We start from the raw sequence: 139462 nt of genomic DNA on the forward strand, positions 1-139462 counted from the left end.
AGGGCTGCTGGGCCACTAGCCTGTCCCCTGGGCTGCCAGAGGGGCAGTGGATGTCTGGGAAGCAGCCCGACCTGCAGCAGGAAGCCCAGCATCAGTGCTCCATGGGAAGGGAGCACTCCTCTCCCAGCAAGGCAGCATCCCCAAAGAAGCGCGTGCCCATATGCCTGGTGCTCGCTTTTGCTGTTCCCCAACAGCAGGATCGACTGCCTGTCGCCCCAGTCCCGGAGGTGCCAGGGCTCGGTGCATCCCAGTCCCCCACCGCCCAGGCAGAGACCACGCCAGCCGCAGTGTGCAGGGGGCCCATAGAGCCTCTCTGCCCTGGCTGTCTTCCCCTGGGAAGGATGGCACAAACGGAGGGGAAGGAGGGGAGGGTTTGTATGAGACGCCCATCCAGAGTAAGGATCCAGCCAGGACAGGGGCTCAGAGCCGGGCTTCGGGCATGCTCCCCACGCCCTGGGACAGGCAGAGCCTTTGCTGATGCTCTGGCCCCACTGATCCAGGCGCTCCACATGAACTGCTGTTTGCCAACAGCGGTGCTTGTCTGGGCATGGCTTCCCAGCACCCGCTGCCCAGGCTGCTAGCTTTGGCTCCGGGCTTGCCACGTGCCTGGGGTCCTGCTCCAGGCTGGAGGTTCCCGGGCAGGATGGCAGTGTAATTAACTGCTAATCTTCTTCCTCCCTGGATTTGTTCAGCTCCGATAGGTCTCCCTGCCACTGCTTCCAGTCATTTCATTGTCTCCCGGCTCCTTCCCGCTCACCCTCTTCCACCCCAGGGCTGCTCTCCGAATCCACCACAGCTACTTCTTGGGCCTTACACTAATTTTAACAAAGGCTCTTCCTTACCCTGGGGATTTTGCTAGTGTCTCTGTCAAAGTGGCCTTTGAAATCTTTGCTACTCATGCTCACTAATAATTTAGTGTTTGGCTTCTGCATGGCTTCCTACTGTTCTCCTGGCTTCACCGGTCTCCCTCCTGCTTCACTCATCTTCTTCCTCATGCAGGATGGGAGCAGGAACCAGTTAATATTTGATTTCCCCCGACTGCCGTGTCTGGGAGGCATCGGGGGATCAGTCACGCCGCCCAAGGAGGGAGCAGGAGCCCCCCTAGAGCTATTTGCAGCCCTCACAGATGTCTCACTTCGCCGCCTTTGTGCCTTGCGATGCCCCGTCCCCTCATCCCTCCCCACACCCACCCCCTGAAGGTCTGTTCTCCCTGTTCATAATCCATTATCTACATTTAATGCCTCGCTGACGTCCTCCCCTTTGTCTGATGGTGAAACCCCGACCAGATGTGAAGCTTCTTCTGTTACTAATGGCAAATCCTTTTGCAATAGCTCGTTGGAAAATGGGGAAACTGTTTTCATGAAATAAAAATTGAAACACTGGACCCATTTTCATTCTGCGGTCTCACAAAGGAACAGGTTTTGTTTGGCATTATTTCTATCTTTTTACAGAAAATCACTCTTTAGAACTGTGGCTCAGAAGATGGGTTTGTATTGTTAGTACTCACGCTGCTAAACGTTTCCTTTGCTGTTCTGGTGTGGTTACTATAGCTCTCATGGTCCACTTGCCTCTGAAAAAAGAAAAGGGAGCAAGAGATGGAAAAAAAAAAAATGCAAATGTTCTGGTATGTGTTCAGACCTCAGAAAACTGAGGTCACCAGTAACATTTCCAGAAACATGATTGCCCTCTGTGCGTGCCGAGCACGCCCGGGTGGATGCGTAGATGGGCTCCAGGAAGGGGCTGAAGTGCGGCTCAGAGGAAGGTCTCCGGTTAACCCCCAGTGTTTTTATCATTCGGCATAATTTCCAGAGTCCTTCTGCAAACTTCCTCGCTGCTATAACAAGGTGTTAGGTTGTCCCATAGTGCCACCCCCATGCAAAGTCACCCTCATCCAAATCACTATTAAAATATAGCAGCGCCAGCTGCTATGCATCGGCAGAGCTTTACAGCAGCAGCAGAGCTGCGGTACCCAAACAAAGCCCTTGAGAGCCTGCAGACAGAGCCATATCACACTGGGCCAGCATCTGAACGGAGATCCCCAACCTGGACGGATGCAGATAAGGCGTCAGCACGTGCCCTTTTCTGGCGAGCCAGCACTAGCACGGCACTTTGGTCTTGTATTTGGGCTGTGTGCGCTGGGATCTGCATCATCGTTTTTGCTGAGACAGGTGGTAAGAGGAGATCCTGGACTGCAGGAACCCCAAGCACTGCCAGCAAGCTGGGAGAGAACTGTCCTCCCAACCAAATGCTTATTCCCATCACTACAGATGTGCCTATCTATGTTTTTCCTTCAGATGCAGGCATTCATTTTTGCAGCTAGTCAGAAATTCACTGACAAATGCCAGCCTGAAATGTTTCATCTCCTGTTCAATGAACTGTCACTGAACCAAAAAAAAAAAGATCTGCAAGGACATGCCTGGGCTCCTAGTGGGTCTGCCCAGAGCCAGGATTTGAGGAGCCTCCCAGACTCACTCATGACATTCTTCCAGCTGAGGGGAAATCTAGCTAGTTTTTAAGTTTTGGTCTAATTCAGAAGGATTTTTTGCTTTTAATTTCTGGATACAATGGCGTATCCTGTGAACTGGAAAGCCTGTGCACCAGCAAAGCTGTGCATTAGACCCGTGGAGGTTCTTGTGTCCTGTCACTTGCGATGAAGAAGTTGATGAACTCATTTGATACCCCACAGAGTTGAAACAATAAACAGAATATGCAAACTGCAGACACAGAAGGCAGCATGAACACCTATGCTGCCCAAGAGATTCAACAGGAGCTGGTGCAGCAAAGGTGCTGGGTTGTGACTATGAACATGTTCTGGGGCAAGAAGAGCAGGCAGACAGAAAAGCTGTGAGGCATGGCTGTGGGGAAGCGTGACAGCGAGCTGGTGAAGGGGGCTGAGGAAAAGAGAAGAGAGGGAGAGCTGTGGGACCATGCACCAGTAAAACAAGCCCTAGAGTCATGAGCAAAGACACTTTTCCCCATGTAATTTTTCCCAGGCGCAAGGAAATGTTTCTTTGTGAAGGTAGAGGTCGGCAGCAGAGGTGCTTCCCCTCACCACCATTTTCTCTTTCCAAGGCCTGGAGCTTGCCGGGCACTGCCTTTTCTGCTCCCCACCACCACCAAGGAGAGGTGGCCATACGAGGAGTGACTGACATCAGTGAAGCCATGGTTCGCTGAACCACCCGGCTAAAGACTTTAGACCTGGGAGGAAAAAACCCCTGGAAACAGTGACAGCATCTTTGCCTGGCTTTTACCCTGAAGCTGAAGGCAACAGCAATGAATGTAGTGATGGGAACAACCAGGGCAGCCCCTCCTGGGCCTGCCATCCTTCAGTCCCCTCACCTTGGCTCACAGCTGTGTTTTGCCCTTAACAGCGGGGCTGGTGGGTCTCACAGGGGGCGACAGGCACTGCTGGCTGCACAGCATCAGTGGGAGATGCTCTTTGCTCCCCTCGTTTTTTTTCCTCCCCGTGTTTTTTTTTCCTGGAAGCTTTTGCTGCTGAGGTGCCCTCCCAGTCGGCAGGAGCAGAGCCATCCTGCACGCAGCAGTGCCACCAGCACAGGGCACACGCCAGGCATCGCTCCACCACTGTGGAGTGAAATAAAAGTAGGTCAGGAAAGTAGGTTTGACGGAGCCAAGGACTGGACTTGTGACCTCACTTGCCATCAGTGTGGGAACTGAAAACTGCCAGCGCCAGCCAGTGAGCGGGACAGGCAGCTGCTGGGACGCTGGCCAGAGCAGGCAGCCCTTGCCCTCCCGAAGCCATGGCACTGTGCATGGCTCCGCTGCTGCACCCGCCTCTGGCAAAGGCTGAAGATGTCCATGGGGATGATTTGGGTCTTGCAGGTTCCCCAGCCACCAGCTGCACTCGCCTGATTGATAATTTAAGCAAACTCCTGAGCCCAGGGCAAAGGTACTAATTGCAAATACCCACTGTCTCGGCCGAAGCAGCAGGACAGGGCTCCGCCAGCCAGTGTGGTGCTCCTCACTGGAGGGGTCTGCCACTGGTCACGTATGGGGGAACAGAAATCACCACATGGGGCCCCCAAATACTCAACTTTGCCCCATTAGTGAGCCAGAAAATCACCCACCAAACCGGTGCCTCCCGCAGCAGAAGGTGTGCTCCTTTGTTTAAGACACTTTCTAATGGATGTGCTGCAGAGCCACCACGTGCGTGTCTGTGATGCCCACTCCAAAAGTCCTCTGAACACTCAGGGACCCCAGTACACTGGGCTCAGGGATGGGACTAGAATTGGCAGGTCAGGGCAGCAGAGCGGATTTCTAACTGCCACGGCAGAAGGGCTGGTGTTGGTACACAGCAACTTTCTGGGAAGAGAAGTTACCTGTGATAAACCCCACGTAAGGGAGGGAAGATTCAGCCCTTGTGACCCCCAAAGCAACTGAACCCACAGAGGCGATGGCTGTATTTTGGCAAGTGAAGCCCTTCTGCCTGAGGTGGGGGTGGCAGCAGCTGGGGCTGGGCAGGTAGGAGCAGGACAAAGTCCCCAATCCCTGCAGCAGCTGGGGCAGGCAACCCGAGGAACACGGATGCAGTCGGTGTCTATTGAAACCCTTGTCCCTGGCTGCCCCCCTGCCCGCGGTTCCCCCTGCACAGCCACCCGTGCAACTTTTCGGGGGCTAAAACCGGTGCCGCTCCCTTCTCGCTCCTGGCTAATTGCTTTAATGCATCCTGAGGCACCCGCCCTGCCTCCCTCCTACTAGCGGCTCATCATTTATTCACAGGGCTGAAACCCCCCAAGCAGCATCCCGCTGGCCATCACGCTGTGGGGGGCTGATGCGGGGTGGCTGGCCGGCCACAGAGAAGGATGACATCATTTTTGTGCTGGGAGCCAGGCGCGCGGGGCTGGGGGAAAGCCTTAGCCCACTTATCTTCTGATGTACACCTACAATTTTCCCTTTCAATCTCCTTCCAATCTGGCTACTCCCACGTGAGTTACTAATATAGGACACGCAACGGGGCTTCTCCCCGCCTGGCCTATCCTCATCTATTTGACTAATTAGCTGAGCTTCGCTGGTGGGGTGTAGGGGTAGAGAGGGGGAGAAGGGATGAAAGTGGAGGGGGGGGATCTTGTCCGAAATCCACCCTGCTGCTCCATCTTTCCTAACCCCTAAACTGGTCAAGCTGAGCATGGCTCTGCTGACACTGGCCAGCAGGACCCGCTGCGGGGCTGGTGCTCGGTGGCTCTAATGCCATATCCAATGCCCTGCAAAACTGGGGGGCATGTTGGTGCCTTCCCACCCACCCTGACAAAATACCTGCCCACAGCTGCAGCCTTGCAGGTGCTGGGGCAATATTGCCCCTGCCCTGGGGAAATTACAGCTCCTGGCCAGCTGGCGAGGCAGGGCGAGAGGGGAGAGGGGCAAACAACAGAGGGGTACTAATTTGTTTTCCTCCTGCCCCTCCTGCAGCCTGTCCCTGCAGCGGGTCTGGGACAGACGGGGGGTTTGGGGGACGTCTACCCCTGGGAGGGAGTCCCTGACCTCCTGCCACCAGGACCCACCAGCACCCAACTACCTGCAGCAGGACCCGTGGCACGTGAGAAGCTTTACAAGTCGTTCGGCGGGGAACAAGTGGTTAATTACCATGTGCCACCGCTGTTAACCTCTGCAAATAAGTCTAATTATCACAGATTAATGAACAGAGCACAGGCACATCCAAGGAGCCGTCGCTGAGGGTCTTACTAGGGCCACATTTCATTATCCTTCCAAGCGCTGCTGTCCTGCCTCCCCCGGCTGTCCCCCCCCAGTTCCACATGTCCTACTGATGCTCTAGCTGGTTCCTGAGAAATGTGGTCCCACAGCTCCCGCACTGCTGGAGCAGCAGAGAAACCCCAGGGTGTGTGCTAGGGAAGGCACAAAATTAGGGTCCCTGACAGCTCCCAGAGCTCGTCCCACGGACGTTAGCATGGACCTACAAGGATGCTTGCATATCAGGGCCATCTCCTCTCATGGTGTTATGGGGAGCCCCGTGATGTTTGGGGTAGCTTTTGTGGGTAAATAATCAGATGAGAGCCTCCTATCTTAACCAGGAAAGAAAATAAAAATAAAATAAAAAAACTAAAGCATGTCATAGCTCTTGTGGTCGCAGGGAAATGCTCAAGTGAATCTCTCAGGCTAAGAAAGCAGACAAAGGAAAAAGAGACCATGGTTATTGATTTTTTTTTTTTAAAAGCCCACTCCTTCCCCACCACCGCCTTATGAGAGCCCGTGGCTGGGCAGACGGGAGTCCTGGCACTCGCCGTGGGGTGGGCAGCGGTGCAGGCAGCCACCTTGCAGGACACAGCTGCGGGACTGGGCTGAAGATGGCGGGAATGGCAGAAGGCTGGGGATGGTATGGGATGCAGCCTCAAAGCAAGGAGCATTAATAAATGATAAGATTTTATGATCATGTCAGGAAAGCTTACACTTCCAGCATTAAAATAAATAATGAAACATTTTTTTTAGCTATTCTGGCGTATTTTCAGCACTTGCTGAATGGCTGATGCTTTGTTATGGTTGCTTACCCAGCACTCAGGAGCATCCTTTCAGATTTGAACCAATTAGCCCACGCTCACCTCGATGAGCACTGCTACAACACACGCACATGACTGCCTTACTGAGGCTCCCGTGCCAGCAAATCGATGGAGTCTCTTTTTGTTACCCTGCCCAAATTTAAGAAGTTGCTAGCCCCATCTTCATGTGGCCTGACGTCGGGAGGGGTTTGCCAGCGGAGAAAGGAAATCCGCACGTGGGGACGTGCTGCCTTTGCAACCGGTGCCGCCTTACCCCCCAGAAGAGCCCTGCTGGCCTCGGCCGCATCAGGATTGAACATGTCCCATCGTCTCCCTTGTGGTGGTTTTGCTGCCGAGCAGCACAAATGCATCCCCGGCTTCAACGCGCTGTCGCGGGGAGGAAAGCAGCAGATGCAGAGGAAGCTGAATGGGCAAATGAATGTTAAAATAATTGGAGCCACCATTTCAGACTTGATGAATATGTTGCTCAAATTACAGCTCTGCCTTGAAAACAAAACAAAACAAAAGCCCCAATGAATGTAACATTAATTTAATAATAGTGAAACTTGTAAATAATGTAACACTCATTTAAACGGTTGCTCATGCAAGATCTCTTGAGGGGAGAGTAAGGGACTTCATAATTTTGGGGCTGGGATGACACATGTTCTGTAAAATGCCATCTATTATTCATCAGCTCCCCCAAGAGCAGGCGGGGGTGGTGGGGTTGGGGCCGAGGTGCTTGCAGGCAGCCCCCAGCCCTGCCACCGGCCATGCATGTGCCCCCTCCTCCTCGCCGGTCCCTTGGGTTTCCCCAGCACCGTCCCTCCTCGTGCCCAGGCACTGGTGGCTCCTCCGGGGCTCCCCCAGCCCAGGGCTGTCCCCCATCCCACGGACATCTGCAACACCCACACATCTCAGACGTCTCTCCTCCCTTCGATGTGGCATTTATTTAAATGTTTCTCTTATCCTTCACCCTCCACCACGAGGTGGAATTAAATTCACAGAAAAACAAGAAAAGCAGTCCAGGGCTAAGCTAGTAATTACCATCAAACCCAGAGAAAACCAGAGCAGAGATACTCAATTTGAGACTTTGTCCTTTCCATTTTTTGAAGTTGCCCTTTTTTTCCTCTTTTTACTGCTGTAACAGCCTATTACCAGTGTCTACAACTTCCTTTCACCAAGGACCTCTGGGTTTTTCCCTGCCTGCTTCCTCTGCTTTATTTATTGACATATTCAATAATTCAGAGAAATCTTATTTTAAATGCACAGGGCAGAACTCGCCCCCAGGTTTAAAAAACAAATCCTGTCACGTTTGGCAAACAGCTGCACGCAGAAGGCAGACATCAAACATATATATCCAAATATGTAAATTCAAAGAATCAATAGATATGGCATATTCTTTATTTTCATTTTTCATCCGGAAATAAAAGCTCGTGCGTAACATTATCATAATATTGCTGTATTGATTTCCTTGCGGTAAGGAGCATCCTACGAGACATGCCCCAGGAATAAGCTTTCCTCCCAGAGTGAAGGTCAGCCTGCTGCCACGGGGACTATTCTTACACGACCACAAATGCTTGATGGAGAGCTGATTTGCAGGGCTGGGCTCTAACCTAGCGCGACTAGTCTTCTTCCTCCTCCTCAGCCCAGGAGGCACCTAAGTGCCAGCTAAGGGAAGCCCTTACACACGGGGCTTTCAGTGTGAGTCCCGTGGCACCCAAGTGCTCCCCCAGGAAAGACCTGGGGTCTGAGCTGGTGACACAGGGGCTGAAGCCTGCAGATGGGCACCCGCCATTCATTTGCCCCCCCAGTCTGTATTGATCCTGTGCACTAAATTTATTCTGCTCCAATATGCTATTCAGAAGGTTACTTCTCCTCTTTTATAGCCTATAGTATACTTATTTTTCACTTCTCCAGTGCCCACCACATTACACAACCTCACTGTTGACCAGTGCTCTCCAGCCATCACCTGTCATGTAACCGCCCAGGTTTGTTTGTAGATAATTAACAAAGAAATGTAAACGCGCCGAGACATACATGTCTGGTGTCACCAGAAACTGGAAAAAGGAGCGAGCATGGAGTACATATGAGAGAGCAGCCCGTGCTGTTTCATACTGACTCATCCAGGACCGTTAGCCTCCAGATGATGCTAAAGGCAAAGAGGCTGCATTGCAAAACCGCCGGGCTGTGCCTCTGGGATTTCTTCATGCATTATCATTTTCATCTCGCTGCTGTTGGTTATAAAATAAATGTGTACATCGATACAGTAGTGGCAAGCAAGCGTCTGTTTTGAAGAGACGTTGGCATTGTCTTATAAATGTCAGCAGCTGAGCAGCAGTGGGCTCCGTCACCTGCTACCGCTTCTATCGCTTCCCTTTTATTAAAAATACATATTGACAATAAAAGTTCCGGCTAAAAAAAAAACCCTCCCTCCCCAGAAGAAAGACCTTGCTCTGCTCTTCTTGGAAAATCTTTAAACATGTGCCCTGCGAAATGACCTTACACATCTTCTCCCCTCCTGTGAATGCCATTGAAGTATGCTTTTAAAACCAGGCAGTAAAAAGTGAGGCTCCTCTAAGTGGTTTAATAGCGGTGCTTCTCACAGCCGCTGCAGCAGCAAATGCTTGAGCTTTCTAAAATACTGCATTTTGTCCAACCCGCCCCACTCTCGGCCAGGCGGTCCTGTGCCGTGCCATGCTGGGCCATGCTGTGCCGTCATGCATGCACGTGTGGTCGCACAGCACACAGCTGCACGGCACGCTGTCCCCTGCCCCGTCCCTGCAAGTGCTGCAGTGGCACTGGGCACACATGGGGCTTGCGCTGCAGACAGCAGGGACGGACATGGCCTGACACCAACGCCTGATGCTTCTTGCCAAAATTCAGGGGCACTGAGCGCGGAGGGCTTTGCTACCCCTGGCAGACGGGAGCCGGGCTGGAGCTGCTCCTGAAGGCTTTCGCTCACTTCTCTGGGTGCAGGCGGTAAAAAGAAGTCAGAAGCCGGGCAGATCTGGAGGGGATTTATCACAGCTGACCGAAGCACTGCGGACAGCACTGTTACAGTTTTACGATGATATCAGTTTAAATTATTTTTTCCTTTTTGGTAGGTGGATTAATTTTTAATTGAAAATTATTTTTTAAAGTGGGAACCCCTTCCCTTTCTAAGTAATACAGGAGACAATTTAGAAAAGCGTCCCATGAAAGCAAATGGGCTTTATTTCAACAGTCCCTGCCTAAAACCTCACTATTTGAGTTTCTGTCTCTTTTTAACTGCTTTCCTTCACCAGGCATCTTGAGGAAAGAAGGCCAGCGATGTTTTAGGAGGGCGGCTTACTATATACAGCCCACTGGGTGCTTCAGACTCTCACGCATATCTCAAGTTTGCAGTGGAGATGCTGTTAAACAGATGATGGTCATGCCTGCAGTTTGCATCCCTTTACACCTCTGTATCAGGGAACCAGAAAGCTGCAAGTCCTAACACCTTCACGGAAACCCCAAAGCAAACACATTGTTCAGGAACACAAGCACGTGAACACCGCCACATAAATGTCAATCACCGCGAAACCTAAACAGCAGCCATTTGTAAACTATCTGACTGCAAGTCAAATTGTTTTATGGTTAGAGGAGCATTTAATATACTATGAACAGTTTAAAGTTAGCATTTTGTATTCAGAATGATTAATGGCACCATATTGTATTTCAATTACTATGAGATACTTCCCTGTAATAAACGATGACAATAATATTCACATTAAGTCAATAAAAAGCATCTTCAAAGTGTGATGTATAAGTGCCATTATCACAGCCCAATGTGAAAGCATCATACAACAAGTGAGCAACACTGATAACAGAAACCCCAGCACCCAAAGGTAGATGTTTGTGCGAGGCAGAGGTACTGCCCTCTAGCTCGGGAAGCCATACCAGCTTCCCCACTGCTTCTAGGTACAACTTCATGAACTCCAGCCTGGGAGCTGATGAGATGGGACTGCAAGCATGGACATCCTACAGTCATTTCCTAGGCACTGTGGCTGGTAAGAGCTACACAACAGGTCACACCAAAGCCTTTCATTCTCTCTTTCTCCTGCCACCTGAAACCTCATTAACTGAAAAGGGAAATTATTTTGCTCATACTGTTTTAAGCTGCTTGCTTGCTTTTTAATTGCTAGCACTGATTTAACTTGAGTGCTCAAGAGCATACCAACTGGAAACAGCTGCTTTCCACAGCCTCACACCTAGAATGTAGTTGCATTCCCCATCAGGAACTGGAAAACTGGAAAAAAAAAAAAATTCAAAACCAAGAAAATATCTGATTTCAATAAACAGTGAATTGTTTTGTCTTGGCATCTTAATTTAATTTTGTTTCATCTGACTAAAATAAAGACACTTGGCTTAGATGTCAAAACACAACAGCATATATAAAAAATTAGATACAGTATTATATATCATCTAGAAAAAGATAATGATAATTAATAACTGTTATGAACAGTGTGTTTATAGCTAGCAGAAAATGTAGTAAAACAAGAAGGTGGAAGTAAAACATTTTTGCATCACAGAAATGACAATTCTGTCTCTCTCAAAACAAGACATCTCACTATTATCAAAACAAAACAGAAAAGCCCAAATGATTCACTTTGACATTCCTGTTGAAAATTATGTCCAGATTGGCACCTTCTCACAAAATGCCTCAATTTCAAAAAAAGCTGCATGTTCTTCAGATGAAAATTCACTTCTGCTGGAGACCTTTGCAGCCACTCCTGCTGAAGGGCTTGGGAGAGAAGGTGCCTCTGGTCACGCTTGGCACCTCTGTCCCTCTGGTTAAGGATTCGGACTCCCTACCTGTGACCCACCCCCGCCCCTCCACTCAGTGGAGGCTGGACTCAGCAGTACCCCTGTTTCTAAGGTAAAATATAAGCAAGTTTGTCTCCCCACTCCACAAAAAGCAAGGCTCACCCTTTGGTGCTACCACTAAGAAGCAATGAGCAAGGCACCAATAACAGTGGTATTTCATAAAACTCCACAAGGACTTTTTAAAAAAAAAAAAAAGAAGAACATAGAGAGAGAAAACAAAACATTTTTCTTTGCAGGTCAGCTTTAACACACCCAATATGGGGATTGCAGGAGAGAGTGGAAATCTCGGAGGGAGCCATTATCCGTAGATCACTGCCCAGGCAGACTATAACGGCCTCTCCCAAGCTATTAGAGGCAATTGTTTCAATAAGCATTCGTCCTGCAATCAATGGCAAGATGAACGGCGATGCCCCTCTGGACTCCCACTGATCTGGCGGGGAGGACGCAGCCTTCAGGCGGCGGGTCCCAAGGGGACGCGAGCCCCTGGCCTTGCTGTGGTGGCCTGGTCGGTGAGGACCGTGCCAGTGCTTGCCGCGCGGGCAGGGGCTCACCTAGCAGCACTTCCCCGTGCAGCTGGACCCATGGTGGCTGGTGCCCTTCTGAGGCCGGGGGGCTGCAGCTGCCTGCCACGGCCATGGGCACATTGCTTCTGCAGTCCTGCATGGAGATGCGTTCACCAACGTGCTCTGCAAATCACTGCTGAGCTACCTGGTGCCTTGCACCATGACCGTACAGCTGCAGCCCTGCATTACAGACTGCCTCTGTGCTGTGTTATAAATCCCCGACATTGTGACCAGTGGCTTTTATTAAAACAAACACACAGACAACTTAGACCCAGCTAGAGACCCCAGCACTGCCTCCTGGTGCCGCAGCAACCAAGGTCTGCTGTGGTTCTGCACAGGCACGTGGGGTGACCGTGCAGGCTAAGCTGAGTACCACGCTGTACTGAAACCCTCCCCCATGGTACCTGCCCATTTCGGGGCTCGAGGGATCTTCACCCCGCTTCCCGCAGCCAGCGAGCACTGTGCCCGGGGACGTGCACCATGTCAGCCATAAGGATCAACGCACCGCAGTAACATCAATGTAATTTTATTAACCATCTACTCTGCTCTGAACGAGAAAATACCAGCTGCTTCAACGAGCCTGTATTTAAGGTTTTCTTTCCAAAGACCGCTTTATTTTGTATTTCTAGACTTTTCTACCAGCTTGTCCAAAGCAGGAACAAAACATGCATGACAAATGCAGGGGCAGTGTGCCCTGACACCACACTCTGTCCAAGCCCAATTTAAAGTGGAAATTACCAGTAGAAAACAAAGAAACCTCCATAGTTTATCAGTCCTAATTCAATTAACGCTAATAATGTAGGTTACTAATAGTAGTGCATAACTCTTCAACACAAACCAAACTTGTACCGCTTACAGTACAGCTGAGAGATGGAGGCAGACATAGCAGTAAAACACAAGCTGAGTCTCCAGGTCAAACCAGGCCATGCCCTAATCATACTGCTCCTCGCTTTTCAAGTTTCATATTATTCATTTCTTGAAACACATGTTCCTACTTAAGCCAATGGGAAATTTGCCATTGACTTCAAAGGGACCCAGAGCGAGCTCCTGCAGCAGTCGTTCTCCTTAAGGAGAAGGACTGTGCATCCCCAGTTTTGGCACAGCGTGAGCAATCCTGCCGGCTTATAAAGTCATGGTCACGCTTAACACCACAAGTGCTGGGTGAAGGCTTTTGCAGGAACACTCTACTAACCTTCATCATGGCAACTTATGAAAAACTCCCCTGAATTTGTGCAGAATTCAGCAAATAGGTTCATAAAAATGATTTAAGAACATATATGCATGCTGTAGTAGCTCTGCCCAGAAAGGGATGAGTCACAGTTTCTCAGGGCGCTCTCTGCAGCAGGACTACATGCATGAAAAATGCAAGAGGGCAGAGGTTCAGCCCCCCCAGTTGGTCTCCCTGGAGGCCCCTGGTGAACCAGGGTCTACCCAGGGTGGAGAAGCTGAAGGGTGGGAAGTTTGCGGCCGGGGCTTTTCCTTCTCATCTGAACAGGGGAGGGCTTATTCCGCAGCAGAGCTGTACTGACAGCAAGGGCAAGGCAGCATTGTACGTCACCCATCCAGGCCATGCAAGCCCTTGTGACTCCCCTGTCAAAAACCCAGTGATGTCTTTGTGCGTTGCCATGGAGAAGAAGTGATGTCAGAGGCTGAGGCAGCCACTGAGCCCACTCACCTGCTTCAAAGATTCTGCAAGAGTTTCTGGGGAGACACGTCTCCCTCTTCCTTCGCTCCTCCAAAGCTCTGCCTCTCCATCTCTAAAATCCTTATTTCAGAAATCAGCAGGGATCCATCAGGCGTGGCAAGCACCTGCCTTCTGCCTGGCAAAGCTCTGGCAGGAATGATGACACCCAGCATCTCTACCCTTGGCCATCCACAAACCAGCTCTCAAGGCAGGGTGTTGCAGAACAAGACTCAGATCTTGGCTACCACTTCTCACACGTATGACCTCTTCATTTCTTTCCTCAGAAAGAAAAACTTCCCAGCTAGCCTTCTGCAGGCAACCTCCGCTTTATAAAATTATTTCCCCCACCCCTTATAAAATAATCTCATAACATTCCCTGTGGTTTTAATAGTAATAACCAATTACTCCCTGTTGGCAGGAATTGCTATGGGTAAAAAGGGCAGGGATGACAAACTGCTGGCCACCCTGCTGAGCACTGCCCCAGAGGAAAGAACAGCTCAGCAGAGCTCCCTCAACTCCCGAATCGAGGGGGGCAGCCAGGAGTCTTCTCCAGCCACGGAGGGCTTGGGGGGAACAGGTACAATAGCTACCAGCCAGTCCCTGCGCATTAATCTGCATTTTGAGACAATACAGGGTTTATTCTGGGTTCCGACTTGCTTTGTGACTTTGGGCTAAGCTTTGTCACTCTCACACTTAACCTGTGAGCTCTTGTGTTGTGCAACCAACACCCCAGGATTAATGGACCGTTCTTGGTGCTGCTGCCTTTCTACCAGCAGCCAGGTATCCATCTGACCCAGTGATGCAGTGTGCAACACGGGCCAAATGGGTATGAGATGCTCTGCTGAGTGCTGCTCACGCTATAGACAGAGCCATGTAGACCCTCAAGGGAAATCAAAGCCAAGGAACAAAGATTGTGGTGGGAGAGAGGCCCAAAGACCGACTCTCCCTCTTGAACAACATCCGTTTTCCTTTCAGCAGTCCACAGCTGCCTGGCAGACAAGGGCTGAGCCCCCAGGAGACCTTGGTTGTGAGCAATTTTTTTTACAGACTATGTCTGCAGGGCCTTGTTCAAAGGCCCGTCTTCAAGTAGGGTGAGGACTGAGAGAGGGAGAAGCCCTGGAGTTGCAGCTGGCGTTGGGATGGGAAGGGGCTGCCCAAGGGAAAAGCTGTTTCTATCTTTTTTCATAAAACAGCAGTCCCCAAAGAGATGCTCTTTAGAGGGAGAACTGCTGTGATACCCAGGTGATGCCCCTGTGTTATGCCAGCAGAGCTCGACTGATAAACCAGAGCAGGGACTCTGGCCTGGGGCTGAGTTTGGCTCCAGTCTCTTTGTATGAAGCCTGGTCACTGCTGTGGGGTATGTGTGTGCTTGTGCCAAGCCAGGTATTTTATTCTTCACACACCTCTGTTGGGGAACATGAAAAGCAGGAGGTGAACAGCACAGCTGGGACACTCACATGAGCCTGGCATCACTCGCTCTGGCAGGCGAGCTCAGAGCCTCGGCTTGCTTCCCTGCACTCCAGCATTTCCTTATTAATTCACACATCTGCACTTGACTGCGAGAGCCACGTCTTCAGCAGCTTCTTGTAAGGAACAGGACTGAGAGAGAAACCCCAAGAGGATGTGAAAACAGCACAGTAAGAGACTCTTGCAGCTTCCAGCCAAAGACAGGCTGCGTTCAATGCATTGCATTTCCTTCACCTGTGAAAAGTCTAGGGAGAAAAACCCAGTGACGCTGCTCTAACCCCTGCTTTCTGGAGAGCCCCCTCCTTCCTGTGGGCACTGAGTGCCGTGGGTGTTTGCTGTGGTGCTGCAGAAGAGCTTTGCTGCATTGTGCTACCTGTGCTGTGATGCCAGCTCTTCTTAAAAGGGCCCTTGCTGGCTAAAGCCAAGCCAAACTAATGCTTTGACCAGAGTAATGCATGTAATAACACAAGCCAGTCCCCAGTTACCATCTGCTGAACCATGCCAGTATCCTCCTATTTTATGGTAAGGTTTCCTACAGATTACCCGAGTGCAGTCCAACTCAGTCATTAAAAGGCCACCAGCCCAGAGATGCAGCACACAAATATGTTTTTCTCGTCTGCTGACAGCTGCACAGCACCTCCCAAGGCTGCTGGGACCCCATTCCCAGGCCACCCTCCAGCAGCATTGTTGCACTGGTAGCAACAGCAGCCCAGGAGAGTCTACAAAGTGGACACTTCATGTGGAAGCCATAAGAGTCCAGCCTGAGCCCAAGACTCAGAAGTCTTCCTTGCAGCTCATTATTATTTATTATTTGTACTGCAGAAGTACCTGAGAGCCTACTAATATGGTCAGAGACTGTTGATGTCAGATGCTGAACACCAACAGAATAGCAATGATAACTGCCCTTGCCAAGAGGTTCAGAAACATACAGATCACTTTGGGCAGAAGGGAGGACTCGAAAGACAGCAGAGGGAGCGGTTAGATCCAGAGGGGTTCAGAGCTCGTGGTGGGACCCAAAGGAAATCGGTAACACCGGGGTTGTACCTATCTGCCTCTGAAAGCTTTGACCCATCACCATACTGCTCTGAGCCTAACTGCAGTGCTCTCCTGGACAACACTGCTTTGTGTTCTGGCTTTGCAAACTGGGAGACAGAGACCAATCCTAACGTGAACAGCCACAGCCATAAGGTAAAAATGATTACAAGAAATACGAAAACCCTAGAGCACGTGAACAAACCGCAGCACATGAAGACTCCTTCCCCAAAGTGGAATCTCAATCCTGTTACATGCTGAGTGTGCTCGGTGCCTTTTCAGGACAGGGGGTCAAAAGCCTCCAGGCCAGATCCAGATCAGGCCCATTCAGCTATGATTTCTAACCTTCCCTTGAAGGAGCAGGCTTTGTTTTTTGCCTCAGCCCAGAGAACTCAACTGGATAATGCTTCTGCTTCAGGATGGCACATCCTGCTTTCTCACCAAACATCTTCTGCGCCTGGCCAGTGATCAGCTTGCAAAATCCAAGAGACTTTTGATGCCCTAAGCTATGATTATGGGTTAAACCCATTCATCTCTAATCCTGGAGGGTGCTCGTTAGCTGCCCTACAATTAAACCTATTGCAATGCCCGCAGGGCACTGATTTGAAAAGGGAGGGGAGCCAAACGGTGCCTGTTTTTAGGAAGGAGGGGAGACACGGAAACCTGCTGTGCCACACTCTGGTGTCCTTTTCTGTCACTGCAGATCTGGGGAGCAGCTTGTGGCTCACTGGAGGCCAGGAGGCACCTCCACCCATGCAGGCCCAGCATGGGAATGCCACCACACTGCTTCACAGCGTGACCCACCCAGGCAGAGCCAAGCGCCAGCGAGGGTGATGGCTGCGAGCTACAGCCATGCTGCTCCCCAGGATGGAGATGGGAAGGGAAACCACCTCGGTCCCCTGTGCCCTTGGGATGCTGTTTCTGGGCTGCGCCTGCCAGAAGGAAGCATGAAATACTGAACAACCCTCCAGGCCACTGAAATGCTGCTGTGCAGGGATGGGAGAAGGACGTGAGGCCAACAGTAGAGGCCTTTCTCCAGGAAACTGAGGTCTGAGGAGGAGGCGAGAGGTTGGGAAGGTGGGAGGTATCCGACTGGAGGCGGAATGGGGGATCTCCAGGGCCTGCAGAGATATACTTTATGCCAGGAAAGGAAGTTGTCTGCTTTTCGGCTCCTTGATGTTTGTTGGGATTTTGGTTCTCATCAGACGTGGACACGGATACAGATGCACAGACACATTCGGGTATCAGGAAGTGGCAACGCTGAACAGCAGGGGCAGCTTTTGAGCTCTCCTGCTGCACCTCTGGCAGCCTCTTTCCAGCCATGCCACCTGGCTGTAAACCACCACCACCACGAGTCCTCCACTCACTTGGCAATAGCTTTCTGCATCCAATCCTGGAGCAGGTGCAGCTGCAAATCCAAGCATGCTCCAGTGGGCTTCTCAGTGGTCTTCCTCCCCTTTGCTCTTTGCAAGGCTTTAGAACCAGCGGCAACTTCAACCCTACCAACCTGCAGGCACAGTCTCTTCCTCTCCAAGAGGGACACATTGAAGAACCAACACCTTTGAACATCCCTGTCGCAGGTTTTAAGCACAGGAAAGCTGTATTAGCTCTTGATTTGAGATGGTGAAAGGAAGAGATGCAGCTGGCAGATGTGACAGTAGAAGAAACTGATAGCCTAGACACCTGGAGAAAGTGCTTTAGCACTTTTGTTGACTACGGAGAAGACCACAGGCTTTAAAACTGCATCATGAGCTGCATACAGGGGATCTCAGTATAGTTGTTTCATAGGTACCAAAGGGAGTGTATCCAGTGAAATGTTTAAACTATACATAGATATACTACCCAGTGGCTTCACAGCACCTTGTCACTGCCCAAACCAGAGCAGTGAAACACAAACCCAACACCCCAAAGTCCCCCTCAAATCAGCCTTCCCCGTCAGGCCCCCACTATGCACCTCTCGCCATTGCTCCTGGGGGCAGCGGGGCTGGAAAAATCACAAGGGAAAGCAATCAGTGACCAAAATTGTGATTCTGTGCACACCAGTGGCTTGCAGAGACTCAGCCAAGTGCAGGGGGTGATTCTGCGCTCCCAACTTGGAGATGGTAGAAGAGATTGTTGCCAGAGGTAGTGGGGCAGGCAATGAGAAATTCAAGCTTTTCCCAGAAAACAGTGAAGTCACCTCTCTTCCTTCACTAGAAGAGCAGAAGGAACAAGGGAATGTTTTCTTTCCTTTCACTAGGACTAACCACTCCCATTGCCCGTCGATGCCAAAAATACAACCCTTTCCCTTTTCCCAGGTGCCAAGACCCATCGGCACTATTGCACAACCAGCCATACCACCTCCCTACATCTTCCCGACATTTCAGCAAGTCACAGGAATGATGAAGTTTGGGGCTGGCCTAAAAAATCCTGTCCCCGTCCAGGCTATTCTCTTTACCCATTAAGGGACAAATCTGTGCTATGGATGAAATGTCCGTCCTTACTCTGTGCAGGTCCAGCCTGCACCCTTTGCCTGAATTTTTGTGTAGTCCTCTGTGCCCTTGAGCCCAGCTATGTAGCAGCGGGGAGGTATTGCTCCTCCTCCACGTCTGATTGCATTGCTCTCCGAGATGGGTGGTGTGGTTGGGCCAGAGCAGGGAAAGTGGCTATCTGCCAAGAGTAAGGTCAGTACAGCCTGGGAAACAAAACAGAGCTTGGCAGAAATTGTCTTCCATTACCTCTGGGTTAGGACAGGTAGATGCTACCTCAGGTGCTGGACTGACAGCATTATACCCAGCATATCACCACATACATTTTTTGTCTAGACTTTTCTATTTCTGCCAAGTGACAACCCCATTCTGCTTTCTCAACTGACCTCCAAAGCAGAATATCCAAGACAATAAAAATGCAGTGTCTGCCTGGAAACCACCCAGGCAAGCGGCCAGATCTGTAGCCCAGCTTTTCACCTCAAGGCTCACAGCCAAAATCCTGCCCTCAGACACAGTTCCTCCTGAAGCCAGCCAGAGCAGCAGACCAGCATCTGCTCACTGGATCTGGCCATCAGTTACAGTGCAACCTGGGCACAGGCTTTGCTGGTGTAAAGCAGCTGAGCTCCACAACTGAGAACAAGCTTCACCCCGAGGGTGGAAAAGTGGCTGTTCCTACAGGACATGTGTTCAGCAGAAAGCTCAAGATAAGATAGATAAGTAGAAAGATTTTGATTGATTCAAATGAGAGCTACTCAGTAGCAAGCAGAGGTGACTACCACGGCAGAGGGGACTCCTGGGCTGCCTGTATACGCTGAGCTTTGCGATAAACCAAAGAATGAGCAACCCACAGCTTGCACAGGCCAGGTCTCCTCTCACACCAGTGTTAGAGGGGAGCTTGGACATCAGAGCACTAAACTTTCTATGTATTAAAATGGTAGTTATGCTAAACAAGGGCAGAAGTATAGCACCAAAATGTTTTTCAGCCACAGGAATTACAGAATTTGAAGACAAAACTATATGTTTAAGTAGCTTGTACCATAAACCGTCACTGCTTTTGTCCTCTATTTCCTTGCCTAGGTCAGAAAAAGCCTCTGCATATGCGTATGGCCTTGTTCTGACAAGCTCTTAATGATAAATGCTTATCAAAAGCTTTTTCTGAAACAGGTATTTCTTGCATAACCCTCTCGGTACAGGAGCTGTGTTATGATACCCAAGTGCTGCTTCTTTCCAGATCTGACCACCTTAGTCCAGCTCTGTCCTCTCCTGTCTTTAAGTTTTCCCTTCCCAAGGTGCCCAGGAAAGGTGTCGCTTTGCCAGAGTGAGGCATGCTTGGAATTGGTAACAACGGTCTGTAAGACCTCTCCAGCAGTGCTCGCTGCACTAACCTTCCCTCTCATCTTCTCACTAACACATACATTTACACATTTATGGGTACATTTATGAGAAAGAGCAGTTTATTATTCACATCCAGCCTCACATCTAGCTTTTCTGCTATGCTAAAGGTGCCAGAGATGGTCCTGTTTGAGGCAACCTACAGCTCCCCTAGGTGAAGGCTGGGAAACAGGCATCACACCAGCAGCTCACAGGAAACAGTCATCTTCAAGTGGACTGCCCCTGGACTGTCCAGACCTGCAGCCTCAGGGTAAAAGCCTGAGCAACAGCTCCCACAAGCCATCCCGTTGCTTCTGCAATGTAAGCACCCAAAGAAAAAGTGTTTTTGCAGAGGTGAGACCATTTATTTGAGAAAACTGCCTATGTCCAGTTTCTCCCAATTACTGCAGTTCCTTCAGCAACAGCTTCATTTCCCCCTTTCCCTCTAGATTTTGACTCCTCAAACTAGAGTGCAGGGCTTTACTCTGCTTTATTCTAAAGTTACAGCAGTGTTGCCTGCCAGCACCTACATGAATTTGGGGTTGATACAGCCATTACCTGGGCTTTCTTTAGAGGTTTATTCTGAGAAGCTTTCTTCAAACATGGCTTTCAAAATTGTTAACGTGGACCCACTCTTGGAAAAGTCAATTTGTCTTGATCACCAAGAAAGAAAACATACCATGAACTAATTAGCACTGATGAGTTTTGCTGCCTCATACTTTCACATCAATCTGAGTGGGACAACTGGGATGAGACATGTGTGTACTAGTGGCATTGTACCAAGTTACACCAGCTGTGGCCTGGCCTAGACACTCTCATCTGGCTGCAGAAGGAAGACAATAGCAAGTAGATATCATAGTCACTTAAGGCAAGAAAAGTGTGATGTAACTACTCTAAAACTGGATAGTTTAACAACCCCTGGCAGCATCTGCTTGCCCTGATACCCAGTCCAACTCACCCAGTCAACAACCCACTGTAAAAGAGTACCAAGGGGTATGTTCATCCAGCAGCCTTGTGGCTAGATATGGCCCTGGCAATGCAAACAATGGGACTACAGGGCCCTCTGAATTTGAGGGCAACAAAGAGAACATATTTCTTCTATTACTGGACACCCTCCCCACATCATCTTTAAATTGGAACGCTCAGTTCTGCAATCCTTCCAATAGCAGAAATGCGACCATGTCCCATACACTTTTGGGGAAGCTCTGCACCACACTAACCATTTAAGGTCAAACAGCTTATTAGCCAACCCCAAAACTAGCACTCAAAGAGGGCTCAGCTCACAGCTAAGCCTGGTCAAATGCCACAACCAATGCCTTAGTAAGCACACGAGCATTTCTGGAGATAGCCTGGCTGGATTAACACTCAGCACTGCTCAGAAGCTGGGCTGCTGCGGTCTCCACATGCAGGCACCAAGCACGTGCTCCTCACACCGGCTGCTCCTGCTTAGGGTGTATTCCCGCTCTGCCTCCTTCCAGCACCCTCGTCGGCTGTGCATCTTTTCCCAGCCGTCTGTGACTGAGAAAAAAAGTGCTTTCCTCACCCTGGCCACCCTCAGCCCCCGCGGACTCGAGCGAGAGCGGTACACGGCTGCAGACAGGGCGGGAAGGGCAGACTGCTCGGTGGGCGCCAAGCGCATGGCCCCTGCCCCGTCCCCTCCAGTGCCGGCGCCTCGGCGAGGCAGTCCCGCGGCTGGCGGGGGGAAAAGGGACAGGGACGGCCGCCCAGCACCCTCAACAGCAGCGGTTTATCCGCCGACATCGGTAACCGCGGCCGGGCCGAGCCGAGGGCCCCTCGCCATCCCTCAGCGCGCCGCGCGCTCCACCACTGCCGCGTGCCCCGCCGCCCCCTTATATAGCGCCCTAAAAATAGCTCGCCGCGCACCGCCTCGCGGGTCGCGGGGAGGAGGTGGGAGCCGCGTTGCCGACCAATCGGCGCCCCCGCAGGCGGTCCGGCACCGCCCCCCGCGCCCTGAGCGGCGCTGCCATTGGGCGGCAGTGATTTCAGGCGCGCGCGGACCCGCCCCTCCCGCCCCGCCGTTTACCCTACATGGTCACGCGCTGCCTGAGTGGGCCGCGCGGCTGCGCGTTGGGGGGGGGGGGCTGGGGGCGGGGCGGCCGTAAGGCGGCCGTGAAGAGGAGGCGGCCGTGAGGAGGAGGCGGCCGCGGGGAGGGGGGGGGGGGGGGGCCGGGCCGGGCCGGGCCGGCTTTGCCGAGGGAGGGTGAGAGGAAAACGGGGGGGGGGGGGCGGGGGGAATGTGGTCTCCCGAAAATAAAGAGGGGAGGGGGCGGGGAGGGCGGGCGCGAGCGCGCATGGCCGCGGCGCGGGGCTGCGCGGTGCGCGGCGGCGGGGACGTGCCCCGGTGCGGCGGCCGCGGGGTGCTCGGTGCGCGCCGGCGCCTCTCGTCCTCCTCGGCCCGGCCCCCGGCCCTCGCCGTCCCTCCGCGCTGATTCTCTCTCTCTCTCCTCTCTTTTTTTAAAGTGTGACTGAAACAAAACAAAGCCAAAGGGACGCTGGATCTATCATTGGTTGATTTTCCTTCTCCTTTTTTTTTTTTATGATCAAAAACAACCCCCCACCCGAGCAAACAAACACACACAAAAGCAGAAAGAAAGGGTCTTGCTCAGCAGCAGCATGGATGTCTTGGCTAGTTATAGTATATTCCAGGAACTCCAGCTTGTCCACGACACCGGCTACTTCTCAGCTTTGCCATCCTTGGAGGAAAACTGGCAGCAGGTGAATCATTTAAATTACTCCTGTAAATCTCTTAAGTGCAGGCAGTCGGTGCATTGGGGCTGCATTTCTGACTTTATTTTATTTTTGTTCTTTAATTCAGGGTTGGGTTTTTTTGGTGGTTTTTTTTTTCCGCGTGGGTAGACCTTTAAATCTCTGTATTTTTTGCCATGACAAACTGAGCAGTCCATTCAAATCTGTCTGCCTTCAGTCCTTTCTGAGCACGCCCGGCAGCACCTGAGATCCGGTGGCATTCTTCAGGGTTTTGTTTTTATGGTGACTACTATTTTATTTTATTTTTGAGCTTAGATTTTTTTTTTTGTTGTTCTTTTGAACAAGGCTGATCACTTCCAACCAGTGCTGACAACTGGCAGCTGGTGGAAACGGAATAGATCATTCTTATTTTCAGGTAATTAGTATATGTCAATAAAAATCGTAGCTTAAATCAGAGCTGGGGGGTGGGCAGGTGTGTGGAAGCACTACCAAAAGCTTTTAGGGTAAATTCTGTAGCTAGGGAGGTGACTTATTCTTTTTTTTCTTTTTTTTTCTTTTATAGAAGGTGGGGAGAAACACACACTTCTTGCTGTATCTTAAAACAATGACGCCTTAGGCTGGTTCCAGTAAACCAGTGTGTTTCGAGGCACCGTATGGTTAATATGCAGAGACAATTAGGATAGAGATGGAAATCAAGTATTACGAACGCATTAAAATGATGACTGGTGGCGTGAATAAATAAGACCAAGGAGAAGAGTAGGTTACAGAGAAAAGAGTTGTATAAAATGGAACTATGAGCCCAAATGCATAGATCTCTAAATAGTTATCAGCTGGGATACTGAGGGAAAAGGAAAGACAGGATTCCTCATTACGGCAGGACATTGTGAGACCATCCTGTTTCTTGATGTGATTTTTCTGGCAGAGGTGATATGCCAGGCGAAATTCTGGAAACTAGTGTCTCTTTAAAAGAAAAAAAAAAAAATCCGCTGGAGGGTAGGAATAGTGGAGTGTGGCTGGGATGACATGTGGTGCTAATGCAGCACATGGACCCATGGCACTGTCGGTATAAGAATAACGAGCCACTGGATTTTGTCTTGCCAGCATTCACCTTAGTCTTGGCTAGCATAAGGGTAGCATGTGTTAGGTCTTCAGTAAATGACAGCTTGGGATATTAATTTAATTTTTCCTTAGAAGTGTGTGTGGGGAGAAATGTGGACGGTAGGGCTTCAGGGGAGCACTGGGGCTGTAGCATTGTCATCCAGCTGGACTGGGGCTGGATCTTTCAAGGTTTACCCTAGTAAAATTATTTTGGCTTCAGCTTTGTGTGTGTATATGCACACACATGAGAGGTTTATTGACAGCTACGGTGCGAACACATTCAGGATTTAATTTGCAAAATGACCGATCCAACTTTGCTTTATCCTGCGAGGGGGAGGGGATGCTTTTTGTTATTAATATTCAGCTCGCACATCCATGATGGTCACATCTGCCTTCCTTTTATATTTTTAACATGCTAATTAAACTGAAGAGGTTAATATAATTTCATTAAAAAATTATTTTCACAGCATCGTTGTTGTTGGATTGGTTGCATATTCAGTTGCAAATTAGTAACAGTCCAGACAGTCCAAAGCGAGATAATCTGTTGACATAGCCAGCATGCTTTAGGCAGTACTGTGTGTGATACTCTGTCTCCTGCTGCCTTTTATGCATGGAAGAGCAGCAGTTTGTTTTATACAGTACAATATACCTACCCGAGCCCACTGTTACCTTTGCGAAATTTAAACTCACACTCTCCTGGTTAAACCCCACTGATTCTCCATGTATGTTTGAAAAGAGAAGTTGACAATAATTTATTACATTTTCCCTTATTTCCCCTCAAATCCTCCAACCAGTGCCTGATGTTTCATAATACATCCTGTATTTACAGTTTGTTTTTATTCCCCTGTTGCTGCCTGGACTCTCCTTGCAAACAACAGGCAGCAAAACTGATGTGTCAGTGGTGGGAGCAGCTGAAGCTGACTGTACAGAGCATGCTGTCACACCGGCTTGGCAGACCCACTGACACAGAGACCCCAATTTCATTCTTCTGAATCACTTGCAAATGTAGCCACGTCTTGGAGATCTGTTTATTTTAGGCAAACTCTAGCAACTTTGGGACAAGTGATGTGTGTGCGTGTATGTGTGTTTCTAAAGGTATCCCTTAAAACTGTCAGGTTGCAGTTGAGACCCCAGGGAAGAGAGCTGACAGGGCAGTGACTGATCCTTGCAGGAAGCATCAGAACTGGGAAATAGCAGCTTTAATTTTGAATGAAAACACTTGAATGGGTCTTGCCTCCACTCCCGTGAAGAGCTCTGGTGCCATACCCGAGCTCCACAGAGGCTCCAGAGCAGTGCTCCCAGCAGCAAAGCAGCACCCCAGGAGATTACTTCAGCCTCTTAAAAGGGGGGAAGTAGTTGTGTGGGTCAAGAGCAGGCTTCCTTATCACGTTGTGAGCTCCAGTTGTTTTGTGGTTAGCAGCTACTAGTTCTTGATGTGGAGAGGTTAGTCCGTGCCAGTTCCTCCTCCTAGAAATGGTGTCTGCTGCGATACCATAAATGATGCACTTGCCTCACTGAAAATCAGAGCATGCCTTGGGGTGAAAGTGTTGACACAGTCCTGTCTTCCTTTTCTCCTGAGTCTGGACTACTCTTTAGTAGCTGATGGCTGAGGACTACACAGCTGGGGCAGTTGCTCATATTGCCGATTGTGAAACACCCATCGCTCAGGGAGGGCACTGACAGCACAGGCAGGTTGCTAAATGCTTGCATGCAGTTAGCTGATCTTTCCCTTTTTTCCTTCCCACTGCAAGAGAAATGTGAGCAAGTTTGGTATCTGCGCTTTTGACAATTAGCATTGGAGTTGAATGAGAGCAACCCAGCAATATGTACAAAACAAACAGATTTTGTGTAGGAAGTGATTGCCATCTCTTGTGTAGGTTTGTTTTTCAGGAGGAAAAATAAAAACAAAAAAAACCCCCTTTGTCCGCCTTGGACATAGTTTACATTGTAGAAGTGGAAATACCTGAAGTGGAAGCTGGAATTGAATCCACGATGTGTTTCACGTTATTTTAAAATACATGTTGGGGAGGGAGGGCTTGTTTTTTAGGCAGCAAAAGCTTAGCTTCCCTATGTCAGCTTTGGGTGTACACCTTCAGGCAAAACACTTTTGAGGTCAGGATGTTTTTTTCTTTGAGTGGGGAGATCAGGATCTAATCAGTAATTCATAGCACAACTTCATCAGGAGAGAGAGAACTTTGTTTAGTCTTTGTTTAGCTTTTCCAGCAGCGTTGAGCTGCCACAGCACTGAGAGAGATTAAAGGAAGAGGTGGGCTCTGTGGATTGGAAAACGAGGCGTTTGCTGTACGTCAGCTGGCTGGTATCTCAGCATCTGTGTGTTTCTGCCTGGCGCTTCATCCTGGCTCTGACTGAACCATCCTAGTTGCTCTCTGTCCCTGCAAGCTGACTCTGCAGTTCAGGACCTGGGTGGGGGGAGATTTCAGCACCTGTGTGGCTGCTGCGGTGCACCAGGTGGACCTTTGGCCCCATATGCCGTTGCTTGGGGGTAGATGTCTGATGTGGCATCCCTGAGATTGGAACCAGACTGCTGGGAGAGACAGCACGAGGCCGAAGAGTGCCTCGTTACTCTGCAGAGGAAGGAAGTGGGTAAGAGGCTGTTTTTGAGGGAGGCGACTGTGAGGAGCATAGCCCGTGCAGCTGCACGTGGTCCCACTCTCAGTGTGCCAGGCTGCAAGGAGGGGGAGAGCAGGGCTGAGAATTGGGAAGGGCTGGACATGGGGCTTCAGTCTGTTCTTCGAGCTGGGCCTTTACAATGTCATTTGGGGAGTCATTAAAAGATCAGTGTGCAGAAGGCATCTTTTGTAGTCAGGTATGTCTCTTCCTAGGGATAACATTTCAAATCATCCCTATTGTCCTTCTCCATAGGCCCCTTGGATGACTCTGGACTCACCATCCTTATGTGGAGAAGGGGTCTGATCAGGAGACATTTTGGGGCTCTCTTCATATTCTGTGGGGGCCATAGGGCAGCCTTTGGCATGGCAGTTCCCGTAGTGTCAGAGGACAGGAGCACAAAGAACAGGTAGATGCATAGGGTCACCGTGTGTGCAGCTGATGCAAGTGTATAAATGAGCAAGGCTTAGGTGCTAAACCCCGGCTTATTCTAAAAGAGCCAGCCTTTCCCACATGTGTCATCAGGCAGAATAGGTCTAATTGGCTGGCAGAAGTGGAAATGGCATTATATTGTTTGCCCGATAACCATTGCCCGATAACATTTCCTGTTGCCTTGGCTGACCCGGCTGCTCTCAGCTGCAGCAAACAATGATCTTTCCAAGGAAGATGCACGTTTCCTGTAAAGTGTAGGATCAAGGAAGCCTTTGTTTCACTCTTGACTCTGTTGTAGAGCCTTCTTTGCATATTTTTAATCAATTCTTCAAGCCTCAGTTTCCCACTTGCTGAAGCATCTGACAGAACGATGCTAAGGCATGGTCTTTGTGGGACTGGGAGGCTGAGTTTTGACCTGTTCTGGCAAAGTGCTTTGAGATCCCTGTGCTGTGTGAGAGCAGAGTATCCTGAGGTGGCTAATCTAGCTGAACTCTTACATCTTAATGCTGACTTCTGTTTGGCAGACAGGGTCATTTTCAGGCCTATAGGAAAAATTTCCACTGCTACTGGAAAGGAATAAATCACACTGGAGAACATTCCTGCCTCCCCATCGTCTCCATTGTTCTAGTTTAATGGCATAGTTGGCCACTACATAAACTAAACCATCTCTTTTAATATTGCTATTTCATCTTGGTTCCAGTCACAGTGTAACACATTTCTTAAGTGCTTATAGTACATCATGCCTCTTGAGAATAACTTGCAGAAATGGTTGACTTCCAAGAACAGCCACATGTGTAATGCAGTGTATTTCAGACTCTAAGCGTCAGTCCATTTATACCTGCAGGCTCTCTGCTCGCTCCATGTGCTGAAAGCATGCTCCTGTCACCTTACAGAAAGAGATGGAGAAAGAGATGGAAGACAAACTGAAACTGCTGTCTCTTATTTCATGATTCCTTAATTACAGAATCTGTTGTTATAAGTGATTATTTCTTGGCATTATGGAAGTGTAGAGCCCCGCAATCCATGTTACAGGTCTTAAATAGCTGATTATGTGTGTGACTTGTGTCAAGTGATTTTGAAATGGGGTAAATACCTTTAAGCAATGCACAACCATAATGTGGGTACTCAACTAGAAAATATTTTCTCTTATTTGTTTGGGATGCTTTAACCTCCCCTCCCCCAAGCCACACGTTTATGTATGTCCTATTGAACAGGCAATGCATGGATTAGAGTAGGCTACATAAAAATCATGATATATAGCTAGTCTGCAGTCTGATACTTCCATGTGGAAATGACAGAAGGTCTTCAGTTCCACGCAGTAATTTCACACTTAAGCTCTCTAGGGTAGAGGCAAATGATATCTTCTGGATATTGTCGTATTTTTTGAGGCCTTGTCAAATGAGTCTCCACTGAGAAACATCCAGTGTGTTGCTCCTCCATTCTGCATTGGGAAACATGTTATAGGGAAGCGAGAAGGAAGCTGCTTCTGTTTGACTCTGTAGCTGCATGTGAACAACCTTGATTGCAATCGTCCTTATAAAACAAAGGGATTTTGCTCACTGGCTGAGCAGCATTGATGTTCAGTACATTAAGCAATGGGGTAATAGTACACCTCATCTCCTATCAAGTTTGTCACATTTTGCAGAGGGGAAGAAAAATTGTAGGCTTTTGATCACCACGCTCAAAACCTCATAAAGTTATTCACAGGTATTGTAATTGGTGGCGGTTTTCCTTTTTGATGGTAAACCTGAATTCTGGAGAGTTAATGAAGGTGTTTTCAAGAATGGTGCTGAGTCCCTCTTACTATCCCTTCTGTTTCCCTGGACTCTCAAGTGCCTCCTGGCCATGCCCTTGTGTATTCGTTACAATGCCTCCACCACTTCCAAACTCCCAGCAACACTCAGGAGCTGGGAGTGCCATTTTTGTGGTGTCTTTCAGGCTCAAGTTGCAGGAATCACCCACCTGAATTGCTGAATTATCTTCTCCCCGTGGGTCCTCTTTGTACTATGGGTGCTTCTACCTTGGTCCAGATGAATCTGGATTCACTTGAACTGCAGGGTTCAGCTGATTCTGCAGCAAACAAACAGAACAAACCTGCCAGGGAAAGAGCCTCCCCTCCTCCCAAATTTTCCCCAGCTTGGTGCTGTTGTATTTGAGACTGTCCCAGTCTTCTTCCATTGGCTTCAGTCTTGATGGGCACTACACATGTTCTGAGTGTCTGAGTTTGGCACTCTCTTGGCTGTGTCTCCTTCCCAGCATTGCCATTTTGAGTTAAAAAAATCTTGTGCCTGGTTCCCAAGACACTGAGATTGTCTTTAAAGTCACAGACTTTTCACTTTTTAATTTGATGTTCTTTTTACTTTCCTTGCTTCTGAGCCACTGAAGATTTGTTTTATTGTCTTTTATTCTCAAAAATAAGAAAACCTGGGGTTTCCAACACTTACTTGATGCCAGCAGCATTAAGAAAATGCCATTATTGTGGCATTTTGAGAGCTGGCAGTAGAGAGATAGGTGTGTAAATCAGAAAAAGCTCGTGTATCACTGCATTCACCAGGCTGTATTTGCCATCCCTGCTCTGGCAGCAGCTGATGAGGAAGGCTGCCTGGCTGTTCAGGTTGTTAGGCTGCCTGTGAGAGCAGGGTTCATGTCTCATTTTCCTTCTTAGAAGAAATCGTTTCAGCCTTTATGACCAAAGATAGACATCTTGGATTTAATCAGGACACCAAACCTTTGCTTCTCAGTTCTTCAGTTTCAAAATGAGTTGACAGGTCTTCCGTTCTCGTAGGGCTGCTGCGAAGATTCATATTGGGGGTTTGTGGTGCTCAGGCACAGCGGCTGGGGCAGGAGAGGGTTGCGCTAGGCTATGGGGAGATGGGCAGCCAGCCTCTCTGAAGCTGCTGACCCAAATCCTGCCACGCCAGCTGGCTGGTGCTGAAAGTGCAGGACAGCTCCTGTGCAGGGAGCCCTTGGCAGGGTGCGGCACTGCCTCTCTGAAAAAATGAAAATAAGAATCCAAAAGGTAAGCTTAAATTCCCCTTCCCACAGGTTTGTGTCATCTTTGAGACAACCTGGGCACAGCACTGATTTGGCCCCTTCTCTAGGTTTTTAAAAGGTGTTGGAGTTGGGTGTAGGAAGGTTGGGCAGGAAGACATGGGATTTTTTTGTTTAAAATGTATAATATATCAGCTCTGATATATTAAGCTGCTCTGATGCTCTTAATCCTTTATAAGCAGGTACCCATCCTCTCCCTGTTCTTCCATGTGAAGGATCATTTCCAATCCAGAGCATTTCCACGCGGTGCAACTGTGTATTCATTACATGTGTTATTATTTGGAGAACTATTAAGATGCATGTGGTATGCTTTACAACGTACACTAAAGAGTCTGAGTCATTTACGCACAGACTGCGTATTAATGTTTGCTGAAGGTCCAGCAGGCACGCTTATTTAAGTGTCATAATGGTTTTGAACATGGTGCTTATAGACCATGTCTCACATGTCCTAATCCTCTTGGTTATTTCTTGGCATTGTGGACCCAAGTGCAAAGCTGGGGTTTAAATCATACGTGGGCGTCAACAGCTCCTGCTCTGCAAGGGATAAAGAAGTAGGCATTGACACAGGCGAGCTTGGGAGACAGTGTAATTGATGGGGAAGGATGCGAAGGAGAAGGACGCTGGCTTGTGAGAAGCTCTTCTGAGACATTCCAATTAGTGTTCTGATTTACAAATCCTGCCCTTAAACCTGCAGCCTCCCAAGGTCAGTTTTAAAGGCACGCTGGCATAAGGTTGATGTTTGACCATGATGGACCTTTGTAAACCAACATGTTCTGACAGAAACTGCAATCAATGGAAGTATCTCCATCTGTATAATTAAAAAAGCCCTGGAAGCAGGGTTTGCATTTTTTGGACAGGATCGTCTTGCCCACCTGCTGCCTTTGCAGCTCTCGCACTGCAGCATTCCTCCTGTGCAAGTGAAGTGACTGGAAATCAAAGTGAAAATGACTGTTTGTTCAGATTGTGGAGGGAGGAAAAATGCATGCGGCATGACAAGTAAATTAGATTTTAAAAATGCTTTCACTACTAATAGGCTACTATGCTGTTAGGCATTTGGTTTTAATCCTGACTTTTGAGTGGGCAAAGTTCACTTTCAAGCATAAGGACAGTTCTTGGGTTTGTAAACATTTGCAATTTCTGCTGACTTGTCCTCACTCCAGCCCAGGAGGGGAATCAGCACTGAACTGAATTGCTTTGTGCTGGTGGGGGTGAAGTGGGGGACTGCCTTTAATCACCTGCCTTTATTCTCTACCAGGGCTGGATGGAAAACAAAGGTTCCAGCTAGCAAAGACCATGGTGAAAAATGTTCAGTGGGTGGAATAGTAGAAGGGGCGAGAGGTGCTCCTGTCTGTTTGCTTTTTACACCCAAAAAGGACATTGGCCACATCACAGCACTTAGGTGTGATATTAGAGACCCAGATTTGAGTCACTGCTTTGCTTGATTCAGGTCTGCCCTTCCAGATTACATCTTAGATGTGTGACATTTCAGTGGATGATGTGGTGGCTCCAAAACCAATATATTCCAATAAAACACTTTAGACTGGGCAAAAATGTAAATTTTTTTGAGAATGCTTGGTAGAAATGTTTCAACCAGTTCTACTTTCTAGAAGTTTTCCTGAGGGCCTGGCCCTGTTTTTCGTGTGAGAGACTCGTTTTGGCTAACATCTTTGGCTTTGTTGACAATTTTAGCCTTCCGTTTCAGGGCTTGCGCCCCTAAAACTGGATTCATTTTCCCCAGTTATTAGCAATTTGGCTAGTAAAAGGTATCCAGACTCTCTGCATCCTGTGACTCTCTTGCATCTTTTGAGAACTGCAGCCACAATCCTACATGGTGCTGTAAGCAATGTCTGCATACTCCTGGTCTCTAACCTGGGGGCCTGCTCTCCCTCCCTCTGGGTGTGGGTCTGGCAAGGCGTGTTGATGCACAAGATGCACAAGAGCGGTGCAATCACATGTTTTCTTCGGCTCCTCAGAACTGCTGGTCACTCCTCTCTCCTCTGCTCAGCTGCTGCTGGCGAGGTGCTGTGCTGGTTTGTTGGCGAGGAGTCAGTGTACTCACCCTCCCTTGGCACCTCTGGCTTACCACTGGGTCTGAGGTGCACCACACCCCAGGGTGCAGGGTGAGGTGAGCGGCTCAGGCGCTTTGTTCTTTTCCTGTGGCTGCACAGTGGTTTGAAGGGTGCCAGCCCTGCAGAGCCTGCTGCCTGCTTCCAGCTGGTGAAAAGTACTAAATAATCCTGGTTTGGGGTTTGGTTTTTTCTTTTCTTTCTTTTGGCTTCCCCTGTCAGCCTGGAAAATTTATGCTGCTCCGAAGAAAACATTCCACTCATCTGCAAGCTACTACAGCTGCCGTGTGAGTAATAAAGTATGGAAAGGAGGAAGGGAGAGGGGAGAAGAAAGATGGGAGCTGGTGTTTCATATGGAAAGCATCACGCCAGAAGTGGCTTTGTTTCCAACACGTGGACAGTGGAGAGGCTGCATTTGCTGCTTAATGGAAAATTGGTGCCAGTGAAAAGAAACCTCCCTCATTAGTGACTAGATCAGAGGGGGGTGAACTTCAGTGTCTCTTGCTTTTTTTTAAATGTGTCCGCATTTTAAAATAATAAGGGAGAAGCAAAGGGCACTGGACTGACTTGAGAATACAGCCGGTTTGGGCAAAATAGCTCTTTTCTGTCTCCATCTGACACTGCTGTCCCAGTTCACTCTGGTGGTGTCACAGCCCTCCCTTGGCTGTTCATAAGCTGTGCCAGCACCTCAGAGTGGTTGTGAACATCTGAAGGTTGCTGTACATCAGGTTCTTAGCAAGGTGCGTGTTTCTTATGTTTGTTTTTGGTTTCTGATCTTTCGGGATAGTGTAAAGTCATGTTTGTAGGCTTTCCTGCACAATCGAGGAAACCAGGACCTTGGTTTTGGTGCTGAGAAAGGTGGTTCTGATGTAACAAGAAGTCTCTGAGAGTTGGGGCTTTAAGAAACGTGTGAAAGAGCAGTGGGGGTTGCAGTCAAATAGTGAGAGTAAGGGATGTTTGTCTGATTAGAACAGAGGAAGGAAGCACTTACGGTTTCGGAGGTCTCCAGTATCTTGGAAGAAGAGGCAGACAGCTGTAAGTGTTGACATGACACAGTGAAAGAGCTTGTAAGGTGCTTCTCTTGCAGGTTTGAGAATTTCAGGGTAAGTGGATGTCACCTGGGGTAGTTTCCTACTGTTTACTGCAGGAAAACAGCATAGACTTCTCTTATCAGCATATCCCTTAGCTCTCCTGTGTTTTTAAAGTGAAAAGAAAGATTGTTGTATACAATGTTTGAAAACGGAAGGGCCTGGTTTAGTCTGAGATTGTTTTCCTACAGGGAATGAGTCTTACGGTGTTTGATTGTACAGTTAAGGTCAGGAGGAGCTTTGCTGTTTCTTCCATTAATCAATGGATGAAACCTAGACACAAGCTGAATTCTCTGTCTCCAGTGCTTCCCTGGATGAAGATGTTTGCTTGAATCAGTGCCTCAGGAGCTGGGGTGATTTGGGGTTTAAAGAAGGTAATGTGGGGGCCTTGCTCTGCTTGGTTCACTTACCTCCAGGACAGCCTGGTCCCATGGCACCATGCTGTACTTCTGAGTTGGCTGCAAAGCTCATGCTCTCTCTTCAGGCAGCCCTGATTTTCTGTTCACTCAAGACAGTTTTGTTTTCCGAGAGTACTCCTTTATTAATCTTTCTTGGATGCTGGCAAATAAATTTCAGGGTACCCAGTTTAAATACTCTTTACTGAGTGTGCCTAGCTTGTCTTGGGCTTTCTGAGCTTTGGTGGTTTGTTTAAAACATGAATAAGCCCCAGTTGTTTGAGGGAGAACAGAAGAATGCCTGTGCAGAGTTACTTTCTGGTGTGGACTTGGTAAACGGGTGACTCCCCAGCATAGTTTCTCAGTGTTGAGAAGAATACCAGTAGGTGCACAGAACCCTACAAAGGCTGCATTGGGATTTCTTTTTCTGACTTGAGAAACTCATGTTACATTTCTTTGAAGAACACATTTGAGGGAGAGCAAGGGAAGCAAGGTGTGGGTGGTTTCTTATTCCCGAATACCTCCAGTGCATGTGACACTTAGAAAATGCTGAATACTCATATTCCAAGTCTTGAATGCCTGTCGAGCTGGACACTGAGTGGATGCCCTAGGTTGAAGACTCCTCTTCACTGGGACTGTCTCACCCAGATTATCTTCTTGCAGTAAGAGCTGTACCAGCTGCAAGGCCTTGTAATTCAGTCAGTGTTTTGTTTGAGCAAGCTGCATCTCTGGTCAGATGTTGTTGCACTGTGGTATAAGATGGGAATTTCTGTCTCCTTTCCATTTCCTTATGTTTAAGTGGAAAAGGTCAAGGAAACCTTTACATTCTGTTCTGAATGCTTTTTCTCTTTGTAAATGGGAAGAGTAGTACCCACATCATGTTGGGGATTTCACGTCAGTCAGTGAGTCAGATCCTGGGCCGATGCAAACTGATGCAGATCTGCCAAAGTCACAGTGCCAATACGCGGATTTACACTGGCCCAGTGTCCACGAAGTCACTTGACACCTTGCAGGAGAATGGTCTATACAAATCCCAGGTCTTGTCAGGATGTGGAATAAATATCAGGATGTGGGCAGAAAACAGCACACCCATTTTAATGATTTGATTAAAACAATATTGCTGCTCTATGGCTCTCATAAATGTATTTCCACTGGTGTTGGGGGGAGGAGATATTCTCAAGTGCCATAATGAGAGAGTACGTTTTTTAAAATGTTGCACAATAGGCCACTAAGTTGTGCTCCGGCTATATTGGCTTATTTCTGTTTTATAGTGAGCTTGGCCTTAGGCATCCTATAAACACCATTTCTCCCCCTACCTTCAGCTAATAAATGATGGAAACTGTACCGGAAAGAAATTTTCTTTCCATCAAAGAGTGGGAGGTCCTGAGCAGCCCTCTATAAAACAAAGGATGCAGCATGATTTGTTTTCTTTGTTTTTTTCAAATGAAGAAAATGTGGGGATGGGAGGGAATGAGAAGATGTTTCTAAGTGCTAAACGTGCTCTCCCCAACACTGCAAGGTAGGATGATGTCTGGTGTGGGCATTGCTTCCCCCAGGACAGTAATACCCATCTGTGAAATGGAAGACAGATGGGAGAGGTTTCTGAACAGTCTCAGTGCATGGGAAGAAGGAAGGATCCCATTCTGATTTACCCTCGGGCTTTCGTATCCAGCAGTGGAAACCAACCTGAAAGTGGGTGTAAATGAGCATCTAAAGGAGCCCTTTGTGTAATTCAATGGGCTGTGTCATCCAGGGTCGGACTAAATTATCAGAATGGCCCTTTTTGACCTTAAAATCCGCTTCTGTAAGTCAGTCCTCTTTGAGACCTTTTTGCTCTGTTTTAATGATGTCAGAAAGCTGTAGTGTAAATGTGAATCATGAAGGGTGCCTGCTTGTGCACATACGGGTGCCTAGACATGTTTCATTTCGAGAATCCATCACACGCGTACTGTGTATCAGGTTGGAAATGCGTCTCGGAGGAGAGACCAGGTTTGTGGAGGTGGGGGCTTCCTTCTGCACTGACTAGAAACAAAAGCGAGTCCGTGTCATGACATGGCATGGCATGGCATGGCATGGCATGGCTCAGAGATGGTGTAGGACCACATTCTGACTGCAGCTTGGCCTCTAAAGTTAGAGAAGGGTCAGGGAAGACCTTGTGTTCAGCAAGGGGGTCTCACTGGCTAATTTTGAAGGCAAATGAGGTTCAGGAGCAGGGTGCACGTGATGAAAAGGCATTTTTGGTCACTGCCTTCATCCAGCAACAATAAACCATGCATATAAGCAGATCTGGTCCAGAAACAAATACACTCGGAAATTAGCACTGTTAGATCATTAAATTCTTCTGCCCAGGTGCCATTTCTTATTGTATGCTTCAGTGGTGCTTTCCAGTCTCATTTGAAATCCACCTAGCGTGAGGCCCTGCTTTCCTTGGAAGCATGTGCTAAAACCTAGTTTAGGGGAGGAATATCTAACAGGCTGTTCTCTCTCTTACCTGAGTCTAATTTCTCCCCCTCCCATATTCTCTCTCTTCTCCATGCGCAAGTCCATTGCTTTGTTTGGGTTCACCCTGTTCATAGCTGCATGGTCTGTGACGCTTTTTCCCATCTTTATCTATATTAACTCTTTCAAGGATTGTTATCTAAATGTGAAATAAGACCCCTGTTCATTGACTGGAGATTATAACACTGACTGTGGAACAGACATGATAAATAGTAATAAACGTGCACATCCCTTTCAATTTTGTCATACTTTCCATCTGTCTGTTCCTTCCAGTTTTCCTGTATATCAGATGCTAAGAATGTGTCCTCGAAGCTATATTGGTCTTCTCTGTGTCTTATCTATTCTCGGTCTCTTTTCAGCCTTACAGGATCTCTGCTTTGTATTGAGTGTGCATGTTGTGTTGCTGTTTCTTCCATAAATGCATTAATTTGTCTTTTTCCAAATTCAATCTCAAGGATTTATTTCCTGCCCCTGCGTGGTTTTCTTTACATACTGCCTCTCTCTGCTGGCATCACAAAAAAATTTAGCATTTCCTCCTTAAGCTCTTTTCCCTGCTTTTCTTCACAATGAAAGCTTTTTATCAGTTTCCTTAGTTTTCTGATTTGTTTTTATTAAGCATGTTTTTATAGTGAGGGCTGCGATCCATCGGAGTAAACGGAAACAAAAAATTGAGGCCAAATTTTTGTTTGTTTTCTTAACGAAACAGATCAAACTTTAAATGGGATGAAGTCAAATCAGTGCTGATGACTTGTCTTGATGGTAGCTGCTTCTAAGTGCTGGCTATTGACAGCGAGTCGTGGAAGATCTCAGTGTTCTGAAAAGCCTAAAACCACAAATACAACCGTGGGGTTGAAAATCACATGGTGGTATTAGTATCAGGAAGAGCAGGGTTGCTGTGAGTTGCTGCCCTTTGTTCAGCAAACAGTATCTATATGCTGGTTAGTTAGTTGAAGACCACTGTTTTTGTGGCTGATGGATGGCAGGTGGGTGTTTAACCTGGATCGTGGTTAAAGGGTAAAGGCCCCTCGAATTTCGGTGCCCACCCAGCACACCGCTGCCCTTTTCTTCAGCAAAGGGAGGTGTTCCAACATGGGCAGGGAGCAGGCATTCCTGAAACACTGCGGGGTCAGTGGTGGGGTCCCACCACCATCCCTCTGGAGGGTCCCCCCTCTTGCCACCACCCACTGGGGTGGGTGGCTTCAGTGGCCTTGAGCAGGGTTGGCTCCCTGCCTCCCTGGCCCCGCCGCCTTAAAGGAGGATTTTCCAAAGCCGCTCGCGTAAGGCAAAGGAGCCTGCCTGAGCCGGGGAGGGGGGAGCGTTAGCTGCTCTGGACTGCAAGGCGCTCTTCAGTTCGCTTGGCGGGTCACCCCGGGCTCTGGACCTTCCTGCTGTGTTTGTCCACTGTGCTGCTTTTAACCGTCTCCACTCCTTTGAGTCAGCTTGGGCTGCTCGCACGGCAAAGAAATATTTTCCTGGTGTTTCAGAACATGCGTGATTCCCTCTCCTTCCTGTGGAGGAGGAAAGCTGCTCGCCCCATACAGGGTCTGCCGGGGTTATAACAGAACAGCGGGGCCTTGCCAAACAGCAATGAGGTGTACAGCTGGCTGTGGGCAGTGGGGCTCTGCTGGTTTTTGCTTGGTTCTGCTGCTGTGAAAACTTCTCACAGGAACTGTCATCTTTCTCCCCTTTATTCAGCAAGCTGTTAAGCTGTGGGTATCCATGAGGGGTTTCTGTGTGGAACATGAGGACTCTAAAGAAACAGGTCCTAAACCACGTGCTGTTGCTAATGATCCTGCAGACCAGCATGTAAAAAGCCAAATGTTTTAATAGAAATTAAGGAGTGAAAACAAAGAAAAGACCCGCTACGATGAAGCACCACGTGGCGCCATCCTTACGACTTGATGGTGTGATTGCACTGGTCTACATCCTGGGTGTATTCTTCCATCTAATGTCTTCCTGGAACAGCTGAAAACAGAGGGGTATACAGAAAATCCACTGTCCATCCAGATGTTAATCAGTACAAATGCTGAATTTCAGAAATAAAATATGAATGAGAAAATTGTGGGAAAGCAGTACTCTCTGTGCCTATCTTTATTTCAGTACCAGGGACTGTGCTGGCAAATTTGTGCAGTCTGGAGCAGAAAAAATCCGTAGTAGTACCCCGATAAGTCAGAGGACCTGACACCTACAGTCTTGAAAGCAAAACTTACAGGATGCCTTTTTGAAGCTCAAATTTTCCAAGAGCAATGACAGAGCAGTTTCAGCAGAGAAAAATACATACCCTTTCATTCAAGACCCAGAGTTTTAGAGCATTCAGATATCTGTCTGATTTGATGGTCAGGCTTTGAACAGACAAGATGCTTCACAGCCATTGCCCTTAGAGAGCAGGGAAGCTGTTGCATGCCCATTTTACAGGCTGGGAAACTGGGACACCCAAGCGCTCAGTTGTTGGAGAGAGGAATTCGAGAGCAGAGCTTGAAAAGGATACCAGCTCCCTGATCTCCATTTTAATTAAATTCTTTCTGCAGTTGTCTTCCCTGCCAGTTTAACTGGTGGAATGTGGTCTAGCGGAGGAATTTTTGGCTGCAAATTTGACAGGAATACTTTTCTGGGCCAGATCCTTGCTTAGTGTAAATTAAGATGACACCACTAGCTACAATTACCATGTTAGCAATTTACTCCTCCCTCTGAGAATCTGGCCCTGGTTTGCAGACAGTGGGCAGTGTCATATAATTTGTTCTTTTTAATTTTAGTCTGTCTAGACGCTTTTGCAGCACCCCTTTCTGGGAGGACTTTGTGCCAGCAGCTCTGGAGCAGCACCACACTTCTCTGGTGAGAAACGCTTAGCAGACACAGCATGAAGGTGGCCTGGTGTGCTCAATCTCAGCATTTCACCTCCCTGGCGCAGGGTTTGGCTTTGATAGTCTCAGTGATTTTTGGTGGAGAGGTGGCAGAGGGGATACATGGCAAGATTTCTTCCCTGTGGAGGGGGAGCGAGTCTGTCGTTTTCCCTGTTTTTGACGATGTGTTGTCCCAGCTGAGTGCTGGAGAAAGACAGCTGCTGCCGATGCAGCGTTTCTGTGGTAGGTTTTTCTTTCCAGCAATGGATGACACACCTCTCTTTGTGGGTAAGAAGGTCTTTCTCCTGGTTTTGAAGGCCATTTGCTGGCCTTGTGTTTATTATTACAGTCAGTCCTTCCTCCCATGCTGTCAGTATTTACCACTCAGCCTTTAGCTTCTCTGCTATGTTTTCTCCCACACTGAGTCACCTGGCATAGGGTTGTACCTCTCCAGCCGCCTTCAAACTTGTCACGAGGCACACACAGGACCTAGTTTTTACAAAATCCTCAGATTTGCTGGCCGTGGTTAAGCAGGTGATTAGCGAGAACTGTTTTTCTTCCCCTTCCATTCTCTTGCCAATTCCCGAGTTACTCACCAGGATTGTCTGTAACTGTGTTTGTTGAGCCAAACATAGAAAGGCCATGACTCTGGCTGGGGCTCAGGAGCAGCAGCGATATATACCCTTTTACTACCGTTACTTCTGCTTGAATCCAAATGCACTTAACTGAACCCCTAATCCTCATAATCATTTTACAAAATTTGCTAATCATAAAGTCCTACCTTCTGTTGTTAACCACCTACATTTATGTGTCTGTACCCAGCCCCCAAAAGGAAGGGTCTTCATGGCTGCAGAAAAAAGCCTGAAGATAGGGGTACTAAAGTCATTAAAAACAAAATTTCTTTTTGAGAAAACTATAAAGCACTCACTATTTCTGGGATTCCACGTGAGCTTGATCAATAAGAATGAAGCAGAGGTCTCCCAAAAAAGCAGCTTGCATGGAAATGGGTAAGAGATTCTTTGTGCAATCTTAATGATTTTGAGAGAGACGTTTCCCCTGTGAATTGCTGTAGGAGTTTGCACCCCTTCCCCCACGCTTAGCAGAGGCAAGAACATATGACTATCCTCATGTAAGGTAGTGCAGTGTTAATAATGCTGCTGTATTGATCAAACTGGGCTGCTTTGTCACCAGGGACAGCTGGCAGGATTTATTCTGACTCCAAAGGCTGTGCCTCCTAAAGTGCATTTTCCAGTCCTTTCACTAGGCGAAGGGTGTGTTGTGCTTTTTGTCTTAGCCTGCAGGAGCGACGCTTTCAAAAGATTGTATGGTGTCCCACCATCCGCTGCCTCTATCATTTCTGCTCTCAGGGCTCCCACCTCACTCCCACTCAGAGCTGGATGGGTCTCAAGATCTTGTTGCAGCAAGATCCAGTTGTTTGCCCTTGGAGAGCACCTGGAGGAGCAGCCGCTGGCTGCTGGAATGTGGATAAACACAGGGTGACGGGAACAGGAGAGGCTTCCTCTTTGCTTAGAAAGTGAGCAAAACATCAGTAAGAAAGCAGCGTAGAAGGAAAAACATGTGCAGGGTGGTTTTGTTCCCCCCCTGGCTGATACTCATGACCTTGTTAAAAAGATCAGTCTGCTTCAGAGACTGCACGTGGTCATTTTTAAGCGTAGGGAGAAACTGAATGTGGCTTTTATTTTTCCATCTGATAAATTGCCAGTTGCAGGTTTTACTTACAGAACACTCTGAGTAGTCTGAGAAGAACACGATCACCTTGATATTATATTTATGAGTAAAAATGGTATGAGGCAAAAAAAGCTCTTAGCTCACATGTAAAGAAGACTTTTAATGCAGTTTTTGCTTCCAGGAATGCACCATTACTCATGGCAGGGAAGGGACGCATTAGCAGGCTTGACAGACAGGAGGGCTGAAATGCCTAGGGGCACTCAGGGGCTCGCAGGGGCAATTTGACATCATGCTTCTTTGACAGGTGTCATGAGCTTGGTACTGGGTAGTGATGGGACATCTTCAGAGCAGGGAATGGTTAGAGACATTTGAAATGGAGAAAAACCCCTGAACCTTGCTCTGGTGATGGTGGGAGCACCTCTGGGGCACTCTGAGAAGAGCCCACGTGTTCAGAAGTGCTGCGATGTATTCTGCAGGGGCTCAGGGTGGCAACCAAGTCACAAGTCATGCCTGGAAAATTGTCCCCTGAATGTGTAGGCTGCCAGTAAGTGCCAGCTATAGCTAAAGAAGCACGGTCTGAGTGCATTTCTCTCCCTTTCTGAGTCCTAGTTCCAGGACTGCTGGGTCTGAAGCAGATCCCTCCAGCAGCCCCGGCCACCACACGGCATTTTGGCTCTCGCTTCAGCTCTGATATCATGCAACCGCTTGGGAAGCACAACTGCTTGGGAAGCGCAACTGCTTGGGAAGCGGAGCCGGCTGGAGGTGAAGCAGCAAAGTGCTCCCAGGAATGTTCCCTGCGAAGCAGAGATTCAGCCTGTGGTCTCTCATGCGGCTCCTCCTCTCCCAGCATAAAGGTTACCTTTGTATGTTTATAACCAAAATAAAATTGCAGCTCCTGAAAACTATAATTTGTACTTGGGGGAACATAATGTTTGTGTTTAGCTATTGCAGGGATTGTACCAAGGCACAGTGACAGAGGTCTGAAGTGTTTGGGATGACGATAGCTGGCAACAGACTCCACCTTTGGGGGCTACTAAAAACTGATTTAGTTAAGCAGTATCGATGATGAACAAAATGCCAGGGAGGACTAGTTGTACTGTGAGGAAGAGGACTCCCCTCCTGCAGCGGGAGAGGCTGTCCTTCCTCAGTTCCCGCTCTTCCCCTTCCCACAAACCAAGCCAAGAGAGCCTGGCTGTGGTCTTCCAAGCCGTGACACTGGAGACTTCCATCCCATCTCAGAAAGACAATAGAGGGAAGGAGTGGTATACAGCCAACCCACAAAGGCAGGCTTATCTCGGGAGATGCTATATAGGCTTAAATAGAATGGAAAAGGGAAATGGGGGAAAATAGGACACTTAAGGTAAACTAACTACATTTTTTAAACATCTGAGTTGGAAATATGCCACATAACATGTCCACTGTTGGGATTATAGTGACTACAATATGTTTCCTCTTTTCCTTGTTGGTAAGTGGGTTTTGTTTGTTTCCTTTCTGGAGAGTGGTGAGGGAGAGGAGGAGAGGTGAGGGAGGAGAATTCCCTGCAGTGCATGTTTGGTAGCGAGCTGGAGCTGTCTGTGGCAGTTTAATGGGTAAGGCTGTGGTGCCATGAACGTGACATCTTCTAATTCCCGACATCATCATTTGGGCCTTTTTGTCTCAAGGAAAGACGCAGTGTCGAGTTTCATTTGGTTTGCTCAAAGAGGATACTTAGGGATGGGGCTGGAAAGCTGAAGGCCACACAGACAGCCTCTCAGCACCTTGGGTGCAGGCAGAAGGGATGCTAAAAACCTTGCCAGCAGAGAGATGCCTTCATCCGGTATCATCTCCACAAGGTGGTGCTGAGTGCTGTGTTCAGTTATGTACCTGGAATTAATTTGGGAACCCTCCCCATTAATTCTAGGGGGAAAGGTGCCAACATAAACTTGAGGCAGGGTCTGGTGATTTTGCACAGTATTCTCTAATACATTTCCAGGGATATTTTGCCAGGAGAAACAGAAGGTTTAAGAGAGAGCATGAAAAGGGTGAAAAGGGACAGTGTCTTGCCTTGACTGTGAGACTCCTACACAAGTAAAGAGTGTTGCTGAGGAGATGCAGTATGAAGAAACAAGGGAAGGAGAGGGTGCTTGTAGGGGAAGAGAGGCTGAAAAGAAGAGCCTTTCTGAGGTCCTAGAGTCAGACAGGTTTCTGAGCAGGGCTCAAACAGGTCCCGTCCCATCCTCCACCTCCTTCAGGAAGAGTAGAGTTTCTCCTGGCCTCTGTTTCTCCTGATGCTTCATCACAGCGCCCGGGCTCTGCTTTTCACCAGCCTGCTTAGTGTAACAAAGTACCACCCTTTGGGCCTTTCTGCATTGTAGTCTCTGCAGACTTGGGAGTCCGCAGGTACCCATTCAGGGCATTTCTATGAAGGCATGTCATGATGGCTTATCATATAGTTAGCTCCTCTAACAAAAGACAGTCTTGTGCACAGAAACATCTTGAATTAACCATGGTGGCCCCTTGGATGCTGGGAAGTCATCATATCTTCCAGGAACACCAAGACATTGCATTCCTTCTAGGCTATTTTCTGGCTGCTTTGCTATTAATAACTTTGTCCTGAAATAGCACTTTCATATTGCAGCATATTAAAATCCATAACAACTGGGTGGGTGTCTACAGTCAACAGACCGAAGAAAGTGAGCCAGCACAAGAGCTGTGGTTGTGTAAATTGGCTCATAGAGGTGTGCTGACTCTGAGCAGTTGGTGATCTGACCTGCTGAGCTTTCTCAAGTCGATAAATGGCAGGGCTCTTAATGGGATCTCCTGGCTTCCCGTGCCATACTGCAGCTGGTAGCCGTACAGCCTGCTGGAAACCGCGCTAACGCGAGGCTGGTCTCGTGATCCTTTCATGAGGAGTGAGCAGTGCCGTGTCCAGTTCTGACAGTGCACCTTGAGTTGCTAATGATATCCACAAAAGGCCCTGCCAGATCTCCTTTTTGTTTGATCTAATGCATTTTGGGGATACAGGTCTCCTCAGATGCCTGTGGGCAGCTGGTTGGGTTGCTGCTGAGCAGCTGGGCCAATACTGGCAGGCACTTTACCAATGTGCTCTAGCAAATTGCTTTTAAAGAGGACCGTGCTGCTTTTATCAGGGTCCGTAGCAGCCCAAGTGCACTGCCTGGGAGATTTGAGGCTGATCAAAATCCCATGTGGCTAGAGTTTTGGAACAACCGCCTTGGCAGAGCAGTGTAGGAAAGAAAAGCAATGGAAAACACCCTTGGCTGTAAGGGAGCATCCTTTGGAGGGCACCTGGCTTTTGCGTGAGAGGCAAGTTTACCTGCAGTGGGACATTCAAGTGCGAAGGCTGTTGTTTCTGTGCATAGATGATGAAAACTCTGGCCTAGGAGTGGCAGAAACCAGTTTGTGAATATCTCCATATAGACTGCTCAAATTTAAAAAAAAAAAAGAGAGAGAGAAAAGAAACAAATCCAAGTATCAGGATGTCTGAAGTGGTGTTGTTTTTAAATTCTTCCCATTTTTCCATTTTGGTCACATTGTTCCTAATAAAGTAGACAAGATTTGTAATATAAAATAACCATCTCCAGCCGTCAAAGAACATGTCAAATTGTGCTTCACGTAAGCCACAGAGTTAAATGGCGCTAATCAGCAGCAGAATTTCATGGAGTTTGAGTGTTGGCAATGTCCTCAGCTGATGTAAACAGGAACCATGAAATCAGGGCTGCTCTGTGCTGATTTACCCCAGCTGAGAATCCGGCTGTGCTTCCCATCGCTTTGTTTCCAGTCTGAGGTTTTTTTCTCGATGCAACAGTGAAACTCAAGCCTGTTGTCTTCTCTTTTCCTTGCCCAGACTGGCATATTTATCACAGTAGCACATGCATCTTCTTGCTCTTGTAAGATAACAAATTGCCCAAATGATTAAAAAAAAAACAACAAAGAAAAAAGCAGCAAATGGCTTTTTGCAAATGTGCTTGGACAGTTGCTGTGCTCACATTAAAGTTTAAACTTCAGGCAAAGACCCCACTGCTCCCTGCATGGCTGGAGGCAGGCTTTGGTCCTATATGTTTATTATTGTTTAGAAATTATATAAATGCTCTTTTATTCTTTTTTGTTCTGTCCTTATTCTACAATGCGTTCCCCTCCTTCCTCCTGCTTCCTGTTTCCCAGACAGGTCCCCACCTCTTCCTCCCCACAGCCAAAAATAATACAAAAGGGAACATACAAAAGGTTTTTTGAGCCATGAGATGTGATAATGAATGGGCATCATGTACAGGGTAGATACAGTAGTCCCAGCGCAGAAATGTTGATCACGCAAAGTCAAGATGAGGAATTGCATGGTTTTGGGTTAGGAATTCAGTATTATGCATCCTCTTGTTTAATATGTTTTTAGGTCAGAGCAGAAGAGATGACTCACAACCCAGGACTCTTATGAAATGTACCATATATTGAGTGTATTGATCACATCTCTTCTCCAGGTTTGATTTAATAATCTAATTGTGAAGAATTGTGCTTATGAATATGCTGTTGCCTGAGAGTGGGCGAACACAACTGGGTGTATACATTTGTGTCAGCTGCTGAGGAGGAAATGTTAAGCTCTCTCTGGATGTTAATGAAACATCTCTAAAGAGTACATTTTTTCATTCATGATCCTATCCAGAGTAATTACAAGGAATCCAATTCTGCTGTGTAACCCCACTGCAATACTTTGTAAGGATGAATCTTAATTGAGGATCGAGACCTAAAATATTGCTCTGCTTTGTACATTCCACAGCCGTCAGCATTTACTCTTGCATATCCATTTCCTGTGAGAAGTTACCACACTCTGGGGCATGCTTTGAACCTGATCCTTTGATTTCGGTGGGAGCTAGGACTGGCAATTCAAGGAGCTAATTGTGCCTTTTCGCTATGTATAATGCTAAAGTAAAGCTGCTTCCAAACCAGGCGGCAACAGGTTAAATACACACTTGGTGAAGTTTGGAGAAAAGTTTGCAGTGAGGGCCACTGGCCAGCTCACTCAAAGCCATCCAAGGTTGTTATATAAATAAATGATCTCTTCAGAAAGATTTTGAAACACACATTACGTATGTACCTTTTCTCAAATGGTCATTGTATGGCTACTTGCTGTCTGGACTGCATGGCAGCGTGCAGGGCATGTGCTGGTGTACAAGCACACATGGGTTTTATCATGTTTTTATACTAGCACAATGGGCTGCCTGCACTTTTGAATTCTTGATTTGGCTATCCTTAATCCTTTGCTGACATTGATGCTATTTTTTGTTGTTGTGACCGGCTGCAGATATTTTTTCTATCTTTATTAAACAGTCAAAAAAACCAAAAGCCCTCCAAAGTCCTGGTTCAGTGTTTGCAGATTTCTTTCATCCTTTTTTTTTATCTCGATGCCTATCAAATTCAGCCACGCTTAGCTGCAGTCCTTTGTTCAATATCTCACAACCAGTGCACTGAAATTCTCTATGCTTAGACCCCAAATACCACAGATTTTTAGTGAACAAATTTGGGTTGTCCATTTAAAAGAGTATTTGTTAGATAAGATATATTTCATTATCACTAAGTTTGGGAACAAATCTTGATTTTGACTCCTTGGTTAGGGTTATGGGTTCAGACTTTTTTTCTGTTTGAGACATTTGTTTTACCACCCATTTCTGCTGGTGAAAATTGCTAATTTATGGCAAAATTGGGTTTGATCCTTTGAGCTTTAGAGGCTGATCAAAGTCTTTGATAACCCTTGTTACATCATGCCCCAGAGCAACAGGAAAATGGCTTGTGTTTATGTGAAGGTAGTGATTCTGTCCTTTAAGTAAATCTGCAGAACTTTTTACATTAAAATGTATCTACGCTGAATTCAGTTGTGGCTTCTGATTTCAGCATCTTTTATGCTCTGAAGAAAAATGCTGTGGAGAACATCCAGAGAGAAAGCCATCTGTGTTGTGGTAGGAGAGTGTTCATTGAGAGTGCTGTTGTGCATGAGTAACAGTGAATGGCTGCTTTGGCTAAATACATTTTCTTAAAGGTTCATTCTTTGGGCAGAGACCAAGGGGGAAAATGGGCACAGGCCATTATTATATTGAAGAAATTTGCAAACAGAGGCTTGAGTCCTGCGTAGCGTAGTCAAGAGTTAATAGACTTGTCCATTGCAGACTCTGGTGGCTGGTGAGGCCCATTCTGCCAGTGTTAGAGAGGACTAGCCTGACAGTTCAGGCATATGGTGAAGTTACCACAGGAAAACGAGTCTTTGCGTATCAGATGATCTTTGCTGACTACGTGTGTGTCTGCTGTTTGCTCTTGGCAAAAGCCTGTTTGTTGAGCATACAGTTAACTTGATTTGCTTCATATATACAAGGGATTAAGAACATGCATGCAGATATTTACAATGAGTTAGCTGTCATTAAGTATCTTATTGTTGTACCTGAGAAGTGGTTTTAGCTGTCTTTTTTTTCAATGAACTATATAACACGTAGGCGAGATGTGCTGGCACATGACTAGGAGTTTTGTCTTAAATCCTTTGCAATAGAAATGATTTGCTATTGCCTGAAACTTTTTCTTACTATTCATTCATTTCAGACTGCGGTTTTCCCATTTTCCCAAGTGTATTTTGCAAAACTACTTATTTTAATACTAAAATTCTGTTTATTTTATGCTGTCCCAAATGTTAAGCTTCTGATGTGCTGCAGCTTTTTGACAACTAGCAACTGCCCAGTAGAGGTTGCCAAGAGGAAAAGCTGGAGGTTTTGGCAGCTGGGTGGGAACAGATGACAATCTTGGAATAGATGGGCAAGAGTATTGGATTTTGTTGTTGTTCAGGAAGTAATGAAGGCTTTTGGCAGTGGGAAGAAGATGCATCTTTCAAACCTTGTTTTAGGGTTAAGGACAAAAAGAGCATGGTATTTCAGGAAAGGCAGGTGAGTTTTGAACCTCTTATTCCTCTTAACTTCAGGGCTGCCCCACAACATCCAGTTCGGTATCTGCCTCTGGCATCAGCAATGCAAGTGCCACCGTAGCTCAAAGCTTTCACTGTTCTGCTGAAGAATTAAATACTGACACTAGGCACGGGACCTGGTGCCGCTGTTTGCTCTGAGCTTGAGTGAACTGCAGTGACACTGACCTTAGAATTATTGTTTTGGGTTGCCTTCAGGTTGAGGATGCTTTCTCTTCCTTTGCAGCTTTGAGACTGCCACAATTATTTAAAGTTAGAGTTGAGGCCCCTTTTTTGCATGCCAGTGGAAAGCAATGGCGTCATGATGGAGGCTGGAATTTGACCTTCACTATTGCATGTATAATTCTGCATTGCTCGTATAAATTATGCTGCAAAGAGAATCCTTTCAAGTATTGTAAACAGAGCTGGTAGATCAGACCTGCTTGTCAACCACATGCGACATTTTCATTCTCTGTCACAGCCTGATCTAAGTATCCAACTTCTTAATTAGGTTTTGGATAACTTCCAAGATTGGTGCTTGATGTCCAATTATATCTGCAGTAAAATGGCACTTAGAAGTAACTAGCACTTCCAGATAAGGACTTCCCATGATCTGCTAGAAAAATTCAAAATCAAGATGTTATAAAATACTTCAGCATCAATAAAACAGAGGAACCCAGTGAATGTGTTGATAAGGTGTCTTCCCTGACTTTCTGTCCGCAAATCATTATAAGTGTTTGGGCTTTGTTTTAGCCTTGGCAGAACTTTACTGTTGCCACATTGTCCTGTCTTTAGCTATGCAAAATGGCCAGGGATTTGAGTGCTGTAAAGACTTCACAGTATAGGCAGGTGCTTCTGAAGTGACCTGTGATTTTTCAAGAGCCTGTACGTATGGGTCAAATTCTGATACACAACATGGCTGCAAATTGAGACCAGTTCTCGCAATTCATTGAAGCAACTTTAGGTTTATACCCTGGGAACTGAGAGTTCATTTGGGGTCATCAGTTGGAATTAGGTTTTCCAGAGCTGCCTGGACCTGAACCCAGATGCCAGACTTGTGTCCCTGCAGAGGCTCCTGGCCTATGGGAACATCTTTCCCCTGTCATTCTCTAAAGAGGAGACAGAGACATTGGGTACCTACACTGCCTTGAGACTTGGCACATTGACGATGGTGGTGATCCCAGCTTTAGCCTTCCTGCTGGTTGCTCTCTGGGGGAGAGTGATGAAGTCAAACATCAGCATCATGAGTGGTGACTCCAGTTCCTTCATACCTAGATTTTGAATGTTCTGGGTTGCACTTTAACCTGGACAGCTGACAAGCACCCTAAAATTTAGGCTGTCTCAGCCAAACTGAGTATCTGCAAGTCTGGGAGGGATTGGGAAGTCTGGGGTTTGTCTTGTTGTTGCAGTTAGTAGCAAAACTGTCTTGATTTCTGCTGGCTGCAGAACCAGGTGAGTGCTAAACTCTGCTGAAAATCATACACATGTATCACATCTCTGCTCTCAGAGGCACACGCTGGGTTGCTCTTGCATTGTATTTCATAGTGGTGAACTCAATGTGTTCGGTAAATAATCTTTACTTTCAGTAGATGAGCTTTAGGTGAGCTCCAGAGGTAAGAATACAGGTAGATTAGAGGTCATACCTTTCTGAATTGACAGATGTACTAACACTGAATTTCCCTGGATCAATGCTGCTGCAAGCTCTGAAGGGACTAACAAGAGGTAGGTCCTTACCAGGCATAGGACAGCACTACAGTCGCTGTCTTGTACTGTCTGAAGGATCTGGTGCTGCATGTGGAAGTGTCATGGTGTGCAGTTTACATGTATTCTGCTGCTGTACGTGCCCCAGAGGACTGAGATGATAGTACAATGTAGGGAGCGAAGAGATGTTATGAGTTACTGGTGCATGGGCAGGAAACACACAGTGTTTCTTGCAGGTGATGGACATGTGCCTCTGTTTGGAAAGTGAGCCTTTTTGCAATTGTATCCAAAATTGAAAAATCAGACTGAGGCCTTGTCGGGATTGTCCACAGGCCAGACTGCCATCCTTTTCTGGCTGGCTTTCTGCAAGTACATGGGGTCTTGCAAAGTCACGTCCTATTATTTGTCAGCCATGAATCATCATTTCTTTTAACTGGCTAAATTGAGGAGCAATGTGCAAGGAGAATGACCCTTGTTAATCAGGGCAGATGGGTTAAAGTAGTGGGTCACTTTTTATCCCTAGCTTGCGAAACTGGCTTGACAGCAAACAGCAATCTTATGGATCTTCTTGTGTTCCTGAAGGGAGCCATCTTCCTCTCCCCATTGCAATTTTTGAAGTCTTTATTGCTGTAAATCCTACAGGCACTGGGTAAGAAAGTTTAATACCCACCAAGTTGCCTGCAATGTAGCAACCAAAGGATAGTCAGACTTAACGTCGCATGTGACACGTACTACATCCATTACACAAAGCTCCCCCTCTCTTGCATGAGTGGTTAAGGAGAAGCTGGACATCCAACAGAACTATGACAAGAGCAGCTTGCTCCTGTCTTAGGTATCCTTGGACTATTTTCCTACCAGGCTGGTAGTGGAAGTAGGAGATCTACAGGGTTTCCCCATCATCTGAATCCAGCAGTTTGGGTTTGTATCTCTGTGGATAGTGGTCAATATCCTGCTGGTCCCGCAAGTTTTTGATGTGCTCCCAACTTCATGGGAATGGAGACCAAAAGCTCTCCTGCCCCTCCTGACCGTCCACTGGGCTGGAGCGGAGACCTTGGTGGTCTCAGCCTGACTGGTTTCTCCAGGTCAGAGCTCGAGACAAGGAGGTGGGCTTAGCTGGCCTAAAAATTGCCTTGCCAGGGCAGGAGTGAAGAAAGCAGGCTGGTTTCAAAACCCTGCCTTACCACTCCCTGGGTGATTTGGGCCCGGAGGAGGGAAGGTCGGGTAAGGTACTTGGCAGAAGCTGGGAAGTGCATATGGGGAAAGACACTTTGTTTCTGCCGGCAATTGCCTGCTCTGGCAAATGCAGCAGCAGGTAGGGCGCTGGCAGGGGGTGAAGGAAGGGCTGTGGCTGTAACCCCTCACCAGGCTTTGTCTGCCATGCAGATTAGGTGGAGGGCTTTTCTGGCTCAGCGTTGCTAGGCTCTTCCCCTCTATTGACTTGGTGGAGAGGCTCGGGGGGGGTGGGAGGGAGGGACTGCATTAAATTGTTTCTTTGAGTTGTTTTTTTCCCCACTCTATGGGGAGATGGGCTTGATCCACTGGTTTTGGATTTCAGAGGCAGAAGGCAAGACATGACCAGCTGGTGTCTTGAAATGGCACAGGTGCAATGGCTGCGGGAGGGGGGAGCCAGGAATAATTACAGGTTTCTGAAGCATCAGGCTTTGCCTGAAAAGGGCTCATCGAGAAACTGCTCTTTATGGAAAATTAATGGTGAAGCTGGAAAAAACTGTCAGGCCCACTATTGTTGTCTTGGGGTAGTGATGTCTTAAAGGAGCAGCACCTCCTGCTTGCCTCCCCTCCACGGGCAGCCCGGAGCCGGCACACAGCTTTCTGATCCCACAGCAATTGAAATGTCATGTCACTGTCATCAGATTTAATGGCCTTGAGTCCCTGTCTCTTTTTTTTTTTTTTTTTTTTCCCTCTTTCCCTTTCCACCCCTAATTTGTGATTATGCTTGCTCTTTCCTTTGGAAGCCTTTTATTTATTAGGCCCCTAAACCTGTTTCTCCCCACTGGATGAAGGCTAAGTGGGCCAAGAAGCCCAAATTACATGACATGGGGAATTCAAAAGCATCACCTCTCCTGGTGGTGGGGGTTATTCCTGAAACACTGTGGGGCATGTTGGAAAGCTGCTCCCAAAACCTGTTAGGATTCATCCGGGGAGAGACCAGATCCCCAGCTAAAGCCGTTCCTCACGGTCCCAGAAATGCACTTTAAAAAGAAAACAGAAAGGTTGCTTAAGGCACGTACTAGCTGATAAGTGTCCCGCCTCCAGGCCTGTGTGCAGACACATCATACATACAGTGTTATGCCTCTAAAAATAACCTACATGCTAAAGTATAGCACGTCACACTTGCATATATTGCCGTTCTATTGCTTTTTGTCCAAGTCCATCTCTACAGCTCAGGTCTATAATTGGCTGTTATTTTAAAAAGCAGCAACACATAACTGTCTGGCAGATTCTGTTGTGAACTCTGAAAGTCATCCCACCATATTGTATCTGCAACCAGCAGTGCTGCTTCCTAGGTACATTGAAAGTAATAATCTTGAGTTACCTGGCAGCTCCTAGAGAGCTGTGAGTGAGGCCTCTTTACACTCCTGTTGATGGGACCTTTGTAGCCAGAAGGCAGGAGTCTCTGTCTCTCCTCTGGTCATATGAAGCTTTTGTTTATTGATCAGATGCTGGACTGTCCAGGTTGAGACATAGTTGGGTCGCCAGCTCCCATAGGCTGAAAATTTTTGCCTAAAATCCCTTTCTTAATATCTCTAGAAGTGTTCTCTGATGAGTAGTTTTTAGAGGTTTCCAAAAAGTGTTAGTTAGCATGTCTCTTTCTCCAAGTCCTGTAAAATCGCAGTGGTGGTATTAAACCAGCTAGCCTTCCAGGCAGCGAGAAATGAAAAATAGCACTAATAAACTCCATTAAAAGCTCCTGAAACTACAGCAAACGGTTTTCTATAAACAATAAAAGTTTATAATGTTGGTTATGGAGAACACTGGGCAGTGTGATGGTGCCTGGAGGCTTTATTGGGGCTAGCTCAGGGCACCTCATAATAAGGTACATTCAAGTAGGAGGCTTACCCCATCCTCGTGCTGATGATCACTGCTGTGGAGATGCAGGAACACGTTTTTATGTGGCAGCATCTTTGCAACTTCACCTACTTTTTAATAAGGTGCATGTGCATGTTTGTTTGCAAGTCTGGTGTCCTGTACACAGGAAGCCCCGTTTGACCAGATGTGCCAAAAACCCTCTAAAACTGACAGTAGGTTCCTTTTTTCTGTCACATCTTTCCTTCTCTGAGGCCCTTTAAACAAGCTGTGGTGTCACTGGAAGTTGTTCTCCATCTCCTATCTTAAAATGCTATGCTTCAGAATTGTGCTGTTTTAGGAACAGATTGGGCCCCAGCCAACTATGCTGACTTAAATTTGGAGTGAAAGTTAAAGTTTGTGAAGGAAGCAGTTCTTTGGTGAGGTGACTTTTTGTTTGTATGTGGCCAGGCAATGGGGCCATTAGAATAGTTTCATGTGAAAGTGACCGTTGGTCAGATTACACTTAAAATTGGGAATGGCCTGGTATCCGTGGAACAATGTACAGACTTTCATGAAAATGTAGTGGATTCTTTCTGGTTGTTGTATCTTCACTTCTACCATAATATCTGCTACTGTACGTGGATATTCCCACACTCTGTCTCGGAGCAGCATCAAACAAGCCAAATCCTCATGTGTCCCAAAACATGACCATCTCGTGAGAAGGTGCTGGTGTGCATGAGTGCTGTCTCTGAATCGCTCTGGGCCACATTGTTCTCCTGCCCTAGGTGGGAGCCATGCTGTAATCTCTCTCTAACAGTGGTTTCTCTCCCTCCCCTCTCCCTTCCCCTCCTGCAGACATGCCTGGAGTTGGAGCGATACCTTCAGACTGAACCGCGGAAGATCTCTGAGACCTTTGGTGAGGATTTGGACTGCTTCCTTCATGCCTCCTCAGCTCCAGATGCAGAGGACAATATCCGACGGCTGGATCCCATCCTTTTACCAGCAGAGACGAGTACGTGTGACAAAAGCGCCAACATGGACATTATCCTCTCACGGGACAAGCTGCTGTCTGAGACGTGCCTCAGCTTGCAGTCCACCAGCTCTTCCACAGAAGGCTACACAGCCGTCAACCAGGCCCAACTCAATGCAGTAACCTCATTAACGCCCCCTTCCTCTCCAGAGCTCAGCCGCCACCTTGTAAAAACCTCACAAACTCTCTCAGCGGTGGATGGCACAGTGACGTTGAAATTGGTGGCCAAGAAAACTTCACTCAGCTCCGTGAAAGTGGGTGTAGCAACAGCAACCGCGGGGACGATAAAAAGCGGGCACAGTGACAGTGAACAAGGAGGTACAGGGGCAGAAGCATCCCCGGAAAACAAGAAGAGGGTTCATCGCTGTCAATTTAATGGGTGCCGGAAGGTTTATACAAAGAGCTCCCACTTAAAGGCTCACCAGAGGACTCATACAGGTACTTGTGTAGGATGCTTCTCTCATCTTGTCCTCCCGCCACCTAACCGTAACCATCTCCTTTTATTCTCATTTAGCAAAGAAAAAAAAAATTCTTCTGAAAGTCCAAGCTTCTATCTGTGAAACAGGGCAGTGGAAAAATACGGTAGGCCAGCAAATGTACCCAGTGTTCAATAGAACAGAGTAGTTCACCGTCTACCATTAACCTGTTACGGTTTCATATGTCCTATAGGGCTTGATGCAGAGTAATTTTAAGATACCTAAGGGGTGTACATGTATCATTCATGTTAAAACTGTGGGCATGCCAGTTTGGGTTTTCGGCACTCACTTCCCCAAGACAACTTTAAAAACGTTAATTTTAGTCAAGTGTTAATTGCTTCAAATAGAAAATAGCGTGGGTAGGTTTTTGTTGCCTTTTGTATGGGGGGAAGAGAAAAATGTGTTTCAGATCTGAGATATGCAGTTTAGGAATAACGTGTGTGTGAGAGAGCATGTGTGTAGATGCAGACGTGTAGGTACGCAGATGCATGTGCCCTTGAGATACTCAGGATCTTGGACTTCTCTGGTGATAAAATACGGTGAGAACAAATGAAAGAATGACATGGAGTTTGAATGGAATAGTGCAGGTAGAGAGGGAATAGGATATATGGAAAGATGTCAGGCTGTTATTTTGGGTAATATTTACTAATGTTGCATATAAGCTCTGCTGTATAAGCTTGTGAAGCATACCGAATTGGCTTAGGTTTGGATGTTCAGGATCCCCACTCTCCTGTCATTTGTTCATAGTCCACAGTAGCTTTTCAGCTGGTGTTCATTGGCAGTAATAGCGGTGCAGTTCGCACGCGTTGCTGCTTTGTTCTAAGCTTCACATGTGATGAGAGATGATAAATTCCCATTAGCACTGTCTTATCATGTGATTATTCTTGTTTCCAGAGGGATTGCTGTAATCAGTTTTCTCAATTTTACTGTAAAATGTGTGGTCTCTTACGATAACTGCACATTTAATTCATGATCTTATCATGGAGGCAGATTCCTAGAAGCGAGGTTGTTCTTGCAAGGTAGAAAATAACATGTTGGACCAGTGCAGTAAATCAAACAAATGTGTGGGTTGTTAAGAGAGCTGCATCCATCAAATACTAGGCAGCCCCGTAAAAGTTACATGGTTTGAAGTATAAATCATATTAAGACATGAAAGGCATTGGTTTTGATCTTTTTATATGGGCTTTCTAGTGCTTTTACTGGGGATAGCCACCTTGCCAGGAGTGACCTCACTTGTGATCCAGTGATTTGAAAGCCAGTGAAAGTAGTGCAGTCATTTTAAACTCTGCAGCAACGTGGTCAGGAGGCTCCTCATAGCACCAGTGCTGCTGTGAGGCTGGCCCCCATTGGGGCTGCCCGGGGAGACGTCCCAGCCAAGGCCTTCCATCAGGTGACGGGGCTCCCGTGAAGGCACAAATGCAGAGTGTGAGAGCCGTTGATGCGGTGGTCTTGCCTGTTCAGATGTGACCCCTGCGTTCCTCCTCAAGCTGGAAGTGATGGGTCTTACACAGCTCTTCCTGAAGTTACTCAGGGATGTGACACGATCGCCTAGAAACGGTGAACTTCAGAGTTTTTCTGGTTTTGTCACCCAATAGGTAGGGAGGTGGACAAGGAGTCCTGAGAGAGCACTTGCAAAAACCTCTACTCTTTCAACACCTCCACCCTTTGGAGTCAAAATCTTGCAAGATTTTGCATGCTTTTCAAGCCAGCCTTAGGTCTGGTTGAATTTTGTATCTGAGGTCAAAACTTTTCCCCTCAGTAACATCTGCATGTGAAATCTTATGTTTTACAATTAATCCATGACGAAAAACATTTCTCACTGGCCCTCTGATAGTTCTGTTGAATAGCCTTAGACTGTACATAGTGCCATTGACGTGTATGTGTCTGCCCATCCACAGCAGTGCTCAACATGGTGAGAAAGGTAAGTCCACCTTTGCTGGCATATGGGGAAGACCTGTATCAGATGATGAGACGGCAGCTGCCCGGGTGCAGTGCCCACACCTCCCACTCCCAGCACCTCACCTAGTGGGTTCAGCTATCCCTCTGATCTTGCCAGTTAAACCATCAGTGGTTTAACCAGTCCCTAAACCATTTACTAGTTTGTGGGAGCGTACCTGTTTCCGTCCACCGAGTCCTAAGCAGATAGCATAGGTTGTTAGGAAAGCAGGAAGGCAAAAGACAAGAGGGAATACAAACCTGGATGAACAGCTCTCCTGTCTCTGCAGCCATATAACCACCCTGCACCTGACCATATCCTAGCTGTGCATAGCTATGTATGAAGTGTGGTTTCATTTTGCAATGAGGACTGGATGCAGCCTTGTTGTTAAAATACATCTTTGATGCAGAACCTGGGAGCAAGTAGGCACGTGGCTCCCATTTTTCTCTGCGGAAAGCAGATTGTCTAAATACCTTTGAACATTTACATCTTGGGAGCAATCTAAGTGAATCGAGGGGAGGGGTGTGATGGGCTTATCTAACTAGCTTATTTGAGTGCAAAGCACAAAGTCATTCAGACCCCCTCATCCTCCTTAAGTGCTCTGTTCCCTTAAAAAACACTGACCGTTGGATGCCTTAAATCAGAGCTGGTACAATCAAGACATTAAATCTGTTCACACTGACCTCTGTGGTGGGGTTTCCCTGCAGGGAGCTCCAGCCTCCAGTAAAAGAGAGGGACAGAGAGGAATAGCTATGGAAACTTGGGACTGAATTACAAATGGCGGGGCTGCCTCCTTTCCCATGCATGCCTTCAGGGCTAGGGACAAGGAGCCCTTTTCCCCATCCATGCTTTGTTTTTTTCACACCATGAGCTGAGTGTGCTGTGGGTTGCAAATGCACCCAGTGGTGGCAATGGCTAGTAGCCACTTGGCTTAGTCAGTGGCTGAGCCAGAGGGTCTGAAATGATTGCGAGATATTTTCCTTTGGCTGGTAGTTTGTTAGTATGTCATGCAAGAGCAGTCTGCCAGTGCGGGCTCTGTGTAAAAGGGTGTGAGTGCCCTGACAGACAAAGAGCTCTCAGTGTGGGGTTCACAGGCAGGGAGGCAGATGCGGGCTGGTCACCCAACTTGCATGTGCAAAGTCCACTTGCTAGATCAAAGGGATTTACTGCAGTGCATGAAACCAAGAAAACCATGGGTTGGAGAGCTGGGGGGTGGAAGTTGGCGGAAGGAGGTTACATTCCTTTCGTTCGTATGTAAGGCTGACCAGACAGATGCTGGCTGGCGTTCCTCGCTGCTGCGTGATGAGCCAGGCTGGGCTGGAGGCAATACAGACTGATAGCAGCTTGCTAGATTGAAGACGATCTTCTCTTAGGGGTTTACTTTGCTGGGAACCCAGAGACAGTCAGACCCCACATTGCACTTGGTGCAGCCCCCACATTAGTCTCCCACATCTCATCTGTAAGAGAATCAGGACAGCGCTGTAAGGCCCATCAATGGTTGAACTGGTTATGAAACCACATTCTGGATGACCTTTGGAGAGGGAAAAACAATCATCTGTGTGGGAGAGAATTTAATCTGGAAGGGAAAGGGAAAAACATTGTCTGGATGGAAAGGGAAATGAAAATATTTGACTGAATTCAAAGTAAGCTGGGGCATCTAAAGTGAAGGGTGTGTAAAGGAGCTAAGAGCAGTGGTCGGACTGACTGTCAGAGGGCAGCAAAGAAGCCACTCAGGGGAGAAATAGCAGCTCGGCCTGTAAACAAGAGGAAAAGGTGAGCTGTAGGTTTGGAAAGACCATGCTGCCAATGCGAGGGAGAGGCAAAAACATCTAAAGAAGGAGCCACCAAGACTGGCACGGTAATCCAACCCTAGCACATTCTCTCACAGTTATTCATGGAGCAGACATCAGTGCAAACAATGATATTTTGTCTCTTTTGAGAGACAGAAGTTTTCATCCAGCCTTCATACATGCATGGAGATGAATTGCCAATGTAATGGACAGTGGAGAGGGAAGGAATTCGAATGAGCCGAAACCCATGTATAGTCATCAGTACTTCCTAAATTAGAAAACAGGATATTGCTGGTGAGTGTCTTGATGCAAATAAGTCTAAGGGTGAGCTGGCCTGTGACCTATGGAAAGATTAGTCATGGGACGTGGCTGTGTCTCCCAGATGAAAGACCTCTGGAGGAGATTTCTGTCTCCTGACAAAACCATTCCTATCAGCCTTCCTTGCAGTAACGTACAGGGGAAAGTATGAGATGGCATGGGTGCTTTCTGTCCAGAGATAAAGCATCACATATAAACTGACGAGGAAATCCTTAAGATTGGGATAGTGATAAGAAATGACCCTTAGGGGGTTCTGCTGGGGTTTGCATTACGTGAGTATCAGAAGGTTTGGTGTTTTTTTCTTTATCCATCTAAAACCAGGATCTGATACAACCTAAGCTCAAGTCTGAGAAACAGCAGTTGGGCACCTCACATCTATATTTAGGTTTCTAAAGCCTAAACAAGTGGGAAATACCCATGTAAATAGATGTTACGAGTCTACACACGATCTTAAGATAGCACTTATTTAAGTGGAGTTTGTTTCACATTGTCAGGACATCTTATTTTAAATTATATAGTTCTTTGATCCAAAGTGCTGGGTGAGAGTAAGTAAAACAAACAAATCCACCCTGCAGGAAGACAAATTACTACATTTGCAAGAAAAAGACGAGAGACACAAGAGTAATAGAAAGACCATTAATGAACAGGAAATTTTTTGAGATGGGACTTAAAACAACAGAGAAGAGTTTTCCAAAGTGTTGGAGATAGAAGAGGAAACGTCCAGAATTTGGAAGCAATCGGAAAAGACCAAATTGAGGAGAGTAGGCTGGATGATAGATAAAGAAGATTAATACAAAGTAAAGGAATAATAGAGAAAATAAAGACTACCTGTGTCAGTGATACCAGATGAATGGGAAGCTGCATTGCTGTATTGTGTTAGTGTGGTAGCACCCGTGAACAGAAAGCCAATGAAGAGGAAGAAAAGGCAAATAGCCAAGGATAGCACCTATTCTGCAGGATGCAAGATTTTGAATGACTTAGGGAAAAGCATTTGGGAGAACAGTATAGGTAGCGTAGGAGAAATGAAAGCCAAAGCCCAAGATTTTTTGGTGTAGAGACACACACGGCTTCGTAGCGAGTCCCCAGCTCTGTGTGCAGGGCTGAAACCTGACAAGGGCACACGGAGGGACATGGAAGATGGTGAAGCTCCCATGGCAGCAGCTGAAGCAGCGGGTGGATTTGCCACTGGAAACAAAAGCAAGGAAATTGAGGTAGGAGGCGAGTATGAGGAAGACCTTCATTCAGGGCTGGATTTGTTTTGGGGTACAGTTGCTTTATCAAATTGGAAAGATGTATTTTGTTGTGGGATTTTTTTTGGGGGGGGGGGGGTAAAAACATAGCAAGAGTTTATCAAAGCTGATTAAAATAAGCCCAACCTGATCACAAGCTCTTTAAAACTCTCTGGTTTTGAAGCCTTTTAGCCGTTTGGCCTATTTGGAGGGGAGTGTTGTGATTTCACTGTGGAGGGCCAGAGCCTCACTTCATTATTACAGCGAGAGATTAGGCTGAGGAATTGAGCTTTGTGAACCTCCAGGCAGCAGGAGGACAGGCCCTGCCAAAAGCAGCCCTTGCCATTTAAAACACCGGCGGTGTTCATCCATTGCTTAGTTGCCAGCACCTGAATTCTCAGTCCTGTGTTTCTGCTCCATCATTTGCCAAATCAGTAGCACTGGACAGTCTTACTGTTTGGGTTTGAAAATGTAAATAAGTATTGTTTGTTTGTTTGTTTGTTTGACATGTGAGATGACTTTGGGCACAAGGGAGGCCTAGCAAGTGATGTTTGCTGTCCGTTCAGCAGCTGCAGGAGGGAGAGTGTAGGTGCCTCCAAGTGTTATGGCAGGCTGCCTCGGTAAGGCGCGGAGGAGCCATCTCCAGTTTTTCCTCTATTGTTTTCTTTATACCCATCCACCCCTGAGCCCCCATGAGGCACCCGGCAGTGGGACGAATGATAGGGATCACAGGGAAAGACTCAAAGAAAAAACTCTCAACTTGTCTTCTGCCGATTTCCCCTTGTGTCGCTGCTGTCCCACACTGGATACAAATGGCAGGTTAACAACGAGAAGCTATGATTTTCTTGTCCATTTGTCCAAAGCACTGGGACTTCTGAAGTATGTGAGGTCACATGAGGCCTGGAATCAGAGATGTGTGCTCAGAGATGCTGTTTTAGGCTAATGTGGGCCTGCTGGACAAGAAGGGCCTGAGCCGGCTGGGAGAGCTGAAGTTCTCTGAGCAGGAAAAGCCAGCTGTGCTACCTCTCATCTCAAAAGCAGGTGCTGGGTTAGGCTCTTCCTAAGCACAGTGTGGGCATTTGAGTCTGGGTCACATCTTGGCAAGCAGCCAGGAGCCTGGATGGACCTCTCCTAATCCAGAGCCTGGCTTTCACACCCTATGTGGACATGGTCCCGCGTACCTATGTACCAGCAGCAGCAATTTGCAGGCGGGAGCGGATGAACTGCAAGGCTTCGTGGAAGCTGACCTAAATACAGTGGAGGCATCCATGCTTCTGCTAAGGGTGGTGGGCTCCCAAATAAAACCATGGGCACCATGGTGTAGGTGGTGCCCACCATATAGCACAGACCAACTGTGGGTAGGGAGACCAACCAGGCCTGCATTAGCACCAGGAATAATGGCTGAAAAAATGTACTTAAAGGTAGCTAAAGGGCAAGCTTATGATGCTGAGAATGCAGGGTGGATTTAATGAATAAATTGTCTCTTTCTGTTTTGCTGCATTTTTGGAGAAGGTGTTTTTGTGTCTTCAGAAAACTTCTGTCTAACACCACTCTCAAAAGCCAGTTGGTCACCACATGTCAAGCACTGAATGGTAATGTGCTGCAGTAGATTGAAATGAATGAGAGACAAGGATGTCAAGTGAGGGCGGTTTCAAAGACTAGTGCAGCCATTTCAGAAAGAGGAGAACAAAATACTGCATGGGACCTGCTTTATCCACAGGTCTCTTGAGAGTGACCAAAACCTTTGTGTCACTGCAGAACCAAAATCTTTCCATTGGTCAGCTTTATACATGATAAGAAGGCTTAATAAGAATTAAAAGCCCTTAAAACACTGCAGGCCAGTTTGCAATCCCAGCAGACCCCGTTTGTAGGTAGGCACCCAAATGTCATGTTGGGCAGATTTGCTGCTGAAGGTGTCTGGCCTTCAAAACCCGGGACTGAAAACTGGGGCTGCAAAAACTCAATGCTGAAAAAACATTTGTAGGCGTGCTAGCTAAGCTAATGGTGACAAGCATGTGTTTCAAGATAAAAGCTGATCCCCAGCTGAGTTCTGAAAGAAAGGTGTCCTCACTGTATGGCAGTACACATTCAGAGGCTTAGCAGATATTTATTCCTTCCTCCTGTACGTCTGGACTCTTACCACCAACAGAGAGAACTTTATAGATTAGCTGGACAAGTTTGCAATGTCATTCTAGTTTTTTATGATGACCATAAGCGATCATTAGTGGACTAGAAGCTTGTATTAGTTCTTGGAAATGAATGTTATAAAAATACAGTACACATCTGCATGTACTTTTGTTCAGTATGTAACTGCATGGAACAGTATTATGGTTAATTTTACATAAACTTCCATTTGGATGTCTTCTTGTTGGTCACCTGTAACTTTGCAAATCTTTTCCTTCTTCAGAGTGAAATTTTCCACATTTGGTCTTTTTCCAGTGTGGTTCCTGCTTGTTATTTTAGAAGTTGGAGGAAAAATACTTGTTTTTTAGGGGAATGTGGCATGTGTGTTGGGGAGGGGCAGGGAGAAAAGAGCTGTCCTCAGTGTAACAAGTTTAGCTAAAAACTTGGCCTATGTAGTGGAAAGTAGTCTTTGAGTAGAAGACTTCTATCTGTGAATATCTGGGTAAAAATGAACCTAAATGGACTAAGCTATGATCTGTTGTAAACTGACTTTGATATGAATGTGGTACATGTGATAGAATTAATTCTTTGCAAAACCCATAGAATCCCAAAGGTGATTCTTTTCCTAGGCTTTGTTCGGCTTTGAATGTGTGTTAGGAAATGTGTTTCATACAGAAAACCTCTGTATTTTTTTAAATTTTGTCTCTGAAGATGCAGCGTCACCCAGCAATAGAATTTCATAGTACATTTGTGTCCTCCTTTAGTTACACTCATCTGGCAGCATGAATGACCTGGGTGGTTTCCAACTGGGTGGCTTTACCTCCCTTAGAGCTAAGGACAGGTAATGATTTGTGCCTTTTCCAAAATCCAGCTGAGGAAACTTCCTAGCCGGTAAAATTAATTATCTTTATTTGCTGCCTTGTGCTTTTCAGACCAGGCTGCTTTGTTCACCAAGGTTTGCCCAGCAGCGTTGCCAAGACCTTTCTGCCACCTCCAACCCCAGGACAGGGAGAAAGCACCAGGATGGGATCTCCCTCAGAAACATCATGTGCCTGCCACCGTGTAGGTAGCCCTGCCTTGACACCAGGGCAGGCTTCACTAGGAGAACTTGCCAGTGTATTTTTTAAGCCCTAGCACACGATTTCCCTTCCACTTCCACCCCCAAATGTGACTGAGTGAAAGCATCCTGGGTCTTCTTCCATTTTTCTTTTTGTTGTTGACAAGACTGGGAAGCAGAAAGGAGTGTATGTTATTTTCCCCTTGTGTTTTATTCCTGTGCTGTCTCTGCCAGTCTGCATCATATTTTTTTGGTCATCTTTCTCCGATTTTTCAGTGGCAAAAGGGAGAAAATGAAGATGGTGAAAAACATGAGCACTGTAACAGTTGGAGCAAAACCCCACAGTCATTAGCAAAAATACGGAGCAAAACCATTTAAAATGTTAGCATGTAAAAAAGGGGGTGTTTATTCCTCTTAATGTTTTTTCCTCAGTTCTAGTCCCTGATACATGTGTTTTATTTTTTGCCTGGAATATTTGCCTTTATATTTTGCCTGGAATTTGTCAGAAACTCTTGGCCTATAACGTGGGTGTCCAAAGAGCACATCTTTGATACGCTGCTCCAGATTATGTAAATATGCACCATGTCCCATAAAGGGCTGTCTTCATTGTTCACCCTCTGGGATAACTTAAAAAAAACAAAGGGAAAAAGTATATTTCATGGTCCTGGAAAAATCTGACCCAGTGAACTGCTGAATTTTTTTCCTTTTTCATCTGTTCCTTCTGCCACTGCCACCTTGCCTTGCATCTTTGAGCTTGCAGAGCTCCACTGAATCTGAAACTAAAAGCCCTTATTAGAGGAGATTTTTTTTAAAGTTCTTGCCGCTCCTCTGGGGACCAAAGTAATGGCAGCTTGAAGCAGCAGAGAATGTGTAATTAGGGCAAACAGCGATGCCTCGCATGATGGGGAGAAACAGGAGGAGAGGAGGGGAAGCGCGCAACAGCCCGGCGTGCACAGGCTGTTACCAGGAGACCCCGGCACGAAATGCATGAGATGCAGGGTGCTAATGGGCCAGCCCGCCGCCGGGGGTACCGGCTCGACCTGCTGCACAGCTGCTTCTGCCCTCCTGTTGCCAAGCAACTCCATCCTTATTTTTTCCTTCTAATCTTTTTTTTTTTTTAATTCTCCGCCCCCCCCCCCCCCCCCCCCCCTTATTCTGGAGGCTTAATTGGGTAGTTTCGCTGCTGGTGTTGCTGCCGGGTGCCTGCCTGGGCCTGCCGCTCTGCTGCTGTCCCCAGGGCCCGGGGCTGGGGGAGGATGCGCTGGCAATTAATGGGGCAGAAGCGCGGGTTGTGCGCCCGGGCTGGCGCCGGCATCCGTCCCCCGGCCCTGCTCCCTGCCAGCCGGGAGCTTCCTTCGGAGGGGAGCTGCGGAGAAGGGGTTTGAAAGGGGAACAGCGTTTTGAAGGCTTTATCACTCTCGGTGGGAGTCTTGCATAGACCCAGGGAGATAAAGCGTGGTGTTCCTCCCCACCTTCGGTGCTCAGCGTGTATGGCAACAGGCATTCGTTAAATGCGTCCTCCTAAGTAGAGTAGAAAATGGAAAATTTCCATTTCTTTGAATGGTGCTACATGCTTTGCTTTTCTCTGCTTTTCAGCTAGCCAAGTGGGCTTTGCGGATGTGTGTTAGGTGCTTGTGTGTGTGTAAGACATAATGCTGCAAAAATTCATTTCTTTTCGTGTCCTGAATGGCTACATGCCGAAGACTGCTGCTGGCTTGGTAGACAAGCTTTGGCACGGCCCTTAGGGGCTAATGTGGAGCTTTGAAGTTTGTAGAAAGACTGATTGGACATTGGGTCTGGTTCTTAACCTCTTTTCCCCCATCTCTAATATAGACATGATCAGAGCCATCTCTCTATAAGGGCACTGCTGACCTTTTTGGATGAAAGGAGCTGTACATAGTTCATGGAAATGTACTGCTTTTACACTTGATCATCCCTGCCCATCTAAAAATAGGTACAACCTTCTCACATTGTGTATTTCACAATCCTGTCACATTCCTCTTCTGCCCCATACTGTCTCCTGCCAGCTTTTCTCTTGTGCTTTGTCACCCTTTCAAAGGCTTTTCCATCTTGCCAGCAGGTGGCAAAACTGTGAATAAAATGCCTTTTTTTTTTCTTTTTCCTCTTTTTGGGTAGAAAGCATGGGTGAGCCACTTAAGCACTGACCACTGCCCCCCCTTGCATTCCTTTGTAATAATAAAAATAATAATTAGGCTTTCTATTGTCCGACAAAAATCAATTAGGAGTATATTGAGGAATGAAAGGCTCAGAAAAGTATCTGAAATTGATTTTTGTAATTAGTTTTACTGGTTGATGGGTTGCACGCACATACGCTTAGATGTTAGCATTGATTTCCAGAGGATGTGTGTATTAAATAGCCTGCTCTTCTTTTTTGCTAAAGAAATGAACTTATTAATCTTAAAAAGAGGGTGATGATGTTGTGCGCTGAACTGCAGCTGCTCACTAGCTTTTCTGTAACCTCACGAGCAGAGCAGCTGCCTGAGCCATGTGATGGTAACTTGCTGAATCTAGTGTGAGAGTGGGGATATTTAACAAGGAGCAAGTCTTGGGCTACTCCTCTTCTGTGTCTCATATTTGACAAAGTGTGCATATGTAATGAGGGAGGACAGGCATGGGTGTTAAGGAGACCCGTCTGGTTAGATTACATTTTTTCAGGAGTCCTTAAAACTGATTGTCCTTCTGCAACATGCTTCTATTAATTATCACATAGCTCTTTACATAGGAAGAGAGGAGTGACCAGTAATGTTTTCTGTTGTGCCATGTGCTGATGTTCAGCTAATTAAAAGAATTATGGCTCAGCTTCATTGGTATGCCATGTATGTAGCTTGTAAAGCTCTCAGGGACCCTTGGAGATGAAGAGTGCTACATAAATATAAAATATTGTTAACGTGATGTTCCACATTAGGTGTCCCATTGTGCTGTGGCAGACTTCCGTAATAAACTGCAAAGCAAATTCGAATGCCTGCCTGGTGTTTCTCTGCAAGGTGATCTGGGGGGGCTGCTTCTCACTGAAAACCACACCGGCTTCTGGCATTTCTGAGCGACTTGCGTCTGCACCGACAGCATCCCTATGGGCACTGGCCTCTGAAGGATGCCTTGGGTCACCCCACAGTGACACCGCTGCTCTCTGCAGCAGCACGGTCCCAGTCACCAGCCCAGGAACAACAGGTCCCAAAAGGATTTCTCAGAAAGGGCGGTGAGGAAAGTCATTAAAACACTCTCTTAAAAAGCCAGTGATTCTTCACACTTTTCTTTGCATGGCTCAGGCCCCCAGAGCTTCCTTATAGGAGAAATCCAGGTGAGAAATCTTGCATTTAATTCCTTTTTCAGTTGTAACTTGCAGATTGTCTGGTTCTCCAGGAACACCAGTCTTGGAGCAAGCGTAGCTAAAGCTGTCTTTCAATACATATTTTTAGCCATTGAGGCTTTTAGAATCAGTTTCATTTTGAATAGTTTTTAAATCATAGATTTTAAAAAGGAAGGAAATGTTTTGTGTTTCTCTCATAAAACCTTTTTTTTGGATCCTGAAACTATATGTAAATAATTCACAGTGGATTAGAACACGTGGTGATTTTTAAGGAGGTGCTTCTGTTGTTTTCTGAAGACACTTTTGCATGCTAGTTTTATGTAGTTACGTAGCATGATATTAATGAGCTCTTAAAACATAGTATAACAAATATCTTACTTGAATGGCCTTCAAAATGTGTATACAGACAGGATTTGCAATTTTTTTCCTCAGTTTCTTTAAGCATTTTTTGCTAAATCAATCATACTGACAAAAGGAGTCCCATGACTGTACCATGTTTTAGCCTGTACCTCTCCTGTACCACGGAGAGATACCAGCAAGGATTTTGACTGTGATTCTCCTCTGAAGTTCACTGCCGGACTGTGGGCTTAAACTACTTGATTGTTTTACTAAGTGCACTGTAATTGACATATGTTTGTGGTGTGGTATTTAAGGTGGGGTACAGGGGAGGGATGAGGAAATAGAGATAGATGGATAATCATAATATCTTTGTTTACTTTTAATTCTGTAAAGATACAGGGTGAAATTCAAGCCTTAATGGGCATTTTTCCAATGGCTTTGATGGAGCCAGGATTTCACCCCACAGCATTGCCAACTCTGATCTTATCGTGCACATCCCAAAATCTGGAGGGTTTTCTTAAAGTCCCTGCTCTTGAAATCCAGGGAACAGAGAGCAAACTCCTTTCTCTGTATTTCGTAATGTTTCTAGCCTGCAGGGCTGCAAAGAGAAGTTTAAAATCATGGCCCTAGGTTATCTACAAAGCAGAAGGCAAATGATCTCTAAATATTATTGTTTTCTTCTTTAAAATCTCATTATTTCTATGGGAGAGTGGACTCGTGACTTTTTAACCCTTGGGGCTAAATAATGCAGATAGGAGATGTATAATATGCCCAGTGTCCATTGTGTGCTGTACTTTTGTGATCATAACAGTGTCCTCAGCTGATCTTGGTTATGCACCTCTGCATCGTGTAACCTAATGTTTCTACTAATCAGCCTGTGTTGAAACACCACTGTGAGATATCTGTAGCAAATGCTGCCTTACTCCTTGTACAAAAGAAATATCCCTGGGACTTAGAGGGTGCCTGCGGGATGTAGGCGGCAAGGACAGGGAGTCTCTGGATTTTGAGAAGAGGCAACATCCCCACTGCTGTGTTTTGTGAAGGAATATTTATTGCGAAGGCTTGTATAGGGTTTACAATTAACTGTGTTGGAGAGAAAACCTGATGTTCTCTGTTTTGTGCCTGGAGAGCAAAGATACAGCTGCCTGCAGCTGAGCTGCTTGCCTAGCCCCCTGTACCATCAAAGGAGAGAAATTCACCTCCGATTCCAGTCTGACCGGGGTCTGATGTGTCACACTCTGCACATGCCTTTGCCTCCCCATCAACTTGAAAAAGGGCCATAGGTGGCTATTTCGGATGATGGCTTTCAATATCTAAGGTTGCGTGAGGCGAAACTCACCAAGACTGCCAGAGGCTAGAAAATGGAGGGAGAAGTCCCAAGGACCAGTGTGGTGTCTCCATCACAGAACCAGCCCAGCTCTATCAATCATGTTTTGCTGGGAACCTGGTGTCTGTTTACCACAGTAGTGTTGCTGGGATTGTGTGCTTGGCTCTTTCGTATTTTCAAATGATAAATTTTTGGCTTTCAAGAGAAAGCTATACCAATCATTTGTTTATTTTTGTAACTAGGTGCCTAATATTTAGTCTTGCATTTGTCTTAGTCACCAAAGGAATAGTGACCCGATTTCAGGGCTGCCAAAGTCTGATGGATTTCTGTTATGACTTATAAATTCTAGCTTCACTATTGCATGCTTCCCATAAATTTGCAAAGGTCTTTGTCCTCCAGTTAAAGATTGGACCAGGCTGTATGAAATAAAGAGGATGGAGGGCCAGACTGTACTGAAGTGTGCTTTGGGGGTACTTTTAGAAGAAGAGCTAGGTTGTGTGAGGTGCCATAAACGGAAATGAAACAGCAAGCCTATTCCCCAAGTACCCCAGTCTCAGGGTATGAAAATATTGTCCAGGAAGATGAAGAGATTAAAATGGGCTATGGACCATAGGACAGAGCCACAGTGAAGAGAGGCTGCTTCACAGAAGTATGCAGTCACAATGGACTGAAACCCTAGAGCATATCTGAAGGGCTAATAGCATTTCTGTACCACTAACTTTTCTGATCATAAGGTCCTTCTAGATCAGTAGGTTTCAGCACGGTGCTCTGTGCGCTTGCAGGCATGCACAGGCTGCTTCTTGGGGATCCTCAGTAAGCAGCTAAGGATGTGTCTATGTGGGTGTTTTCTGGTGATCAAGTGTCCCCTTTTGAGGTGAGTCTTCTGGTTGCCCCCATTCGCTGTGCTTTGGTTTAGCCTGGCTGGAGCGCAAGCGTGGTTTTGGATGGCCTGTCCCAAGAGGTGCTCTGCAAGTACACAGCTGGCACGCTTGACCTACGGATGGGCTCAGGCCACAGGACCAGGCTGCGGCTAGCCAGAAATAACACTCTTCAAACGCACGCAGTGAGGATGTTGGGTCCTGCATACCGACTGTTTCACTCTGCAGCTCTCCTTTACTGTGCTGCACTGCTCTCTGATGCACATGCTGCCCAAGGAAACTGGAATGTGGTCAGCAAGCTTGAAATCACTAGGTAGCCATCTCCACCTCCCAGGGAAAAAATTGGAAAAAGCTGAAAGCCACTATTCTCGGTCAGTTCTAGAAGATTTTCCATAAGCAAATGGTACATTGTTTTAACACTAGTGTTCATCTCAGAAAATTGCATAATTCACTGCTTGAATGTGTGTCTGCATTGCTGGCTGTCTGCCCTTCCCAGGTGCATTTGCGGATGCGTGAAAGCTGAACCAGCCCCATGGTGTCGAGCACGTTCTGAACTGAAACAGCTGAGTATTTAACAGCTGCATATCTGGGTATTGGCTTCTTTTCGGATATGCATTGGCTCCTCCGTTGAGTGCATTTGTATAAATGTGGATTTATGGATTTGTTTAAGCACTGCACAGATCCTTGTGTTGAATAAAGGTGAGTTAAGGACTAGAGCCTCCTTCCTGGGAGTGGCTCGCAGGCACGAGTTTTAAGGTTATTAATTTTGAGGAATTAGAGCCTGAAAAAAGTCAGTGTGGCACAGCTCCGTGATGTTCCTGTTTTTAATTGGATTTTGAAGCTTGTAATTAATTTGTTAAAAAGGGGGAGATCCTGGCCCTGTAGAAGTGAGTGGGAGTTTTGCCATTGCCTTCAGCAGAGGAGGATTTCACCATCTATCCTTTTACTATTGCTAATCCTGTGCAACAACAGAAGAGCAGCCTGGCACATGGAAAGGATCTTTCCCATTTCTTCTTCTCCCTGCCGTTGCCAGTAGTGAGGTAGGAGGACCCTCCCCCCCTTCTCCGTTCCCATGCTTCCTACATATGTGCATCTTGGCAAGACACGCTTTCATTTCATTTTCGGGTAAGGTGAAAGCAGCCATTAAAGAAGCAGTTTTTTCTTAGTCTTCACGTGCAGAGATACGGAGGTCTCTCTCCTCCTGCCCTCTCATGTTTTTGAGTAGCTGCAGGAGGGCAGGAAATCTAACCTCTTTGAGGTCTCTGGGTCAAGGAGCTGTCTGACATGGCTTTAAAGGTCACTGTGCTCCTTTGCGTTTATCTTGTGCTGTGTGGAGCACTGTATGCCAGCATGCTGTCTGGAGCACAAAGAGGTACTGTCTGACATTTTGTGGAACAGGGCTTGAGTTACAGAGGAGGAGCATCTGAAAACAAACTCAGCTCAGGGCTGTGCAACACCAGACCAGGAACACTTGAGAGAGGAGCCCCTGCAGCGAGTAACAGAGATATGTGGCATCCCATGGGTTTACCAGTAATCACGCTTGGCATTTCTGTCTCTCGTAACCTATATATAGCACTGTACATTTTCAAAACTCTTGACAAATGTTAACAAGCCAAACTCGGCTTCAGTCCTAATAGCCCTTGTTTCACAGAAGGCCCAGGATGTTTTTCCTTCGCCCTTCTGCTCTGTAGGCGACTGTATCCTTCAGACTGGCTGTACCTACCAGATTTGGCTGAGCAGCCGTCTTCTGCGTTTGCTTTACAGCTTGTGTAGCAAACATGCACTGCAAGGCTGTTTGTCTGCCTTGCTGTCTCCACTCTAAGGTAGGCACTAGAGAGCGTCAGAGAACTGAGGAAGCTGAATTATCATCGAGGATTGTTTACTGACAGCTTTTAAATATAGTGCATGAACTGTTCAGGCAAAACTGGTGCGCCATCATCGACATGACCAGGGCTGGGGAAATCCCTTTTCTCTGAGAAAGGGAGAGCAGATGCAGTATGCCAGGTAGGATGTCAAGGGCTGGTGGGGGAGAGCACTGCAACTGTAGTTCTGGGGCCAGCACTGGTGACAATGTTTGAATTACATACAGTTGAGTAACCAGGCCAGAAACAAGACACCAGCACTTGGCTCACTAACAAGAAGTTTCTTGCCTTTTTTTTTTTTTCCCTGAAGAAGTCCTATTAAAAGAAAAAAAGAACAAAAGGCAAGTCTGCAGAGATGACCAGGCAGGCACAATCTAAGTGGGGTGGTGTTATTGTTGGCTCAGTCCATCGTCCTGTTGGGCATTTTCCCATGGTGGACTGCGGCACACAAACAGAGACATCCAGGCTGGCCTTTTGGCATTCAGGGACTGAGGCACAAATGGATATTTTGGCAAAGTCTTGCCGGCTGCTGCCCCTCTTCATTGCTTCACCCCAATGAATCTTTTAATTGAGCTACTGAGCCAAAGAAACTTCTCAGAGGCCAGTAAAATGGCTCAACTTCAGTTAACGTCTCAGCCCACTCTGCTGTTCTCTGTGAAGCAGAGCTGCCTGTGCAATAAGAAGTCTGCAGAAACTCACTCACCAGAGAACAGCTTTTTTAAAAATGTATTTTGACGCAATTCTCTTGCCCTTTTCACTTTTCTTGCTCTTTTGGCCTCTCCAATTTGTCACCTTGAAATGCATAGGTCTCCCATAATCAGATCTCACTCCTTTACTTGCTGAATAGACATACTAAATATAGAAATCTGCGTCTCTGCACTGAGAAATTTGTCTGCTGTGGCCAAGTGATTGTTTCACGTGACTGGCATAGAGAAATCATACAGACTGCAACTTCAGTTTGGTCAGTGGTGGGTTTTTTAAGATCACCTTCTTAGCAATTTTAAGAACAAATAAATAAGTAATAATCCCTTCTCTGTTTATAATACCCAGCTTAGAAGCTTGGTAGTGAAAGTGATTTCTTATTTGCATTTTATCTCAACTCCCTCCTCTTCTAATACACCCATACGGTGCTGACTGCGTGGGGAATAGTGACATGGAGTTCATACAGGAGGAGATGCACTAGAGCATGTGTTCTGGGGGGCAGATGATAAATTTGCATGCACACGAATACATGTACACTGAATAGGAAAAGGGGAGGCATAAGACCTTGGAATTCTTCATCAGGTGTTAATGACTCCACGGATGTTACACCATGGCAGACTTTGATCCGCAGAGACTGGTTTGCATTAGAAGATAGGTAGACGTGAACACAGCAGACCAGAATCTCTCCTGTTTTAACACTGCACCGTTTCACCACCTTCAGTGGTATGGTTAATATTTTGGGGCAGGGTAACGGCTGGTAAAGGTGTAGTGCAAAAAGCCTGAAGGACCCGCTGATTTAAAGAAGAAAACATTTCTGCTCTCGCAGTCACTGTCCTGATGCATAGTTTCTTGAACCAAGGAACAGTTTTTGTTGTCAGAAGCAACTAAAGAAGGTGCAGTCCTAGGGGGCAGTGGGTGTGAAAGCTTGAGGGGAACAGAAGTGAGTCTGGCCAAATGGGGGGTAAATGGCAGCTGGGGTGAAGCATGCGATGCAGTAGTGGTGGTCACTCTGGAGTGGTGCACACCTGCAGTGTGTTCAGGTGTTAGTACAGCCACTCACAGGTACCACAGTAATTCATCTGGCAAGGGTAGAGTGAGCTGAAAAGCTGGCTGAAAATCAGGCTCCAGCCACACAGCAGGGGAGGCATTTGGGGACGTTCTGAGGGCTTCTTTGAAGAGTAATTGACTGGTTTTGTTAGAAATGGAAAATAAAGTTGTGCAAGAATTTTACCAGCAGTAAAATTTGGGCTGGATCCATCCTCAGTACAATGCATCATAAGCCCTAAGTTGTTTCCATCCCACACTGGCCATGAATTGTGTGATGGGCTAACCTGCCCGAATGGGCAGAGGCGTAGGTGGGAGGACACACGGCTTGCAAGTTGAGTGCTCAGTAATCCTGCTGCCACGCTGACTGTTCTCTCCTCCCCTCCGCAGGTGAGAAGCCTTACAAGTGCTCGTGGGAAGGGTGCGAGTGGCGTTTTGCACGGAGCGACGAGCTCACGAGGCATTACAGAAAGCACACGGGTGCAAAGCCCTTTAAATGCAACCATTGTGACAGGTAATGCAGCTGCCTAACACGGTGTTCAAGCAACATGTGGACTTTGTGAGTGGCATGGAGCCACCAGCTCCCTGAGACAAGAGACCTGGCTCCCAGCAGAGAGGCCCCTTCTGGCCTCCTGTCCCAGTGCCTCAATCCCCGAGCCTAGGAGGGCCCCTCCACTCTGCCCCTGTCCTCTCTGCCTGAGTGGCCAGGCAGACTGGCAGAGGGGGGAATACTTACTAAGCAGCCTAAGCTATTTCCATCCCACAGCACAGAGAAAGATGTGGGACCGGGTGTAGGTCTGACTGAAACCTGCTGGTGTCAGTTGTTGGCAGAAGATTCAGTCCACAGGGCAGCTCTTGTCAACACTCTTAAAGCAGAAAAGACACCCAGAGGGCCCTAGACCACTTCAGTGATGGACCTCTCAACAAAGCATCTCCACAGCTTTCCATCTCCTGGTCCTATAAGCCTGGTGCCCTCGCAAAGGCAGAGCTCCCTCTGTTTGCTCTGCGTCAAGGACTACCTCAAACACCACTGCTGGCTGCCTGCATTTTGGCAGGGTGGGCCTCACAAGTACGTGGATGTATGACAGGGTGGGAGGGAGTTGTGCCACAAGTGCCTCAAATCTATAGGAAACCTCTAGGAAAAAAACACTTAATTTCTGTATGATCATTGTCTTCACTTACCGCTGAGTCCAGGGCTCCATGCTTCCCCAGATGTAACAGGGGAGAGTCAATAAAAGACAGCAAAGGGCATAATTTTCAAAAGCACAAGAGTGATTTAGGCACATCTTACAATTCAAGTTCATGGGGTTGTTTTGTGTAGGATCAGTGATCTCTGCACGTTCCTGCTAATTAGCGAATCTTTTCCTACAGTTTTAAATCTCACCCTTGACATCTGTTTGATGTGGGAAATACTCTGCACCTTCATTCTGTGTGGGCCCAGATTTAAGAGCCTGACAGGTGCCCAGAGCCAAGGTTCCTGAAGAGCCTGTCATGCGATAGTCCTCCTCTGGGCACTCAGAAGTGAGAAGCCAGTTTTGCCTGGTGAGCTGAGCTCCCAGCAGCTCCCAGTGAGAGCCATGGTTGCTGCCGCTCACTGCTGATTCCTTTTTGCAGTCCTCACTGCTTTAGCTGCTTGAATGAATGATGAACTCGTCTGAAAAATCTGGTCATCCTTGCTTGGTGCTGAGCATTTTTGAAAGCTGGGTTCTTTGAATTTAGAAACAAAACCAAAAGAAAACCCTCCTCCCCATCCCCAGTCCCAATTGATAAGAAATTAGGGTGGAGCAAAAGCAATTACCCCTGTAATGACTCTTGACAGCACTGACAAGATCGAACAATGAGCACTTCTCCCCCTTGCACCCCCCCAGCTGGAGATTGGCAGTGCCCTGGGTGAAACCTGGATCCACTACTGAGTAATCAAATAATGTGCTTGCATCTGAACATGTTATCCAGCTAATCCTATTTATTTATATTTTTAAAAGAGGCTTAAGAAAATTACCCATCTTTTTAATGCAGCACTAAGGTTCTCTGTTCTGATAAGGAAACATTTTGTAATACAATAAAGGCTTTAGGAAGCCTCTGGGTACACCAGAGCAGCAGAGAACATGCCTGGAGAGAGGATGTGTGGGACATAAACAAGGGACCCCATCCTTTTATGGGAAAGAAATTTGATCATTTTCACATCCTGCCTTTCCAAGAGCTTCATCTCCTTAAGTGCTCTTCTGCCCTTGTCTCCCCTCTTCCCGTCCCCCTTCCCCCATGGAGGGCTTCCTCTTGGATTATCTTTTGTTTTATCCCTGGATTATTTTTTGTTTGCTCAGAATGGGGGACAGGATAAGCCAAGTACGGACCTGTGGAGTTCTGCTTTTGTATAAGCACCTCTGTGAAGGAGAACAGTTGTGTTCTCCGTTTTAAATGTAAAGCATTGCCTTTCTCTTTTCTTTCCTCTGAAGAACAAACTAACCATCCTGGCCCCACAAACACACACATGCACACACACATGCACACAAAGCCCCAGGGTTTCTGTGTCAGGACAGACAATATTTTGAGCAGAGATCTAAAGAAATACAGTCAGTATTTTCAACTCCTCAGTCTCTTTCAGCCCTTTGTTAAGTATTCATTCATCTCCCTCTACTATTATCCCTTCCTACCTAGGTTTTTTCTTTGGCAGCCAACTCAGTCACTGCAGTTAAGAGATATATTCCTGCAATCATCTAATGCATTTTCTGCTCTTCAGCTGAATCTGTAGATGAAGGAAAAATACTTATTAATAAGTTAAGAGTGCTGGGCATGGTGCACTGTTAAACTCCATGCACATACCATCTGTGTGTGGTGGTAGGAGACAGATTTGTCTTTACTCTCCCAGTCAGTTGTGCAAGCTCATAGAGTGACTGCCTGTTCTTCTTTTGGCCCACTCTGCCGTACCACTATTTTTCCTTCTTTTCTCATTCACAGATCTCTCTACTAACCACCTATTGCAGATGTCACCTCAAGCAAGCACTGAAACATGTGCCTAAATTTGTCCTTAGCTGTTTAGGCAGACTTTTAATGTTAAACACCCTCCTTCCTGAGCCAGGGTTCCCAGCTGGAGAACAGTTTCTCCATATTTGAACTGCTACCCTTTATTGCACCCACCATTATTGACAGGAGTTGTGGTCACTCCCTCAGACATCCAGGCTTGCTACACTTTAAGGAGCCTTTGGATTTCTTTTAACAACACTGACGTAGCACAAAACATATGCCTGTTGTTCAGAGGTGAAGGCCATACCTTGGCAATCAGGGCATGAAAGTGGTGATTCAAAGAGCAAAGAAAGGGGATGTTGTGCACACAGTCTGGCTGCAATTCCCTTCCCAGCCTGTTTTCAGATGTGTTTGTGTCTCTGACTTTCTGGCTGACATCAAAGGGATATTAAATATCCTCTTTGTACAGGTCAATTTTTAAAGCAAAAGAGATAAGAAGACGTGATTCTCTTCTGCTGTCCCAGCCCTATCCCAACACCATACAGCCCACAGATCACATTGTTAGTTATAGCTGGCAAACTACCACTGGTTTGAGTAGCACCATATGTACTGCAAATGGTGTGTGGTTTGGTGGCAGCAGGGGAGAAAGAAGAATCAGCGAAAGTGGTGTGGAAAGCAGTGTACAAGTCCCTAGTGCCTTCCAGACATCAGGGATGTGCTGATTATTAGCATTCCGAAGGAATTTTGCTCTTCAGAAACACAGGCTGGGGTTATGTTCCTCACACAGTGCAAGCCCTCAGCTGTCCAAGGGGAAGAGGAAGACTGGGTAGTGACACTCACTTGTTCTGCATAAATATGTGTTTAGGAGATAGCAGCTTAGTGCTAGACTATTAGGGTATATATTCCTCTCTGTGTGTGTGCGCACTCATGCACACGTGGTTTTCTTTTTGACAGCAAGCTAAGAGCACACTTAGCTGGAATGAACACATCCCACAGTGGAGAATCCACAGCTGGTAAGAAAGATGGCTGAGCAATATATTCTCTTCTCATCGTAGTTACCTTCCCTCTTTCTCCTGCAGAGGCTTCAGTGCCGAACAGTACTGTGTTGCTAAGGAGATAGAGCAAAAAGAGAAAGGAAGGAATCATGTTTGGGAGCAGGGAATTACGTATCACACATTACTGTATGAGCTGAACTGGGGGAGAGATGGTGGGGAAGACTGTGATGGGCCCACGTACAATGTGCAAAGCTGGTGTTTGAACTGGAAGAAGCGTAGAGCCAGAGTTGTGGAGCAAGGTCTTGTCTCACAGGCAGGACTAGAGACCAGCAAGCTGCTGTTTTTTAATTTGTGAAGGAAGGAGTTTCCCTTGACAGCTTATCCTGTGGAGCCTCTTCCACTGCTGCCTGTAGTCCCAGAAGGAAAAAAAATGTGTCCACTGACCAATAGCTTTTTTTGGCAGTGTGATTTAGCTGCAGAATTTTGTAGGGATTGTTTTACTGATGAAAATAAATGTCCACATCCACCAGCCTTACCAAGAGATAGAACTAACCAAATTAGTCAGCAGGAGAATGTGAAGAATTAGTATTGTACCATTTTATTAGCTATAAACTAGCAAATATGGTACCACTTTATTAGCTATAAAAATATTCTAGGGCCGAAAAATATACTAGATGCTAATACTGTGGTTACTGATGTGAAACAATGTATTGAATCCACATTTTTAACAGATCTTGCTGTGCTGTGACTCAGCATACTTTTTCCTGGGTTGCATGTATAATAGAGACAATTGGAGAGGAAAAGCCATGCTTGGGTGGTGGTCTTACGACTAGTCCTAGACTGAAGTGCCAGCTGGTGCATGTCTTTTTGGCAGCCACTCAAGCTGTTGTTTTGTTTTGCAGCCCTTGTAGCCAGAGCATGCTGCTTTCTCAGTTTAGACTGACGAGAGAGATGTTGGTCCAAGGATGTATTTTGGCACCCTAGGGCTAGAAAATTCTAGCTGTGCTGAGCCTGCTGTGTTGAAAGCCAAATGTCCATTGTCAGATTCACGTCTGTCTCGCTGTGCTTCATGTAGGAGCTTGGAGGAATGCAGCCTCCGTCCTATTTTGAAGTCTTTCTTTTTAATTTTTGCCACTCTGAAGGTATTAACCCCCTTGTAAGCTGCTACAAATCAGTAGAGAACAGCTGACTTAAGCAGAGCTATGTGCATCCACAGAAGATGAGTATCTAGCTTTTCTTGCGAAACTTGCCTTCTTACAAGGTTTCTGTGTCTTAAAAATGCGCCTCTTGATCGCTCATCTCTGTGTGTAGATGCAGATAGATTGCCCGTGCAGGGGAATACTGCCAGCAGGACAGGAAAGATCCCCTAACTATTTAAAATCTCTTCATTTTTATAGTTGTTCTCTTTCTCAGCCTTTCTCTGCTTAGGGTGTTTATCCTCTGGGTGTTTGCCTTTAGATTGAGTGTTCTTTTTTTAATCTTCGGTTTTTGGCTTTTTTTACTGAGTAGTTCAATTCATTCTTTTACCTTCTTCTTTCTGAAAAATACAAAATACTCAGCTACTGGTTTCTTGGAAATACATTCACTGCCCATGTATGAGCTATCCAGATTCTCACAATAAGCCATTTGGATATTCTTCAGACCAGTATCGGTGGCTCTTTTATACTCTAAATCTGTGGGGCAGTGAAAAGACATTCCAGGCAAGTCAATTCTGGAAGTAGCTTTTCATGGTGCCCCTCAGAGCCTACAAAAACAGTTTTCTCAAAAGCCACAGATATGTGGGGTTTGTGTGATATTTATAATAGATGTTTTTTGGTATTAGTAAAAATAAATAAGCCAGTGTCTTGTGGCTTAGGGTGGAAAGAAGACAAGCCAAGATTTGCAGGGAACTTGGAAACCTCCCATTTTTTAGTGCTCAACTTGAAGTATCTAGTAGAAGTTTAATTTCTGAGAGTGTCTGAGTCCTGCCACTCTGACAGTCAGGCTCCATTTTAGGGCTTTGGGGTAGGCAGTCCAGAACCACTGCCTGCTTGTCCTGCAGTTTGCTCTCTGGTGCCATACATATCTTTAATGACACTGTGACAGTGGGTGTGAAATGGGTTGGTGCTTTCAATCCCATTCTAATGGGTATGAAGTTGACAAAATATTCTTGCTTACTGGCAGTCTTGATAAAATGGGGTATATATTGAATGACGGAGAAGAAAAACACTTGTCCTCCTGAGAACTTATTCCCCTGATCACTCTGACAATATCTTCGTGAAGTGCCTGAATTTGGGCTGCTGTTCCTGCTGCTGTGAGTGCCCTGCAGCATGTCTACTGCAAGGCAGCTGTTTTAGAATATTAATTCCTGATTAACTCTTTGTGGGGTTGCTCTTTTCCTGGACTAAGCGTGCTTTATTCTGAGTATCTTAACCCACTTCCCAAGTGGATTAAGTCATTTCAGAAGAAGGCATTCATAAGCCTTTAGAGAGGGAGTTAATCAAGAATACATGCTTCATTTCAAATTCATGCCCTACCTTATTCTCAATTAACTCCAGCCCTAAAACTCAACTAGTTCTCTAGGGTCGCCACTCTAAGTCCATCTCATCAGCATCCATCTACATGTTCAGAATGTCAAAACATTACATTTTCTTGTAAGACGGAGAAAAATGGCTTTGTGGATAAAGAACAGAAGTTGAAAGCTGAAGTCCTGGCATTTTTTTCTGGTTTTACTATACTTCTTGTGTGATTTACAATTTCCTTGCCTTCTCTATCTCTCAATTTTCACTCTTACAGAATAGGCATAATACCTTATCTTCTCTCAACATTCTTCAGGGAGACAGCGCTCATCAACATCCACATATTACCACCCAGATTCCCAGCAGAGAGAAAGGGAGAGATATATAGCCTGATGGATTGTCAGCCTCCAAATTCTGAACCACCTTTCCTTCCAGTTTGGAGTTAGAAATGAGAATTCAGCTTTCAAATCTGGCATCGTACTTCGGTGCTTGTTGCAACTGCTGGGCACCTGAGAAAGCTGGTGGTTTTTTAAACTGGTGTTGCTGTGTACTTGAGCAAAACTGACTTGTTTTATTTCATTTCTTTATATGCACACACACACTTACAGTAAATATTTTATTTTATGCTACAGGTGCATAGATGAGCACTCTTCCCTGATGTTTGACTCAGTGAAAGAAGAGGGAGGGAGGGAGAGGAACAGAGAAAGAAGGAGAGTAGTCTGTTTAGCTGCTGAAAAGCCAGGATAGTTGGCCATCTGTGGTCACAGAGGTCAATCACACAGGATTTGGTGGTGATCCATGGATAATCTAAGGAATGTCTCTAAACTTGGATATATATTTCCTCCTGTACGTAAGGAGGAAGGAACAGGAACCCTGTTTTCCCAAATTCTGTATTTATTTCATTTCCCACTTGCTTTATTTTGCAGGTGTTTTTCCAGGTCTGATCACCTCGCCCTCCACATGAAGAGACACATCTAAAAATCAGTCAGCTTGGCATGGATGTCATCTGAGCTAAGTGTTGTGCGATGAAAGTGGAACTCAAGTTACAATGCGCTACCTTGCAGGAGAAGAGAACTTGATCACATGTAATCCTCTGTACAGAGACCACACGCTCACACTGTCATGCACCCAATTATACTTCAATACGTACATCGGTTCTTTATGCCTTGCCCCAGCTGGATGGGAGAAGACGCAGGCGAGGAAATGGTGTAGAGATGAAGTCAATGAGAAGGAACAATTGCTTACAGTACTTCATCCCTCTTGGATTTGTTTCCTGTTTTTGCCAATGGAAATCAAAGAAAACGGAGGAGGCTTCCCTGCAGGTGGATGGCAGTAGGAGGGGCTTATTTAACTTGCTTCTCAATGCAACTCCATTGGAGAATATGTCATCTTGAAGTTGCATATTTGTAGCACTAACTTTCTTTTTAAATAGATGGGGGGAAAACAATGACCTAGAAAACCAAATCCCAGTTTGGTAGCCAAAATTAACCTCTTGGTTCATTTGTTCTTTGTCTGAGAATTCCTAATGTTCAGTGCGTCAGACTTCTCACAGACACTTTGACCTGTCTTGGTTATGGTTCTTCTTCCTAGAACTGAGCTATTGAGATCCTTTTAAGTCAATACCAGTGGCCTTAATGGCAGTAGACTGTGGAGTGACACTTGTGACACAAATATCCTCTTTTTGGCCTGAGTTTATGTAGACTTCACGGAGGACTATATTTTTGTTGGTTGTTTTTATTTTAATTTTTGTTTTGGCTATTGCACAACATATGCACTAGGGACTCTGGAAGCTGCTGCCATGATGGCTAAGTGGCCAATGGATAAACCCCTGAGAAACAGCACCTAATATCTCTGTAGGCCTCACCTTATTGCCATAGCTAGGACTTATTGTTTATTTGTTGAACAAAAAACTTTAAAAGCTTATTTGGAAGCTTAAATATTTTTTCTCTTTTCTCCACGAACAAGTGATCTTCAGAACTCCTTGTCTTCACCTGGATATTGGTCTGGGACTGGCCACACAGGCATGACTACAGGATTCCTTCCGCACCATGTGAGCATGTTAGCCACAACCCACAGTGACTTAGTGATGAATTATGTTGCTTTTTCTTGCTGTTCTTCTATTAACCAATTTCAAACATTAGACTTTTGTTTGTGTAAAGAGCACCTGCAGACATTTTAATTTAAAGATAATGTTTGTTGAGCATCTTACACACAAAAAAACCCAAGCCAAAAATCCTGCTCCAGTCTCTGAGTGGGAAATCGAGAACCTCTTCCAAGTACAATGGCTTCATTCAGCGTTAGCCTTTTAAAGAAATTATCAAAGTCCTCCTTTTCCATTCATCAAGTTGATGCTGTAGCTCACTCCTATATGAAAAAATGTAACAGTGTGAACGGTGAAGGAAGGGTTGGATTTTACATACAGCAGTGAGGCTTTTCCAAATGATTGGTCTAAAGTATTACTAACCTAGAGGTCCATTTTGGCCTACTGTGTGAACCATCAAGGAGAAGTGGAGGTCTCATGCTCACCCTTCAGTCCTATTGATAATATGATTTCGTTGGCTCAAAGTGGATTGAAGTCTTCATTACAAAAGAAAAACAAAAAAATGTATCTTACTTAACTTGCATTTGAAACTATTTGGCACTGGCCCTGACTCCAAAGACTGCATTTAGGACCATAAAAATGGCCTATGCAAGCAGGCAGGTGGTCATTAGGTTGTATATTTTGTATATTCTGGGACCATCCCTACAAGATGTGTCTAGAAGTGAGACAAAATGGCGCGTGGTCCACAAATGGTTGCTGCTCTTTTATACTGTATTAGCCAACTGCCCTTCTTTGACTGTTTTGACTCATTGACTGTTAAATATTTCCCTTAATTTATGTTTTGGGAGGTAAAACTGTACTCTTAGGGGAAAAAAGAACAAACAAGAAACTCAATAGATGTTTAAGAGCCGTCACCGGGATCCTTGGCACTTGAATTCTCAACATTTTGCAACCTTTGGTTCCAGTGAGAGATTGAATTTACTCAAAAGATGCTGTTTTTCCTCACAGTTTTCACAAAGCACTGTGACTGTCAACTGAACACTTTGGGGACAGGGGGGAAATACGATGTCTGGCCCATATGGCATGAAATATGGACCAAAATCAAACCATCTTTTAGGGACAATGATGTAACATTCGTGATAAGAGCATGAGAGAGAGCAAGAGAGAGTGAAAGAAAGAAAAAAAAGAAAGAGAGAAAGAGAGAGAGAGAACGACAATTGAGTTTATTCCAAAGATTTAAAACTAACTATACTCTATATGTGTATATATATATGCTTATATATATATGTATACATTTAAAAATTGCGGAGCACTGCTTGCTGACAATCTCGTATTTCTCTACTTCTGTATTTGCATACTTTTTATGGCCATTCCACCCAGCTGTTCCACTGGGACTGAGGGCCCTAGAATCCAATTTATGTTGGAATATATAGAGCATCCTGCCAGATGTCTAATGGGAACTGAAACCTAAGCTGTGTGAAACTGTAGAGCATCCAGTCAGTGCATTAGATTGAAAAAAGGATAAGAGAATCCTAGAATTTCATTACTGTACTGTCCTAAAGTGTGTGCTCTCTAACCCGCCACTATGATATTCATTGGCTGTGAACCTGCATAAATATCCTCCTTTGACCTCTGAACACACCTGCCTTTAGACATGCTGTCAGTAGTCTACAAACCTTAATTATTAAGTGACAGTTTAAGTACCAGACTCTATTTAAAATTGAAAAAATCAAGCAAGACTGTTTATTTACTTCCAGTTGTCATTTATGGCCTTGTTGACATCTTATTTAAATATGGCAGAACAAGGGCCCCATGGAAAAAACATGCTGAAATATCTGATTATTTTGTTCTAGAGGCAGGCCTACATCTAAATCATAGGTCCAAATAGCCTAAAAAAACATAGAGAAGAGGGCAATAGGAGACTTAACCAGATTTAAGATTTCTCAGGCTCTCTCTGTAGCTGGTTTTGAACTCTGAAGCCAAATTTTGAACTTTGGGACCATCTCTTCTGTTTGTAAAGGGAGATATTTTTCACCTGTATACATGGTATACTCAGTCAATCTCTGGACTTCAGTTTTGGGGTGCTCATATGCAAGTGTCTTAGTCATTACTAAAATTTTGAACCATACCATAGCTGGTATTTTGTAGAAGGACTCTCCATTTTGGAAAGGCATAATTAGTGACACATTCCAGGATTCGTTTTTTACAATGACAAGGTTTGTTTCTTCACAGATATTTTAAGCTGTGCACTTCAAACTTGTCTAATCTGTTATAGCTTGATCCTTTTTGGGCCTGTGTCTCCGTGCTAAAGTTGTACAGTTGTCCTCTGTTTGTGAACTATGAGTAGAAACAGACTAATGAGGAAACACTAATCCTCTCTGTAAGGCTTCTTGGAAGCAAACCCATAAATAGATGATTTGGTGACAGCTGAGGACCAAGTTATCCAGCTGTGGAAAGGAGAAGCTTAACCTTGTTTCCTTCATGCTAGATTTATGCCTATTTGCAAAAGAGAAGCCAGTATAAGAAAGTCAGATTGTGGTTTCCAAGGCCATGGAACTATAGGATGAGAACAAACTGAGACAAAATCGTGTACATAGAGGAAGCAACTAAAGCTGTTTTTGTGAATAGCTAAAATTTTGGAGAAAAGCAGTCAGTCATAGAATCATGCAGGTGGGAAGGGGCCTCCAGAGGCCATCTTGGCCAACCTCCAACTAGAGCTTGTTGCTCAGGGCCATATCCAGCTGAGTTTCAAATATCCCCAAGGATGGAAATTCTACAACCTCTCTGTGCAAGCTGGTCCAATATTTGACCACCTTTACGGTAAAAAAAAAAAAAAAAAGTAAAAATCCGTGTGTCAAGTAGGAATTTTCCATGTTCCAACTTGTTTTCATTGCCTCTTCCACTATGCACCTCCAAGAAGTCTGGCTTCTTCTCTACACCCTCTGTTAGGTATTTGTAGACAGCAATAAGATCTGCTCTTACCCTTCTCTTCCTAAGGTTGAACCATGTCTCTCAGCCTTTCTTCATCCTGGAACCTGATGGTCCTGGTGTTCCGGAACCTGATGGTCCTGGTGTTCCAGAACCTGATCTCCATGGTGGCTCTCTGCTAGACTCGCTCCAATATATCAATGATTTTCTTGTAACGGGGAGACCAAAACCAGACAGAATATTCCAGATCAAGATGTACTTCATATGTTACAGTGTTGATGTAATTTATTTATTCTGGATTTTTCCATTATCTAATTGAGACAAGCTATACTCTATGACAAGATTTTATTTTGAAAACTGACTTATGAAAAGTCATTTAGGAAGTGCCAGTATAAAGATTTTTCTAATCAGATTTGCTGAATCTGTGTATAAAAATATGCTTATAGAAGTATGCTTTCTATACTGCCAGCTCAAGGCCTGGCAAGCAAAATTCTGGTTTTCCAACATAATCACTGCTGTTTTAACTTAAACAAAAGAATGTATTGTTTCACTCATACTGTATCAAATATAAAGACACATGATGCTGTATTTTAATCACTTTTTAAACCAAAACAACACTTCAGTGCATCTTTGTTCTGTTTGTTTTTCCCCTTAGGAGATAAAGAGCAACTTAAAATATCACATGTATTTTATAAGGATTGGTCTAACAGAAAAGGGGATTCCAGAGTCCAGAATATTTTTCATTATCCCAGAGTTGTTCTTTTTCAATAGCCAGTACTCAGTCCAGAAAATTTTATTACCTGGATAAATAGGCAAATGAAGAAGAGAAAGGACAGACTGAAATCCTAGATTCTTTCAGTGTCTTGGACAAGGCCCTGAGCAGTCTGATCTAACAAAACTGGTTTTTAAACAGAAGGTTGAATTAGGTGACCTCCAGAGGTACCTTCCAACATTAATTTTTTTGTGTTTCTATGATTCATTTCAGATCTCTCACTGATTAAATGTGTACTGGTTCTAGTTCTTCCCAGTCTTGTGCTGACGGAACAGACTGTAGGACAGGTCTGTAGGGTTTCTCTCAAACTCTGATAGTTTCATCCTTATTAAACTTTATAAGCCTTCTTCATAAGGGAGACTTAGAGAGGAGGAAATCATAAAAAAACCCCAAACCCTCAGCAAACCAGTTTGAAGCAATGTCATACCATGAGATGTGTCACAGCTGCAGGGACCAACCAGATATTATGGAAACAAGTTTGCTAGCCTGGAGGACCCATGTGATGTCTCAAAAAATGGTTTCCAGGACCTGAAATCTAAGCCAACATATATTTCTACAAAGGCGAACATTCTTTTTTTTTTTTCCTTCATTCTTATTTTCCTCAGACTTTTTGGAATTGGGTTTACTGGTTTTTTTAGGCTAGCACATATTCACTTAATACGTGGAAAGCACTTACCAAACACAGATGGGGAAGAAGAACCTGAATGCAAGAGGAGCCCCCAGGACCTTGCTTTTGGAACTGTTTTGACTTCAGGAGTAAAACATAACTAATCACTAGGGTGTATGGCTAAAGTGGAGTTGATCAATATGATAGTTGCAGTGATTGAGTGTATCTTATCTGTGACCTTTCTGATACCTACAGAATCAGGCTTTCTCCCTCATTTTTACCTGGCCCTAGATAATTTGGGCTTTTTAGCTGTCTAACACAAAGGTTGCTCCTCCTATTTAACATAGTTTGTTTATCTGTGTTCAAAAGAGGTCATAATTGGTGCTTTTGACAAAACTGATGAAAATCCAACTTGCTTAAGTGTTTCCTTTTCTCTGCCTGTTCCCTTAATGTGTGTCAAAATCTTTACATTTAAAAAATAAAAAAAGAGGAAAATTTTGTAAATAATTTTATTTTACTAGGCCGGCACCCAGTGGATCAAGGGCTTTTATTCTTGATTTCATTTAGGACTTGGCACATCCTGTCATTCCATCCAGTAAGACTGTTTTTAAGCTTTCATATCCTGGGTGATGCCTCTAACCCAACTCTCTTTTAAAGTACTTTTTGCTGATTTCAGATAGAATTGCACTTGCAAAGGTCCCCACATAACAAGAACAAAAACGATGCTTGACAATAACTCTAGTTAACTCTGTCTTGAAAAATGAAAATTATTTCCTCCCAAGATACTACAACTACTCATTGACAAGTCTTGCCTGTCTTTCATTAGCATTAAATCTATGCCTTCTTGAATGATCATTTCCAGATCAAGCTTGGATATTCTTCTTCCTTTTGTCACATTTGTGTCTCTTTTTATTAATAATTTAGGGATGACTACTGCAGTCTTTCTCCTCCGCAGCTCTACACTGGCTTCAGCGGCAAGATTTAGCATTCTAACAACTGTAGAATCTGGCCTACTAGGTACTAAGATCTGTCTTACAAAGCTGAGACTTTCTTCCTCCCTTAGAAGAAGTAGTCCAGGACATACTTGTGCTATATAAGTTATATATATAATGATATACTTGTATATATAAATTATATACATAAAAATGTGGAGATGGAGGGGTAGGCTGCCTTTATCACCTCAAGAATGGGTTTCCCTACCTGAAAACTTTCAAATGCAGGTGTCATTTTTCAAACAGGGTTTTATAGTTTTCCTTAATGCTTGTTAATGGCATTTTTGGTGTAATAACTGAAGTTGTAACTCTTCGTGATTTTCAAAATGAAAGCTTTGATGATTTTTTTTAAGTGCTTTGGTCCTAACTTCTATATACTGCCAGAAAACAGGTTCTCCACCCTGACTCTGTGTGGGTGTGGATGTACAACAGTATACCGTATATACCTACACAGAAGAGGAAACTGAGCTACTGACTTACAGTTTGTAGTAGCCAAACGTGCCTATTGCTTTGATTTAGGGAGGGCACTTGCTGTTGCCACTGCATTTTAGGAATCATTTCAGCTTCTGTAGGAAAGTTTTCAACAATGCTGGGAAATACATGTTGCTGTGTACTGTGAATGAGTAGGCTGCAAATTTGGGGGTTGGGAGGGGAGGTGGGAAGGGAGGGGAATGAGGGCTTAGCATGTACACACTAAAAGTGAAATAGAATGGACAGAAGGGTGACAATTTAGCCTTTATTGTTGGTCTCTTGGGGAAATGAAAAGCTAACATGCAGTCCCTGGAAGGCCTGATGGCTGAAGGGCTGATCTTTACTTTATATTTTGCAACATAGATTTTACCTGTTGCTCTGTATTTTAAACCCCAGGCCTGTCAGATTCTGGAAGTAGATCAAAACACTGGTTTAAACACTACTTTGTTACCAAGGCCATGTCTCTACCAGGGAAGTTGCCCTACATTAAAATACCAGTCTAGCTAAAATCACTTTGTAGCTGCACCTATTACTTGATTGCCTGGATTGAGTTTGCATTGGCATCCTATGCAGTTAAGCTGAAGTGTAAGAAATGCTTCAACCAATTAAGATACCTCTACAAGAAGGTTCTTGCACCAATTTAAGTACCTGGTTTTGAAATCACTGCATATAAACCATGACAGCTTTTCTCTTAGAAACAAGGCCTTAGTTTAACTTGTCTACTCATCTAGTTGAAAAAATAATAATAATGCAGGCTGAGATTTTTTTTTCTTGCTTTGCAAAGTGGCCTGTTTTCTTTCTTGTCCTTTGAAACCTTTCTTGCTCTCTACTACACATTAAAGTTTTGTTTGGGGGATTTTTTTTTTAGCAACAACAAAAAAGGTATGAATGCTCCCTATTTAAAAAAAAAACAAAAAAACAAAAAAACAAACCAACATTGCTTGAAGGACTTTCATTTTGCACTATAATTTTTCTTTTACCAGATGTGTCTGACAAGTGCATTTTGGAGATGCCCTCGGTCACGTTCTCTCAGGCCTACTCTGGTATTTCTAATATATCACAGAAGTACCCAATCTTGTAGCCCTCAGTTCTGCCTTTTTTTGACATTTTATTTTTTTTAAGCTTTTTATATATATATATATATATATATATAAATATATTACTTTGTCAGTTTTTTTGCTGTACAAAAAGTCTTAAGATTTAAAAATATTATTTGTATTATATGATGGTGGTATGTTAATGTTACAAAATTATTAATGAAGAAAAAATTTATTTTTGTTACTGGTCTGTTTCATAATTCTTTTTTAAATTGGTATATTGTAAGATATCTATGCAAAAATGTTATGTGACGCATTTTTATTTAAGAATGTAATATGTGTAATAAACAGTAGAATGTGTTTGGCCTGACAGTGTTTAGTGTGCCTTGTATATTATTTCTTTATGAAGACTTCTGTGAACAGTGAAATGGCTTTTGAGTATCAGCTAAGGCTATGGTTCTGTAAACAGTTATTGACATAAAATGTATAACTTCTAAGTATGCTTTAGCTTATCAGAATCACATTTTTTGATTTAAATAATTTCTTTTTTTTTAATGTATTTTATAACAGTTCAAGTGTTGCTTATATTCATGCTGTATCAGATGTTGCTTTTGGAAAAGATGTTCAAGAAGGAAGTTCTTATTCTTAAAAGCTGACCAGATTTGGCTTGTAATACTGCTTCTGTTGGAGTCAGTGACTTCTGTTATTTAACAGTTTACACTGGTTGAAGATTTCAGCCAGTATTATTTTTGTAAGAGACACAGAGAACTCTTGCATTGCATTTTCCATGCCTAGCTTTAAACATCTGTCAGTCAGTGGTCAAAACAGGACTAGACTTGGAGGCTCCTGAGCACTAGTGCTATGCTCTAGGCCATGTATCAGGCTGTCTTGCAGGAGTGCAGTATTGTTCTCTTTCCCCCGCCTCAGTCATTTAGTCTCCCTCTTTAATGTCTGCAAAATTGCAAGCACAATTGAATCCACCTGGATGCTCAAGTACTAAAAATGTATTTAAGCAGTAAAAACAGTCATTCTGAGCACAATTACTTTGCAGTGTCATGGCATAAAATGAAATTACTTTTTCAAGTCAGGCCGGTATCCCTTTAGGTTTTTGCTGTCTTGTGCTCACACACTGCAGCAACCTCAATGGGCATTGCATATGAATATGCTGTAGGGCTCATCTGATGCCAACTTGCTAGCTTTTATTTCTGGGACAACATGCCTCACTTGCCCTGTTGGGAAACTTGCTAGGGCTGTTTATGGCAGACAGACAGAGCGCAGGATTCCACTCCTGACATCTGCATCTAGAAGCCAGTTGTCCATTCTAACCTACTCATTTATACTCCCTCTGTAGCTAATGAAGAGAAACATATCCAGAGGTGACTAACTCCAGGGGATGAGTTGAATGCAAAAGGAGCTGAGGTGATGTCAAGCATTTCTGGAAAGCCACATGGTAAGTTGGAAGACAAAAGTTCCAGTGATGCCCATGGCTGCTCTGGTCACTCAGCTTGGACCAGATGTTTGATGATGGACATAATTTGTAGTGTTTGGGTGTATGTTAACAAACAGCTCTTAAGCACTGGAAAAGGGCTCAGCACAGGTAAAAATTTTGGGCTTGTGTTCCAAGTGGTCAAAACTGCACAGTGCTCTGGCTGCTTCAGCGTGGCAGTGACATCTTGGTGTCACTCTTACAGAGTGTGAGTGAGTGAGGCAGTCAGTTGTCAAAGAGTTTTTGGCATTCTACCATGAAAATACAAGGCTGACAAAAATGGTCTTTTTGTTGTAAATTAAAGTATTTGTATGATGTATGTATGAATGGAGTTATGTATGAGATAGAATTCTTTCTGCAAATAGAATTTTGACTTTATAGCTTTTTTCTTGTAGAGACAAGGTCCCGATTCCTTCACTTTCTCTCTTCCTTGAAAACCTCTGGAAGCTTTTAGCATCTCACCTACCTTGAGCTTTCTGACAGTTATATGTCTGTATGTCTAGGCAAAGATACCTCTAGTACAAATTAGTCCTCTGCTCTCCACCTGTGAGAGGGACTTCCAGAGAGCTCTGGAACAACCTTTTTGAAGGAAACTTTGGGGCAGCACAGCTGGTTCTTTGGCCTGTATTCAACTGGCATGAATTGGAGGGAAGATTATCAATTACAGGTAAACATATAACCAGTTTATTTTCCAGGAACTTTCAGAAAATACAATGCTTTACTATCACACACTTCCTCTTAGAAGTAAGTAGGTTATTAGTCTGCAGGAATAGCTGTCAGACACTTCCCTGGGCTGGAGGCCAGGGAAAAGAGATACTGTGGAAGAACTCCTTCCCTCTGAAATTGTTTAGGTAGCACACAGTCACACACTTTGGGCAACTCACACTGTCGAGGTGCAGAGTTCTCTAAGGAAAGAAAAGAAAAATTTATTCACTTATAGGGTTAGACTGCATATGACCATCCTATTGAGCTCATCTGATGCAAACTCATCATGTGCAAACTTTGCATGACTTTTCAGATATAGTTCCTCTCCTTCAAATGCATCTCAGCTGAAGCAGAGAGGGGCTGAGGAGTCCCTACCCCTTTGTCAGGCTGTAGGAGGCTGAGCGAGCTCAGCACTGTCTAGGCATGACTCCGCAACACATGGCTATCTGGTGGGCAGCTTACTCTAACAGAGGAGGTTGCCAGATGCATTAGTTTCCTCAAGTATCTTCTTTTCCAAGCTACTTGAGCTGAAAAAAGAAAAATGCTTCCTATGAAACTTAGAAATGTAGATTTCCCCCCCCCCCTCCTTTTTTTTTTTTTTAATTTTTGGCTTTACCTCGCCTTTTCCTAGTGAGAGTAAATAATGACAGCAGAATTAAAAGCAAATGAAAGTGAGGGTTTGCCACCTGAATTATGCTATTTTAGTGCTTTTTACAAATATTTGTAATACTTCTGGGGTTAACTGTTTTTTAAAGATGTCAATCAGTCTTGGTATGAAATAAATAGTTTTTCATGAACAGTTTCTGACCACCTGGCTGGAATTCTTTCCAGAGGCCCAGTCACAAGCCACATCTGCTGACTGAGAACTCATGTGCCTCATCATGTACCTCAGTGGTGCTGAATGCTGATGAGGGTTATTGGAACTATTGCTTCTAGGGGCCTTCTGTGTCCATGTCTTGTCCATTGACTTAAGTTTTCTGGAGATCTTTTGTCTGAAACCATAACGGACACATCCTATTTTCAGAGACCATTCCTCATGTACCCCTGCGCATGGTTTCAGATTCATTGTCTGCTTATGTTCTGGCTGGTTAATGTTTAGGTGTATCTCAAATTCAACTTGAGTTCCTGAAATAATATGGAATGTGGGGACTAGAAACCAGAGTTCCAATCCAGGCAAACGCCTTCTGGTCCGAGGCTCCTATCTAATATTTCTAATTTACTGAGGTAATCAGAAGGCACTTTTCCCCTCAGGAGCCAGCCTAGCTGGTGTTAGCAAACCTAGGACCACTACTAATCCCATAAGTAAAGAGAAGTATGGTCGAATGATACCATTTAAAAAGTATTTTGGGATATTCAGGAAGGATTTTTGAGAAACAGGAACTTTCCTGCCCTTCAGCAAAAGCCTCTTACCCTTTTGACAGAAAGCTGCAAAATAAATACGAGTTCCTAAAATTCAGTGATGAGAACATTGGCCTTCTGATGTGAATATTTTGGTCCCTAAAATATACGTTTCTTTCCACCTCTTTCATGTGACCCTGAAATACTGTGGCTAGCTGATGATGCAGAAAGAGCTGCTACAAGGAAGGTAATTTGGAAGAGGAAGGAGGGCACAGCCCTCATAATCAGAACAACCCCTAATGCTCTGGGAAACAGCAAGAGCTGCCAGAGTATAACCTAAATATGGTTCGTGAGCTGCGGCACAGAACGGAAGGTCTCAGCTACAGATCTTTATCTCCATGTAAAATCACGTAAGTAGCTCCAAGGCATCGCCACAAACACTCTGAAATCCCAAGTAACCGTTATTAATAAACCTTAACTGTTTCCCTTCTGCTTTTCTTTTCTGATGCTTATCTTGCAAAAAATTCCCTGAATCCTCTCGGCCCACTCTGAACCTCCTCATCTCTCTCCTTTTTCAGGTTTTTATGCTGCCAGGTGGCAGTTTCCCTTCTTAGCCCAAGACCGATATTACCCTTTTACATTTAACTGATTAATTGATATTTAATGATTAAATTATTATTAAATGATAGATTAAATTTTCTTCATTGTGAAGGATGAGTTACAGGGAGCTAAAGTGATCACTGTTCAGAGACCTGAGAAATAAAATTGTGGCTGGGTCACTGTGCACCTCAGAGAATATAGCTTCGTACTGGTGAGTCAATGGTATGACACCCAAGGAACATATGTACTCGTCAAGTATAGTCCTCCGCTTGCTCAGAGACCCCATTCCTAAAAAGCTCGTGAGGCGCTGCGCCCAGTCCCCAGCACAGCGCAGCCCGGGTTAGGAGAGAGGGGGTGAAATGCTCTTCCCTGCCCCGCAGAGGACAGGACCGAGGCGGGGGCCTCTCGGGCTGCTTCACGGCCGAGGCCAGAGGAGAGGCATGGGGGCCCTCAAAATGGCGCCTCTCTCCCCTCAGGTCTCCTGGCAGTAGGCGACCCGTCCCCTTGGGCACCTTTTGGCATCAAGTGCAAGCACCAGCCCTGCTCAGTGCCTGAGCAACTGGAAATTGTGGCAGCGACAGCAGCTGCATTAAGGTTGAAGGGAAGCGCAGGAAGAAATGTTCTCCTCCTGTCACGTGGGTCCTTTTCCGGCATGTGGAAGCCATGCCGCCCTCTCCCCGTACAGTGATTCTGTCACCCTTCTGTCCCCATCCCATACTTCACTGTTTTGGTGTCCCTCTTGCAAAGCTGGCCAGGCTTTCTGCTGAGCCATGAGGGGTTTGTTTTCACAGTACTGGTAACCAAAGAATTATAAAATGCCGCCATGTTCTTCATGGTGGGGATTGCTATTAACCCCTTGTCTGCTTTTCTCTCAGCATTTCTGATGCTGGGTGCCTGCCCTCCTGAGCCATGGCATGGATAAAAATCAGCCACCTAGGCATCCACAGGTCACATTTTCATTAGTAAACTCAACAGGGCCATAGCCCAGTTGTCCGTACTGTTAAACTGCTGGTATGGCCCCATCAGACACCCCCTGCAATGCCCCCTGGGTATGGCTCAGGGCTAGCAGGTGCCTAAAGGCAGCCCAGACATGGGCACTGTTTTGGGACATTGTGTGGGGAAAGATAAGAGATTTCAGTGGTGTGAGACGTAAGCCATGCTAAGCCAGTCAGCCTCAGGGCCAGAGAAGGCCCCAGGTGTGTTTACTTGTCCATATGAATACCACCAGCACCCCCATACAGTGCCGTTCCCTCCAGCAGCTGCTGTTGGGCTCTTTCGATGATGACAGCTGTCTGTGAGGAGAGCACTATGGACTCATGGGAGGTTTGTCACTGTGATCAGGTGTTGCCTGAAATTAATTGATCTGTGGGGTGAGAAGGTAGCTGTGCTGCTCTCTGAACACAGCCCCTGGCAGCCAGGCTGCTCTGGCTTGGTGCCTCAGATGTCCGTCATGGTACAGAAGCTTCAAGATGGCGGCTGTGCCGACAGTAGCCGGGGTGGCTGCCAGGCTGGGCAGACCTCCTCCTTCCCCTGCTGCTGCATGTGCTTGGTGGTACTGGGCAGCAGGAGGTAAGCGCATGCTCCAGAAGGAAGCTGGCCCACCATGGTGGACAGGCAAAAAAAACATCCACAGACTGAGCAATTTTGTTCAGCCCCTGAACAAAAGACCAGCTCCTGGGTAGTTGCTGCCTGACAAACTTAAGGAGAGCAGTTTTCCCGTTGATGTTAGTGGGAATTACATTGTACACATACCAAGGGGAGAATGTGCCCCTAATTAATCAGAAATCACTGGCAGCGAGTCACTATGTCAAAAGGGGTTTGCCACTCATCCCTCACTCTTCAGAAGGGCCCCATTTCCACACAGGGAAGGACTTGCTTGGAAGCAGGTTGAACAGATGAAAAATAGGGAACAACTCTGAAAAAATTGCTTGTATGTTTGTGTCGATTTAATGGAGAAATATACACTCAGATTTAAATGCCTTCTTGATTTATTGTTTTTTACAGAAGAGAAAAGGATGAACCGGACACTGAAGACAAAACATGCAAAAAAAACCCTCAACTCAAGTTCGGTTTTAAATAGAGCTAGATGTTAGTGGAGCTATATGGTGAGGAGCTGTACCAGGATTTGGAAGTGCCAGATTGTACCTATGCGACAGCAGACATTTTAGGTAAATTTAACTAAATATCATCATCTTGTATTAGCTCAGTTTTAGTGATGTGCACTCCTTTTTCCTCTATATGCTCCGATGTAGCACAAGTATAGTATGCCCATGGAATTCAGTTGCTCCATGGCTCTAGCAGACACACAGCAAGGTGTTAATATCTGCATAAGACGTTTTGCCTGGGTGATTCTGCTGTGAAAGACTAATGCTGGTTTCCTCTTTCCATGGGGAATAGAGATGGTAGAAGTTCAAACATTAGCAATAAGCAGTGGGGAGAGGGTTTTTCTTGACAGTAGCCAAGCCCAAGGAGGACAGTTTGAACTATTACTTGTTATTACTGAATTCTGTGCTAAATCCAGATTCTAGGAATTTACAGCCTAGTCTGCAGAAGACTTGAGTTGACTTGGACATTAAGTTGGGAAAGGCATCTCTGCTTGACCAAGACAAAATCCATGTTAACTGTAGCCATTGGTTACAATACTCTTTGTTGTAAGTACAGCAACCAGTTTTCTCTAAGGCACAGAGTGACTTCATTACTCTGTGCGTTGATTTTTCTGAAAAGAATTTGTAAATAGTTTCAGAAAAATCCATGATTCCAGTAGAAGGGTGGGACCTTCAGACAGCTCCATAATTTTCATTTGTCTGATTATGGTGTCAATTATCTTACAGTATGATGGGACTGAAAACAAGGAGAGTCTGATGCCAAAATCAGTTTCTGCTCATGATGTTTTTGGTTTTGCTTTGTTTGGGGAAAAATTATGACTGGTGAAAATACTAGATAAATCAAGGAAGTTTATAATTCTTCCTTCACATGCCATGTGCCTCACACCTGACCCAGAAGAACTATTTGAAACAGATGACTAAAACAATCTCTGCACCACTTAAATTCAAGGCTTATTGAGTCTAACTGCCTTTAGCTGTGCCAGGCATCGCCAGCTGTGGAGGTGGATACACATCTATTAAGAACTGGACTAACATCTATTTTGTGTGCTGGCAACTGTCAGAGTGAACAGGTGATCACTGTCAGCGTGATTACCACTTTATGTGTTGTCCCACACACATGTGTATGTATTTATACATGTGTATACACACATGTATTTAGGGATATTCAAGTTCTTATGTTCCCTCCTGACCTTTCTGGTGGTACCATATCACAATCCTCAAGAATATTCTCCTACCCCCACCCTTATACTTAAGCAATGTGAGAGGACAGGAACAATGCTCTTCTGAGTGTAATACTAGTATGGCATTAAGAGGCCTTGACTGCCAAGCCAGATACTCCTGTGACACTGTAAACCCATCACTTCAGTCCAAATTCACAGGTGGAATTCAATGCTTAAATATCTTTATTGGCACTGGGAGGCTTTAGCCTCCCAATAACTCCCTAAACCCGGAATGATAGCATTCCTCTACAAGACAGAGGTACCTGCATTAATAAGATTATCAGATTCCAAAGAGACAAAGGTCCCAGACTGACTTCCCTGGTCTCACCTGCCTGCTATTCTGTTTATATCACCATGTCATTCCTGGTTAATATCACCTTCAATCAAATTATATCCTGTTAAACACCAACTTATCCTTAGCTGACTGCCAAACCAGGAAGTGATAGCTTCAGTGACAACACCATGATATTCAAAAACAGTAGGTGAAAATACTGTGTTACCATGGTTCTCCTCCTTCCCGGCCTTCTGTTCTCTATTGTATTCTTTATTGGATTTGTGTGATGCATCACACAGTGGCTCTGTGTGTTCTGGGAAGGGCCAAGCATGTGCTTGCGAACTGGATGAATTCTCCATCTCAGTAGGACTTGTTTCTTTTCACACAAAGGCGTGTAAATTTAAGGGAGCATATGTATGTGAGCCTTGGCTGAGGCCATACTGATGTATGCACTGTGATACTGATACATATTTTGTGATGCCAGTGCACCTTTACTCTCTCATCTGGAAACTGGAAGCAACACTAGCAATTCCTTGTCGAGGGTGACTGTGAGGATCAAACATTTTGAGGGGGGGAAGTAACTGTTAAGAAAATTATTTGTTTGGCAGTAAGCAGATTTTTTTTGGTGTACCCCTGAATCTCTGTTGCCATAAAAGACAAAAATGTACCACGGTTCTGTAAGAAACTGAGATCAGTGCTAATTGTTACGGATGCACGACTAACCAAATCCAACAGGTGTTAAAACTCAGATTTATTCTTCAGCAAAAGTTAGTTAGAAGTCCGATAACATTCTATAAAATCACAGGCTCAATGATGCAAAGAGAATTAATACTACACGGCCGACTTAAGAATTCCCAAGATTTAAAGTGATGGCTCAAAACGCGCGTATCACTCACCTAAAAGCTGAGGGCTCTCTCCCTCGAGGAGTTACCTCGGGCGGTGCCCCGGCCCGAGGGGGAGTCCCCGACTGCAGACCCGCTGCTCCGAGGAGGACTGCCAACGTGTCCTCCGGCGGGACCCCGTTTATACCCCTGTCGAATCTGACCTGTGGTCATTTAATTCTATTGGCTAGGAGGGTCACCTCGGTGTACCTGGCGCATCTCGATTGGCCAGTTCAAATTTCAACCTGCAGCCTCCAGGGTTTCCTTCCCCTTCTCCCTTCCTGGAGAAGTTTTGTTTCCTGCTGGCAGGATGGGGGGGGCGGGATGTACTGCCACACTAATACACTGTGACCTGCTTAGGAAAAAAAAGAAGATATGTATGGAAGAGGTTGTATGCTATATATCCTTGGGATTGTTTGAGAGCATCAGTGCATACTCTAGTCTTCCTTTCTCGGAGAATTGTAGAGTGCAGGCATTGAAGTTCATCGTCCATAGATATATAGTGGAGGAAAAAGGAATTAGGGTATTAGGTAGAAGTTATTCAATCTGATGTTTTTGGAAAGAGAGATCATCTCCAAAGAGAGGAAGATGTTAAGTTCCAATGTGTCTGAGCAGGTAGATTTTTATGGATCACTCTTCAGGGATGAACACAGAAAAAAATGCCTTTTTTCTGAAAAGTTAACCCTAGCCTGGTGTCTGATCTAAAGACCATTAAAGCTACTAGGCAGGTTTTCAACTTCAAATAGAGTTTAGACTGCAACTTTAATTCTCAGTCCTGAGTATGGAGATTTTTTGATTCATGCCAAACTTTTTTTATTTTGTCATACAATAAAATAGGTTTTTTTTAAAGAAAAAACACCAACAGAAGTGCTAAAACACAGCAAATCTAATTATAATATTTCTGTTGGCACCCATTCTTTTGGCCCCAAAAGGACCAGACTCCTGTCATGGTTCTGCTCTTCCACACAGTTCTGATTTTAATAAGACGGGAGGAGGCATATAAAGAGCATAACATTTTCTGCAGGGGACCAGTCCATGGCTCAGCATTAATAACGTAGCAAATTAACAGTCTTCTCTACAAACTGCTCCTTTGTATAACAGCCCAGTGTGCCATATTTCCTACAAAACCATAGTTTATGACTCATAAACTGGTCAGATGTTAAATGTACATTCATGTCACAGATTACCAAATGGCAGTAACAATAGAGATATTTTCCAAGCTTTGCACAGACTTTTTCTTTCCATTTCTCTTTTTTAAAACAAAAAGTTTAATTATCAGTCCACCTTGAGCACTTCTTTTTCCTCATCTAACTGCCCCCAGCCCTCTCCTCACCCATCAAGCTGTGTGAAGTCTTTCCAGCAAGGCCTAAAAACATGTGATATCCTCTTGGATTCATGTTTCATGTGGAATCTCAAGCTGAGAGAGGCCTCAGGATAGAGCACTAACTGACAGGGGGGTGGCAAGGCAGTCAGGATTGTGTAGGCGTGCAGAACTGAGGAACCACGGCTGCTCAATATGTTTTTAATGAAACTAATAAATACAGCCATTGAATGAATAGAGCTGATTGACACGGGGAGTTCCTAGTTCCCCCCTTCCATCTGCAGCCTTTTCAGTAGCAGAACAGGATAAAGAAATTTAAAAGGAAGCTGGGACACATATTTTCAAAGAAATGTTATACAAAATTGCAAGCAAAATGCTGGATAAAAGAAAAATTGTACTTTTTCTACAAAACGCCTAACAAGGTTTTCCCATGTTCTTTCCACAGAAAAGAATCAAACCCTCTCTCACAGTTTCCAACGAGTCAATGGAAAGATCAGTAATGGAATAGCTGAATAAAATTCAAAGTAGAAATTGTTTTTCTTTATCATTTTTGTGACAGGGAAAAAATTGCTAGGAAAAATCAGCTGTCCCACTGCTTGAAAAAAAAAAAAGAAAAGAAAAAAAAAAAAACCCAAAAGTGAGCTTTGAAACATCTTGATGATAAAGAGGGAGCATTTCCAAGGGAAAATGCAGCCCTGATCTAATTATGGAAAGGGGCTTGCAGCCACACAGGTCTGACCTCATGGCATCATGCAGGATCAGGCAGCACATTGTCTGCACTGGGTAGGATGTGAGTAGTCAAGTCTTTGGGTAAAAGAGTGCCTGCATTTCCACATACCTTCTTTTTCCCCCATCACCATGTTGACTGTGTATCCAGTTCTAAAAGATGGGAACAGGGATAACGGATGACCTTGAGGATAACTAAACTGAAATCACAGTTGTATATTCTGATGTAGGGAGCTAGGCAGAGGATTTGTTTAAAAATAGGTAGATGGCCAAAAATAAATACTATCAATGTCTGCATACCACAAGCTTAAAAATAATAACAGGTGAAAGCAGAGTGTATGACAGTGGAAGGAGAACTTGATGTAATGGGTATTTCTGAAGAATGAGGGAGTGTCAAAAATCAATGGGATATTGTAATACTTACTATAATCTCTAGAGCAAGGACAGGTTAGGTCACAGAGAGAGGGGGAGGAAGGGGACTCTGTAGCTGCAAGACACCATTAGAGCTATATAGATAAGATTTTAGTAGGTGAAGAAAACCAGATAGTAAAATATTTATCTATTAATGGCTGACAAGAAGCAACTATATATTAGGAGTAAATAAAAGGGACGACAGCATAAGTCTGAGCAACCTCCTCTGGGTAAGAAGCATACCAAAGAGTAGCTTGCCAATATTAAAATTTGGAAAGGAGGAATTTTCTTGTAAAAAATACAAAATCAAATAGAGAAGCTAGTGAACAAGCCATAGAACTGCGAGTAAGGATATTCAGAGCCTTAGGCTGAGCAAGGAGGTTTTTTCTGAGTAACTCACAGTGATCACAAACCACATGCAGTAGATTTTAAAGACTAGATTATCTAATGCCTGCTTCTCTACCTTCCCACCTCACACCCTTACATTACACTGAAATATTTTCCAAGATATTCTTCCTTCTGCTGTTCCCCTTTATATCTTCCTCCCACAAAACTGTTATAGCAATAGTCCAACCGTTTTCTTGCTGCTGTGGATATATGCAGAAGACTCCCACACCATTGTACAGATGATAGACCAGAATGCCTCAAAGCATGCCTGAGCTACTTAACCTTATACCTTGCACATGCTGAAATCAAGGAATAAAAGGGGGGGGGGGGGGCACAGGGGGCTACTCCACAGAGGTTTAGGTCAAACATATGCACAAGTCTTTGTAGGGACAGAGCATCCAAATGTTATGCACAAGTAAAAAAAAAAGCCTGTATATTCATAGTCACGACAAAGATTATTTGTATTTGAAAAATAATTTGGCCAAAGCCTGACTTGCAATGGCTAATATTCTTATGCTATAACTAGGTTAGTCTTGCTGGCTCTCTACCAAATCCCACAAATATCCAAATTAAACTAAAGTAGTTTGGAACAGATTTTCTATAACTCTCACTTCTCATTCTGAGTCCTAAGTAAATAGGTGCATGGTGTGCATCACACCAAGTGTGCAGCGAAGCTGAGCTCTGACAAGTCAACTACAAATGCATATTCCAGGGTGAAACTCATTGGTATCAATGGAAGTTTTGTCTTAACAGTGAAAGTGGATCAGAGTCGCCTCTGGGCTAATCTCTTGTGAATGCTTGTGCTATTGATAGACTATTCTAGGAGGATGAATATTTTTTACAAGTACAGACAAAGGAGTCAGGAAGAAAAGAAATAGTAGTAGCATGAAAAAATATTTAATTAATTAACGCCCCTTCCCCAGTTCTTACTTCTTTGTTCTAGGGAACCATCTATTTAATCAGGGAGTTTTAATCAGATGCGTGGTTTTTGCAGATACAGGCAAATTATTACACTGCTTGTCATGAGTTTGGCTATCAAGTGATACTCTTCAGGATTTATGCCTCCTATGGACTAACAAGCTGGAAACCTTGCAACAGAATGAACCTTCATAAGTAACCCTTATAAACACATAAGATTATCTTTAAGGAAGTGATTAGACTCCTTTCAAGTATTTCAGGTGAAATACACCCAACCTGAGATCCTCCAATTCATGTGAAACACATTTCTAGAATTTTGTTCCCTGGAGCTCAGATCCAAAATCACAACTTCTGCCAACCCTAGGGCTGGATCACATTTCTGTGAAAATCAGAATCATTGCATTGGCTCCTCAGGCAACATATGGAGGCTCTAAATGTATGATTAAAACATGAGATTTATTAAAATATTTTTAAAGTATTGACAACATTTTTCCACATTTGCCACATGTGGGAACATTTTTTGCCATGGTCACAAACACTTAAAATTAGATGGGTATTCAAAAGATGTCCTGGAGACTTAGGAAGGATAAAATTTTACATGGCATTTTTATTTCTCCCTCTTTTGTTTTGTTTTGTTTTACTTGCTATTTGTGCAGCTTCTTGGTGCTAATTTATGTTTTTCAAAAACCTAGTTAAGTAGTTCATTTATAGAAGACAAGCATCAATAAAAAAGCCAGGTTCAGTCTTATGTGTACTTAGTCCTCAGGCTTCCAGAGAAATTGAAATGGTTCAGAAGTACAAATTCCTGTTAAAAACTTGGGAATGTACTGCTATTTTTATAATTTATTCCCTCACCTTATTATTTACATAATTGCCTCCTCACCTACTGACCATATTTAGAAAGAGGAACTTTGCACAGATGCATTATATATGACAGGGAAAAAAGAAAAGGGGAAAGGTAAAAAAAAAAAAAAAAAAGGAGTAAGTGGGAAAGCAGCGGGGGATGGGTGGGGGGTGGGGAGAAGAAAGAAAAAGAAGAAGAAAGAAAAAGAAAACAGAAAAAAAGAAGGCACCCATCTATAGAGGTGCAGAAGAGAAGACATAGCCTCCAGTTCAGGAAAGACTTCCTGTTCTCAAAGAGGTGGTTAATCATGTGCTTGAAGTTAAGCACACACTTACATGCCTTGCAATATTAGGATATAGGAGGAACTTGCGTTCTGAGTTGAACATCCTGATTTTATTTCCTAAAACGTCTTCTTGTCTTTAAGATCTTGTCTGTCTGTTCTGTCTGACTGGAGAACTGATAATCACAGGACAAAATCGATCTAGGGACTGATTGCCAGCAGGTCAGCTGAAGCATATCTTGCACTGGGTACTAATTGGTGGAGTTTTCCAGTTGTTAAGGAATCTGCTGGGGAAGACTGTGAAACCCAGCATATGTATTTCTGATTTTATTAGTACAGGGACAGAAACTGGGAACAGGTCCTCATTCTTTACATTCATCCTCACTTGCAAGTATCTGGGTGCTAGAAAAAAGTTAATGGACAGATTCTTATTTATATTCTGGTACCTTTCTATAGCTGGGTAGAAGGGCCTTCATGTGAGAATCAAGAAAAAAATGGCACTGAATTATAAAGTGGTATAAATAGGTTTTCTGTAAATGTGAATCTGACCTCAAGTATTAGGAGCTCCAGAGTGAAAGAATAGCATTGTTAAAAAATAAAGGGGCAGAGAGGCTTAAGTTCAGGCATTTAATTGCTTTGCAGACATTCGTCATGCAAAAATAGAAGGCAAAAACTTGTTAGGAAAAGTAAGACAGTGTGATACATAAAGACATTTACCCCTCGGTAAATCAGGAGTAGTTCTCCTGAAATCAACAGATTGGTGTAAATTGAGCCTGGAGCAAAATAGTACTCCCAGATAACATTTGCTCAAGTTACCGCCCTTATTATTGGAAGGATTGTCCTGCAGCACAAGAGGATAAAGGAAGAATGCTTGAGAACTAATTAACAAGTTACCAGCTGAGTGGGTCTCATTATTTTGAAATGTAAATGCTTTTGTTGATTAAATCTGGACCATTACCTCTGCTCTGTGATAGAGGAAGTTTCAGCAGAAGTGAAACAAGAGGAAGCAAGGAGCTTTGTGGTGTTGTGATGGCCATTGAAATAGCTGATCCATTGGGGAATGTCCCAAGAATGTACAGAGAGCTGAAAACATGAGCTTTTACATTTGAATTTATCCTCTGCAACTGGAGCTGAGAGAGGCTCTTACTCTCTTCAGATTATGCAGAAAGGAAAACACTGACCAGCAGTTACCAAAGAGTCAGTTTAATGACAAGACAAATTCCTGTTCAGCAGGATCTTGGTAATGTTTCATATAAATGTAAGTTCTAGTGCAGAACAGGCAAAAGTTTCTTCTCAGATCCTTACCATAGATTTTTATCTACTCCAGATGCCTGGAGTTCCTATTCATGAAACCAAATTTCTGCACATGTATGAATACATGTGTAGTGGATTTAGATACCTTCCCAATTGAATTCACATGAATAATCACCTAATTTAAACGCCCACTGAAAGGCACATTTTTTTATATACAAGGTCAAATTCTATCCCAATTATAGAGCAGGATGAAGTAAAAACCTTGAAGTTAGCAGAACTACCATGAGTAACAAAGCTATCCGTTCAAAACTTGTGGTCCTGTGGTGTGGATTTCTAGATCTGAAATAGGTGGTCAACTTCCGACCAACCTCTTCTTGATCTGTGTCAGGGAGCCAAGACCATAGCATTTGGATTTTGCAATCCACTTTTCTTCTGTCTTTTTTTCCAAGTGCAGCAGGAGACTCCCCAGGCATTTCATTACCAGAAATCATAGTTATCTTCTGTCTACCTTGGGAGAGTGTTATATGAAATGCGGTTACCTATATATTGAATCACCAAAGGACCAATAGGATCATATGATATATTGCTCCACAGCTATGCAGGTCAGTCACCCTGTCAAAAGTACCATACTCTGTGTGCTGCAACTTTCATGTAAATAGTGAGCAGTATTTTACATAAAGTTTGTGGTGAAGGCTTTGGGTAAGCTGGCCAAACTTGCAATTATGGGGTTATCTCCAGCTCTGCTACAGTTATTATTGCTCAAATTCTTGGGCTATAGGGAAAATCTATGTGGTATTTGACAAGATGAGCCCCTGGAAGAGCTGGAAGGCCTCATTATATGTTGGCTAAAGCAGACAATAATTCCTCCTTCTTGTTTAACAAGAAACCACCATCTACTTTTCTCTTCATTCTGTCCAGATACAGAGTCAGGCTTTATTTTACCCATTCAAGAAGTAGAACCTTCACCTCTAACATGAAAATGTTGGTTTGTGTCACGGTAGCACCAAGAAGAATTAGGGGCAGGGTGCCCATTACGCTAAGTGCTGCACAAACTTCTGAAGGAAACTATCTGTGATAAAGGTGTTGACTTCTAGTTTAAGACAAAGCATCAGCACCCAGGGCAGGAGGAGGTGGGGAGTTAAGGGAACACATGGTTATAGAGACCAGCTTTGAGAATGTAAAATGGATAAAGATTTTGAATTCTTGCCCTTTCTGGACCTAAGGCCCCAGTAAGGGGATACCAATAGGATAGGTGAAATTGTGTTCCTTTGAAATACCTTGTCTTGCATTCTGGCTTTATCAACTGACTAGCAGTTGTTTTCACTGCAAAGTAAAACAAAAAGTGAAAAAAACACAGAGTGAGCATACCAGATGTTTTTCATGTGTATTTAATACAGCAGTAGTAGAGCATTATCCCAAATGACTTACACCCTCTCAAACAATGATAGCTCTAGGAAAAAGCAAATATTGACACTCCAATAATGTTTGCCCAGCAATCAGTGTGCAGTATACAGCACTCAGGGCATCTTTGTTACAGGAATCAATTAGGAAAATGGAGAAATTAGGTCCTCCAATTAGAAGTATATAATAAATGCTGACATTATTGAAAATGTCCACTCTGTGAATCTTTCTGAAGCTATGCATTTATCTGCTTCTCAGTTGGTAACACTCGCACTCCAGTTGACTACCTCCCACTATCCATACCTTCCATTTTAATGTTATCTGCCACATGTGAAAATAGATGTTTGTCACCCTAGATCCACACAGCATGCACCTGTTCTGCCTCCAAAAATTATCAGTACCAGCTTTATCAGAGGACATAATCCTGCAGCTGAGGAGATATTGAAAATATGCTCCCAGGGAATGTTTCCTCCTATTCCCATTAACAGCATGGAGTCCTGACATAAACTTCATATACATGACATCTGTCTTCTTCCTGCAAACACTTGTTTCCTTCTCTCTGCTTGACTGATGCTAAGGTTAGCCTTCCTGTGTACCAAAACAATGAGACCTGAAAATAAAAGGCTGGACTCTTGAGTAAGTTCTCCTTCACCACTTTATTCCACCAGTGAGGCAAGGGAGAGAGCAGTCCCTCTCCACACAGTGAGGACTGGAGTTCCAGCTCTTCTGTGTCACTAGAGCACTCAAAGCAGGTAGAGATTAGTGACTCAAACCCCAAACATTCATTGAATAAAAGCTGGTTCCAGTTGTTTCTGTCTGCAATGCATGGGATAGAACTTCTTACAGGAGAGATTTCAGCAACCACTCTAAGCAACTCCATCAGGGACACTTGTTAGTCTGTTTCCTGTATGCTATTTCCTGATTCAGTTAGCATTCACAAATGTCTCAACATCTAGCATTTTTCCATTACAGCCTCTATAATTTGTCACTGCTTCTCCCAGGACAAATATTTGCTGTGGAAAGATGAATCTGATTGGCTTGTTTTTAAGACCATAGCTTTTTCTTTTCCTTCTTTTCTGATAGCTTCATTATTGGTTTTGGCAGCTGAGTCACAAGAAGATGTTACACAAAGGGTACTTACAGTATAATGAGGTTCAATGGAGTTGAAAGCTAAAGTTCATTAGCCTTACATTTAAGACTATTAGAGCAGAGAGGCTGTAGTGAAGCATTGTGTTTGTCATTTGCACAGTGTTTCTGAAAAGCAAACAGCATAGGTTCTCCGGACACTTACTGACTTTCTTTCTAGCCTCCCAGCTGATTTTCATTTGCAACAGAGTCCAGTATTGCAGAATGGAGATTGATGGAACCATTCAGGACACCGTCAGCAAGTGTATGTAACCTCTGCTCTGACCATCACCAAAGTTACCAGGAGAAGGAATCAGAAAGGATTTGAGCAAAAGATGGTTTCGGTACCATAGTGACCATGCAGTTGCTAAGGATGTGATTAGCACTCCGATTGCAGGAACGGGAGAGTTAATTGCTATGTCCTCATTCCATTTCTCTAGGGGAATACCTGTTTGCCAATTCTACAAGACAAAAAAACCCCTGCCTCTTGATTTTACAGCATCTGAAGCTAGCACCTGTTTGACCCTGAACAACTCCATTATGAAACTAGAATACGTAACTTTTATCCACTAAGTGCAGCACATGCAATGCTAACAATTGCCTTTTTTTCCTCCCTTCTTTGCTATATTTCCCCCTCCTGTGCACAACATGCACTTACTTGCTCACTTCCCTCTGGAAGTTTGAGAGCCTTTTTTTTTTTTGCTGTAAGTCTGAAATTCAGCTAGTAAGCTGAAGAAGGCTCAGGGAAATGAACTGAAATGTCTAGTGAGAAGAAAAATGGCACTGTAAGGATGGGATAAAAAAAAAGCTCAGGGTAATAGAGATTGATCACTCAATCTGTCCATGGCCTCAAATAAAACTGAGTGAGTTTAACACGTTAGGTTACAGCTAAGAAGCTGAGTTGTTTCTGTGGATATAATATAGTTTCAGATTATCATGGGGAGCCATTTATTTATTTTTGCATTTGTGAGTCATTTAGGCAGTCCCTTTATGTGAGTGAAAATATGTTTATTTTCCCACTCCCTGCTGTTGTGTGTTCTATTAATATCACACTATTTGAAATAGATGGGCACACTAGAAACTATTTGGTGTTGATTTTGTTTTTCAGATTTCTTTTTCTCTTCTTTTTCTTCTTCAGGCAGCTATTTTTATAAACCTGTTCAAAAGCCCCCAGGCACCTTTAATACAAGTTTTCCTCCATTTTCAAAACACAGGGCTTAACCCTGCAATAACAATCCACAAGGATGCAGGAGCCTATGTAAGGTCTGCGATGTCTTTTATCCCTTTCAGACAAGATGGAGGTGACACTGTATTTCCCTAGCTTTCCAAAACAAAGTGTCAGGCACTCAGAAGTGGCCCCAGTTCCAACTGCTTCTATTTGATTAAAATAAAAGGTAAAAAGCTAGAAGCTGTCAAAAGAGAAGCTAAAGTGAATAGAAAAGGAATGTTGCTGTGAGATATACTGGTCCCTGTAGTTTACCAATAACCACAATTACCATCTCCTCTCCCTCACCAAGGACATTCCTGGTAGCTGCTGCCAGAGATGCTGTTGCCCCTTTCCTCATGGCAGAAGTTAATGGGACACTGGTAAATTTGACCCTTTTTATGCTCCCCATGACCTCTTGGAGTTTTTTTCTCTTCACTCTGCCCTTCATATGGCTCCATTTCGATTTTACTAAAGTATGGACACTCCAAGCAGGGATCTGATGCCATGTCATGCTTGGCACTGTATGTACAAACCATAATGAGGATACTGAAGAGCTTCTTATCTAAAGAGATGAGGCACAACAGGTTTACAAAGGAAATCAGTGGAGAAAATCAATGTGAAGTGTTCCCAGCTGAACTGAACCGTTCCCAACTGAGGGAGGTGAGAGACAAGAGCTCAAAGTCCAGGAGCTGGAGCCAGAAGACCTGACTTTCAAATTTGACCCAGCCATTCTTTCACATGTTGAAATGATGGGGGATTAAAGCACCAGTACTTGATGGAGGTGCCCTCCCCTTGTTGGAGGCAAGGCAATTGTACTGGGGGCTCCAGGCAGTTATCTGTGGGCTCCTGAACTCACATAAGCTGAATTGTGCTATTACTGCTGTCTGTATCAGAAGCAGGATGGCACTGAAAATGATATCCTCTTCACGCCCTCAGCTAGCATGACCCAGTTAGCTTGCAGCAGACATCAATCAGGATGTTTGCCTCTGCCTGTGACTGAGCAGCAAGCCTGCTCTAGTGCCCCTGGCTTGCCTCTTGCTTTGCCCCCCATTTGTCTCCCCGTTATATGTCACTCTCTCCTTGTGCTGCGTACTGTCTAGGTAGCAAGGTATGTGCATTGTGGAAGAGGTGCTGTCTGTTTTAAATATCACTATCATACCTTGTCCAGGATGGCCCTGACCCTGGGTATTGGTCTTAAGAGCTACAGAAATAGAAATTGATACATAAATCCTCCCACCTTAACAATAAAGGAAGGGTGGGCTGGTCATGACCCCATGATGCATATTCCCACCTTCCCTAGGAGTCTTCAACCCTAGGTTGTCACTCCATGATGGAACACATATTACCATCTTTTGAATGTAACCTCACCAGCTTTCTCCTTGTGGGAAAGTGCCTCTGTCTCTTTCTTCTTTCTTGATCACATATTTTGGTTCACATACAACCCATGTTACGTTCTCGCCTCTGCCAGTTGGAGAGCAGCAATTTTGAAAGGGCACTAATGGTCTCTCATTTCATACATGCTTCAGATGATAGATCAATGAAAGTGCCAGCTCTTCCAAAGATACTGCTGGACAGTAAGCAAATGTTATATAAAGGTGAAGAGCTACATAGTCTGCTCCACTGGCTTAGGCGAACAGATAAGAAGACATGAACAAGCTTCCTGGAGAGGGAATCTAAAAAGACCAGTCACAGGGAGCAAGAGATAGGAACAATGGATTGGAAGAGAAAGCAGGAAAATAAGGACAGCTATATTGGTGTCAGTCCTACTTTTCTAAAGTCCAAGGGAGATGTGTCAGCATCTACAAATAAGAGCAAGATCAAGACACAAGAACTTATCCCCTCATTGCTTACCACTTGCATTGAATATGCTGGTATTATCTACTTTCTCAGTCATTTTATTCAGCTGAGGAAACAAGCCTGATAAAACATGTCATATGTCTTCCCCAGGAACAAGTCTGCAACATCTGAGTGTTTTTGATCTAGGACATAATTTTCCTCTGGTGTTACTAGCAAAATTGGTGGTATCACCTTATGAGTCATCTTGTACAGCAGCGGTTTTTGAAGGCATTCTGCTTTCTAATGCTGCATATCTTTTAATAAATCTTTTTCCAAAGTCCTCAGGCCCTAGGAAGCCAATTTATAACACATCTCTTTTTAAATACATGTGCCAGAAACCCACACATTCAGCATGTCAAGCATGGGACCTTGACATTAAGTTCTTAAACCTGTGGCTGAGATCCTAAAAATAAGCACCAGAATTTTCAAGAGGGGTGAAATCTAAAGAGCTTCAAGCCCAGATCAAGAAATGATGTATTTGGTCCTTTTGAAAAGCCAGAAAATAACAAGAGACAGGGCTTGTAATGCAGGACTCATTTTCTAGCCTGTGTGAAGTGTTTTACAGCATTTTACACTGGTTTCTCTTTAGAGTGATATCCATCCATTAGAGAACTGGACCAGAGTCCAGGAATTTTCAGCACGTCTTATTGTTGACCTGTTCTCTTGGCTGCAGTTTCACCTTCTATAAAATGAAAGGTGGGGAGGGAGGATAAAAACGTAAGTAGAAAAGAGGAAGTTACGGTGACCAGATTTAAGAAGCAGATTGAGCTCTCCTGATGAAAACAGGACAGAAGAGCTAGCAGTTGTTATGGGGCACCATATTCATACTGGACTAGAATGTGTACAAATAGGCTTGGCAGAGCCTCCCCAGGAAAAGGAGTCCCTGAATTTATTCCTATATTTACACAGGGATGTAAGTATAATTATTATAGGGCTGCAGAGTCCTGATGTAATGACAGGGAAATTGATGTTCTGTTCTATGACTCTCTCATATAACCAACCCCCTGCCCCATAAATCATTGCCCAGTTACATTGTTCTGCTGGAGAAACTTCTGTTACTGCCCCAAAACCATAAAAAATAAATTTATACTACCTGGCTTTTGGAGAGCAAACAGTGGCTGTGCCTGGAAAATTACTTCCCTCGCAACTCTTTATACTAACAAACCATGTTCCTTCTGTGCAGGCAGATCGCTGGAGGCAAGAGCATTCAGCATTCCATAACTTGGGATCGCAGTGGCAGAACTGGGCCTTGGGTTTTTCTATTTTGTTTTGTTTGTGAGGGGTTTTTTCATGACTAGCAGTCTCCTAAGCAACAAAATGGGTAAGAGGAAAAATAGCAACTAGGCTAATAACAAAACTAGGGGAAATCCCAGCCTGAGTCATTGTAGGAAAGGGAATTAGCAGACCCCTTGAGCCTTGTGACACTTACTCAACAGAAAAAGTTGTTCAAGTTTATCATCCTCCTGTCACCTGATGAAGATGTGGGGTATGTGCCTAATGGGTCTTCCTAATTGTAGAGCAAAACTCCCTCCTTGTCTTGCCTTCTGCTTGCTTTTAAAAAAGCAGTATTTTAACAATTGAAGAGTGAGACAGTCCTCTTTTCAGCAGGAGCTAAATTCACATAGAAACCAGATTTTGTTCACAGATTGGCTTTAAATGGGAAAAAAGCCTGGCATTTCTACAGGCTTGCTTTTGCTTTTCAAGACACAAATGGGAGCAAAATCTGACTCTTTAGTCACTTCTGTAAGGGCAGCTCCTGCACAGCTTATAGCTTCCTCATTTCTCCACACAGGTCATCTGAGATCTCCTCTATATGAAGGATGTGTTTTTTTAGGGCTGACGCTTGCTTTATCTCTAAGCATTTATGCTGATGCTCTAAGCATATTCCTACAAAACTGAAAGTTGTTCCAGTCTAGGGAGTGCAATGGTCAGTTCTGAGTTAACACTTCTACAGGAAGCTGCAGTGCAATAATAAGGTGTTTTGGTTTGTCCAACTTCCCAAAGGATCAAAGAACTCTCAGAACAACCTTTGGCTGAACTCAGGTATGTCCAAAAATACACACCGATTTATGTAGGTACCACCCTTGCTCTAAATGCCCCACAGGTTCTTTCCTATTTTTGAGTGCTTTCAGCATGTACATTACTTTAATTAACATGCAGTGTAAGCTATATGTTGATATTGGCTCTTATTGTGGATGACTACATATTACATGGCTTCTCAGCATTCGAGCTTCTTTTCTCATCATCCTCTTATGGTTTGGTTCAGGCCTTTTCAAGTTGGTAATGCAATTGAATCAGCTATGTCTAAGAATCCTCATCATTTTCACAGAAAACAATAATACAACCAAGCAGCAGAATTAACAAAGTCTGGTTTCCTCTGAAATTGTGTCCCCGCCCACACACAGTCTGTAACCCACTTCTCCTCAATTTCCATCATAAGTGTGCCAAAAACCACCCTCAATTTCCTCTGCGCTCCTCTTGGAGAGGCCCCCCCTGCTCTTTTCAAACAGGACCTAATTACTGACCTCATCGCACACCCCTTTCCCTCTTAAAGGCACTAACGTGGGGTCTGTATTCCACACAGCCACCTTTTTTTACAGAGCTTGAGAACTTCTTAATTTTGTGACCCCTTTCACATTGCCAGTTTGGCTGAAGGCAGGCAGCTGGTTCACAAGTTATTAAGGAAAGGCTGAGAGAGAGACAGTATGATTTCTCAGGCCTTATTTCTTCAGGAAAAGAGGATAAGAACACAAGATGATTAGAGCCCAAGTCTTTATGTCTATGGACCTGGGGTTTTAGAGGCATCTTTAGCCCACAGATCTGGTGATTTTGTTGAGGAGTTATTGTGTATACTCCCACATATTATCTAATCATTACATTTTAACATCATCCATTGAGGACAACAGAAATGTTTTAGTATAATGGTTAATTTGTCTAGTTGGCTATGAGAGACCGGGAACTGCATTTTACCAAGGCAACAATTCCCTTCTTTTTTAAACTGCTTGGGAGTTTCCAGGGACCTCATCTGACTCCTGATTCCCCTTTCTTACTGTTCCCTGTTTTCTAAATTGGCACATGTTGCCAAAAGTGCCTGCTGCCCAAGGAGTGGATGGCATGGCTTCCTGGCAGGCTGTCAACATAGTTCTTTTAATCAGTCAGGGATTTGTTGCTGAATGAAAGAAATCTCCCCCAGACATCTTTCAAGTGAATGGTGTCCACAGAATTCCCAACCCAAGTTGCCGTGGGAAACTGGGTAAAAAGGTTTTAGATATCAAGCTCTGGTCTCAAGCATGTTAGGATTTACAGGGTCAGATCCATCATTGCTAAGGGCAGGAGAAGTTTGACTATGGACTCAGTGAGTGCACGATTAAGCCCATTGCCACTTAGCTACCATGGTGACAGAAACCTTAGAAATTTCTGAGGCATTGCTGGTGTGCTGGACTAATTTCAAGCTTAAATTTGGAATTGTCTGTACAGTAAGTTTAACATTGCCTTTTAAATTACCATCAACTATCTTTTCTCCTAAAATGCATTAAACAATATATGTATTTACATCTTGGAAGTACATTGTGGTTTTGCAAATTCTCTTCCTTTTCATCTAGAAATATTGACGGATCAACAAAGAGGATGATTTCCCTTTAAGCAGCTTCTGTTTCCACTCTTCGTGTTTAGAAAACGCTGCTGTTCTTTAGTGAAGAGCCCTCTGAGACACTTCGGCTTTCTGTGAGGTCAGAACTCCTCACCCGCTTGCTGCAGTCTGCTCCTGACACATCATCATATTAATGTTCCTGGTGGGTTTCTCTGAAGTGTCTGTGTGTTTTGAAGCTGAGGAAGAAGTGGAGTCAGTAATTTCTCAGAGTACTATAGCACCATGTCAACATTTGGTTTTAGTCCTCTAAGTAAAATCTGCTGCACTTTATATAGAAATCTAAGGTCTCTCAAAAAAATGTGACCTTTAAGCAGGGTGTATTTCACTAGAATACCTGTTAACATACTTACAAATGCTTTTCATGGTTTTTCTCTAGAAAAGCAAAATGAGAAATTTGCACTACATTACTAAAAATGCTGTGTAAGAGAAATGTGATAGACAAAAAATATTGATTTGCTCTAGGATGCTATGTGTTTTTAAAGTAGACCTGTGCTTAGAAACAATTTCTTTTCCTTTGAAACCATTTTTCATTTTAAAACTCTGTGGCTCAGTTTGAATTCTACAGGGTTGTGAGTAGGTCACCGACTGAGACTCCAAAGATCCAGGCCCATTCTGTGTTCTGCAGTCCATCTTGCTAGGTACATTTATGCAAGCTGGTTTTCTTTCCCCTCAGTTCACATGTGTTTTGTTGAGTAGTTTCTCTTGCCTCTAAGACTAAGACTTTCAACAGCCATGTGGGCCTCACTGTGTTGGCCTCACTGGAGGTACTGTAGTCACATAAAAAAATAATATTTTTGCTTTTCAAAAACATAGAACTCCAAAATAGTTCTGCAGCAGGTGTCATTGTATTTGATTGTACAGGGAGATGAAATAAATGGTGTCAATCCCTGAAAGCTTACAGTATTGGAAAGTGCCATTTTAACCTATTCAGAAAATGAGCAGCTTATTCTTTCCTGGTCACTTCTGCATCAACATCGCCCCTCTGAGAGGACCTTCACCTGGCAGAGAACTGAAGAATAACATAGCTAGATCAATGGGACTGACCAGCCTGCCTAATTTGAGTGATCCTGAGCATGGAGTAGATGTAGTGTTAGAACAAGCTTTGTATCAACAGCTATCTTAGGCTAGAGAACTCAGCTGGAGTTCCTGATTTTCCTTGGAACATAGTCGAAGAGCTCAATCTTCTGCTGATATTATAAAGAAAGCATACAATAGATACAACATCAGATTCCTGGTAACCTGGACAAAACCCACATGTTACAGCTGAAAAAAGCTTCACAGCCATCTTATCCATACAGTCTAAAGGAAGTGACAATTTCTGGAACTTACTCTTTTTCAGTCTCTGGGACACTGTGGGTCACAGGATAGAAAATTAATGGGTGAAACCAGTGGCTGTCTCTGGATCCTTGAGAGTCCATGGGATCCACAGAAGTCACTAAGACAAGTAAGACTTGCTAAACAAAAGAAGTATATATATAAAAAATACATATATATTTGCAAATATATATTTCCTGTGCTGAAGAAAGTCATTCATATTGGAAAAGGTTGAAAACTGAAGGTAAAAGTACAGCTCCACAGTTTGAAGGGGGACATGGAAGAGGAGAGCTTGAGACTTTAATTACTCAACTAGACAACCACCCCCAGAAATGTACCCCAGAGAGCAATCCTAGGAGACAGTTAGTCTTTCATTGGCCTTTTTTGTCATTTCTAACTTCTTTGATTCCACACATTTCCATGTTCTTTAAATAGAACAGGGCTCCTATCAATCTCTTGATCTGTTCTCCTGGCACACACAATGACAGTCCTATGTGCAGATGGAGCCAGGGGAGTTTTACTGCTTTTTTTTCTAAAAACTATGTCCAAACAGCTTTTGGATTCACTGCTTCTCCACCCACATCATTCTGCTACCTCTTCCCATTTCTTTGCTGCTTACATTGCATGACTTTTCTCCCACTTGTAAGATATATGCTTTATTTTATAATGTTTCTCATGCATTTAAAAAAAGTGCTAAGTCAAGCAGTTACCAGAGCTGGAAGATCTAACCTTCCTCCAATCGGCACAGCCGTCATGTAATAGCCATCATGTTAACTTTAAGTATAGATGATTATTATTGAGCTCGTATTACCTTGGCTGTTTGCCCAGCATGTCCTTGATAACTCAGGGTCACAAAAAATGACTAATACTCTGGTCCTACTCAATAAGACACAGGATCAGCATGATGAAAATGGCCTTAGCATTCAAGAATCCTTTAAATTTGGCACTCCAAATTAGATTAAAAAATGGTTTAGATTGCTTTCCATGAATAATTGCTATTAACCCTTATTCCCCTTCTTGCCCCTTCCCAAGACTACTATTGATTCCCAGTTGCTAGGATGCTAAGAATATCCTTGGATAATTTGGGGGGGGATTTAAGGCATTAACAAGTTTTTTAAATTAATGGGATCCTGTAGGTAGCAGACAAAAGACAGCTGGATAGATTTCTCCATGCACAAGTAGCTTGATACCTGCCTCTGAAATGGGAGCAATGTCAAGTAATGCATTTTGGCTGTGAAACTCTTGTGCAATCATTTCCCCTGTAGAATTACATTCTTCTGGTGTGGGATGCTTTGTCACCCCTGAGCATGACCCTTTTATAATATTTCCTACTCAAGTGTTTGACACAGAGCTGGCTTTCCCAGATTTCTACCTCTAGGTAATGATCCCTTTAAGTGTTTTCAAAATCACACCGTAATTGGTTCAGGTCAATATCAGAGGTAACTGGTGAAGCAAACAACAGGGAATTCAGAGGCGGTTCCAATATCATGAGTGTTCTGCCACAAAGGACACTGCTTATGCCAAGGAAGATTCATTTTTCACAGAGAAGCTAAAGCATAAGTCCCCCAAAACCAGCCCCGCCCCATTTGTTTCTAACTAGGTAGCTTGGGGAAAAAAAAGTTGTAACATGCAAATCTAAAGAATATGCAGAAACAGTGACTGAAGTGAAAAGAGAGAATTTGGAGTAAAGCGGCCTTTCTCATGGATTCATGTGGTTTTGTTTTGTGTTTAGAAACTAGGAACACAGGCATTAAAGACAAACTTACTTTTTGTGTGTTAGGTGATGGCAGTGCATGGGGGATCCTTGCTACAGTCAGTTGATTGATCTGCTCTGGCACTAGCAGTAAATGACATAAAAGCCTGTACTGCAATCTCAGGATGGAAACTTCTTTTAGGTGACTCTGGCAAATAGACTTTTACACCTAATCATCACAGAGCGTGCTGTCTGCTCGTGTGTTCCTTGCTGCCTGGTTACGCTTGTGCTCAGTATCTCCCTCATTAGTTTTAGTCCTTCTTCCACCCTGTGTCTCACTAATCAGAGCTAAGTAACTTTCATCGGTAATTCTTTTCCTTCTCAGCCCTCTCCCAGGTAAAGCTGTATGGGTGCTTGAGAACAGGAAGAGTTTGTATTTTCAAAACAAAGGCTATCTCTTGTAGACACTCATGCAGAAGAAACTAAAGCTAGGAAAAATGGCATTATTAGTCTGTCTGTGACCTACCCATTTCCTCTTTTGCACTGCTAAAGCCAGTGTTACATCTTTGTCAGCACAATAAATTTCCATCATTTTCGCAAATGCTTTCCCTCCTCTAGGGATCTCCTATTGCAGTTGGCACTATGCAATCCTAACCACCTCCCCCTAAATTACATTGCCTTCATTTGAGGCATTCCCACACAACAGAGCACAGCTGTGATGAGATGTACGTTGGGTCAGTATACCAAGGTGAATTAAAAGGTATGAGCATGACACTGCATTTGCTCTTTCTGCTTGCAACTGGCTGCCTTGTGAATAGCATACTCATATTGTTTGCCAACTTGCAGAAAAGAAGCTGGTTTTATGAATGCCTACCATGCACATAAACAGACACCATGAGATTTGGCAGACAGGAGCAAGTGATGACAGGTTGTCATCAAATTATTCCTTTATATTTTATACCAACAAGGATCATCCAGATTCATTGGAAGGAGGATGCAGGAAGTATAAAATGCATTTTAGACAAGATTTCCATTAAGAGCACCCAAGTTTGCTAATTCTAATGCCCAATCATAACCTCTGGGGGTTTTTTCTTATTATAGGTCCCCTTTCCTCTTAGTGGTAATGAAAACAAAGCAGCCTTGGCCAGCCATTTACATGGAAGGAAATTGTAAGCACAGCATGTCTCATCAAACCAATGGGCTCTGCTGTGATTTTTGTGTATGGTATAACTGGACATCCCATCTAGTCAAGAAAACCCAGCTCTGGACGAAGCCAAAAGAAGTCACAGGGAATGAGACAAAGCTTATCAGGACCGTGAATACCTAGAGATTGTAGGCTGAGGGAACCCAAGACCAGCTCAAGATACTTTGACTTCCATTCAGAGCCTGACCCTTCTGTGTCTGAAGTAGGTCCCAGGCTAATTTGAAAAAAGGGGAGTTTTGGCTAGGGGGACTTGGGACACAAATGGCTAGGTCTTCAGTTGTCATAAATCAATACATTTCCATCTATGATAATGACTGGAACACACTGAGACATCTTTCTGTGTTTCTGAGCAGGTTTGTTCCAGTTAAGACTGCTTCTGATTTTCATACACAGTTTAAGATGTTCAAGTCTGAGAGTTCTTCATTTGGAATAGAATCTGCACAAAACAATAATGTTTGAGTGGATTTCTGGAGCATAAGTAGTTTATCAGGAAGTAACAACTTGCATTGCAAGTGCTTCCCCAGAAAGGTCAACTGACAAAGGTGCTTTGCACACTCCCCCAAAGGTGCTTTGCACACTCCCCTCAAAACTGTAGGTTTTTGCTCTTCCATCATGTGATGCTCTAAGAAATGAGGCTACACACTTTCGTTTAATATTATAGTTCCCTCGTGATATCTTCACTTTCCTTAATGAGGGCAGTGTTGCTAACTTGTTAGGAGCCTGAGGACTGTATCAAATTAACATAGCATGGAAGAGAAATTAACAGAGAGAGGAGCTCCTTGCATGAAATGGAATGAGATTACTGGTGGCCCTTTCTTCAATCTTTAATTTTGTATTACAGACAAAATGTTAACAAGGATAATATAGAACACTGTTACTCAGAACTGGGATGCCCTTGTTTTTATTCAGTAACCTGAATGACCAAAAGTAATTAATCCTTCACAATACTAATTATATAATAAAGCAAGCATGATTTGGGTGTTTAACTGTGAGAAAGAAAGGGAAGGGGCATGGGTCTTGGTAAAATTATTGGGGAGAAACAACAATGAATAAAAGAATCTTTTAGTTTTGTATAATAACTTTTAGTTTTGCATGTGTTTACACATGAGTAAATTGAAAGTCACACTGTTGTGTCAGTAGGATAATGTGCTTCTGCTAATATGCAAGAAATCAGAATGCAGCTCTTTCCATACTTCATCATAAAGCAAAACCTGGCAAGGGTCAGAGAAAGCCAGGCAATGGATTCATGAAATAAGGGGAGTTTCAACAGAGACATCCATACTATATTTTTCTTTAAAATTTTCTTTTGCAAAACGTGATTGATAAAATACACCCACTCTGCAGTGATTTTTGTCAGCCATACATACCACTCTTCTACAAGCACAAGAGGTACATAGAGAACTGGGAGGGTGCATGAAATATAGAGCCCATATAATGTTTGTAAAGATCAATTTGCTGCAGCCTTGGCCTTTTAGTGGTTGTGGCTTGCTTGTGCAATGGCAGTTCCTAAAAGGAGCTGTAAGTACTCATTGCAGGACATCTGTTCTGCAGTGGCAATGAGGGCAAGGTGCTTCTTCCACACAACCTTCATTTGTGGTTTCACTATGCAAAGTGGGTGAGTCATTGCTGACAGATCCAAGGACCTGTAAGCCCAGGCATGATCAGTGTGCTGACAGCAGCACACATTCTTCTAGATAATGATTATTGCCAAATACCTAATTTTTTTTCTGGTGAAGTCTTCCTCTCTGCTTCTATGATTCTTGAATGCTGGGAATGCTGGAGGCAAAATCTCCCCTCATCCCCCTGCCTAGGTGCCAGTTGCAGGGGCGTCTTCCCCTGCCTGATGGTGGTTCTTACAAGAGGAGCTTATGAGGGACTAAGCCAGTCCACAGAAACCTGCTAATTAACTTTGGGACACACCTGATTGTATCTTGTAGTGGCAAACAATTTTATTAAAAGATACCCAAGATTACCAAAATCAGCTCCCTTCCTCTCTGGTTCTAGGTGTTCAGGCTGTGCAATGTCTCTGAATCTAGCAGAGAAGCCCTGGCCAGCAGCATTTTTGTACCAGTGTAGTCATGGTTTAGTTTTGGAAAGCACTAGGTGGCAGCCCAAGCCTGGGTTGGCTTTGGCAAAGTAAGCGTGTGGGCATCAGTCCCCAGAGGGCACTGCCATCTGCTGCTGGTTGCACTGGGGAGCTTCACTGCCATTTGCCAGCAAATGTCTATGAAACACTCGTGGTCAAACTCCACTTGCTTAAAGACATCTCGCAGTCATGGGCCAGGTGGACTTGTCTTGTTTCTTACAGTTCCAAAGACACAATATACAAATACAAATATAAAGACTTACAAGTCACATCCTAAACTAAACATAAGTTTGGAGAGTGATGCTCCTGCAAGGAGAGGTGCTAATTAGTGACACCTTCTGCTACAGAGCCCAGCAACAGACGGGTCTTACTGAAAATGAGTGGTTGGTCTGGAAGGACTATGCTCTGGGGAACCTGCAGGAGTTAGACAGATTTAGCTACACCAATTGGTAATAATCTGTGGACAATGAACACAGGAGCTAAGATTTGTCAACTAACAGTACAGACAAAATGACAATAAGATGTACTTTGGAAAAATGATTGCAAGGTTTTACCTTTTTTTTTTTTTTTTTTTTTAACAGTACCATGGTCAGGTGATATGCATCCTTCTCTTGGCAAAATTGGAAGAGAATTGGACAAAAGAATTTACCAGGTTCTGCCACAGATCCTCTATGAGATCTTAGTCAAGTCACTGAGTCTCGCTGTACTTTATAACTTGAGGACAGTAATATTTCAGTCCTCTCAATGTCCTTTATCTGTGAGTTTTCTGGCAGAAGCTCTTGATCTGCAATTGCCATCACTAGCCTTCAAGCAGTCAGGGGGGAAAAAAGCATTCTCTTTCCCAAAGTTGGAAATACTTTGTTGAAAATCTCTGGTTAGAACACTTTCAATTTTCAAGCGGAATCCTGAAATTTGCTAAGAAAATCAGACATTTCATACAAAGTCTTTTTTTTTTTTTCTTTTTTTTCCTTCCCCCTGGACTCTTAATTTTCTATCAGGAAAAAAAAAGTCTATCGTATTATCTGTAATAGCCAAGCCTGGGGGACATATTTCTGGGATGCGGGACTCCTGGATTCAAAAACAGAGTACAGGTTAAAATAGGTCTTCTCTATTTCAGTGAATGCCCTGCACCCTCTGGTGTTGGCTGTAACAACACAGAAGCTCTTTCCTTGGCGTTTCCTTTCGAGTGGCTCAGGCAGAGAGCTCAATTTCAGCTCGATGGGCTGAAATGTTTCCTTTCCTCTGGCACTCCACTGAGCTTCCAGCTTCTCATGAGAATCCCAGGCAGATCCCTGCAGGCTGCAGGCTCTCCCAAGTGATGGAGAGCCATGAAACTGGGCCCCAGTCCTTCTGCAGAGTCAGCCCCAAAGGATTAAGGTGCTTTGTAAGAAAGGCATCCCTCTGTAAATAGACTTTCTTTACGTACCATCTGTAATGAAATCCCTTAGGAGTCTGACTTTAGGAGAATGTTTGTCTCCACCAGTCACACAGTTTTGGAAGTTGAGGATGCAAAGAAATCACTTTCTGGTCTGCTCTGTAGGAATAGCACCCCATCCTCATCTTCCTTTTCCCTTTCCCTTCTGTATTTTTGAAGGATTTGGGCAGTTTCTGTCTTCACTAATCTGACTGCATCTAAGTGACAGGGCCACATTTCTTGTCTGTCCCCACATGCTTGCACCAGCTCAAGCTCTTCAGCTTGTTTCAGGCTGCTGTTGATGGTTGCCTGATTATGACCTTTCACCAGCTTTTGAGGCCCTGTATTTTGTGGTAAATCCCAATGTGGCAGTTTAGGGAAGGAAGGTGGATGTCAAAGAAGCTGTCCAATTTTCAGTAGTGGGAATTGGAGACATTTAAGTCTCACAGGCATACTGCTAATGCCAGCAAGACCCAGGAGTCAGCAGGGTCAGGCAGTGGGGAGAATTGTGACAGGGCAGGACTGTGGTTGATGGAAGGGCTGCACAGGCCCAGGTGAGCCCCTGAAAACATGCTCAAGAACCAGGCAGTAATAGTGCTCTGCCCCCATGCGTACTCAAGCTGGCTTCTTGCAGAGCCAGCAAGTGCAGCTTGGGAAATTGCCACAGTTCTTCACTCTTTTCCTCCTTCCCTAAAACACAGCTATCAAAACCACAAGTGCATGCTTGTATTGTATGGGACAAGCCTTTATTGAAATACTTGACATTTAGTTCCTCTGCTTAGGTAATTTTGTCTTTTCAAAGGGACATTATACTTTGCATGGGAGTCTCTTGCTGGGTTCTCTAAGCAATTTTTAAGAAACAGTCCATGTAAGTACAACACTCAAGCAAAGGCTCAGGCCCAGGCTGCCAGAGGTCAGCATCACAGCCCCACCTGGGAAGTACTTCTGATCAATGTAGTCTATGATAGTTGTCACAGCCAACATAGTCTCCTCACATGTGGGTTGGATCTGGTCAGGGGGTAGAACAAATCCATGACTACCCTTGTCTCGCAGTTCAAATGTGTAGGAGAAAGGAATGCCAATCATGTGAGCCCAGTCCCGTGAGGAGCCTGAGTTACTGTCTGTGAATTTAAAAATAGACAGGAGATATATGTATTAAGCACGGTTCTTTGAAAATGCTTCTTGCTATTGTTAATGCAAGATTATACCAGAACCCCTGAACTAAGCAGTAACCATTTATTACTGTGACATGGAGAGCTAAGTGCTGCAATTCTTAATTATACGAAAAGTCTTCCATGGAGTTTCCTAAGTGAAACAATCCTTCATAAGATGGTATTGTACAGTAACAGGAGATGAGTTCCAGGGATTATGTGTATTTAGCATTTTATTGTGATTATTGTGGGGTACAAGATGGATTGGCCATTTGTCTGTTCCGGTACTTCATTTCCTACGTTGACACTGCCTGGAATTTCTTTGTATATTTGTTTTTAAGCATACTTTTGGTCAAGTCTGAAAAATTTCTGACTACTCCCTGTAACACTGTTCATCTGCCTCATGGATCTTTTTTCTTATCTATTTGGTATAAGTACAAACCCTGGCAAAATGCAGTCCTAGGCATGGACAAGTTACCTTATACCGCATTGCTCATGCAGTAGGTGACTGTGTGACTCAGGGACTGGCACAGTGAATATGCAAAACAGCATGGGTATTGGAGCCAATTACTTACTGTTCTGAGTGACTAGTGTGACTTATTGCTTACTGGGAAAAGATTGGGTTTACCAGGCAGTTTCTAGGGCCCTCTAGTCCTCTACGTAAAGGGTATCAACTAGTATCAGCCGTGACAGTGTGTTCATGATGTGGCTATCCAGTTTATTAGGAGTGAGGCTGAAACCAACATATTTCTCACAGAACTGCAAACAGCTGCCATGTGATGGAGTAACTATAGACTTGATTGGGATTTTAATTTTTGCTTGACTCCAGTGAAGACAAATAGGAGTTTTGCTGCTGACTTCAGCAGGGTCGGGGTGATCTATCACCAATCTCCTTCTGTCCCCTGTGATGTATCTGTGAGGAATTCATGTAGGAACTAGCTTCTGATCAATGATTCCTTCCTTCCTTCCCGCAGTCAGCTTTATAACGTACAGTGTTATCTTGTATTCAAATGACTGTTGCTTAGATGTTCCACCGAACCAGCCCATTAAATATTAGTCAAAGAGGAAACTCAGCAAAACAGTACTTACTGATGCCTGTGACACAAGAATGACTCTCTTCTTTGAAAAACAGAGCAATCAAAGGGAAACATAAGGAAACTTACATAAAATTAAAGAGGTTGATCCTACTTCATATCTGGTCCCATACTTTCCCATCAGGGCAGCAGATGCTTTCTTTGCAACACGCATCTGTAAGTTCAAAATAGGAACAGCATTGTCATCAGTGCCAGTACATTTGGCAATTATTTTGAGTGGACCAAAATTTTTGTCTCTTTCAGCTTTACATTTACATATGATCAGCTTTAAGTTTTGATAGTATTAGTTCAGGACTTTAGAGAAACTCATTACAAACATTTGGGCAAATTTTCTTGATTTTTTAAATGCAAATTATGTTGAAATTTTTAAAATGACTCTGCGATTAGGTAGAGAAGATATTTGCTTTGTTGTAAAGCTAGAGGGCTGTATCTTGGAGAATTAGAGTCTATGCTGTATAGCATCCTGATACTGACTACAGCAGTGATTGATCTCTTACACTTGTTATATTGCCATAGACTCTGTATCCCACCATCTTTAGAAACTGAGCCATAGATAGACTAAATGACTTCTCCTATGACTCATATGAAGTCTGAACCCAAGTCCTTCATGCTCTTGACTAGTGCTCCAGCTACTGGAATGTTCATAAATACACATGTTAATGAACTCAAATTAGAACACTCAGAAACTGAGGGGAGAAGTAACTAAGAAGTAGGTGCCTACTTGCCTCCCATTCTCCTAGTGAGCACATTTGGAATACCCTTTCTGAACACAATCGTGACAATCATGTGTATAATGTGCTGGCATCCTAAAGTGCAAACACATTCTTGTATGCAGCAAGGACTTGGTCCTCTTCTCCACTTACCTTGCATTGCAGTAACCCTATCTGTAATAGTTCAATTTTCCTGATTTAAGGTGAAGGATTAGGATTAATTCTAAGGCAAATAAACCTTGCTGATACTGCACAGAGCAGCAGTAACTCTGGGACCCAAGCACCTGAATATGTCCAGCTCCTCTGAAGGAGACGCAAGAGGGCAAATAGAGTTGTGCCACATGGTACTGCCTGTGCTTGTTCTCTACAAGTGTAGAAGATGAATGTTTTGTCCTACCAGTTCTTCATTGTTACTTGGAGGTTTAGTTGTGGAACCATACGGAGTGAGGATGTACTGTCCGTAGGAGTGAATTGTTAAATAGCACAAAATGTCACTCTTCTTTCTTTCAATAAACTGAGCCATAGCTCTTGTCTCAGGCTCTGATTCTGGTCCAGATCCACAGAAGATTTCACTGCTGCAGTTATAAGAAACACCAATACCTGGAGAGGAATACAAAAAGTGAATCAAAGGAGAAACATATAAACGCCAGTTCAGAGGGAACAGGGAAATTTACCTTGGAGTGTTAAGGTATGTGTTTATGTGGGCAGGGAGACTAGACAGCTCAGTGGGACTTTAACATTTTACTCTGTTGGTAGCAACTAAAATTTGCTACAAGACTGAAATATTTGACGCACATTTACAGGCTGGCTGCAACAAAAACACTCTGACACCACCACAGTGTACCACCTGTGAGGGAAGCTTTGGAGGCTCCTTGAAATATGTGGCAAACACAAATACTGGCTGTTAAGTAACTAACTCCTAGCATTGCTGCCTAGAGCTGATGCTTGCTCCTGCAGTGAATTAGAGGTATAGTTATATAAGCAGCAATTTTCTGCTCACAAAAATAAATGCCAGTTGAAAGCCAATGACTTAATATTTTTACAAACCATGTTTTTATTTTTACATATGTCTTGGTGACAACAAGATGAGTATTCCTTTCTTACAGGACTTCATCTTATTTCAGAGACTAGTTATTACTCTTTCTTTACATTTGCGTTGCTGATCTGAAATATTTGGAACTTACTGCCCCAGGAGGAATTGAAGTTTCGGTTCAGGTCTGTCCCGTAGCAGGTGCCATTCATATGTGGAGAACGATTTTTCCTCCACAAACGATCCTAAACAAAAGTAACTTCAGTTACATGATAACAGCTCAGTGATCCATAGGACCTAGTGACAGTACAGTGTAAAGACTCCTTTATTTCAGACGTCTGCATTCTGAGTAACTCTTGCATTGTAAGAGTGCAAGTCTGCATGCAAGGGTGATAAAGCTTAGTGATAGAACATTTTAGCTACTACAGCCAGGCTGTCATCTTCCACAAGCCTGCATGCACCTTGAAATGAGCCTCCTGAGCTTTAAAAAAGAGTATGCTTTTTCTGTAGTACTCAACTGCTTCCATGCAGTGTTGCACTCCTAATAAAAGCTTGGCATTGTGAGGGATACCTGTGTCCAAGACACAATAGCTGAACTTATGTTTGTTTCAGATTCAAGAAGATGACTGCTTTTTTGTCAGCTAATCTTGCTGCTGCTTCTTGGTTCCCTGCTATACTCACTGCTATACTTGGTTCTCTGCAGACCTCGCCGCACTGCCTATATGAGCTTCCCAGCTGAATTACATGTCCATCGAAGTGCAATGTGTGGTATGTCCCTGTCGTGCTTTAACCCCAACCAGCAACTAAGCCCCACACAGCCACTCACTCACTCTCCCCAGTGGGATGGGGAAGAGAATAGGAAGGGTAAAAGTGAGAAAACTCGTGGGTTGAGATAAAGACAGTTTACTAGGTAAAGGAAAAGCTGCGCATGCAAGCAAAGCAAAACAAGGAATTCATTCACTACTCCCCATTGGCAGGCAGGTGTTCAGCCATCTCCAGGAAAGCAGGGCTCCATCATGCGTAACAGTTACTTGGGAAGACATACGCCATCACTCCAAACGTCCCCCCCTTCCTTCTTCTTCCCCCAGCTTATATACTGACCATGACGATGTATGGTATGGAATACCCCTTTGGTCAGTTGGGGTCAGCTGTCCCGACTGTGTCCCCTCTCAACTTCTTGTGCACCCCCAGCCTACTCGCTGGTGGGCTGGTGTGAGAAGCAGAAAAGATCTTGACTCTGTATAAAATCCAAAACATACCCCCATACTAGCTACTACAAAGAAAACTAACTCTATCTCAGCCAAACGCAGCACAGCCCCAAAACTGCCAGGGAGCAAGCTGGGAGACAGCAGGATCCACATGGTGGTAGGCTGAGCCTGTTTGGCCATGCTAAGGTCCTGCATTAAAAGGTGTTTCAAGTGGGCTCAGGAGCCTGGAAGCATGATGAGAGTTGCTGAAGACCAACAGTTTGCATTATCCTCCATATCACAAAAGGAAGATTATTTGGGAGGGCACACCTATTTCAAAACCAAATAGCCCAATATTTGACCAATTCTCCTCTTGTCCCATGCTGCAAAGGTGCTTAGACCTATCTGCTAGTTGGGACCTCTTGCGAAGAATAACTGACTCATCTGGATATGCTTAAGGCCATCAACCAAGCCTTGAGCTGTTAGCAGGGAAGTAAGTCCATCCCCAGAAACCCAAAAGCAATTGATCCTGTGGTTTTGTCCTTCTCTCTTCCCAGGGCTCATAACACTTGCCAGGAATTTTTAGCCCTGTAATCTCAAGTGACTGCAGATTTACCAGAAGAAACAAAATCTCTCTGCCATGAGAGGATTTGTGTGAGTAATGATTCTGTCACTGTTCTCTGTTCAAATATAATTGCTATGATTGTACCTAAAATTAACAAAACATGCTGTGTACATCTAATTTTCAATCTTGTTCCTGGATTTTCACTACTTACTTTTTCCCAGGAATAGATGTAGCCATCAATATTGAGGACTGGCAAGATGTAGAGGTCCAAATTCTCCAGAAATCTGCTTATCTTTGGGTCAGATTTGTAATTTTGAAGAATCTGAAAAGAAAAAATACAGAGAACTGAGCAGAGAATCTAGTGGTAATCACTGGAAAGAGCTAGTTTAGAAATATCATCAGGGAATCGCTCATTCCTGGATATCACCATGGTATCTAAGATCTAGTTGATCCCCAGATATGTTGAGGTATCTACCTTTTGCCATTAACAAAGTGACAGTGTATCCAGTTATGGTGTATTTCATACGTATACAGTCTTGCAGGTATGAAAGCTACATGATAGCATATCTGTGCGCCATGTACTTTCAGTACATGTGTGTCGTGGTTTAACCCCAGCCAGCAACTAAACACCACGCAGCCACTCACTCACTCCCCCCCACCCAGTGGGATGGGGGAGAAAATCCGGAAAAGAAGCAAAACCCGTGGGTTGAGATAAGAATGGTTTAATAGAACAGAAAAGAAGAAACTAATAATGGTAATGATAACACTAATAAAATGACAACAGTAATAATGAAAGGATTGGAATGTACAAATGATGCGCAGTGCAATTGCTCACCACCCACCAACCGACACCCAGCCAGTCCCCCGAGCGGTGATTCCCCGCCCCCACTTCCCAGTTCCTATACTAGATGGGACGTCCCATGGTATGGAATACACCGTTGGCCAGTTTGGGTCAGGTGCCCTGGCTGTGTCCTGTGCCAACTTCTTGTGCCCCTCCAGCTTTCTCACTGGCTGGGCATGAGAAGCTGAAAAATCCTTGACTTTAGTCTAAACACTACTGAGCAACAACTGAAAACATCAGTGTGTTATCAACATTCTTAGCATACTGAACTCAAAACATAGCACTGTACCAGCTACTAGGAAGACAGTTAACTCTATCCCAGCTGAAACCAGGACAATGTGGAATATTGCTATACCATATCTTAGGGTTGCTGTATTCCAGGGCCACTGTGGCTTTGTGATGCAGAGAGGCTTGATCCAAAAGACACTGTGGAAAATGGAGAGATTGCTATCAAGTTCAGTGGCTTTGGAATCAGTTCAGGTGGAGGAAACAATGCGCTAACAAATATTGTCCCATATCTCATCTCAAACTGTGATTTGGACTTAGGCCTCCACAGGTATCTGTACTATGTACTAATTTTGAAAATCATATTTTAATAGAAAAAGCATAATTCTTGGTACCATGATAGAGAAGAGAACTGAAGTATCCAAAGCGATATGGGGTTTTTTTATTATCTTAAGTGGAAAAGTGAGGACTCACTTCTTTCACAAACCACTGGCAGAAGGCTGGAGAGATCCATTCTCTGGCATGAATCCCACAGTCCATCCAAATGATCTTTTTGGTTTTATCTGATGGTTGACTGATCTGGGAGAGTGTAAAAATGATCATTTGGAAAACTGTTACATTACAATAAAATAGCCTAGCATAATACAGAAAGAAAAGGATGTGCCTTGATATGCCATTGAGCCATCTGAGATTATTATTATTATTATTATTACAGATATCATTGACAAGCTCTCTTTCCTAATCACCCCATCTCTGTAGTATTGCAGGGCAAGAGTTTTAAAGTGTCTGTTGAGCAGGAGTGTCAATAAAACAGCTTCTTTTTCATTTATATTAGTCATTCGCAGGACTGGTTGTTCTTACTTTGAGATTCTTTCTTTTTAGAAGGGGAAGCACATAAAGGCAGGGAATCTAATTTTACTCAGTGATAGGAACAGATTAGACAATAACTAACCTAATTGTTAAGACTATGGTTTTTACTAGAGCATCTGATAAAAAATGTCACAGAATACTCCTAGCAGAAAGGGTATATGCTGTAAAAAGTAATAAAAACAAAAAACCAAAAGTCTTTATCCTCACACACAGCTGTTGCCAAGCTAGTTTTAGCTTGATTTGTAATTCTAAACAAGACTTCAGCTAAATTTGTTGTTTTCACTGCATAATAGCAATAGCAAGGTTATGGTGATAGTGTATATGAAAGTTGGCAAATCTTACTGTACTGTAGAGTAAAACCATCTCCTGTTATTTCAGTGAATTGGGATGAGCACTGTCTTAGGAAAGATCTGAATCCTGTCTTCTCCTGTGTACTTTTTTTGTGAAGATACCTTTTATTCATTTTAAGAAAGTTCCTCTCTTACCTGCAGATAATACATTGTTCGATTCTCAATTGTCTTCCCCAGGTAGTGCTGAGTCACCAGCTCGCTGTTGCTCTTCTGGATCTGAGTCATCCATTGATAAATCTAAAGTAGTCACAGAGAATTCTTGGTCCAAAGTGGGAGTTTCCTTTTCTTTCCCACCTCCATTTCCAGATTAAACCATTTTCTTTTGCTTAGACAAGCAATGTTTTCCTCAGAGCTTATTTCAATCTGTGATATCACTTAACACTCACGGAAGGCCTTTCACTTGCCTCTGAGCAAAGACATGGTCATATCTTGCTGGGTGTTAAAAGATAACATCACTGCAATACAACACTGATACTCTATTCTGGATCTCATTCAACATGCCCATCCTATTGGGCATCTTTCTGTTGACTTCACCAGACATGGAGCCACGCTATCAAATCTTCAAAACAGTATTACAGTTTCTTCCCTATCAGTACTGATTTTCTACATCTGAGTTCAGCAGCAGTTCAGCTACCTGAGTTCAGCTACCCCAATGGGTAGTTCAAACAAAATATACATGAGGATTAACTCTGTTCTCTGACTCTTATTATGTGGCTAGGAGGAAGAATACCACCATGCTCTGCCTTTGTCCAGGTTTACCCTGGTCTGTGAAACATAGCACCAAGAAGTCTTCACTACCCACCCTCATGACATTATTCTCTCCTGAAGTGTCAAAAACCTGTCCTTAAATTAATTCTTTCTACAGGTCTGCCACTGTTCACCTCTTCTTCCTCACTGGGATTCCAGAGACCACAATAGTCATTGCACTTCACCTTTGGCTCAGCCTCAAACATACTGGGGCTTAAATGAATAAATACTAGAGATAGTGATAAAGCATAATAGGGTAGAGAGGTAGCAAACCAATCAACTGAACCCCAGAATATTATCTGCAAAACAATATGGCTGCTTCATGCAGAGCATTTAGGCTTTGGTCAGGGAGGAATTGAGGATTTAATCAAAATCAACGGCAAATTCATGTTCAATTCAACCAGGCCAAGATTCTAGTCAAATGCTAAGGACTGATTCTGCAAAGAAGAAAGCTAGAAGGAGCTCCACTGACTTCAGCCGAGCTTTCTGCAAGCACAGAGTTGTTTGCTGTGGCATTTACAAAATAGCAGCAACAAAGCAAGCAAGCAGATTTAGGTTCCTCTTTACCTCTTCCATTGGATGATACTGGGTGTAGACATAACCTTCCAGGACCTGCGTGTGGCTGGTCCTCTCCCTTTGCATGCTCTGATCCACAAGTTCCTGCACGTCAGATATTAGGACTCTGAGGGGAGAGGAAAGGGAGAGATAGAAAAGAAAACAATCCCTAACAATTGCTGCAGAACTATCATGGTGTGTACATTGCTTATATCAACAAATGAAAGGATTTAGCCTCTTCTCTTGTGGGCTGCCTGGCAAATTCATCACCATCAACATAATGGTTACTTTCATGTAAGAGAAAGTTCAAAGTACTGAGAGTTTCACTGGGTTTTAACAATAAAGTAATAATTTTCCTAGATTTTTTTTTAAAGATTGACAACTTTCTACAAAAAAATGTTCAATATCTTTCTTTTCTTCACCACTTCTACTTCTGGGCAAAACTTTAAAATACCACATTTTGGGAAAAGGAGGGAAAAGTGAAAAATTTAAGATTAGGGTTTCACTGTATTTTATGGAGACATTTTCAATTTGCAAAGACTTCCCAGAAGTATTTATTGCAATTCACAAAACATCAGAACAAAACCCCTCTTTCCTTCAAAAAGCTCTTCTTGCTTTTTAGCCACAAATTAGTTCAGAAATGAGTATAGCACAGGAGTGATTCCATGATCAAGGGAGTCAATACAACCTTTTCCTTGGCTTCAGAGGACTTTGGATCATACACTATGCTTTCTCACTGCAATCAGCCCCTTGTAACACTGTTACAAATCTGTGCTCATTGTAAACTCTTGTGATAAGACAATTGCAAAGGTAGCTTAAACATTGTTGATTTCAAACGCTGAAAGTGCTAATAGGCTATTCTGCTGACAGTAGCACTGATCGGCATTTCTGGAAACTGCACATAAGAAACTTTTAAGAGTAGTTACAGCTGACTTTCACTCTGAGCTTTGATGTTTATTCACATCTGAACTTCAAACTAAAATTCAGGCAGTGCAAATTCCCATGAACTGAAACCACACACGCAAAATGCCTTATCAGAGCCCTGGAGAATTGAAAACCCGGAGTCTGACACAGTCAGAATATTGATGTCCTGATTATAATTTGTCATTTATGTCTCTATCATTATATACCTAACTGTCATGTTACCTTCCTTGCATGTCAACTGCCTTCTAAAAGGTGGTTCCTGCTTTGAATTTTATAGGAACTTTAACTCTAACATTGCCGTACTCATCTCAACCCCTTTTCAATACAAAGCCAGAATTTCGGCTTCACTATTAAATTACCCACCTCTTTCTTTAGGACCCTACACAAGGTGGAAACAGTTCTGGCCCCAATCCAGGGGAAAAAAAAAAAAAAGATTAAGCTGCTACCTTCAGTTTAGTCTTTAAATTTCCACTAGAAACAGTTGAAACTATTAGAAAATTAAGAGCCTTGACATAAAGAAGAGGTTAAATATCTTCTGGAATGTTGTCTAAGTCCTGAATATCTAAACCTGATGCTAGATCATTTGTACTGGCTCCCACCTCATCTCTCTCCATCTCTGGTTGTCAGGGCATCACACTTACTAAAAAAAATTTGTCAGGCAAGATGCAGGATGTCAAGATGAGCTTTAACTCTAAACAGCTTTGAAGTGGCACCAATTGTCCTTTAACTTATCTTGGATTGGTAAATGTCAGTGTATGTCCATAGGCCATTTGTCACCAGCCCTGATAATGACTACAGGATTGTTTATATGAAATATAGCTAGCTACTGGTTACCTGAAAAAGTCAGTTACAAATGGGAATGGAACTGTGTGAGGAATAGATCTTATTTAATCCCATTTGGCTTTATAAACACTCTTTGTATCTGGATGAGATCTTCTGGTTGGAAGTAGAAGTGTGGCAGTTAGTGAAGATGTGTGGCTGGGTAGGTGTGATAAAGCATCATGAGCCATTTGCAGCTCCTGGCTCCCAATTGCGTGCGCAGTGGGGACCTGCCACGGGGACTTTTGTCCCAGGCTTGGATGTCTGTTTGGCTGGATGGTGCCAGGAAATTCTTACCAGCCTGGCAGGGGAGGAGGGGATAGGGGTAGGAAACTGCAGCTTTGAAGAAACTGGCTGAATATTCATTTTGAAATGGCTCTTCTCAAAGCCAGAGGAGCAACAAAAGATGGAAGGAAAAGGAGAACTACAGAGACTGCTTCGCTGCAGTCACACTGATTAAACCTTTGGCCCGTCCAAAATAGGGAGGACCTTGTGTTCAAGTATCCATGGTTTCCAAGAGCAAACCATGCTCCTATAAATAGTGGTTGTACCAAGTTTGGCTTCCTTTAGTTTAGACTAGAAAAACTGAGCCATACATCCAAGTGCCATCCTCTGCCGCTGAGAAGTCAACAGCAGGAAACAAGACAGATTGAGCTGTCTTGGATCCCAGCTCCAAATCCACAATCCAGGCTAGGTGGAAGGTGAATAAGCAGGGCATAGGGGAATGTGCTTTTGAAACTCTAAGGTATATATAGCATCTGTGCATTGGGCAGGTCAAGGTAAGTTGGAGGCACTTGGAACAAAGGTTGGATCCTATCATCAGTACTTGCTGACTGTTCATTGGAAAGGGCTAGGTCCTTTTGTGATAGCAAGGAAGAATGTTAAAGCCAGCCCTTCCCATCAGGAAATTAGAGGTTGTACTTGTAAGAGATCATATGCTGATCTAAGCTGTCTTTCACCTCCTGCACCAAAGGGGCTGGGACCCTTATGTGCAGGTCTTCTCCAGCCCAGATGTCTTCAGGCAGCAGGGGCTTCCACAAATCCAGCTGTGCAGAGGAGAAGAAAGAAATGCACAAATCAAGCTCTGTTTTCAGAGTGAGAAAATATATTTAAGATAGAGTAGCTGCATATCAAAAAACGGAAGAAGTTTTCCCTTAAATTCTCCCCTTAACTATTCTCCAGCCATCTGTTTATAGAGCATGCAACACAGGCTTAGTGTTCCCATTGACTCAGGCACCACTGGTAAGGAGCAGCACCTTCACAGAGCCATGAAAGGAAACTAACTTCTTCCCACAAATTTCTTCAGGTAGTGGAAGGGCAACTCCACCCTACACTAAGAAAAAAAAGCTAGGTAACACTTTTTCAAGTCTACTTTAACCTTCATTCCTGTCCAAAGTTACATGCAAATTTTACAGCCCAAGACCTCACTCTGCTTTTTGGGCACACATGGTTATTCTTACTCACCAGTAAACTGCTGCAAAGATGCTGAAGATGCTGGACTTGCTGAAATGTTTCTGGCACAATATGCAAAACCTGATCCCTGGAAATTCAGCAAAGAAACAAGATCAGTTTTAATGTCTGTTAAAGTATCCATGATTTCATAAGTCAAAGGGAGATATTTTGTTATGTAGAAGGAAGACAGAGCATGTAACTGAGTGCTGTTCCAATAAAAACATGTCTGAGTGATGAATTCCTGGAACGTTTTAGCTACAAATAGGACTAAGTGATGTGAGTTTTCTGTTGCTAGAGCATTAGGTTAACTCTGCTTCCTTGTCAGTGGCAATTCTTTATTCACCATACCAGCTTCCTTGAAGCCAACTGCTCGCATGAGCCGTTGGCTTCACTGAAGCCAACTGCTCGCATGAGCCCTAGTGTGTGTTTCTGCCTTTGCAGGACCAGGGCCAAAACAAGATCATTCTAATATATAATAAACTATTTATTTGATAAGATGTCACTGTTTTTTCCTCCTGTTTGGGAATTATTCAATTATTCCAGATAGACTTGGTGCTTTGCTGATCTACTTCAGCATGCAAAAACATTAAAGCGCCATGATAAATGAACATTGCTAAGAGCTTGAGATGTTCACAAAGCGCTTGTCATGAGAATAGCCAATTTATTGCACAAATAGTGAATAGTACAGTCTCCAGAATTGTATATTCCTACTGAATTCCCAGGAAACAAAAATTTCTAGTGCAGGATCTGTCATTTTATATTTCTAGAAAAGACACACAGGTCCAGTGTCTGAGTATATATTTTCATGAGGTCCCATGAAACTTTCATTTACTACAGGCTTAATTGAAAAAAATATCAAAAGTTTACAAAGAACAAATTAAAATGGTTGGAAATGCAGAAAAAGCAAATCTGTATGTTCTATTAAAAAACCCTTTGTAATTATTTTTCTAATTTTTTTTCAGTGTTCATTCAGATCAACTTTCCAGCACTGATAGCAAGCGTGACATTTCTAATGAAAGAGTTTCATAATGAGGAGTGGATTTTGATGACTACATTGCATTACTCAAAGGTGAGATAACAGCTACCTACTACTGATGTGATACCATGGGGAACCCGAGAAATGTTCGTATTTGTTAGTAACTAATAACTACTGCTTCACAGTCTCCTTCAGTGACTTCAGTGGCCTTGGAACCTTTACAGGACAAGTACAAAAAAAGAACATTTTACTTTTAAAGCTTTTGTAACAGAAATTCTTGTTGCAAAAGCCTTGCATGGCTTTTTATTAAAGCCATGGTCATTATAACATGCTCCCATCATCTGAACTGCAACTGTTATCATTTGTGCTTCCATACAGAAATGTACAATTATCAGCTTAATATACATGCAAATAGAATTCACTATTCATTCACATTATCCACTGAAAAATAGGGGGATTTGGGTTTTTTTACATCTCTCTTGAAAATATCACCTTGGCTGTTAGAGAAACGCAGAACTTGATAGTTGAAATGGGCTGTTTACTGCTGGTTCAGGAGATGCTGTCAGCATATAGGACCCTCATCTATGGGGCAAAATGAATACATTTGCATTGCTAACGATTTGGTACAACAGCCATGATATCTTTGTAATAAACCTTGTAGATGCAGGATAAACATCTTTGCTAGGAGAATAAACATCTCAGCTGCAGTTCAGAGTTTATTCTCTCTAAATGCCTGGGCTTGCTTTGCTCTTTGTCTATCAGGAAGGGAAACAATATCCTGTAATATCTTTCTATCCTCATTGACATTATGTCTTAATTACACCAAATGAAAGAAATGCCAGACAGTCAGATTGCTGCCAGATGGCCAGCTCTTATTTACTGATAAACCTTTTACAATAGCCAGTGTGGAGACAAATCATTTTTAATAGTAAACTAAGATTAGAAAGCACACACTTGTTTATGACTATGGACTAGGATTCTCAGCTGAGAAGTGCAAAGTCAGCCCATGTGACCACGTGAGAACATCAGGTTTTTAAATGCTACAGTTGTTTTCTTACCAAATTAAAGGACTGTTCTCAGCACAAGCTGTGTTTCCTTGGTTGCTCATAGATTGGATGTTTCATTTAAGTTGTTGAACAGAACAAGTGACAGTGAAAATGGGCTTTACTAGTCATTTCATCTTTGTGCAGGTACTGCCCACCCAAAGTCACACTGACCATTCAATTAAGTGTGTTTTTAAATCCCATGCAAGTACTCAACAAGTTCAGTCCTGGACAGCAATTAGAAACAAAAATGAACGCTACCTTACCAAGGATGTGTTGAATTCTATTCAGTGAAATCGACAGGCTCTGACTGCATCCCTGATACAAATCTAAAGACTAAATATTATCCAAGGGAAATAACACATTTTAAAGAGAGAAGTAGTGACTCTGTATGCTTTGCCAGGAGCTTTGCCAGGAGAGTTGTTGAATGGGTATACTATGAAGGAACTTGCAGTAGGTATTACTTGGTTTTCTCTCCTTTTTAAAACTATATTCTTGGGATATAATTAGTCTAGAGGCATTCAGCACTGGGCTACTTTCTCTGTTTACTTTAGAAAATTCCATGTATAAACTTGTATGTGCATAGCTGGCCTCCACACTATTTTTGTGCCCCTCCTGCAAATCCCAACTGCTGTAAAGGCAGAGTGACTTCTCATTCCTTGTAAAGTTGAGGGTGAATGAAACAAAATAGTTTAGATAGATAGGCAAACAGCATAATTTTATATCACTCATTTTCTTACAAAGCAGAACTGAGAATGGAGAATACAGCAAAACTAGACATTTCATACTTTTCGAAAACATTAGTCAGTAATAAAAAATGTGATAATCTCATTCTCTGAACACCTTGGGGTGAAGATTGTCTGGACCAACTCCATTAGCTTTTTTTTGTTATTGTTACAGATTTCCAATAGGGGTTCAGTATCTGAGCTGCTTTTGAGACACCATCTTTTCACATAATCTCAGCTGTCTTTTATTAATGGATATAATTTTGCTCAGTCATCCCCCCCACTTTATACTCAGAAAAGGCATTTTATTTCTACAGCATCTGATTTCAAATTTCGTTATGAAAGAGGCTAAGCCAAATGAATTTCAGCTAATGGAAGCAGAGCATCCTGAGGTACATTTGAATGGCATTCTGTGTCTCCTACGGCTGCAGCCATATCTTTGTTGGCTTGGATTTGGTTCACTCTTTCTTCATTTCCCATCTTTATGTTTTCTTTCCAAATCTTACAAAGCTTACAGCTTAGTAACCCTATCTCCAGGTTTTCCATTCATAATTGTTATTATTCTTCTTACACAGTTCCTGGGAATTTCACTGCACAATTCTTAATGATACCCCATTCACACTCACCTGTCATATTGCAATTTCAAGCTGTGTTTTCCAGGAATTAGCACCCCCAGAGAAAAGATGATCCCAAGAAAAAGCCACATCTTTGTGCAAAGAACCCAGCCCCAACAGTGCAGGACTGGAGAGGAGGAGAATAGATCTGGACTGAACACTTTATTTGTACAATTATAATATATAACCAGACTTATTCTGGAAGGGAACCTGCCCTTGTTGAATCATTAACTTCACTTTTAAATAGTTCTACTTTTTCTTAATTCTCCAAGCATTCTTCCACACCCCAAAACACAAACACATAAAAATAGCAATATTCTCACTGAAGCACTTGTTCTGAGAAGTAAGAAGATTTTTCTATATGTCACCTTAAAATATTTGAAAATGTTATGTGACAAAGTTGGTAGTCATTGGAGAAAGTGTTATCTGCAAGGTCCACAGCAACTAGTGAAGGTTAGCTTATAAAAATCAGAAGGATGGGAAGAACAAGAGAACAGTGGTAAAACAAGCTCCATCCTTGCTCTCTTCTTTCCTGTGTTTGTGCCTTTGTGGAGCACTTCTTTGACCTCTTAACTGCAATTCTGTCACTTGCCTAGCCAAAAAAAGGACATGAAAGAAACAACCAACATTCCTGTGAAAGGAAAAGATGGGGACATCAGAGTTTCATCTAAACCGCTTTCAGTTGGACCAGATCAGTCTCTGGCCACAGACTATCAACTTTACGCTGTCATAAAGAGTGTTTTTGTTATATACTCGAAACAGTGGGCTGGTTACTATCTGAAATATTTAATTTCTTGCTTAGTTCATATATTGAGAGTAAACAGTTGAATTCCTTCCTTCATAGACTACAGTTAGACATATAGCACAGTTCTTCAGAAAACTCAGCTTCTCTCTTGGACTAAAGCTATCCCATGGTGATTCAATGCAGAAAACTGCATGGATTTGCAGTGAAGAGAGTCCAGTAAGTCAGTTTGTTTGTGTACACATGCAATGGACATTAACTGTAATTATAGTATCTTTGTAAATCTTTCTCAGTGAAGTATGAGTTCCTCTTACAGTACTACCAAGGCTGTCATCAAGGAAACAGGCAGCAGAACTGTCCCAGTATAAAAGAGGAACAGCTTAACTCAAAAGTGTGTTCTCACAAAACCAGGCTGCATGCAAAAGAATATGTCCTTCATAAATCACACCAGACCCTTCCTGTTTTATTGCCAGTTTAACCTGCTCAACTGCCTGAACCTGAAAATGGTGAATATTTCCCTCCATGTAGATATCCAACCCACAGTGACCTCCAGAAGAGCTGAAGGAAGTCCAGTTTACAGGATTAGAGGCAGCTCCATTTGTGAGGAATCAGAAAAACAAACTCATGTTGGCAGACCATATTCCATATTGACACTCAGGACATCTGCTCAGATAATCTTTGGTTTTGCTTCCTTTGTCTCCACCACTGCTATGAGGTGGACTAATGTTTTGAAGTCTTCTGCAGTGTTGTCTGTGCCCTTTTACCAGAGCTGGCTTTGAACTGGGGTTCAATCCCTTGACAGCGACTCAGAATCTAGGAACAAGAGAAATGGAGTCATAGAGAAAAAACCAAAAGGCTTCAACTTTTTTTTTTCTCTTGCAAAAAAGATATGCACAAATGGAGCAAATCATGATATGCACTAAAGTTCAACTCCAGCCCAAAGCTTACCCCTCCATGCTGAAAGCAGAAGCTATTTATTCTGTGGTGAAAACATTACTCCTATGATTCCAAATAGTTATGAAGATAGATAGGGTCATTTTGTTTAATGGGCATAGGATTCAGAAGAAATGACAGTTGCTTGCTAAGTCTTTGATTCAAATTCCTTTGAAGTCTAGTTGATTTTAATGGGCTTTAGATGAAAGTCCTGTGCAAATAATCACGGACTTTTCTCACTGATTTGAAAAATGGACTTGTTTTGGGACTTCAGCAAAAGATTTGTTCATGAAAGAAAATACTTAAGTATGTACTTAACATTCAGCTTGCAAGCAGCGCTGCTGAATTCAGAATAAGAGCCATTAGAGACATTATTCTGCCACCAATGCAAAAATATCTTGGGATGAACAGTTAACTTCAACAAGCCTGTTGCCCTCTTGGGCATAAATAATGTCTCTCTCAGTAATAAAGTCTGTTCTTTGGTCAGGTTCTTACTGGCAGCTGCTTATCTTTCTAGCAAATGTGGAAGGCAGCTTAATCCATTTATTCCCTCCTTGAAAACTGTGCAAAAAGGCATGGGACATTCTGGGGAGAGGAAAGGTCGTAAACATATAGCACAAACATGCCATATGAAACCATGTGGTGTCCTTTCTTCCAAACAAGTTTACTTTGCAGTTCTCCCATACGTTCTTCTTAGAGCTTCAGAGCATTTTTTCAGCATCAGTTTAGCCTCTCAACTGCCCTGTGAGACAAGCAAATATTATTTCCACTACTTAAAAGATTAAGAAAAAAGGGGGAAAAAGTGACTCCCCAAGGTGACATAGGAGCACTGCTGCAGAGCCAGGAATAGAATTCAGATCTCCTGACTCCCTGTCTGGTGCTTCCTTAAATATATGACCATCTGCTCTCCTGCTGGAAGTATAGATACTATATGCTGACTCCAACAAGCTGGCTGCTAAGCCTGTTAGTTTATCCTCTTTTTATCCCATACTGATATCATCTCAAGCTAAGCTTTTGGCCTGGAGTCAAAGTGATTTCCAGTGTTTGAATGATTCGACCTGCTTGTTATTGTTTTAACCTTGCACCACACATATGCTCAGCTATTTGTGACTTATCTGCATACAGTCTGTGTAGCAATAGCCGCAAGCTAGAACTGTTTTGTTTAAAGATTCCATACTGAAGCACACCACATGTTTTAAACAACTATCATATAGTGGTGAGTTTGATCCTGGTAGCTGCCTGCACCCAGATTTCCTGCTGAGCTGCATGTAACTTTCAAGGACAAAATGCTTATTAAAAAGACAAAAAATTTACATAATTGTGTGTCCCCACAAACATCAGTTCATCATGTTAAGCTTTCCCAGTTCCACAGCTAAATCCTGCACTGACTCCATCTGAACTAAAAACCAAACTAGAACTAAATGGTATTCAACATGATCAACATTTTTTTAAAATCATCACCCTGATTCTGAGAAAATAATCCTCCAGTACATCTCCTTCTCTCATTGCTGCAGAAAATTCACGGTGTGCGTCCAAGACAGAATCATCACTCGGCAGGGTCAATACAATAGCATGCTGACTAATGTGCCTTAAATCCTAGTCTTCTATATCCTCTGGTTATCACTGTAGCGTTACCTGGAGGAAGCACACAATGAATGGACAGTGTCTTTCCCATTGACTTGTCATAGGAGGTAGATTTTTCTATAGGTATTGTCTTTTTCTATGAGTACTAAAAGATATTTCTGTCTTTCCGAGCAATGTTCAAAATATTCCAATTCATTCTACGATATTAAGTATATGGTCTTAATTCTGTAGCATATGAATATTCAGCAATACATTGTGTGGTCTGCAATGTGAATCATTGTTCCTCTCAGTATGCCAAGTCTTCAACTTTCACAGCTTTGTTAGAGAAAGGTTTTTCTGAAATTCTTTGGACTTCATTGTGATTTGACAGTGCTAACTGTTCTTAAGCCTCGTTAGCTCCAGCAACAATCCTAGCATAAGTGGGAATATACTGGAAGCTATGCTGAGTTAAGACAATTCTCTTCTAGAGTCATCCTGCTGAGTTTTCCTCTCCCTCTCTTTCTCTGAGATTACACTGAAAACACCCCATTAACCTTACATTTGGGATTTTAAAATAATCTTAAACCAGAAAGAATTCTAGCCAACATGCACTAGATTAGAATGACATTACTAGCAAACCTTAAAATTAGTTCCATTAAGCCAACCTTAAGTGTCCTGCAGATCAACTGACATAGGATACTTAAGCTTTAGCTTAGTGGAACTAGTTTGATGATTGGTACATGAGTTGTTAGTAATTTCAAGAGATACACATTTACAGGTACTTTCAAAGATTTCTGCATAGTTTTTACAGCATTTATACACATGCTTACTCAAATATTTTGAGCCCAAACTGGAAATATCAGTGTGTTGTGTTAGTGTGGGAAATAACACCTGCCTTTTCTCCACAAGTCCCATGATGCAGTTTTTAGACAGCTTTGTTATCAGAGAGGAGCTTCAAGTACCCATTCAGTAAGCAGTTCCTTATGGAAACGGGCTGAAGCAGGCTGACAAAATTGTATTGGTTTAATTAGGTTGGCAGAGCAGCTTCCTCAGACACCATTTTCTTTACCTAGAAAGGGAGAATGTTATTAGTGAATTCTCTTTCCTTAATAACAGGTGTCCTGGGTGGTTATTTTTCATTCATACTTTAGACAGCAAAATGTCACTGCTAAGGAACCTTGAGCCAGTCCTTTAACATACAATCTGAATTCAAGATGATATTTAGCACCTGTTACTAAAAGGTAACCAACACTATTGGTTCAGTTCTAGGAGTTAAGGGTGATCACCTTTATGAGGAGTTGTGCACAAAATCCTACAGTCCTTATGTAAACACAATTCCTATGGGAATTCCTATGGCAATTTAACTTAAAAAAAATACTGGTAGTATATTTCAGGTGCAATGGTAAATTGTTGGACCCAAAGTCCACACATACAAGCTGGCTGCAAAATATTGCCCTTGTAGTTTGATCAAAGGAAAGATTCAGTTTGCTGACAGTTTTTAATGTGCCTGAATCCACTGTCAGAAAGACCAGTTGGATTTTCTCACTCACCTTCTCCAGGCCTGAAAACTTTCCTTCATGATGACATGATGAGAACTTATAATTTCAAAGGTATTGCTCTGGGGGAAAAGGATTATCAGAAGTGTTTGATCCTATATTGATGTTCTGAGTGGGCAAGAATTAGACAAAAAGCCTTGATTTTGTGAAGAAACAAAACTTCTTGTAAACCTTTAGCTGTCAAAGCAATATGTTTTTTGTTTTAATTAGGCCTTTTTAAAGAAGATGTCACATAAGATTAACAGCCTATCTTGTATTTTTAAA

At 44.0% G+C, this 139462-nt stretch overlaps 2 protein-coding genes across 2 annotated transcripts; one reads left to right on the forward strand and one right to left on the reverse strand.

The window, feature by feature from the left end:
- The first annotated feature begins 22254 nt into the window (after positions 1-22254).
- On the forward strand, positions 22255-83087 carry KLF7 (KLF transcription factor 7). The gene is made up of 4 exons (XM_052792687.1): positions 22255-22675; positions 52961-53573; positions 71936-72059; positions 78926-83087. The coding sequence occupies exons 1-4, from the start codon at positions 22574-22576 to the stop codon at positions 78975-78977; spliced, it is 891 nt and encodes a 296-aa protein (XP_052648647.1). The 5' UTR covers positions 22255-22573; the 3' UTR covers positions 78978-83087.
- Positions 83088-119378: 36291 nt separating this feature from the next.
- Positions 119379-134496, reverse strand: CPO (carboxypeptidase O). The gene is made up of 11 exons (XM_052793106.1): positions 134417-134496; positions 131059-131134; positions 130516-130640; positions 127864-127978; positions 126685-126786; positions 125804-125908; positions 124475-124585; positions 122666-122756; positions 121879-122081; positions 120841-120925; positions 119379-119647 (listed from the first exon to the last, which is right to left on the reverse strand). Exons 1-11 carry the CDS (start codon positions 134494-134496, stop codon positions 119379-119381), a joined length of 1362 nt encoding a protein of 453 aa, XP_052649066.1.
- Positions 134497-139462: the final 4966 nt, after the last annotated feature.

This window comes from Harpia harpyja, chromosome 7 (genome assembly GCF_026419915.1).
Source record: "Harpia harpyja isolate bHarHar1 chromosome 7, bHarHar1 primary haplotype, whole genome shotgun sequence".
NCBI lineage: Eukaryota > Metazoa > Chordata > Aves > Accipitriformes > Accipitridae > Harpia > Harpia harpyja.

Bases quoted from the DNA above. Each gene is read 5' to 3' on its own strand.
- KLF7 (XM_052792687.1), top strand. From the start codon at position 22,574: ATGGATGTCTTGGCTAGTTATAGTATATTCCAGGAACTCCAGCTTGTC. The intron at 53,574-71,935 runs GTACTTGTGTAG...TCCCCTCCGCAG, and splicing joins TCACCAGAGGACTCATACAG to GTGAGAAGCCTTACAAGTGC. The intron at 72,060-78,925 runs GTAATGCAGCTG...TTTATTTTGCAG, and splicing joins AAATGCAACCATTGTGACAG to GTGTTTTTCCAGGTCTGATC.
- CPO (XM_052793106.1), bottom strand. From the start codon at position 134,496: ATGTGGCTTTTTCTTGGGATCATCTTTTCTCTGGGGGTGCTAATTCCT. The intron at 124,586-125,803 runs GTGAGTCCTCAC...TTTTCTTTTCAG, and splicing joins GCCAGTGGTTTGTGAAAGAA to ATTCTTCAAAATTACAAATC. The intron at 119,648-120,840 runs GTAAGTTTCCTT...TTAAATTCACAG, and splicing joins ATCAACCTCTTTAATTTTAT to ACAGTAACTCAGGCTCCTCA.